Below are 137,820 nucleotides of genomic sequence, written 5' to 3'. Positions count from 1 at the left end.
GTTCCCCTTTTTTCTGCAGTTTTGAGTCTAGTTAGGTAGAGCGGGAGGAGAAACCCGGGCTAAATTCGATTATTTCTTTTTGTTTATCTTCACGCTTGAGGACAAGCATGTGGTAAGTGTGAGCCGTTTGATAAGTCGTATTCTAAAGCCTCTCGTTACTGGTCAGTATATCAAGGAATGCATGTATTATCTCACAAAACAGCCACTCAAGTGTGCAGGATTAAGGGATCCAAGTCAATGTAGGAGACGATTCGGGTGACGCAAGTGAAAAGGGCGCTGGAAGGGTGGAGTACTGACAGGATGCATGCCAGAGAAAAGGCTCGAGACGGAGTAAATAAGGATAGCCGGGATGATCATTAATAAGGGCATAAAAGTCAAAACTTGAAGGAAGTCTACCCTAATTCATTTTCTACTTTTTCAAGGATTTTTTTATTAAATTAAATAAATACCATAATATTCAATTATTAATTAATTTTGCCCATTATTTGTATGTGTGGATTATTCCGGCTCAAAATAAAATGTAATGTAGTAGTAAGTGAGCTGTGATTAGTGTCGAACTAAATTTAAAAGCCGAACTAGGGATCAAATTAGGGTTATTAGATCTAGTTTTTTGATGAGATGTAAATTATTTCGGTTTCCATTGCAAGCTCATTTGACTTCATTGTAGTATGTTTATTACTTCATTTTAGTACGTAATATCTTAAAACTGCAGTGTGTTTTTACTTACTTCCAGTAGAATTTGAAAAGATTCAACACATGCTTCATTCGGATTCATTTACATTATTCACTCTAAGAAAATACAATTCATTTCAGTAGGTTTATTACTTTATTCACAATCGTTATTACTTCATTAGACAAGGTTTTTACTTTATTCCAGTAGAACTTCAAATGCTTCTACGTATACTTTATTCAAATTGTTTATTACTCCACATCATTTCATGTGCTTATTACACCATTCAATTAGGCTATCACTTCATTTTATTATCATAGTTGGAATTTCGGAAATGTCACAGCGTCGACGGGATGACCTTGACGTCTCCGTCCGCCGACTCCTGTCGAGAGAACGAATGAAGACAAGACCTATCACGACGCTAGTGTAAATGGAGTCGATTCACAACAGCGGAGAGCGTCGTGGCGACGGTGATAGACATTGCAAAGAGAAAGAACGGTATGCGACGGAGAAACTGCCTATATATACTGGAATGAAGTAATAATCCTATTGGAATGAAGTAAAAACCTACTGGAATGAAGTAATATATTATGGATTGAAGTTAAATCCTCCTAATATGTTATGACTTACTTGCCCTGGGCTGGAGCAAAATAAGCTTTCGATGAATGCGATAATAATTTATACATTTACGTATCCCATTCATAAAAAACTAGATCTGAAAACCCTAATTTAGTCTAGTTTTGCGGTTCTGCAATAAGAAGTGATGTAACGAGAGTCAGTACTTAGTTACTCATTTTTAATGTTTCGAATTTATTTCTACTTTAAAAAAAATGCACAAAAATTATCAAGTGTGGAAGTGTACTTCTATAAATAAAATTACTAGAGATCCACTTGTCATCTTATCAATAGTGTATTAAGAAATGTAGTATGTAATGTATAAGGTGATCCCTTCCGCCGATTTTAGAGTTTTTGGGTCATTTTTTCATTCCTCCTCAAAATTTTACAACATGTAGCAATGTCATAAGTTTTTTAACACAAAACATGTGTTGTAAGAGTATTTATTGATGTGTATGTCCTATTTAATGTTGTTATATTGTACTCCCACCGTCTCACTCTAAGCGAATCATTTTCCTTTTTATGATGTCTCACTATAAATGACACATTTCTAAAAATAGAAACATCACTCTCTACTTTTTTCCTCCGTCCCACTTTAAGTGGAACGTCAGTGATATTTTTTTTCTGATTTTATATTGAAATGGAAAATTGGTCCAACTCACGCGTGTGGGTTTTCATAGATCCACCTCGGGCGAAAGATAATGAGAGAATAATTTCTTATTATCAGTTAGTGTCGATGATATGTGAAAAAATTGGAATAGATATGGATAGACACACAGTTAATTTAAAATGAAACCATCTTGTTTTAACTGGAACAGATATCACTTGTATAACTACACAAGTTGACAATAATGTGATGGATTATATGTTTGATGAGGCTGTGGAATGTAATGGTATGCCTCGTTGATTGTTGCAAATTGAACCTACCATTCATTAGGATGTTGGAACATTTACGAGGGATGGACATCATAATTTTGGTCATATAGGAGGGATGGGCATCATAGTTTTGATGTTGGAACATCTAGGATTGATGAATATCATAGTTTTCAATTCAACACATCTACGAGGGATCGATAGAGGAAATTGCATTTGAAAATTGTTGTAACATTGTAGCATATGCAAAATAATCGGGTATTTAATGTTGTGGAAAGCAAAGCAAAAAGATGACATGCAGTATGTAAGTATCCATATGGATTGGTAGATCAAGGCCGGGCCATCCACCTGGCACACGTAATTGGCAGCGTGGAGCATCACTAAAGAAGCGAGATGGTTGATGGTTAATCAACACATGAGTTATCGTCATTGTTGTACGAGCAATTACAGTTCAAGAAAACATGTTAATCGTTAACCATCCATGATTGCTCTCTGTATTCGGAATCAAATAGAAATTATGTTGATTTCAAAGCCATTGAAATAGTTACATTTGAGCTTGTATATGGTGGAAAGGAGGGGTCATTTAGACAACTCCCCAGCTACCTGACATAATTGCAATCCCGAAACCCTAGGACAATTGTTGAGTGGTCGGAATGATCCTAGATTGAGTCGCACTACTAACATGGTGACTCATGCTAATTTTGCAATCAAAATGACACCCGCAAGTGTACGGGGTTTTGTAGCACGTGGCAAGCTAAATTAACGAACCATGATAAGTCGGATTCTGAGCCTTGGTTACTGGTCAGTATGATGAACTTAATCGTATATTTTGTGCAAGAATACTGCTAAAGTGTGCAGGATAAGGTTCAAGTCAGGAGGAAAGGTGCGGAAGTGTTTTAGGTAAAAAGAACACTAGAAGGGTGCAACACTGCTCAGGATTGATGCACTATTTTTTAGCACAATTAATACCTACAAGTATACATAGTAGCAACAGTATAGCTAAAGGTTAGTACCGGATATCGAACACGGAGAAAACAAATACGGATTGTCTATCTTCTACTAGAACTCAATTACTATTTGGAAAACCGAAAGAGTTTTGAACACTTTTGAAAACTGAAAACAATTCAAGGCAAATAACATATAGTTGCAGATAAATCATAGAGATAAAAAATAGAGATGTGGGAATTCCAGGGATGTGCGTTCACAGTTAAGGTTATACAAATTCCAAACTACAATACCCTAGCAAAGTTATTACTTTGATAGGACGAGTCACCTAGCTTATGCTCATGCGATGCAACCGTTGATTACTAACATTAGGGTTGTCAATCCTAACATGTAACTCTGGAAAGCTCCTTAGACCCTTGAAAAGTCCTCACTCTCAATAAATAGTGTCGTTTTAAAGGAAGCTAATTGTAGTGTCTAAAGGAACTGACAGCGGAATCGTGCGTTAATTTCAATTCAAATAAATTAGATAATCAAGATCTATTTAGTCGATTATTTAGAAAAATTCTATCCGCGCAATAATCACATGTATCATGCTCATAACTCAAATAAATCATGCTTTAAATTAATTAAAACCTAAAACATGGTTTTTCACGGTTTAGCTATTTTACCTTGATGATTCTCCAAAGAATCGAAGATAGCTCGCACCTTCTAAACCACGGATCTTTTGTCTGGTTCCCGGACTATAAACTGATATCAGGGTGGCTGATCTCACCAGTATACTAGGACTTAAATAAAGAAGACGGAAAACCTTTCTCACGGAGGAGAGAAAAATCGTTCCTCTAGTGTATAGAGAGGGGGACGAAATTTTTTGAAGTAAAACACGTGTATTTTATGTCTCCTTTATTCTCCTATTTATATTAAGTCACATATTAGGCCTAGACAAGGATCTATGGAAGGTTTTGGATATGGGCTCCTTCAATTTGCTTTTTACTAAATTAAATTGCACCCCAATTTAATATAAGCTTTTAATTGAAATATTACGAGCAGCCACTACAGAAGTAATATTGCACTCCCCATCCAAATCCAAAATTATAAGTAATCCGGGTTTCCATTGCTTGATATAGAAACATCCATTAATTAATTATTGTCTGCTATGTACTTAATTAATTAATATCTTATTAATTCCAAGAGTGGACTCAGCAAGAAATTCTTATTTATTATTCATAGAGTAATCAAACTCCAACTAGCTAGGTTTTGAATAATAAAACCTTATTTCAAGCTCCTCTTGAGGATGTTATCAAACAAGACTCACCTCGCGCATGATTCAATATAATAGCAATCCTAGCACCGCTAGATATTAATCACCACTACCGAATATACCAGGCTTAATGAGTTGCGAAAAACCCGCAACATTTGGTAAGTCAAAATAGTGCATAATCAATACCGTATGCTCAATGCTAACGTACATTGATTAAGAAACAATAATTTACAAGACCTCGTCTTTCAGTAGATAGCATAAAGACATGTCTCGCTGTTAGATCCAATTCAGTGCTATACCACACAAATGTCATCTTATTTCAGTAAAGCTTAGAAATAATCTGACTGACATTTCAACCTTTCACGATGTGTAGTCTAAGTCTATCTAGGTTGTGAAATTCTTCTTTTTCTTTGTTCAGAACTGACCATGTTACCTTAAAGTGAACGTCGCCCACAACCAGTCTACTAAGACAAAGACTTAGACTTTGTTAAGTTACTTATACATTAAAACATGTAAATAAGCATCCATTAAATGTAAAACATAACAACATTATGATAAAAATAATATTTTTTATTCCTTGTAAAATAAAATAAGAGTTTTAACAGTATTGAATCACTCAAAGGTGATTTCTAGTATACAAACTCTAACAATCTCCCACTTATACTCAAAACAGCTTTCGATTATACAAAAAAATGCGCACTACGCCTAATTCTCCCACCTATACTGAAAGTGAGTTGAGGTCTCGAGCGAGTCTAACTCTCATTCCTTCAACATGGCGCTGAAACGGTTTCACCGCCACTGCCTTTGCAATGGGATCTGTCAGGTTGTTCTTTGACGCAATCTTGACCACTTGTATGTCTCCTCTCTGCACTATATCTCTAATGATATGATATTTCCTCTCTATGTGTTTGCTCGCTTTATGAGCTCTTGATTCCTTCGAATTTGCCACAGCACCAAAATTGGCACAATAAATGGTGATGCTCTTGGGAAGATTCGTAACCACACCTAAGTACATAAGAAAGTTCTTGAGCCATACAGCCTCTTTTGCAGCCTCCGAAGCGGCCACATACTCGGCTTAAATGGTTGAGTCTGCAATGCATTTCTGTTTTACACTCTTCCAAATTACGGCTCCACCTCCTAAGGTAAACACATATCCAGAAGTGGATTTTCTCGACTCAGCTTGAAAGTCTGAATCAGTATATCCCAAAGGACAGAGCTCGTCTGCTTTGTAAACTAGAACATAGTCCTTAGTCCGTTTAAGGTACTTAAGTATGTTCTTTACGGCAGTCCAATGTCCTTGGCCCGGATTCAACTGATGTCTTGCCACCATGCCAACATCAAAGCAAATATCAGGCCTTGTACAAAGCATAGCATACATGAGACTACCAACTGCCGAAGCGTATGGTATCCTTCTCATCTCTGCTATCTCAGATGTTGTCTTAGGACACATCTTTTGAGATAAACGGATGACATGTCTAAAAGGTAAGAAACCTTTCTTGGCATCTTGCATGCTAAAGCGACTAAGTACAGTGTCGATGTAAGGTTCTTGAGATATGCACAACATTCTCTTCTCACGGTCACTAAGAACCTTGATGCCTAGAATGTGTCCCGCGTCTCCCATATCCTTCATCTCGAACTGGTTTGACAACCAAGTTCGTACTGAAACATATTTTTATTGTTTCCAATTAGAAGAATGTCATCTACATATAAAACTAAGAACACCACATTCCCCTTTTCAACCTTCTTATACACGCAGCTCTCGTTAGGGCACTTTACGAATATAAACTTATGAACATTTTAATCGAAGCATTGATTCCATGATCTAGATGCTTGCTTGAGGCCATAAATGACCTTCTTAAGCTTCCATACCATGTTCTCTTTTCCCTTCACGGCATATCCTTTGGGCTGTTCCATGTAGATGGTCTCCTCAATACTACCGTTCAAGAACGCAGTCTTAACGTCCATCTTCCATACATCCCAATCCATGTAAGCTACTTATCTGGATCGATTTGAGCATGGCCACCGGGGAGAAGGTCTCGACGTAATTTACACCTTCTTTTTGGGTGTACCTGATACACTCGGATTTTGCACTATTTTAAGGCCATTATTTGGTCCGTTTTTTATGTCAAAGTCACTGTACACGTCCATTATTTGCATATTTTGTCTATTTTGGTATTTTTACGTGTTTTGTGAGAAATGTGCATAATTGAGCTGAAAAAGTGAGCCAAAACGCAAAGTCTGGAAATCTGAAGTCAGACGGCGAACGGCGACCGCCGCGAAGTTGTACGGTGACCGCCGGGGGCCAAGCAGGCAGAGCAGTGCAGCGGTCCGCCTCGGAAAATTACACTTGAAAGAGAAGTCTCGCCCGGCGACCGCCGGAAGTCATGCGGCGGTCCGCCGCCGGAGAAACAGACTCTCTGGACTCCAACGCGGCGACCGCCAGCCAAGGTGCGGCGGCCCACCGGAGAAAGGCGGCGATTCCGAGATGCCCCAGATTTGCTCCAAGATTTACTATATTTTGAAGATTTTTTCCTTCTTTAACAAGGATTGGCTTTCCGATATAAATAAGACCTCAAGCTTCATCAAATTAGAGAGCTTCTACTTGCAAAATAATTCACAGAGATCAAAAGCTAGAGTACTTCACTTGTGTGCAAGGAGTTGGAGAAGGATTTCAAGATCATCAAGAACGATAAGGATTCAACCTACGGGTTTTATTTGCTTTAGTTTTATGTTCAAATTGTTTTCCCTTCAATCTATGTGTTTAGCTTATTTCTTTATGTGTAACTAAAACCGTAGGATTCTAGGGATGTGTTAGTAACGACTTTGGTTATACAATTCCTTTTTCTATTTAATATTCGTTTTGTTTTTAATTTGTTTCTTCCCCAAGTAGTTCCTGATGCCGCATGATTGAGTGACACAATCTTGTATGATTTAATATAGCTTGCTTCATAACTGTGAGAGAGTTCTAGGGAGTTAGATTCACTTAGTAGACGCTACGGTTAGCTTCCTTTAAAACGACACTGTTAATTGAGAGTGAGGACTTTTCAAGGGTCTTAGGAGTTTTATGGAGTTACGTGTTAGGATTGACAACCCTAATTTTGTAATCAACGTTTGCATCGCATGAGCATAAGCTAGGCAACTCATCCTATCAAAGTAATAACTGTGCTAGGGTATTGTAGTTTTGAATTTGTATAACCATAACTGTGATCGCACATCCCTGGGATTCCCTTATCTCTATCGATTGTCTTCGTGTTTTATTCGCATTTAGTTTTTAATTGCTTTTAATTGTTTTCTGTTTTCAAAAAGTTTTCAAAACCTTCTGTTCTTCTAGATAGTAATTGATTTCTAGTAGAGGATAGACTCTCTGTGTTTTCCTTCCCCGTGTTTGATTTCCCAGTACTGACCTTTATCTATACTATATATACTCTGTATATTTGCAGGTTTATTTAGTGCTAATAAAAAGTGCATCAAGTTTTTGGCGCCGTTGCCAGGGAAGACAATTTACCTTGGAGTGATACCTTCAAACGGAAAAGTTTACTACTTTGGATCTTAAATCGCTTTCATTTTATTTTTATTTTTATTTTATTTTGTTTTAATGGATTTTCCTGTAGGTATGGAGGATCTATATTGTTACTATGATGAGCAACAAGGGGAATCAATTGGGATTATCTTTTAGAAATCCACGTTCTCAACATAAAAAGGGTGACGAACCGAGGTTGGGAAAATTTGTACAAATACAAGCCCCCAAAAAGAGGGTTGGAAACCCTTTACTCAATCGATCCGGAATTTAACCTTAGGACCCTATCAAAACCATAGGAAGCAAGCACACTCGGGTAGTTCCTAGCCTCCAGAGAAAACCCAAAGGAAAGTGTCATCCCATTTGCTACAACCTGGGGGGGAGCCCCTGGGGGGGGAAAAAGGGGGCAAAGTCGCCCGAACCGTCTCCCCAAGAGGGCGCGGCCCGCCACCCCCAAACACGGGACCCGGTCACACCCGCATCGAGATAGGGCCCGGGAAAAACGATAAAGTTCGGCGGCCCCAACCCCAGTGGGGTCCGCCCCTAAGGCGCGGGCGGACATACCCCCAGGCACCATCCCATACCCCCAACGATTAAAAAGAAAGAACGCCCCCCCTTTTTTCCCTTTTTTTTGGAAGAATGAGCAAGGTCCACATCAATATTCCATTGGTGTAAGATTTGCAACAAATGCCCAATTATGCTAAATTTTAAGGATGTGATGGGGGAAAAAAAGAAAGGGGAAGTATGAGCAAAAGTTTGACAGGCTTATCATCCAAAAGGATTACCCACTAAACACAAGGACCGGGAGTTTTACTTTATCTTGTGTTTTAGGGGAAAGATTTGGGGAAAAGGGGGTTTGTGTCTAGGATCTAGTATTAATTTGATGCCTTTATCTTTTTAGGGTAGATGTTGATAACATCCCCCCCCCACAAAAAAAGGCAAACGAGCACAATAACACCAATGAGGATAGGGGAAAATGTTTTGAAGGGGGGGGGAATTTATTTTCCCAAATGATTTTGGTTTTTTAGACATGCGAGGACAAGAAGGTTCCCCCTTGGGAAAACCATTTTTAGGCCTAGCCATGATAGATGGAAATGGGGCTTACATTGAAGCTACACATGTAAGATCACTTAAACATCTACGACGCTCTGAAATTCCATGGAAAGGAGGGGGCAGAAGGCTACCAAGAATGTAGTGTCATCCAAGTCGTCACCGATTGTGTGAGAGAAGTGGAAATCACTCATCATCAAACTCAGATCCTCTTGAATCTTGTCAAATAAATTCTTTCACACCTAGTGCTGACTTATCTTCTTGTGATGTGTGTGCCATAATTACAGAATTGGAAGTGCTACCGGAAAGAATCCCTAAAAAAGAGAACGCATTCTTGCCATTACGCACTCCCGAAGAAGAGGCTGAATGGAAGAAAGCGGAGGGGAAGCCACGGGGACCGCCGAAGGTAGAGCTAAAACCACTCCCCGAACATCTCAGGTACGCATTCTTAGGACCAGATAACACCTATCCGGTTGTTGTGTCCGCTGCTTTGAGTGAGAAAGAGTGTGAGAAGCTCTTGTGTGTTTTGAACTAGTATAGGTCTGCCACAGGATGGTCTATTAGTGATTTGAAAGGGATTAGCCCAACCACGTGCATGCATAGAATTTTACTTAAGGAAGGGCATAAACCTCGTGTGCAAAACCAACGTAGACTTAATCCTATCATGCAAAACGTAGTGAGAAAAGAGGTGATAAAGTTACTAGACGCAAGGATTATCTATGCAATATCTGATAGTGAATGGGTAAGTCCTGCGCAAGTAGTAGCTAAGAAAGGGGGGATGACTGTAGTGCCCGCTCCAGGATGGAGAGATGATAGCCACTAGAGTAGCTACAGGATGGAGAGTATGCATTGATTATAGGATGTTAAATGCGGCCACTAGGAAATATCATTTCCCTTTGCCTTTCATTGATCAGATGCTTGGTAAATTAGGGGGATATGATTACTACTGTTTTCTTGATGGTTATTCTGGGTATAATCAAATTGCAACTGCTCCCGAAGACCAACATAAGTCTGCTTTCACATGTCCTTATGGTATTTATGCTTATAGGAAGATGCCATTTGGCTTATGTAATGCTCTTGCTACTTTTCAGAGATGTTGGCTATATTTCATGATTTGATTGAAAAAGTGATCTGTGTTTTTCGCCTTGAATCATGCTTATACCTTGTGAGGATTTGAGCCTATTATTTCATTCTTGTGTGATTTATTTGTATTCATGTACATGTTTCTAGAACTTGCTCTTAGTCTTGCCTAAGTTTACATAGTGTTTAAGTTGATTTAGGAGGATGATTGGCCATCTTTTCTAGCCTACTTATATCCAAAATTTTCGACCCTCTCAAATTTTCAAAATTTTTCCCTTTGGAGCCAATTTTGAGCCTTTAAGCCTATTCTTTGGAAGCCAAAATAATGGGGACAATTCCTTGGGTTAGTAAGTTTTTGCTATCTTATTTTGTAAAGGAATTGGAGAGATGAGGAGAAAGTACAAAAGTGGTGTGATTAATGTAAAGAAAAGACAAGTTATGAAATAAAAAAATTCCAAATATGTGCTTAATCTTAGAAAGGATGCTTCTGAAAAAGAAAGAAATAAAAAAAAAGAAAGAAAAAATGTGAAAGGTTGTGAAAAAAAAATAATCAAAGGATTGGAAAGTGAGTTGAAAGAGAAAATAAAGTGTTAGAAGTGTCTTGGGTTTTAGAAAAATGGAGTCACTTTAACTCTACTTGAGATATTTTATTTTTAGTCATTTTTTAGTCAAATATTCCTCACCTACCAAAGAGCCTACATTACAACCAAAGATAAAGACCTTTTGGACTTTTGATGCTTAATCACATCTAGTAGAAGAGGGATTAGATTTTGAGCAAGCCTATGATAAACTTTGCATGATGCATGATTTGAGTGCTATATATACACATTACCTCTATACATTTTTAGAGTGAGAGAACATTTCCCATCTTTGGAAGTTTGCCACATGTGAGTGCTTGAATTCAAGGTGTTCCACGAGTTAGTAATGAAAGTGCACTAATAAGCTTTGCTTGATTTGATTACGCTAATACATGCTTAACCTATTCTTTCATCTTTTGAGGCAATTATAACGTCTAGTCCTTGTGCATTCCGTGCGTCTATTTTGTGTCTTTATTGTTTTGTTCGAGGACAAACAAAAATATAAGTTTGGGAGAGTTGATACACTCGGATTTTGCACTGTTTTAAGGCCATTATTTGGTCCGTTTTTTATGTCAAAGTCACTCTACACGTCTATTATTTGCATATTTTGTCTATTTTGATATTTTGACGTGTTTTGTGAGAAATGTGCATAATTGAGTTGAAAAAGGGAGCCAAAACGCAAAGTCTGAAATCTGAAAGTCGACGGCGACCGCGACCGCCTTATGAATTAATACGGTGACCAGCCGAGGCCCAGCAGAAGAAGCGGTCTGTCCGCCTCGGAAAATTACACTTGGAAGAGAAGTCTCGCCCGGCGACCGCCGGAAGTCATGCGGCGGTCCGCCGCCGGAGAAACAGACTCTCTGGACTCCAACGCGGCGACCGCCAGCCAAGGTGCGGCGGCCCACCGGAGAAAGGCGGCGATTCCGAGATGCCCCAGATTTGCTCCAAGATTTACTATATTTTGAAGATTTTTTCCTTCTTTAACAAGGATTGGCTTTCCGATATAAATAAGACCTCAAGCTTCATCAAATTAGAGAGCTTCTACTTGCAAAATAATTCACAGAGATCAAAAGCTAGAGTACTTCACTTGTGCAAGGAGTTGGAGAAGGATTTCAAGAACATCAAGAACGATAAGGATTCAACCTACGGGTTTTATTTGCTTTAGTTTTATGTTCAAATTGTTTTCCCTTCAATCTATGTGTTTAGCTTATTTCATTATGTGTAACTAAAACCGTAGGATTCTAGGGATGTGTTAGTAACGACTTTGGTTATACAATTCCTTTTTCTATTTAATATTCGTTTTGTTTTTAATTCGTTTCTTCCCCAAGTAGTTCTGATGCTGCATGATTGAGTGACACAATCTTGTATGATTTAATATAGCTTGCTTTATAACTGTGAGAGAGTTCTAGGGAGTTAGATTCACTTAGTAGACGCTACAGTTAGCTTCCTTTAAAACGACACTGTTAATTGAGAGTGAGGACTTTTCAAGGGTCTTAGGAGTTTTATGGGGTTACGTGTTAGGATTGACAACCCTAATTTTGTAATCAACGTTTGCATCGCATGAGCATAAGCTAGGCGACTCATCCTATCAAAGTAATAACTGTGCTAGGGTATTGTAATTTGGAATTTGTATAACCATAACTGTGAACGCACATCCCTGGGATTCCCTTATCTCTATCGATTGTCTCCGTGTTTTATTTGCATTTAGTTGTTAATTGCTTTTAATTGTTTTCTGTTTTAAAAAAGTTTTCAAAACCTTCTATTCTTCCAGATAGTAATTGAGTTCTAGTAGAGGATAGAACTTTGTGTTTGCATTCCCCGTGTTCGATATCCTGGTACTGGCGTTTAGCTATACTATATATACTTTGTATACTTGCAGGTTTATTTAGTGCTAATAAAAAGTTCATCAATACCCCTTAGCCACTAGTCTTGCCTTAAAGACTTTAACTCGTCCATCGGGTCCACGTTTATGTTTGTATATCCACTTGCTCCCAATGGCAGTACAACCTTCGGGTAGGACAGACAAATCATAGACGTCTTTGTTTATCATTGATTGTACTTCCGAATCCATTTCTCTTACCCATTCGGAATGATCGACATCCGCCTGCGGCTCTGCAAAGTTTCAGGGATCTAGTACATTGCTGTCTGAGGAGTGATCCATAGATTCTCCCAAACCAATGTACATTTCGGGCTCATGAGAGACCCTCCCACTGCGACGCGACTCTACAACACTAGGAGTAGAAGTTGAAGTTTCGGGAATTGGTTGTACAATAGGTACTTCAAGAGCTACCTCACTGTTGGGTTCATGATTCATAACAAAGTCTTCCTCTAAGAATGTCGCGTGAGTACTCACAATGACTTTCTTGTCTCGGAGACTATAGAATTCATAAGCTTTCGAACCTTTTGGGTAACCTATAAACAAACATACCTCCGCCCATTCCACAACTCATATCTTGAGATGCTCTAGATTGGGCTTGCGCCCATTCCACAACTCATATGGAGTAGCAAGAACAAATTTTGACGGTAAATTGTCTAATATATGGCTCGCAGAAAGCAAGGCATATCCCCAAAACGAAATAGGCAGTCGTACATAACTCATCATCGATCGGACCATGTTCAACAAGGTCCTATTCCTTCTTTCAGCTACGCCATTCTGCTGAGGTGTACCCAGCGCAGTCAGTTGGGATTCAATTCCCTCTACCGATATGTAGTCCAAGAACTCAACACTTAGGTATTCGCCTCCGCGATCAGATCGCATGCTTTTGATACGTTTTCCATGATGCGTCTCTGCATAAGCCTTAAACTCTTTGAACTTGTCAAAAGATTCAGACTTAAAGCGCATCAAATAAACATATCCAACTTTCGAGTAATCATCAATAAAAGTGATGAAATACCGAAAGCCGCCTCTTGCCTCGGTTGACATTGGTCCACACACATCAGTATAAACGAGTTATAGTACTTCCTTGGCCCTATTGCCTTTCACCCTAAAAGGTCTCTTAGTCATCTTGCCTTCTAAGCAGGATTCACACGTGTAGAACGACTCACTATCTAGACTTTTAAGAAGGTCTTGGTCCACGAGAATTTGAATCCTCCTTTGGTTGGAATGACCAAGTCTAAGGTGCCATAAGTACGTTTCGTTCATTGAACTTGAAGGTTCCTTTCTTTTCCTTGAAATTTTTGATGCATTATTGAGTTCTAATTTGTGATTATTAAATGGTGTAGGTATCATTGTGTACAGATTGTTTTCCATGATACCACGACAGATATATAAGAACCATCTTTCTTAATAACACAACTGTCATTAAAAGAAATCGAATATCCATCAAAAACCAATTTAGAAACTGAAATTAAATTTCTTCTAAAAGAAGGTATCAATAAAACATTCTTCAAAACCAAAAATCTATCACTATTAAAACGCAAATAAACGTCTCCCACTGCTACAGCCGCCACTTTAGTAGCGTCGCCCAGCTGGACCTCGATCTCACTATCGTATAGCCGTCTTGTCACCTGCATTAAGTCAGGATCAAAATAAACATGATCAGTTGCTCCAGTGTCTATAAACTAAGTATGAGATGAAGTCGAAGCCAAATATAACTCGTGACTTCGCTTTCCAAAATTAAATTGGGGTTTCCTAACCCTCGAAATTAATTTTGGAGATAATTCAAGATTTATTTAGAAATAAGATTGGAATATATCTTTTGTGATTTTATATATTATATGAGATTTAATTATGAATTAAATCACGGATTAATTAGATTCTTTCCTTATTTAAATGGATTTATATGGATTTTATTCCTAGATGAATCCTAGTTATATTTGGAAAATAATAATCTAAGTTTTTATCTATATCCTATAGATTTATGTGGATTTATTCCTAGATGAATCTTAGTTGGATTTAGATAATGAAAATATTATTTTATTCCTATCCTATGAATTTATTCATAGATAAATTCTAGATGGATTTGGAGAGTAATAATATAGAATTTTATTCTTATCCTATGAATTTATATGAATTTATTCATATATGAGTTCTAGATAGATGTGAATGAGTGATAATATAATATTATCTAATTCTATGGATTTATATGGATTTACTCCAAGATTAAATCCTAGATGGATTAGGAATAATATTAATATTAATTTATTTTTATCCTATGGATTTGAATAGATTTAATTCTATTAAGACAAATCCTAGATGGATTAAAAATAAATATTAATCCAAGTTATCCTTATCTTTTGGATTTATATCCTAGATAGATTAGGATATTGATAATATATAAGAAAATCCTTATTTAATTGGATTTAGAAAAATTTATTTATCTAATAAATCCTAAGTAATGTTTGATATATCTATGATGTCTATTCTAAATAGAATTAAGATTTGTATAAATCTTGATTGATTGGATTTTATTTTATCTTATGGATTATGATGGAAGTGTTTCTATCTAGTAATATCCTAGTATGATTTAAATAATGATAATCCTAGATCAACGTTATCTTGAATTGTAGGATTTGATTTTATCGAAATAAAATCTAGAATAATCCTAAGTGGATTTAGATAGTTGACTCTATCTTGATAAATCCTAAATAAATTTGGATAATTATTATCCAATATAAAACTTAATTATTTAATTAATTCTCCCTTGACTAGATTAAATAATTGTCGATAATTATCATGTGCGTTTAAATGCCATGCATTAAATAGATTTATCTGTTTATTTGGTGTTTATCTATTTTAAGTGGATTATCTGCTTTATCTGCTTATGTGATAATTATGCAAAAACCATATAAAAATATCTAAGTGATGATTACAACAAGTGTGTTGTATACGGTCTCCATCGGTTGGTTTGCAAATTTATGAAGTTAGTTTCTAATATTATCGCCACCCATGCTGTGGGGACAATAATCCTAAGAAATAGCAAGTTCATAAGGGCAGACTTCTCAAATATAAATAGTATGAACTAGAAAGTAGTTTCTAATATTATCGCCACCCATGCTGTGGGGACAATAATCCTAAGAAATTACAAGTTTCACTCGACATAATTCCACGAAGAATGTTCGAGAATGCATTATGCATGTACTCGACAAGCTCTTTGAGGAATGAGGTCAAGCTATTTTCCTTTTAAGTAGCTCGACAAGTCTTGGTTAATGATGATGAAAGATGGATATCAATAGAATCTGTCAAGATGATTCGATTGGAATATCCTAGAGTAACAGAATGTTTTGAGGATCTTTTTGATCACTCAAATAGTTTATGACACAAGTCATCGCCTAAAGTAACAAGAAATGACTATAAGAAGGTTTAATTGAAAAGTAGAAAATCTTCAGAATAATAGTCGTTATATTACTATTAAGAGGAAAGTAACATGATAGATGACAAATTCATAAAGGCTGCATTTTTCTTAAGTCCTAGTTCATTTGAACAAAAGACTAGATATGGAAATGGGAGAGCCTGAATTGTCAATCAAAGTTTGTTTAAAGCGAGAAAAGATGCTCTGTGAGTTGGATTGACCTATTTTATAGAAGGACAATGACTTACATGACAATGCAACTTTTAAGTAAGAGATCTTGATCCAGTTAGGTTTTTGTGTTGCAGTGGGAGCTATTAATGCTCAATTATTGTTTTATGGTTGATGTTTAAGGCATCATAGTATTAAAATAATATAAGTGCGACAAGGTTGAGTATTCAACAACACATCAGCTTCTTAATCATTGAATGATAAGGTATTTATGGCTCTTAGTCTTAAGGCCAAGAAAATACTTAGCAATTGTTCGAACTGATCTAGACTATCAAGATTTTAACATTTCGTTAAATGGCTTGAGAGTTGAGAAAGTCTATTTGATGCACTATTAGTTAGAATCATTTAATTTTTCAAGAGATTCAGAATACTTATAGAAGTGCAACATAGAAAGACTAGCAAGTCTCAATGGTTTACACCATAAGGAGACGAGCAAAGGGTTATAATCAGTAGTGGGAGTCTAATCTCCAATAACGAATCCAAGCATTCATCTAATGAATGGGATAGTTATGTAAGAAGGAATCGAAGTCTTTCTAAGACAAGTTTGATTAAGGAAAGAGTTGACTAAAATTTAAATTTTCCCTTGGAAGGGATAAACATTAAAAAAAACTACCAACATCGGACCCTTTTACAAAACACCCAGGGTTTTGGACTAGAGCGCCCCTAGTCCCCGGACATCTCCCAAAGGGTAATGTTGTTCCACGTGTTGGAAAAGTGTCCCAAAAAATTGGGGTTTGACGGGCCGGGTTTTTAAAGGGTTTGGGCCCAAAAGATATAAAGGGTTTTGTTTTTGGGAGGATACTAAAAACCTTTTTGAGGATTAATTTTAAACTTTATTTTTTTTTCCAAAAGTTCGGTTTTTTTGTCATAATGTTGTTATGTTTTACATTTTAAGGATATTAATGCAAAGTTTAAATGTAAAAATTAAAAATTAACAAAATCTAAGTCCTTCTTTAGTAGGCCAAGGGTTTTGGGGTCGTCCACTTTAAGGTAATCTACGTTTTAAACGAAAAAATTTTTTTACAACCTAGTTTGGGAATTTTTCTATTTGATAATGTCCTCAAGAGGAGCTTGAAATAAAGTTTTATTATTCGGAACCTAGCTAGTTGGAGTTTAATTAGTCTATGAACATTGAAAAGTCCTCACTCTCAATTAAAAGTCCTCACTCTCAATTAACAGTGCCGTTTAAAGGGAAGCTAACTATAGTGTGTACTAAGTGGACCTAACTCGCTAGAACTCTCTCACAATTATGAAGCAAGTTATATCAAATCATACGCGATTGTGTCACTCAATCATGAAGCATCAAGATTAACTTAGGGAAGAAACAAAGTAAAAATAAAACGGATATTAAATAGAAAAAGGAAATGTATAATCAAAGTCGTTACTAACACATCCCTAGAATCCTATGAGTTTAGTTACACATAATGGAATAAGCTAAATACATAGTGTAACGCCCCGAATTTTCGTTCCATTCCTTCGGGATAAATCGGATTTAGTAGCTTAATCTATTCCCTTTAAGAAGCCGTGTAATCGTAGTTATCGTGGTAATTTTCGACTTTTGGAATAAAACAAGCATTCTCGATTGGAAGAGATAAAGTTCAAGGATAAAAGTAAAAACTATGCTTTTATTAGATAGTTATTTGAGGAATAAAATACATGGATGATGGAAATAGTACATGCCTACAAGTGTGATAAAATCAACATGCACCTATTCTACACTATCTATCCTACTTCTTTAATTCTCAAGTTTGGAAGCAAACTAAATTGGGAATAGAACCAAATGAGCTCAAGAGGAGCATCTCCTTTCTTTCCCTCTCTTTCTTAATCTCGATTTTGCTCCCCTCCACGAGCTCCAAGAATGCCTCCATGTACCTACAAAGTTTACACCGATTTGGGGTTAGAAAGTTTCACACAAGTAAAGAGGGAGGGAAACACAAGCTAAATAAGAGATGGAGCAAGTAGGTGAATAGTGCAGCTAGAAGAGCTACAAGATAGAGCATGAGGTAAGCCAATTTTGTCACCACTTCATCTAACATCAAAAGAGATTCAAGACAAAGAAGGCATAGGAGAAAGAGCTCCTACACAAGCCCAAAGTAGAAGATGAGTCAAACTCTCATCTCCCCGTCGATCAAGGCTGAGAAATCAGCCAAGAAGATCAGCCACAATCACCAAAACGGCAAGAATCTCACAATCATCAAGCTCGAAAGTGAGAGAGCTAACAAGCCCAAAATAGGAGCCTTTGGCTCCAAGTCTCAAACCTAGCTTCCAATAGATTAGCACCATATAAGAGCCACATTCCCCTTCACCTCCGCCACCCCACTCTCGACACCACCACCCACTCACGACACTAAGCGCGGGGCGACGGAGAGGAGAGGAAGCGGCGGCGAAGGCGAGAGACCGCCACCACCGAACCGAAATCACCAAGCGAGGTAAACAACCTCAACACCAATAATCTTCGCATCATGTAGGACAACAATAGATAGCACAAGAACTTAGAATTTTCATAGGATCCTCACAGCAAGGATGAAAACAATAGCAATCATGTAACACTAAGTTGAAGCTCAAGAGCTTAGAGCTATGCAAATTAGAGATAGCCGCATGATACCCCCTCCATATGAATTCGGTGGCAAAATATCGTAAGCAAGAATATAGCAAGATCTCGAAATTGAGCAATATATCACCATAAGCCACACAAGACTCCAATGGAGAATTTTCCAAAAATAAGCTACTGACATAACTCGAAAAAGGAGTAAGGGGTAGGGGGAGAGGACTTAGCTTAGGTAGAGGGGCGACCGGGCGACGGCGAGTGTCGACGGAGCCGAAGAACTTCCGCGGAGAAGCTGCGGATCACGGCGGCAGCAGGGGCGAGGCGGACGGCGGCATCCTTGCCGAGGCCGACGGCGAGCGACGTCGGCGGCGGTGCGGTGAGGCCGCCGAGCGAGAGAGAGAAGCCGACGGAGGGAGAGGCGACGCCTTCTCCCTAACCGGGACTTCACCGAATGGAGAACCGGCGGAGTCAAGGCCGCCGAGGAGGAGCAGCCGCGAGTTTGGAGCGGCGGCGGCGGCGAATTGGAAGAGGAGCCGCCATAGACATTTCCCCTAAACTATAATTTTGAATCTTCAATTAGGAGTCTAGAGCTAAATTGGAGGATCGGAAGAAAAGAGGAATGGAGAAAGAGAAGGGGGCGAGCTCCGGCGAGGCGGAGCAGCGCCATTCTCGCCGGAGGCGGCGACGAGCCGAGGAGAGAACCGCCGCTGTTCTCGTCTCATTCGAGAATCCCTAATCTGGAAATTTGGGAGATAGGAATGTGAGAAGGGAGAAGTCACGATGGAGGAGATGAGTAAATGGGTCCCTGCTTTGGGCCTAAGGCAAATTAAGTGGCTGGATGAAATTTAAATCATTTGGGCTAGGCCCCATAGGAATTTATTTGAGTGTATATTTTGTGATGGACTATTGGGCCAAGTGCCATTCTTTATTTAGGAGATAGAACAAAGAATAATTGGAGAAATAAGGAAGTTTAATTTTTAGAAAGTGGGCCGAGAATTCCTATTTATTGGACTTGAGAAGCTATTTGTTGGATGGGATTAATTTAAGGATTGAGTTGGAGCTCAATTAATTAATTCCCGAATAATTTACTAAGTTTCCGAAGATGGAAAGTATTGAAGTTGGAAAAGCGAGGGCCGACCGGCGTCGCCCGCGACGCCTTGGGCGGCCACTAAGGAAATAGGAGGAAAGAGAGACGACATTCTCGAGCCACGAAAATAATTAAGTTTAATAAAGAAGTGCTATTAATTAAATTTCCCGATTTAATTAATATGCGAGTTTCTAAAAATTTCCTAGAAGTGAGCGAAGGATAAGAGAATTAATTAGGGGCATGCATTCCTATAAGTATGAGAACTTCTTGAGTCTTATTAAGTACGTTGTTTGCTTTCAAAAGGCTATCTCTGCGAGTAAAGGCGGAGTGAGGAAAAATCAATTTAAGGAGTTTTAAGCGAACGAAGTGGGCTTTCTATTTAAGATACGATTGTTGCCTTTATGTTTAAAATATGGTTTTTATGAAGAGTGCCAACGTGATATGAAAAGTACAGTTTACAATTTCAGTTTCATGAACAATATTTAATGATGAGTGCTATTTACATCAAGTGAAAGTGATGATATTTATTTTATGTGACATTATGTGTTGCTTTACGGGTGCTTGTGAACTGTCAGCCTTCGTTGATATTTTGTTCGGCTTTGACCGATAGAAATGAGTTTAGTCGAAAATGTTTATGAGGAAAGGAAGTTTTTGAAAGTTATGTCAAGCCATGTTTTGTTTTGAACTTTGCCTATCTGATTGTCTAGCAAGGGCGATGTCCCTACTAGACCAGGAGTTTGTGAATTAGTTTCACCAGGAGTTGTGAATTGGTTTCACCAGGAGTTTGTGAATTTATTTCACCAGGAGTTGTGAATTAGTTTCACCAGGAGTTTGTGAATTCATTTCACCAGGAGTTGTGAATTGGTTTCACCAGGAGTTGTGAATTCGTTTCACCAGGAGTTTGTGAATTTATTTCACTAGGAGTTAGTTCAGATATGGCATAAGTTCCAGGAAAATAGAACAGCAGATCGCTTTTGATAATGAGAAGGAAAATGTTTTAGTGTTCTCGGAACTTTTCCTAAAATCCCGAGTTCACTCAAGTGCGGCTTGACAAAACCAGTTTTAGTAAAATATATTTCGGCACGTGTCCATTGAGTACACCAAGTACTCAGCCCTGCATATGTTTTAAAAATGTGCAGGTTGAGCAGTGATGACGGCGGGCGGTGTTGAGCATAGACGATGAAGATCCTTCGATAGAATAGTACTTGGATGCGTCGTGTCTCCATACACGATGTCATCTTCTCTTGACTCTTCCGCTGCAATGTAAAAGTTGAGATTTCATTCTCTTGTACAATGCACTCTGATTTATATATATTCCAAGTTATTTCAGTTCAAGTTCAGTTGTGCCACAGTTTTCCCCTTTCTTCCCCGCTTCTTTTATCCTCCCCTAGTCGCGATCAACCGGACTTTCTATCCTTAGAAAGTGCGGTCGTGACACATAGATTGAAGGGAAGACAATTTGAACATAAAACTAAAGCAAATAGAACCCGTAGGGTGAATCGGTGGCGGACCGCCACATGACCAGAGTCTCTGTTCCTTCGGTGGCGGACCGCCACATGACCTCCGGCGGTCGCCGGGCGAGACTCGTTTCCAGGCGTGAATTTCAGAGGCGGACCGCTACAAAGCACAGACCGCCGGGCACCGGCGGTCGCCGTACACCTTGCGGTGGTCGCCGGTCGCCGTCAGAACTCCAGAATTCCAGACTTTGCGTTTTGACTCCCTTTTTCAGCTCAAATATGCACATTTCTCACGAAACACGTCAAAATGCCATGTATAAAATATGCAATTATTGGACATGTAGAGTGACTTTAATATTAAAAACGGACTAAATAATGGCCTTAAAATCGTGCAAAATCCGAGCATATCACTCGGCGGCAGTCGCCATGGCAGTATGCTGATGTCTAAGCACTGTTGACATGGAGGCCCACATATAACACTTAGCCGTCTCATTTGCTTATGCCACCGTCTATGCGAATCTCGAACTGTCTGCGCGGCATTAGCCGCCGGCACTGGAGGCCGTGGAGTAGTGACCACAAACTTGTACTCATCAGCCAAGAGAACAATGTCCAAATTTTGTTTCCATTCTATGTAATTTTGGCCCTTGAGTTTGTTTTCTTTAAGAATTGCAGAAAGAGGATTGAGTGACATTCTTATGATTTAGTTTGCAGTGCAAAACAGAATATTTACTATTTGTCATAAATTTATATAATGAAGTTGAAGAGATTAACCATAAAACATTTCAAATTCTTAGAACTGTAAAATTAAAATTTTGTACCTGCAGAGGTCAATACGCATTAAAATTTTAACAATTTTACTGGTCACAACACCGACGAATAGTCCAGAGACCGCAGCACGGCATGGCCGCCAAATGTTGCCTAAGCACGACCATCAGATTTAGCATTACAGAATCTTGTTTCTACAACCCACTCCCATAACAATGTTCATGAATTGATAACAAGACCATGCTATCTCGTAAATCCTGTTTGGACTTCTGAAACTCGCAATTTCTTAGGATTATTGTCCCCGCAGCATGGGTGGCAATAATATTCAGAAACTACTTTCTAGCCAATACTATTCACATGTGAGAAGTCCACCTATACGAACTCGCTATTTCTTAGGATTATTGTCCCCACAACATGGGTGGCGATAATATTCAGAAAGTAGCTTCGTAAGTTGTGGACCAATCGATGGAAACCATATACAAACATAGATCGTAATTATTGCTTAGATATTTGTGTTATGATTTTTCATTAATTAGCCTTAGCCTTATTACAGATTAAAGGCTTAATTAAATTCTATTGTTATTTAGTAGACTGGATAATTAAATCTTTCATTATCTTTTAAACATCTTATTAAAGGATAATATATTAATTACTAAAGTTTAATTCATATTCATGTCTTCTATAAGATGTATCCAAAATAATTAAATTATTAATATCATTGACTGACAAGAATAAATAAACTTAAATTAAATCCTTATTTAAGATTGGGAAGAAAATAATATTATATTATTTAATGAAATCCTACATATCTATCCTTATTAGGATTCTAGATATATAATAATTAGGAAACTATTAAATTATTCTTGTCCATATCATCTAGGAATAAATTCAATAATCTAAATATTCCTAAAATCTAGGAAAATCATCCCAAAATATTTTATTTCCATTAAATAATAATACTTTTAATGATATCTTTTAATTTAGGAATTAAATAATAATACTCTCCGTCGCACACGCGACGAGTTCTCACTCTGTCGACGTCGCGCAGTCCAGCAGTGATGATGACGCTTCTCCGGCGACTTTCCTTCACCGATGGCGACTCTGCCAGCAACCAGCGACAACCACTCTAGGCGGTGAAGTTCTCGGTTCAGCATCGCACATCCCAGAACTCGACTAGGGTTAGGGTTTTGGTTAGGGTTCTTATGGTGGAACCGCTGCTGCTCTCGGCGAGCAGCGACTTCCGGCTTCCACCACCATCGTCGATTGCCGTGGAGACTGGAGAAGATCGGAACAGCGGTCTCGACGGTGGCGTGGACGAGCCCTTGCTCGTATTCACGTCGACGCGGGATCTGCTGCGATTTTTTGGAGTTCACCAGGAGTGGCGGTTTCGAAGGCAACGTGCACGAGTCCACCCTCGTCTGCGCGTCGCCGGTCAATTGCCTCCCTCGCTCCCACTCGCTCGACAACCCTACTTTGATCGAATGTGGCGCGATTCGTCTCAGCGCAAGCGCCGACGAATCGCACGTCTCGTGCGTTCGAAATATTTGAGTTCTTTGTTTCGATTATTCTTGAGATCATTGATGCACTATTTTTTAGCACTAAATAAACCTGCGAGTATACAGAGTATATATAGTATAGCTAACGGTCAATACCGGATGTCGAACACGGGGAAGGCAAACACAAAGTGTCTATCCTCTACTAGAACTCAATTACTATTTGGAAAAACGGAAGGTTTTGAAAACTTTTTGAAAACAGAAAACAATGAAAGGCAAATAACAACTAATTGCAAATAATTCACGAGATAAAATGTAGAGATAATGGAATTCCAGGGATGTGCGTTCACAGTTATGGTTATACAAATTCCAAACTACAATACCCTAGCATAGTTATTACTTTGATAGGACGGGTCGCCTAGCTTATGCTCATGCGATACAAACGTTGATTACAATATTAGGGTTGTCAATCCTAACACGTAACTCCAAAAAGCTCCTAAGACCCTTGAAAAGTCCTCACTCTCAATTAACGGTGTCGTTTTAAGGGAAGCTAAGCTGTAGCGTCTACTATGTGAACCTAACTCGCTAGAACTCTCTCACAGTTATGAAGCAAGTTATATTAAATCATACAAGATTGTGTCACTCAATCATGCAGCATCAAAATTACTTAGGAAAGAAACAAAGTAAAAACAAAACGGATATTAAATAGAAAAAGGAATTGTATAACCAAAGTCGTTACTAACACATCCCTAGAATTTCATGAGTATAGTTACACATAATGGAATAAGCTAAACACATAGATTGAAGGAAAGACAATTTGAACATAAAACAAAAGCAAATAGAACCCGTAGGTTGAATCCTTGTCGTTCTTGATGTTCTTGAAATCCTTCTTCAACTCCTTGCACAAAGACGTACTTTAGCTTTTAATCTCTGGGAATTTATGTTGCAATAAGAAGCTCTTCGGTTGATGAAGCTTGAGGTCTTATTTATAGGGAAAAGCCAATCATCATTGTAGAAGAAAAAGATCTTCAAAATATGGTAAATCTTGGAGTTGCATAATCAATACCGTATGCTCAATGCTAACGTACATTGATTAGGAAATAATAATTTACAAGACCTCGTCTTTTAGTAGATAGCATAAAGATATGTCTCGCTGTTAGATCCAATTCAGTGCTATACCACACAAACGTCATCTTATTTCAGTAAGGCTTAGAAACAATCGGACTGACATTGCAACCTTTCACGATAGGTAGTCTAAGCCTATCTAGGTTGTAAAATTCTTCTTTTTCTTTGTTCAGAACTGACTGTGTTACCTTAAAGTGAACGCCGCCCACAACCGGTCTACTAAAACAAAGACTTAGACTTTGTTAAGCTACTTATACATTTAAACATGTAATAAACATCTATTAAATGTAAAACATAACAACATTATGACAAAAATAATATGTTTTATTCCTTGGAAAATAAAATAAGAGTTTTAACAGTATTCAATCACTCGAAAGGTGATTTCTAGTATAAAAACTCTAACAGTGTCTACTTAGTGGACCTAACTCGCTAGAACTCTCTCACAGTTATGAAGCAAGTTATATTGGATCAGCACAAAATGTGTCACTCAAACGTGAAGCGTCAAGAATAACTTATGGAAGAAACAAAGTAAAAACAAAACGGATATTAAATAGAAAATAGGAATTGTATAACTGACGCACTTTTTATTAGCACTAAATAAACCTGCAAGTATACAGAGTATATATAGTATAGCTAAAGGTCAGTACCGGGATATCGAACACGGGGAAGGCAAACACAAAGTGTCTATCCTCTACTAGAACTCAATTACTATCTGGAAGAACAGAAGATTTTGGAAACTTTTTGAAAATAGAAAATAATTAAAAACAATTACTCCCTCCGTCCCAGATAATTTGGGACACTTTGACTAGGCACGGTTTTAAGAAATCTAATGAAAAGTGAGTTGAAAAAGTTGGTGGGATGTGGGTCCTACTTTTAAAGTATTAATTTTATAATAAAATGTGATTAGGAATGAGTTAGTGGAATATGGGGTCCACTACCAAAAATGGTAAAAGTGAAATGGGACAAATTATGTGGGACGGCCCGAAATGGAATACTGGGTCGAATTATCTGGGACGGAGGGATTAACAACTAAATGCGAATAAAACACGGAGACAATTGATAGAGATATGAGAATCCCAGGGATGTGCGTTCACAGTTATGGTTATAAAAATTCCAAACTACAATACCCTAGCACAGTTATTACTTTGATAGGACGAGTCGCCTAGCTTATGCTCATGCGATGCAAACATTGATTACAAAATTAGAATTTTCAATCCTAACACGTAACTCCATAAAGCTCCTAAGACCCTTGAAAAGTCCTCACTCTCAATTAACAGTGCTGTTTTAAGGGAAGCTAACTGTAGCATCTACTAAGTGAATCTAACTCGCTAGAACTCTCTCAAAGTTATGAAGAAAGCTATATTAAATCATGCAAGATTGTGTCACTCAATCATACAGCATCAGAATTACTTAGGGAAGAAACAAAGTAAAAACAAAACGGATATTAAATAGAAAACTGGATATGAATAACCAAAGTCGTTACTAACATATCCCTAGAATCCTATGAGTTTAGTTACACATAATGAAATAAGCTAAACACATAGATTGAAGGGAAGACAATTTGAACATAAAACTAAAGCAAATAGAACCCGTAGGTTGAATCCTTGTCGTTCTTGATGTTTTTGAAATCCTTCTCCAACTCCTTGCGCAATTGAAGTACTCTAGCTTTTGATCTCTGTGAATTATTTTGCAAGTAAAAGCTCTCTCTTTTTTATGAAGCTTGAGGTCTTATTTATAGCGGAAAGTCAATCCTTGTTGTAGAAAGAAAAGATCTTCAAAATATGGTAAATCTTGGAGCAAATCTTGGGCATCTCGGATTCGCCGCCTTTCTCCGGCGGTCGCCGCGTTGGAGTCCAGAGACTCTGTTCCTTCGGCGGCGGACCGCCGCACCTTGGCCGGCGGTCGCCGCGTTGGAGTCCAGAGACTCTGTTCCTTCGGCGGCGGATCGCCGCACGACTTCTGGAGGTCGCCGGGCGAGATGTCTCTTCCAAGTGTAATTTTCCGAGGCGGACCGCTGCACTGCTCTGCCCGCCAGGCGCCGGCGGTCTCCGGTCGCCGTTTGACTCCAGATTTCCAGACTTTGCGTTTTGGCTCCCTTTTTCGGCTCAATTATGCACATTTCTCACAAAACACGTCAAAATACCAAAATAGACAAAATATGCAAATAATGGACGTGTAGAGTGACTTTGACATCAAAAACGGACCAAATAATGGCCTTAAAACAGTGCAAAATCTGAGCGTATCAATTACCAAAGTCGTTACTAACACATCCCTAGAACCCTATGAATTTAGTTACATATGACGTAATAATCTAAACACATAGATTGAAGGGAAAACAATTGGAACATAAAACTAAAGCAAATAAAACTCGCAGGTGGAATCCTTGTCGTTCTTGATGTTCTTAATCCTTCTTCAACTCCTTGCTCAATGATATACTCTAACTTTTAATCTCTGGAAATTATGTTGCAAAAAAAAGCTCTAATTTGATGAATCTTGAGGTCTTATTTATAGGGGAAAGTCAATCCTCATCATGGAAGGAAAAGATCTGCAAAATATGGTAAATCTTTGAGCCAAATCTAGGTCAAGTTGGATTCGCCGCTTATCACGGCGGGCCGCCGCATAATCTCCGGCGATCGCCACGCGTCAATCCAGAGTCTCTGCCTCCCCGGTGGCGGGCCGCAACACATCTTCCGAGGCGGGCCGCTATAGGCTACTGGCCGCCGGGCGCCGGCGGTCGCCGGTCGCCGTCTAAACTCCAGATTTCCATACTTTGCGTTATGATATGATTTTGACATTAAAAACGGACCAAATAATAGCCTTAAAACAGTGCAAAATCCGAGCATATCAAGGATGCACGCCACGGGGCTCGAGATGGAGAAGGAAGGACTGCTAGAAAAACCAAACTATTCAAAGTGGCAAAAGCGACATTTTACATCCAAAGGCAACCCTAAGAATCAGGGCAAGCCACCCTATAAATAGAAGGTCACATGAAGAAACAAGGACTTTTCGAGAGATCCATTCCACACATGGAGTCTAGCTCCACTACTTCTCGTTCCTCGCCTTTAGTTCAACCCACCTGAAGACTCCGCCACTTGCCGGGGAAAGTTCCTCGTCATGCTAATCAGTTGTCGTAGTTAGAAGAATTTGTTGTTACATCACCCGAGAGGCAAAACAATATTTACTTTCTTATGTTTTGCATTTCATAGTGAGCCTCTTGTCATTTTGAAGTTATTTTTCTTTTCGAAGTTGTTACCTTGTTTTGAATCTGCTACATTTGGGATCTAGCCGTAATGAAGTTGGCAATGATTTTTTTTTTGTTCTTGCTTCCGATGATTTCTTTTCTGCCTAGTTAGCTAGATCTTGTAGTTTTACGTCGATTCCGTCGTTTAATGCTTAATTCTGCTTAGCTTAGTTAGATCCAATCTTTCCTTTAGTGTTTACAAGTTTTAATTGGTTTAATGTTTCAGAAAATGCATGGAAATCGTTTCTGATTGTTTCTGTCAGCTTGCATGTTAGTCAGTTAGCGTAAATTAGGAATCTCACTCATGATCGTTTAATTTAGAATTTAATTTCGATTTCGAGTTTGTTGCAGCATTTGCTTAAGTCGTTAATGGAGTTCGTGATCTTCTGTGTTTGTGCATTTCTTGGTGATGAAGACAATGTCTCTATCTGAATTTTGGGACCACTTTATGCTTTTAGCCACTTTTTACCTTTTATCCTTTCACTTTTCCAGCTTTTCCAGTAGATCTGGCAGTTAGCAACCCAGTACCCACTAGTATTCTCTGTCACCTTGTTTAGCCATTTATAGTAATTTTTTACTTTTCACATGCACTAGAACCGTTTAGTCCATATATTTCCGTACACAGTCAGATGTCGATTTGTTAGTAGCCTACCACTCAGGATAGTATAAGTCCCATTTCCGTTTCGTATTTAGGAGAAATCAACTCAAAGCGTGGTACCAAACCAACCTTTCGAAATGTCATCTCAATCATACTTCACACGCATCCATCTGTGTGGGATTCGACCATTTACTCCACTATATAGCTAGTAGAAGTGGGTTGAAGTCTTGATAACAGGTTTTTAGGTCTTCGTGCCAACGACACGACTAGGTCTAGAATTCCTCCTGATAAGTTGATTAACACGACCCTGGTCTATAAAACCTGCTCTTTCAAACCACAAAGACTAAAAGCCGGTTTGAGTATTACGATGCAACTTTGAACACTATCTAGACTAAGTAAAGGTGTTTTTGGATTTTCTTAACTATGAACAAGATCAAATAAGCAATTAGAGACAATTAACTAAGCAAAGAAAGTAAAAAATGGTTTTCACTCTAATTGAGAAATGATAGGGAAATGGGTCTATAAGAATGGATCAAGGATGTCATCTACGGGTCATGCTCATCTATTGGGCCTCAAGTGTGGTTAAGAAAGTCGGGATGGTTGGTTAGACCCTCTCTCGAGTGCATCTAACGTGTCGGTCGGCCTCTAATGTCGGATCTCATCCCTACAAGTCAAAGCCGACTCCTAAGACCTACGGACTCAAGCCCTCTCTCTAGCACATGCATCTCTCTATCACATGAGTTGCACGGAGTTGTTGATTACACGTTTATCCTAATCATGCATTTCTTAATGACAACAATTAGGCAAAAAGATGTATCTAATTAGTAGCTAAGCAATTGAATAATGAAAGCTCAATAATCAACAAAACCAACAAAAGGAGATTGATAAGCATTCAACCATCGAATCAATCCATACAATCCAACCAACCTTTACCAATTCCTTACTAGAAACTTAGCTACTCGTGATCAAAGTCAAAATAAAAAGGAAAACAAATTAAAACATGGATGGAAAATGAATTTAAGAACTCCCTATAGGTGGAATTGATGTTGGGGAGTCTTCTTCTTCAATCTCTTGAAAGTAGAAGCTCCTTGCCTTAAAATCCTCTTCAATCTCTTGATCTCTTGCTTAATTTGGTAGTGTGGGAGGGTTCAAAAATGAGTGAGAACCCTTTTATACTCGGAGTGAAAAATGGACAAAATACAGAGTCTGTCACAAACGCCCGACCGGGCGATCCGTAAATACCAAAATGCCCGACCGGGCGTTCTCTCTGGAACTCGCAATGTACTTCTAAACACCCGGGCGGACGTTTCTTCGGAGGGGAATCGCCTGACCAGGCGAACTTTCTATTTCTTTTCCAGCACTTCCGGCCAGAACGCCTTGGCGGGTATTTCTTCGCCTAGAAAACACCCGGGCGAGCAAAATCTTTGTATTGTCCCGTTCGACTCTATATAAGCTCGTTTTAGACCTATTTTTGCATTAAGACTCCGACAAACTCGTTAGTTCTAAAAATAGCAAATAAGTGGATGAAACCTAGACTTTATACCTCAAATTATTCAACAACTTGTGTTAATCACCCACCTAAACATCCTAAATTATGAGTTTGTCACATGGTGATCCGCTACGTATTTTGGTAATTTTTCCAGCTATAGAGGCGTTCCAAAAAAAATTTACATGCAGTTGATGACACTCATCTACGTGGAAGATTTAAAGGTAAACTACTTGCTTCAGTTGGTCGAGAGAACGACTGTAGCTCAACAATGCTAGACGCCTTTGACACTGTGGGAGTGAAATGTTTTTCGAAAGAATGACCATATAGGGTAATGACACGGTGTTTGGGCTACAAACATAGGGCTTGGAACTTATGATGTTCTAACTTTTCATAGAGATCCGGGTATAAGCGGTAATTTACATGCAGTGGACTATCATGGTGAGAAATGCACATGTGGAAAGTGGCAAACCTAGAGGATTCCTTGCTCGCACGGTGTTGCAGTGGTGAGAGAATGCAGTGATGATATGTGTATGTAACTGTTAAAACTTGCTTGTAGGTTTCTTTTAGTTATTTTAATGTTGTACTTTTTCGTCTTTTTAATATCACGAAAATTTACATATTATGGTTTTCAATTTATATTTTATTTTTCCACTTTATTTTATTTGAAAACAAAAAAATAAAAAAAGAAATATAAAAATGGTTGTCAAAATATATAATCCGGATTATTGCATGTGCATGTGCCGGAAGATAAAACGCTAACGTGGCGAACATGTGCATGTGTAGTCCGCCTTATTGTGAATGGCCTACATATCTAAGCTAGTAAGCTACTCAATCGATGGAATTTTGATACATCCATCTCTGTTGGGATCATAATAAACCTACTAGATCTACTCACAAATCAAAACCACCATCACATCAAACTAGAGAAAAAAGACGACAACCATGGAGAACCTCTACTACCGCCGACCGTCGTACTCATCATTCTTCTCTAGTCTATGAGGCAACAAAGGTGAGGGAGAGAAAGAGAGAGGTATAAAAGGAGGGGAACATTCGAGAAACTCATCTCATTTCCTGGGGACGTGCAAATTATGTGTGATTGGAGATGTAAGGATAGAGAGGAAATTTTGAGGAAAGAGTATTAAATTCAATAGCGCATATTACATTTTTCTGCGATTATTTATCATGATGAAATAGCTATTTTCTGCTACCTTTGATCAGGCTGAGTATTAAGGCGGGCCATACTTATTTAGGCTACCAAAAGCCCATTTAAGGCTGATAAATCTACTATTTAGCTCTTATCACCCTTATCAAACAATCACTTAGTAGTATGCCCTCCGTTCCATAATAGATGACACACTTAGGATATGAGATGAGATTTTAGGAGATGTTATTTTGTGTGTTAGGTGGAGAGAGAAAGTAATATATTTATATTAATGTGAGAGAAAAAAAATTTCAAGAAAGAAAATGTGACATCTTTGGTGGGACAAACAAAAAGGAAACTATGACATCTATTATAGAACAGATGTAGTAAAAGATTAGTCATCATAGCAAGAGAGTAACCCAATTAAATCTGTCGAGGCGAACAAACCGCCCCAAAACATTACACAAATTGGCAAGACATAGTCCCTATCAAACCAATCCAAGGAGAATCAGCCAATCCATGATGAAAAAAAAATAGCCTATCCACGACGAGTACAAAAGAGCTACCACCTAAATGCAAATAACTGCTTTGCAGCCAACATACACATGCATGTCTCAAACTCTTTGTCCACCCATAGTTGAATTGAGGAAGAAGAGCTACAGATAATAAAGGATTCATCTTCCTCTATCAACTACAACCATCCCAATCTTTATCGAACATAAATTAAGCCATTTTTTTGTGGGATAGAAGAAAAGCCTATTTTGATTGCGAAAATTTTGTAAGAGCTTGGGCATGCTCAATAAAATCATTGGGTAAATCTTTGGATTCAACTAAAACTTAATTAAAGTTTTGTACTTTTCGATCAGTTAACCCTATAATTAAAGGTTCACACAAACTTAGAGCATCCACAATAGGAGTGGACTAGCAACAGCCTTGCCTTGCACTAGCACAGCCAAAAACTCATCTCATCACATCATCATGTCCTTCCAATAGCCTAGTCAATGTCCTAGCCTTCCCACAGCTTAGCCCTCCCATTTCATTCATTTTATCAAATTAATAATCAATACAAAATTAATTAGTGTTTATCTAAATATTAAAAAAAGGAATTGCAATGAGTTGTATATATAGAGTGGAAATTAAAAAATAAATAAATTGGCTTGGCTCACCTATTACTCTGCAATAGGTGTCATAGCCATCGCCTAGTTGGCTCGGCCACGCCCTAGCTCTAGGGCATTTCTCTCTCCTTCTCTTGGCTAGAAGATTGCAATGGTGGACTAGCCGGGCGCTGGCTAGTCCACTATTTGAAGGGGTTGGCAGTGGAAGCGTGCATCAAATAAATCAGATAATAAAAATGATCTATTTAGCAGATTATTTAGACAAAATCTATTTGCGTAATTATCACATGTATCATGCTCATAACTTGAATTAAACATGCTTTAAGTATAATTGAAACCTTAAACATGCTTTTCTATGTAGTAGGAATAATACCTTGATGATTCTCCAACAAATCGAAGATTGCTCACGACTTCTCCACGTAAGGCATTGAGTACTAGACCACGGATCTTCTGGCTGCTTCCCGAACTGTATTCCGATATAAGTGTGGGCTGATCTTGCCGGGATACTAGGACTTGAATAAATAGGACAGAAAAATAGATCTCACGGAGGAGAGCTGGAGGAGAAAAATCGTCCTCTTCAAAGTAGAAGATGGGGACGAAAATTTTTAGAAAAATAAAGTGTATTTTCTGTCTCATTTATTCTCCTATTTATATTAAGTTCCTTTTGGGCCCAGACAGGGATTTATGGAATGTTTTGGATATGGCATCCCCCAATTAGCGTTTTACTAATTAAATCGAACCCCAATTTAATACAAGCTTATATTGGAATATTATGAGTAACCACTACAGAAGTAATATTGCACTGCCCATCCAAATCCGAAATTATAAGTAATTCGGGTTTCTGTGTTTTTGTTCGAATCCTGCGCTTAAGATATAAATGTCCATTAATTAATTATTGTCTGCTATAGACTTAATTAATTAACATCTTATTAATTTCAAGAGTGGCCTAAGCATGAAACACTTATTTATTATTCATAGAGTAATCAAACTCCAACTAGCTAGGTTCCAAATAATAAAACCTTGTTTCGTGCTCCTCTTGATGACATTATCAAACAAGACTCACCTCGCGCACGATTCAGCATAATAGCAATGATGGTCAGGCTGAGAGCACAGTACATATGAGGATGTTTCAAAACCTTCAGGTCAAGAGAATTCACTAGATCATTGGGTCTAGGAGATCTCAAACCAGAGAAGATTATGAAAATTAAAAAATAATTACAACATATATCACGATCTAATATCTATAAAAGAAAATAGAAATGCAAATAGTTACGTAATTAAAAGAACTAATTACATATCAAAAAGAAAATGTGAGTGTAGAAGTAAAAAAAAAATAGAAGAGCAAGTAGTTAGGTATAGCTTAAAAGGAGTATTAACAATTCTAGTAAACATAAAAATTAGCAGAAATATTGAAATGTTTCCATATTGCGCCTTTGGAGAGTCGAACAAGGGACACTAACAGAAATGACCCACGAAATTGTCACTAGACCGAACATGGTTTATACAAGTCTACACTTAAAATTATTTTAATATTATGAATTTTGTGGGTAAAGTTGTACCCCTTGCTCCCACCTAGATACGCCACTGCATGCATATGTTATAAATATGTATAGGTTGAACAGTTATGATCGTTAGAGTGTGTTGAGCAGAGTCGGCCAATGCCATTGTGTAACTAGATTAGTCTTTTGGACGGTGCATGTTTTCGCACATGTCACTGTTTCTCTTTATGCACCTTTCGCTGCAATTGGACTCTTGAATTGTGTAGTTATCACGTCAAAACTTTGTTATGTTCTGAAAAGAAATTTAGGGTTCAGTATTTTCTTTATATGAGTACTCTGATTGATGGTAACCTTTCTTTTTCGCTCCATAAATCCACACGTAGTCACGATTAACCAAACTTGTTATCCTCAGCAAAAATGCATAGCAAAATGGTTGTAATAAATACAATTATTATTTTTATGAATTATCTTAACCTATCTCAATATAGCCCAACCAAGTCCGAATTCAATTTAAAATTATCGAGTTTTTAACGGGTAGACTATTTAATGGTACGAACGAATAATATTTGACGCAAACACATTAATTTTGTAAGGATCATACCAAATTCTCGAGCTGGGTCTAAAATTGTCGTTAGTATTTTTATTCAATGAAGTCCAATATGTATTCATAGAAAAAAAGAAGAAAAGGGATGACAGAAACAAAAAAAAAATGGAAGATGTGACGTCAGGACTGAGATCTAGAACGTCAATGTAGCTATATTAGAATCTACAGGCTCCTGAAGAGGCATGCTCTGTTCTGTTCACACTTTAGATCTGATTATTTCCATTAATATGCAAAATCTCTCGTCTCTGCTCATGGTCAAAGCCTTTCTCTTTGTATTGCGGCGGCTTCTAATTCGCTTGGTGCAGGTCGGGAACTTTTCCGCCGCTGCTTTTAACTCCGGTGGATAAATCAAGTTCCCGCCTTGCATCAACTGAATCGGAGACCGAAGTGAATGCCGTATATGACTACGGATTGGATTTGATTGGATTGATTTTTCACGGATCCATTCTTTAATTGGTCTATCTACGGCAGATTTGCATTTCTGGTTCGTGAGTAGTTGAACTGATTGAAATGGAAAAATTCAATTTCCTCTTAAGCTGATTTTTAGGGATCTGCCGTCATTGATCTGATTGATGGATGTTTCTTTCGTTGTCGTGTTTGATTTCGTTTGTTTATAATGATGTCGATTGTGAATTTCTGTTCTACCTTGTTAAACTAGGGTTAGTGCTTATTGCAGAAAGGGAAAGAGGTGTATTTCGTCCTTTGCTTTGCTTGTTGCTATCCCGCGAAATCAGAGTTTAAAAAGGCATCTTTGGTGAAAATCCAAGTGGTAATTCCATGATTCTTGTTTGTTTCAATGTTCACATGGTCAGTGGGAAAATGGTGAGTCTTATTTTGCACATCTCTTCTTTGATCAATGGTGTTCACAACTGTCGTCTGTTGACATTTAATGCTTAGTGTTTCACATTATAAATGATGAGTGTTCTTAGCCATTGGTTTCTCATTGCACATGTGTTTTTAGACTATATTTTGCTGTTAGCATAGCTGCAATAGTTGTTGGATTAGTCATTATGTTTTTGTTTTTTGTTAGTTCAGTTAAGTTTTAACATAGCAGTGACCATCAGTTTGAAGAGGCCTCTTCTATGGGTATGGATTTGAGGAAGAGAATCTTTTAAGAAATGTGCATTATTTTCGGTGATTAAAGGCCATTTTCTTTTCCCTTCTCAGCAGCTCATACAAGGTGTATATGTAGCCAATTGAGAAAGGTTGCATAATATGTCACTCAGCTAACACAATTTTGTTTCATTCTTGTGTGAATATTGTGGCCCTTTGTGTTGGTTGCTCACATGGTAGATGTCTACATCTGATATTGAGCATTCTAAATCAGAGTTTCATGCCATCTTTTGGTGGTAATTGTACATTTGGTTTTTTGCTAGTACTTGCTTGTGTTGTTATTGTCCTTGGATCCTTTCTACCATCTCCCATTATATGTTTTATGTTTTTTGAATGGAATGGAAATGCAATGTGATGGATTATTTGTATGTAAATGTAAATACATGAATGTTTGACATTTTTTTTTCTTTTTCCTAAATACATGAATTTTGCGATTTTCTGATTTTTCCTCAACAAAAATTTGATCAGATGATTAGAGTTGTTTTGTGGATTGCTCTAGTTTAGCTTTGTTATCAATTTTATTCTATTAACTTTGTTGCTTCCTCTTGAATGAATTACAAACTTTATGAAATATTATGCATTATTTGTGATTTTTATCTTTCAAATTTCATATGGTTTTGTAGTTTTATGATTCATTGTAGCAGAATTACAATTTGTGGATACGGCTATCTCACATGATTTGATTTGAACACGGCTCAAACTGAAAATTCATCTCGCTATTGAAGATACATGTGATGTGTTGATGTGTTATGACTTACAATTATTCCATCCGAGAAAACAAGATAAACTCAAAGTTCGAGAAAAAACTAGAAAATCTCAAAACGTGTGTAATTATTGACATTACCTTGTTCTATTAAAAACGATGTTGTTTTAACTTATTGTCCGACAATGTCGATGAACACCGTAGATTCAACTATGGAAAAACAAAAATTCATGTATTTAGTTTAAAAAATCGGGCAAAAACGAGACAAATATTTAGTAAAAATCATTACTTTTTGTGGGTGTTGAGTTTCCGTTTGCACGTGCCATCCGTTCAGTCAAGCTCTCGTCTTGCAAATTTTCAACCAAAAAGAGATCGGAAAGCTGCGAGAGTTGAAGATTTGAAGGCTGCTCTATTGATCAACTATGTTCCCACAGGACCTTCTCGCCTAGTATCCACCATGTAAGCATTTGATGGCATTGTTTGGTTTAAAAGACAAGATTTGATCGGACTAGTTTTCTGTGTATAAAATGATCAATAGCCTATTTGTAATCTTTGGTGAAATGATTTATTTGCTTGACTGTCACATTAGTTTTTATGTAATATTCTTCTTCGGTTTTTTGCAGTTTCAGTTTAGAATTAAGTTTTGATGTTTCTAAACTAGGGTCTTGAAGATTAGAAAAAAATTACACTTTGAATGATACTACAGGGTTGTCGTATAGCTGAGCGCACGCTTTAGTTGTTACGCGCTCACGGATATTGGATCAATGGTGGATATAGAGTGTATGGAGTATGGACCGTGCTATTAATTATCTCTGTTTGGTTTAGGCATGCATGACTATATCCATACCTTAGCATACATGCATGCAACGCATAAGTAGTTGATGATTCAAATAAGCCATGCTAGATCAATAAATGGTGCATGCTACATCTTAACTACTAAGCTGAGGTGGCGGTGACGTGGACAAGGCGCGAGCATGTGAGAGTAAAGCTGAGGTGGCGTGAGCAGGCGATGGCACGTGAAGAATGGAGCTGACGTGGAGAAGAAGCGCGAAGAGTGTGAAGGAGCAGAGTATAAAAGGAAGCTCGGCCATTCATGTTGCGGTTGTTGATGTTATGTTGTGATTGTAGCTGTGCTTAGATCGTGGATCTAGGCCATCCTCTCTATATTTTCCTACGCTTTGTTGTTGTTTTCATTCGGATTACGATCTATACAATTCCTCTTCTTGTGATCATTAATAGTGTTGCATATTCTCGTTTGATTCATTGAAGTGTTGGTGGATTTGTGTGTTACGAGCTAAGATTGGGAAGTCACGTAGTAAGATCGTAGCACATGGTTTTGTATTTCTTGCAGTGCAGAGCAAGAAGGCATAAAAGCAGATCCGATTGAAATCAGTCGGTTTATTGGTTTTGTCAAGAGAAACAAACTTCAGACGGAAACCTTCTTCATCCTTGGCATGTAAGCTCAACGACACAGCCATTGCAGGAACAATTCTTTTGCTAAGGAAATGATTTCTTAGTTACTGTATCGTTTCAACGAATCTTGATTTTCTTGCTCCACTGCTTTTCTTGATTTTGTTTTTTCAACAGATCTTGTCACCTCGACTCACGAGAGCTGGTTCTGCGCGAGATGCTTGAACTCTTCGAAGCATGGAAGTGGAGGCGCTATAGTGATGCAGACATTAACCAAAGATTTTAGTCATTGAATAGACATTTATGCAATTTCAGACTGATTAATGTGTCCTCCGTATGATCTACATCTCAGATATGATGGCTCGATTGGAGCAGCGTCGCGTGCAATGGTGGCCGTGGGCCCGTGGATCAAATTGCAGAGCAACTAGATTTCATTGAAGGATCTTTTGTGGAATAGAACATCTTGTAGTATGAAACAATTTGGTTGTCATATAAAATTATGGTATCTTATTTATGAGGTAAAATCTTTAGCAGATTGAAACACATTCCTGATTTGTTGATATTTATATTTGGAAACTCCACACCGAAAAATACAGTTTCCATGCTTTTGTTTTACCAGTTTTTCATTATTTGCATTCTTGATGAATGATAGGAAACTCTTTCAACAATCTATTCGGTGATGCTTGCGAATGATTAATGATGAGTGAGTTTACTCTCTTAATGATTCTATAATCTGAAGTAGAGATTCTTAATTTTTAAAATTTTAAATTATTTATCAAGGTAACTGGAATAAAACAAAAAATCATGAATATACTAAGCCATAAAATAAAATAAAAAGGTTTGCATTCCGAGATCTATGCAATGAAAGTGGCAAACTTTGCCGATAGACAATCAACACTTTACTATTTTGAGATGTACACATTCTCTCCGTCTAAAAATTTAAAACTCAATTTTACTATTTTGAAATATCCATAATTTAAAAATTTATTGACAATTTTTCTATTTTTGGTATGCACATCTCATATTTCACTAATATTTTTCAATCACAATTTATTATTTCCTTCGTGTCATAATAGATGTCACATCCTTTTTTTAATTTATTTCATAAAACATGTCACAATTCCTTATAAATCACAATTTATTACTCCCTTTATTTTTTAATCACAATTTATCCTTATAAATCACAATTTGTTACTCCCTTTATTTTTTAATCACAATTTATTATTCTCTTTGTGCCTTCGTCCCATAACAGACGTCACATTTTCCTTTTTAGTTTATTTCATAAAACATGTCACAATTCCTTTATAAGAAAAACTCTTTTAAATTAATTAAATATATTATTTTCTCTCTATAAGTATATCATCTATTATAGGAGTATAAAATTAATATGGATTACTAGAACCATCATTTCTGTTAACTTTTTTGACTTATTATTAAATTTTTTAACTTATCTTTCTTCATAAATCAAATATTTTTTTTTTAACTTATCTTTGTTCATAAATCAAATAATTTTTTAAAACATTTTGAAGTTATGTTTATCAGCAAACCTCCGATCAAATCCAATCAAACTTTCTATCCCTTCGACTTCAGAAACATGCATTCAATCCAACCACTTTTTAGAAATATGCATTCAATCCAACAACACTTTTTTATAAGCCGATTCAGCCATTCAGGTTGATAATTGATTTGTCAAATTTTAGGCCTATTGTCAATACTAATATAATAAAGTATAAGTAAAAAAAAATTATCCATTTTTCATGATATTATGAATGAAAAAGTATATCATGGCAAATTCTCTGTCAAAATAGTATTTTCTGCAATGAAAGAAAGTGAGATAGAATCTGATTAGGACCAAGACCTCTATTATGTAAGAATATAAGAGTTGTATCAAGAACAAATAATGAAAGAAAGTACAAGATCCATGAACCTTCAAATTAAAGTGTAAACTAGAAAGGTGTGATCATTAAACTCAAAAAACACGCGAAAATTACGAATTAGCTACATCACTTTGGGGGAATCCAGCCTGGTGGATAGCCACCAGGCGGATAGGCAGGAGCCACAGTTGGCGGGTAGGCAGAGCCAACATATGGCTCCTGATATCCGCGATGGGGATGGTTGCACCCAATACCACAAAGCCCTCCATGCTGCGCTGCTTGAAGCTTGTCAGCAGCGTGGTCGGCTTTGGCAGTGTGCATCTTCATCTTCGCTTCGGCTTCCTTCACCTTCCTCCTCTCATGAGCAATCTCTCTCCCTTCCTTGGTCGGCGCCGCCGCTTTCTCCGCCTACATTACAATTAAAATTATCATACTTTCAGTTAACTTAAGTCACTTAAAATACTCCATACGTAGTAAGAAACTCTTTTGAAACTATATGTTTTTTCCCTATAAAAAGTCTATTAAAATACTCCATCTATATATTTTTTCCCCATAAAAAAAACATTTTTCTATAATAAAGTAGAATTCATTTTTTACTTTAATTTTTTTTTTCATTACTTTCTTATTTTACCAATTTCCACTAAAACTTATGTGATTTCAAAAAAATTATTTTAACAAATGAATAAAATATTTTCTCCATTCCATGTTAATAGAGTTGTTTTTCTATTTTAAAAAGTTTCAAATTAATTGAGTTGTTTCTACTTTTGACAAAAAAGTAATTCTCTCTTACTTTATTCTCTTTCCATCTCTCTTACTTTACTCTCTTTTACTTTTTCACCGTCAATTTAACACACTATTTTTAAACTTCGTACTAAAATAAAATATCTCTATTAATAAAGAATGGAGGAAATATATAGTATTAAAAATTAGTCACTCATTCAATTAAAACTTTAAAGTTAGGATTACTAATTTATGAATATAAGATATGAAGTTTCAATATGAATGATTATTGAATACCTTTTCTTGTGCTTTGGCTCTGAGAATTTCGACGTGCTCCTTAGCGACGGCAGCGGCGTCGGCGGCTTTTTGTTTTGCTGATTGCATATTGAGACCGATAAATATGAATATGGTGATGATTTATTTATAGAAACCATTCCACTCTAAGAGACAACACGTGTCCGTGCATGCAGATCCACTTATCTGCTTATTACTACCTCCGTCCTCCAAAATTTGACACAGTTTACCATTTCGGTCCGTTCCTAAAAATTTGACACACTTCACTTTTATCATTTTTAGTAGTGGACCTCATATTTCACTAACTCATTCTTACTCACATTTTATTATAAAACTAATACTTTAAAAGTAGGACCCATATTCCACCAACTTTTTCAACCCACTTTCCATTACATTTCTTAAAACCCGTGCCGAGTCAAAGTGTATCAAATTTTGGGAGACGGAGGTAACTCATGTCTCATGCTGCCAATAAATTGGACCCTAATGGCAACGGAGGGAGTAGTATTTTGTATATTGAGGTTTTAATGTTACTTGAAAGTTGTAACTAGATCCAATTCCATACGCATATGTCGATTGCTGATGATTCAATTTCTTAATTATTACTCCATGCGTCTAATTATAGTTGATGCATTGCGTTTAGACAGAAATTTTAAAAATACTATTGCTTAATAAATTAAGTGAAAAAAATAAATTATAAGAAAATAAATAAATCAATTAATTAAAAGAGAATAAAATAATAGAATGAATAGAGTATATAAATGAAAAAAATACGACTTAAATACAATAAAATTGCAAAATAAAAATAAAAATACAACTTAACTTCAATTGGACAAATGAAGTGAATATTAGTTTAAAATAAACATATACAAAACTCAAAGATATAAATTACACGAAAAACATAAAATTCAATCTAAAAGAATCTACCTACAAATGCTACATTGAGTAAAGGGCTAATTCTTAAGTGATGTGTGGTAAGCGATGTTATTATCTTTGGCGATTTTCTTGAGCAAATTCTCCTTTGCTTCCATGCTTGCTGGCAGTGATGATGACTTACTAACCATCTAAAAAAACAAAAAACAACATCAATATATTATAACTATTTAATTTTTATCTTAAGATGGTAAAAAATTGAATATATGTACCTTCGGATGCACTCCACAGTTATTTTTTATTTCAATGGCACTACATGCAAAATCTTTTCCATATTTGGATGTGAGCTTTTGACGAATCTTTTCCAGCTCTGGGATTAATCCTCCACATCTTGAAGCAGCAAATATCAAGCTAGCAACCATTTCCTTCAAATCACTAGGGCATTCCCTACATGTTCGTTTTCCACATAGTAAAACATAGGAGGTATAAAAAAAATAGAGTTATTATTAAGGGATATTGGTCATAAAAATCATAAACTTTTGATGAATTCCTTATTTCTCACGGACTATAAAAGTGGTATTAAATCAGAAACTTTTGAAAGGGCGCAATTTTTTTCGACTCGTTCCAAATATAATATTTTTATCTTTGTGGCTTAGTCTAAATCATATATGAAACGACGTTGTTTCGACACCCTAATTCTTGAATTAGAAGGTGTCTCGTAGATCTACGAAGAATGAGTCATCGTGAAAAATTTGTACCAGTTTAAAACTTTGTAATTTTTAAAACCACTTTTAAAGTTCGTATGAAATACCAGAATTCACTTAAAGTTCGTATGAAATATCCCATTATTGAAATAGTATTTCTTACTTGCTGTCTACGATCACATCGATTCTCTCAATAAGGAGGCGGCAGTACACCTCGATAATGGCGTACATGTCCAATTTTTTCTGCTCGATGATGGCTAACTCTGCCTGTTAAGGAAACTCAGTCAAACACGCCCAAAAATAATAGCATTAATAATAAAAACATAAATAAAATTGAATTACTTTAGTGAGGGCGAGTCCTAGTCTTGGATATCCTTCTTCTTTCAGCAGAAGGAGGGCGTCTGAGCGCGCTATGTTAAGCTTCACGGTGTGACGGTTCTTCAGGTTTGCGATTCTAGAGACCGCGAGCTTGGCCATCGTCGCCAGCTTGGACTTCGTTTTTGATGGACTCCTTCCAAACAGACAATTCATCTGTCGGTTCCCCATGTAAATGTTGATCTGCAGAAATTTATAATTTGCATAAAATTTCTCTTAACTGTTTTTTTGGCATTTTATCTAATTGCTTTAGGAATCTTCGCCTAGACTATTTATTTAAACTAATGTTTCTATGTCATACTATTATATGACATAATTTCAAAAATTGTTCCCTAACCAGATATTCTTACCTCAAGTTAATTAAAACTGTGAATTAAACCGTATTTTGATCAAACCCTAAAGATTACTATTGTTGTTCATTAACTATCACCTTGATAGTATAGTAGCAAACTCTTCGTTCATTAAAGTATATCTATAAATATATACGGTCATGCTCATTGGTCCCTCGACTTAATTCTCCATAACATTGAACCCTAAATAAAAGAGAGAATTAAAATTAAAAGTTAAATGATTTCTTACCTAATCTATATCTCGATAAACTTCCTGGACAGCGCTGAATTGATCAAAATTAAGCTCCAAAAATTTTCTATGTGGATCCTGTATTTAATGATGTCTGATAGCGTATAATTTATGTGGATAATAATCATATATATAGGGAGAGCTAGGAGTTTCCTAATTAAACTACATGTTATTTTATATTAAGAGATATATATACCGTATATCATTAGTATAGGTCAAATATTAAGTCGCTTTTGTCTACATGCCCAAGTATATCCAAATTGCAACAACTTGCAGTTTACGCTAGATTATGTTTTTTATATCAAAATTAAGGCTAAATTATTTCCTTTAGATTATAATAATCAACCGCTTAAATTTATTTTACGAATCAATTTTGGATTAGTTATGGATTTATCAATAGTATTGTAGATTAATATAAATGCTATTAGAAATATTAGTATAAAATTATGTTACAATTTTTTTTTGTTAATTAACAGTGAAGCTGACATTTTTCGACATAACATGATAATCCGCACGAACATGCACGAAGTTAATGGGTTGATACCCGACAATTTTGTGTTGGATTAGGGTTTAACCTTATTGGGTTAGTTGATCCGTCAATCTGCACGATTTGTCAACTCTGGGATAACTGTTACTTACGAACAAATTATAGTGAATTTGGTTAGACAAGAAACTCCTCGTAAATTCCCAAGCCTTAATCGAAATACTATAAATTTCTCCTATAAATTTCCCCACTTATCGAATACTATTATATATCATCAAACAACTCCCTTCTCTTAATTGAAAATATCAAGATCGAGCCTCACCTCCAACCCCAAAGCAGAGAGACTCCACAAAAGCGAAGCAGAGAAATGAAGTGGAAAATTAAATAAATACAGAGAAGAATACAAATAGGGGTAAACAATGAAAGAAAATTACGTCAGAAATAAGGAACTGGACTTGGAGAAATTTGGAGAAGAAGAACGCCATCAACTTTACTCATTTTTATCTCTCGCACTTTATTATCTCTATATTATTTTAATTATATATAACACAATTTCTTAATCATCCTGGCTAAAAGAAATACCCTAATTTAGTTGGGACAATGAGGAGTATTTAAGTATATAACTTATTTAGTTTTTGACATATTAATTTAGTTTTATTAAACCTAATTAATATGCAAGACATTAGAAAAACAGTTAATTATTAATAGGATTCATTGATTTAATTTTATCGATACATATATAATTAAAATAATAACATGAATGTCATTGTAATTTTTATAAAATTATGTCTTAATTTTCGTTGTAACTTTTAATGAATAAAATGATAAGTTCTTTAGTTTTAAAATTAGAGAAGTTAAAAAAATAATCTTATCGTAGATGGGGCAAATGAAAAGTATGATGGAGTACTATATTTTTATCAATCTAATAAGTTGTTTTAGTTATTAAATTCTTACATAAATTGTACAAAATTGTATAAATTAAATGATAAGCTCAACCCATCTATACAATAACTCTCATTATATTACTACAAATCTACAATTATTATTTCATAGTAATATGTAATTTGATATAAAACCATATTTATCCACGTATACACACACTTTTCTAGAAAATTATAAAAGGGGAATTTTGAAAACAATAACGTGAATGTCATTGTTGTAAAACTATGTTATAATTTTTCGATGTGTATGCACCTAATTGATTGCCATTATTGGAAACTTTGATTAATTGTATATAAATAACGTAAATCTTATATAACTATTTTAAGTATGTGTATGCAATTGGTTGATTTATAAAATTGCTTACTTTTATATTTTGGGGCTGTATATTTAAAGAGTTTTACATGTTTGTGTGATTTTTAAATGTGAATTATTGTGATGAAATTAAATTGAGTTGTACATGGGGGTGTGACACTAGTTGTTATAATGTCTTAGAAGTGATTTACATAATCAACTTGAATCATTATTATAAGGTTGACATTTTAGCAATCCTAAAAATATTTCAAAAAAATCAATTTTATGTAATTTTCTTTATTTAAATTATTTTTTCAGGAACCATATATTAAATTAATGATAGTATTATGATGATTCTAACAAAATCTCAATTGCATATGTTCGTACTAAAAAATTTACATAAAAAAATTAATTTGTATATAATGACTCAAGTTCAATATAGATAAATGACCCTAGTTCAGTTTAATGGTCAAAAAATGTATGTGTGTTTTCGAATAGTATATGTGTATATAATGCATCTGTCAGTCAGACGTGTTTACCTCTATGATGTCATGTTCGTATGTATAACGATGAAGCGCAGCTTAGTTGGTCACACGTTTTCTCTCTAACCAATAAGTTAGAGGTTCGAGTCACCACAAAGGTAGTAGACAGAGAACCATTATTGATCATTTTTCAGAAAATGCAATCCATATATATAGAGAGAGATGAGCACTAATGTTCTTCGACCAATTAGAGTAATAACATACCACCAATATCATCCATAGAATTTGAATCTGGATGGTCAAAATTCATGGAACCTGGGTCGCATGCATTGTACAGTATATATATGGTTGCATAGTAGGAGTAACGAGGAGAAAAAATAGAAAATCCTAATTTTAAATTTAAATTTAAGGAATCCCAAAAAATAAGGATAACAAATTGTGGAGTTGATTTTCGCGGAACTTAGTTTTTGGTTTTCCAGATATTGCATCACATGGGTTAATATGTTATGTTGTATTGCCATGATAAATATTTTGCATTAACTGCCTACAAAAATGAACAATTATTCATGTGAATGTATGTTTTTTTTTATACGACAATTAATACAAAAATGTTTATCACTGCAATGCAACTTGTTTACAAATGAAGCAATTATTTTGTATCTGTTTTTTTATTATATCAATGAATTGATTGTTTGTTTTCATTTTTTATACAGTAATTAATGCAAAGTATTTACCATGGCATGCACCATGTTAATCAATGTGATGCAATTATCTTGAAAACTAAAAACTAAATTAGCGGAAATAAAGTTTATGATTTGTCTCCAATATGTTTTGGGATTCCTTGAAACAAATTTTGGATTCTCTGTTTTTTCTTGACGTTATACGCGATCTGTGAACATTTATAATTATATATTGTACGCTGCAATTAGGGTTTCTTGAATTTTGACAATTTTGAATTAGTTCACTCTTAATTATTTCCCTAAAAAAAGAAAAAACTAACTCCCTTCCTCAATATAGTACAGCACTACAGCCCATCCACCTCAACTAACTAGTCACAATAATCAAACTACTCAAACGTGTATCATGCTCTATATTATTCCTGTAGATATTTCTTTTCTTTTTCTTTTTTCTGTTCGCACAACTGAATATTTATTTTTTAATATATCCCCACTCACATTTTATTATTCTCTCGGTCCCCTAAAATTTATCACAACATTTTCTTTGCACTAGTTTTGTAAAAATAATATAAATAGTTAAAGTAGGGAGAGAATAAAGTATGAAGGAGAATTATGTAGAGAAAAGTCTTAACTAAATTATTTTCTCTCTTACGTTACACTCTTTCTACTCTAACTATTTATTAATTTTTACAAAACGAGTGCAGGAAAGAAGTGTGACAAACTTTCAAGCGGAGGAAGTATTCCGTCCCATAATAGATGGCACACTTGGGGAATGACACAGGATTTTAAGATATGTTGTTTTGTGTGGTGAGTGGAGAGAGAGAAAATAGTATATTTATATTAATGTGAGACAGAACTTTTTTCTAAAAAAGAAAATGTGACATTAGGAGAAACTAAAAAGGAAAGTGTGACATCTATTATGGGACGGAGGGTGATGCAGTTATAGAAGATAAGATTTGGAGGCTAAGAAGATTATATTTTAGGTTTTATTTATTTCCTAGTTAATAGAATTAGTTGATGAAAAAATATTATGAGTAATTGTTTGTAACATCCCGGAATTTAGAACCCTAATTTTAGAGCCCTAAAATTTATTATCGATGACGTGGAAGATGTGAATTATTTGATAAGTGAATTTATTACATGAGTTTATTTGATTGAGAAGTTTGAAAAGTTAAATTTGTTGACTATTATGATGTGGCATATGTGATTAATTAATTTATGAGATGAATTATTTGATTAAGGGTGAGTGAGAATATTAGAGAAAATTTCCATAAATACTAGGCACTATTTCTTTGTGATTTTCGAAAATCACATGTAGAAGAAAGGAATTGTTTTATTTTATTTGACCTCTTATTTGATTTCTTTCCATACCTAGAATTTAAATATTCTACCAAATCTTTCCATACTTCAAGAGATCCTTACCATACCTTATTTTAATTAATATTCAAAAAAATCCATGCCTTAATTAGGCTCAAAATACACGCCTATTTCTAGGCCAATGGGGGAGAATTTTTATTTTATTTTGCTCCGTGATATTTTATTCTACTCCGTAAAATATACCAAAACGAAACCATGGCTAGTTAGAGGACCTAATTTTCGAAAATTGCCATGCTTGATACCTAGTCTATTTTTGTTAATTCTTCTTCCCTACTTCACAATATTATTTTATTTTATTTAATTGGGGAGAATGAGATCTTACCAAATATTCTATTCTAATTACCTAAAGATCTTGTTGAGCACTATAAATAAGAGAGACATCAACCCTAGCCCCCATAATTTTCGGCCCCCACCCTCCCACACACTCTCTCAATTTTTCTTCTACATTACTCCATTAATCCTTCATCCTTTGAGAAGAAATTGAAGTTTAATCCAAGAACTTTGAAGAATCAAGGCTAATACTTGTTTTCTACCGATTGTTTTTCGCTAAAAAGGTATTTTTGTTTAAGAGTTATGTTTGTTCTTCTTCTACCTCTTCTTTTTCTTCTTCTAACCGATTAATCGGTCTTCTTGAACCCTCATGCATCTTGGTTGAGTGAAAGAGGGATAAAAGGGATGTGGGGACATGTGTATGTGTGTGTGCCGTGTGTGTGTGTGGCGTGTGTGTGCGTGTGCCGTGTGTGTGTGTGTTGATGTGTTGTGTAGTGTGTGTTTGATGGTTAAGTCTTCGTGTGCGATAAACATGATCTTGATTAATTAGTAATGATAAGATAAATCGTTGGGAAAAGGGAAAAGTAATGAGACATGCATGAGTAAGAGTAGTATTGAATCTAATTTGTGATATGTGCCTATGTGATTAAAAGGTGAAACTTTGTGTGACATCTCTAACCCGAAACATGCGTCAATTTGCATACTGATAGATATTCATTTATTAGTGTATATTTATAGTGTTATTTACATAATTGTATGTTATACATATATAGGAATATGTAAACGTGTGCATGGGATATATATTGTGTATTTTGACTAGTATCTTAATAATTAAGTAAGCTTAATTTTATATATTTTTATTTAGAATATTAAATGATTATTTTTGTTCATAATGTATATGGGTGACACGTATCACTATGATTAACTATATACATGCCATTTGGGTTACTAATATTTTAATTAATAGACATAAGTCGGCAAATAACCGAGACATTTTCGTACTACTACTATATATATATATATTCTATAGGAATATTGGAAAAAAAACTTAGAAGAAAAATAGAGGGAGGAAAAACAAATAGAAGAAAGGATCGCGAGCTGTTAAATTAGGAAGAGAGAGAGAGTGAGTTCAACCCGAGGACCATTAATTTGGATTAAAGATCTGTAGATGAAGCTTAAGGAATCAAGGAATTCGACTATATCATCCGTCGTAATCAGGCGTGTATAAATCACACTTTTAATTTTACATATTTTATGTGATTGATTGCTACGTGTTAAATTGAAGTGAATATTTGAATTATATGATATGAGACTAAATGGTTATGTGTTACTTGATATTGATGGTGAAATGTGATGTGGATATATGATTTGTGCAATGGATATGTTTATCTATAGTATTGGAGTTAATTGATGAAATATATGGGTATGTAATTGGTGCAATGGATATGATTGATGCATGGTATTGGAATTATTTGAACCATGGAATTAAAGAGGATATGTGACAGTCTTGCTCTGGATCTGATATACAATGGAAAAAGACCTACGGGTCATATTCAATGATAATGGACCTACGGGTCAAAGAATATATGCAAAGAGGGACCTTCGTGGAAAGGTCAAATCAAAGAGGGGCCTTCGTGGAAAGGTTAATATGCAAAGAGGGGCCTTCGTGGAAAGGTCAAAAAGCAAAGAGGGGCCTTCGTGGAAAGGTCAAATAATGAAAAGGGACCTACGGGTCGTATACAATGGAAATCCCGGGCAGATACCAGGCTTGATGTGTCACAGAATAATAAAAAGAATGGAGAGGCATATGCATATGAATGTTAAATTGTTTATGATATTTATTACTTCCGGTGATATATTTTGATGAAAGAATGAGTTTGATATATGTGTGTGAAATTAAAGGTAATATTTATATACACTGAGTTGTGGCTCATATAAACCACTAATATTTTTCAGGAATAAGATATCAATGATGCGTGGGTTGATGTGAGTTACAGTTATTATAAGGGTCGGCGGCTGACGCATTTTTGGCAACCTTCTCCTCCTCATCATTTTTGCATGTAGATAAATGTATAGTATATAGAGTGGTGAGAGGGTCCCACTACAGTTTAGAATATTTTGAAATATGTACCTGATGTAATATGTGAATTTTATGTAGTTTACACGTGGATCATTCATTTTAAATTTTGAATTTATTTATTATAAGTCTATACGTCAAGAAAGATTTGGGTGTGACACTTTGGTTGCGAAGCCGGATAACGGAAAAGCGAATCTACTTGAAAACTAAGCAATCGAGGTGGGCTTTACTCTAAAAACTCTCTTTTATTTTATCAAAATGTTGTTCGGGGTTATAAGGGTGGTTTAACTGTTATGTCATGCCTATGTTTGTTTAAATGTGATTGTTGGATATGCTTATACGAATTCGGGTCTGAGTATGGGCCGCAAGCCCTACCAGTACTCTTTAAATGAAACCCTAGTCTGTGTTTACTTCTTTGGAGTCGGTTTCGGGTAGCAGCCGCCGCATTTATTGTACCCTAGGAGGGCGGGCTGTTACATTGTTCTTCCTTCTACAAATTAATTTTTCCTATTTTGATTATTTTCCTTTTAGTTATTTTCCTTCTAGTTTTATTTTCCATAAGTTTAGGATTTTCATTTGCCTATATAAAGGCTTCATTGTTGAACTGAAAAGACGGACTTTGATTAATAATATTATTTTCGTTTTTTCACAGAAACTAGGGTTTCTTTGATTAATTCTTCGTTCAGTCTTTTTCTCCATATGTTTTGCATCATTTAATATCATGATCCAAGTTGATTATCAATGGTTGAACGTAGACATGGCGGTAGACGTGGCGATGCTTGTGGCGGCGGTCGTGGTGGGGGACGTGGAGATCTCCCAAACGAAGAGGTTGCACGACAACGTGATCTACGCGACATCGAGAACGATGATCTGAGACAAACAACAGGTTTGAGACCTCCATCGCGACATCGAGAACAGTGATCTGCGAAAATAGGTCTGAGACCTACAGCGACGATCGGCGCGACCGGAGAAGCGTCGTGGAAAATCCAACCAGATGAGTTCTATTGCGCCGGAGCGTCGTTCAATAGACGATCCATTATTCAGCGACGTCTTTACATCATATGATGCGGATGAACTGTCGAAAAATAGTAATAGCAATATATTTTCGATGCCGGTGTATGATACGCCTGTATACGATGAGGATATATTCTGTGAGCTCCCCGAACCACCGAAAAATAGTAACAACAAAATACTGTCGATGTCGGTGTATGACAAGCCTGTATACGACAAGGATATATTGCTGATGCCGGTGTATGATAAGCTCGTATACGACGAGGATATATTGTCGATGCCTGTGTATGATAAGCCGGTATACGACGAGGATATATTCTATGAGCTCCCTGGATTAATGCACAAATCTCCGTCTCCTTCTGTGAAATTTGACGACGTTGTCGAAGACGAGGGCGTTGTCATCCATGGCGATGAGGAGTACGACGAGGTTGAAAGGGGAAACCGCCTCCTACAGCCCATGGCTGGGAATTTGTTGACTAAAGAACTTGAAGACTTTAAGAGCAATCCAGCATCTGATTCAGTTAATAAGCACTAGAGCCATTTAATGATTCAGAGAATTATATACGTACATAACCACTCTGTCGACAAATGGGCTGGAGTTAGTGAGGCCAGAGGAGACTATCCATTTAGCAACCACACGCTGACTTTTCAGTCCTATGATGCATCTGCAGCTCATGACCAAAAACTTGATGGATTAATACATAAAGATGTATTAAAACTTTGGAGACCACTTAACTAGCAGGACGATGATTGTTGTAGTCGGAGAAATTTTCAATAGGTTAAGATGCTATTTCAATAAAGCAGACTCGAGGACAGACTCGAGGATGAGACTTTTTTGAGAAGGGGAGTATGATGCAGTTATAAAAGACAAGATTTGGAGGCTAAGAAAATTATATTTTAGGTTTTATTTATTTCCTAGTTAATAGAATTAGTAGATGAAAAAATATTAGGAGTAATTGTTTTTCCTTCTACAAATTAGGTTTTCCTATTTTGCTTATTTTCCTTTTAGTTATTTTCCTTCTAGTTTTATTTTCAATAAGTTTAGGATTTTTCTTTGTCTATATAAAGGCTTCATTGTTAAACTTAAAAGACAGACTTTGATTAATAGTATTATTTTCGTTTTTTCACCGAAACTAGGGTTTCTTTGATTAATTCTCCGTTCAGTCTTTTTCTACATACGCTTTGCATCAGAGGGAGTACTATCTAAAAATAGGACTCACATTTCCACGGCCCGCAGAGACAACACAATTGATTCTGGAGGACGGATTTGCAAAAATGACTCACATTCCAACAGCTTTTTCTACCACCTTCTTTTACAAAGTCAACAATTTCTTAAAATCTAGGCCAATAAAAAATGTGACATTTTATTTGAATTTTAAAAAATTGATGTGTTATTGTTTAAAGTAGATAGAGTAAACTAAGCGAGAGAATATACTACTCTCTTCATCCCTATGTAGTAGAGGCGTTTCTTCTCGACACGAGATTTAAGAAAAGTTGGGTTATGTGAGTTAAGTAAACGAATAATAAAGTAGGAAAGGAAAAAGGTAGAAAGATGAAAAGAGAATAAAGTAACAGAGTGTAAAGTAAGAGAGAAGAAAAGTTGTTGTTTTTTGCCAAAAAGGAAACGACTCAGCTACAGTGGGACAACCCAAAAAGAAATATGACTCAGTTACAGAGAGACGGAGGGAGTAAAAGAGAAGATAACGTATTTGACAAAAAAGAAAATAATTTAACTACCTAGGAATAACTGAAAAAGAAATACTCCCTCCGTCCCACTTTAGGAGTCCCGGTTTACTACTTTTGGGTGTCCCACTTTAGGAGTGCCGGTTGGAATATTCCATTATTGGTAATAGGCCTCACATTCCTCTCACCTTTTCTCACTCATATTTTATTATAAAACTAATATATAAAAGTAGGACTCACATTCCACTATCTTTTTTACATTTTATTATAAAACTAATATATAAAAGTAGGACTCACATTCCACTATCTTTTATCATCAACTTTCCTTTATATTTCTTAAAACTCGTGTCGAACTCAACCGGGACTTCTAATGTGGGACAGAAGGAGTACAACTCAACTACCTTGGAGTACAAGGATATCGAATAAATTGGGTCTTAAGTAGTTACTTCTGCGTAAATATTTTTATAAAAATTGAAATGTAAATTTTTTAAATTAACATAGATTTTCAACTTTTAGACCATCTCCAATAGTATACTAAAATCTAAAATGATAGGTAACTAGCTTTAATAGTGCTCAAAAACTAATCCCATTTTTGGTTTTTGAGTGAAAAATACCTATATTTAGGTTTACACTTAACCAAAACCAAAAAAAATTCAAATTTTGTGAGTAAAAAATGCATAATATAGAGATTATTCATTTAAGTTTGAGTTTAGCGTAAATTATTGGAGTAAAATCATATTTAATGTCACATTTACACTAAAATGAGTTTGAGTTTTGTGTAAATAATTAGTGATGCTGTTGCGAGATAGGTTTTGTCATGTACTCTGTTGAATGTTCATTCTATTTAAATCGATACTCCCTTCTTCCCTGATAAATGAGTACTCACTCCGTCCGTGAAAAAAGTGTCTTATTTTATCATTTTAAGATGTTTGCGATTTAAAGTCTCATTTATCTTTTCATTCAAAGTGGGTGGACTTCACCATTCACCTAAATCATTACTCTCACATTCTATTATAAAATAAATATATAAAAGTGGAGTCACATTTCAATAATTCATTTCCTCATTTTTCTTCACAAAGTCAAAATACATTCTTAAAATTCATGCCAAATCAAAATAGGACTATAAATAGAGGATGTAGGGAGTATAAATCTTTAGTAGGGCACGATGTGAAATTGGTAAATTAAGAGAGATGAAGAGAAAATATAGAGAAAGTAATGTTAGTAAATAGTGAGATCCTTATTACTAATTGGAATAACTTAAATACTCCTAAATTTAAAAATATATTATAAGAGACTAACTAAAAAGAAAATAGTTCATATTTACCGAAAGAAGCATGTTTATTAAATATAAATATGGAGTAATCTTTAATAGTTTCTTCGTCCACCATTAATTCGTACACTTAGATGCGGCACGGTTTTTTAAAAATGTAATAGAAACTAAGTTGAAAAAATTAATCGAATTTGAGTCAATAGATAAGTTTCGCCATTTTAGTCAATCTTTAGACCAAGTTCAAAAAGAAAAGTTGTCAACCAATACTAATCCTACACATCATTCTAAATGTGAATCCACAATCCACTAACACTCATTTCACTACATTTTCCCTCCATCTCTCTTACTTTTCTTATCTCTCTCTTACTTTACCAATTAAACACTAAATCCCGAGCCATTCACAATCTTGTCTATTTTTCATGGACGGAGGAGAATTAGTTTTATACTAATAAATATAAGTGGAAATGAGTTAGTGTAATGTGGGATTCAATACCAAAAGTAGTACTACTTCATATGTCCCATTTTAGGAGTCATAGATTTAGTCTGTCTCACATTAGGTGTTCCAGTTAAAATATTTCATAAATGGTAATAAGCCCCGCATTCTACTATCACACTCCACTCACATTTTATTATAAAACTAATATATAAACATAAGACTAACATTCCACTATGTTTTTCAACTAATTTTCCTTTAAATTTCTTAAAACTCATCCGAATTAAATTAAGACTCCTAAAGTAGGATGGGAGGAATAAAAAGTAAGTGTGACAATTATTGGTGGATGAATAAAAAAAAAACTAATGACGAGTAAAGGCTGACAAAAGAGGTAGGAGTATTTGTTTTCTTATAGAATGCACTATTCACTTTTTAACTCACAAAATAATACTCCCTCCGTCTCATTCAAGATGGTCACCTTTCTTTTTTTGTTTGTCACAATCAAGATGGCCACTTTCCTATTTTGGAAATAGCCCTCTCTCTCATCTCTCCTCATTAAAATATTCAACTACTTTTTTCATCTCTACTTTATTCCACCTAACAACACTTTCTAAAATCTCGTGCCACTCAAGAATGTGGTCATCTTGAGTGAGACGGAGGGAGTACTCTATTCGTCCCCTGTTAAGTGTCCTATTTGGTTTCGGCATGCATTTTAAGAAATGTAAAGAAAAGTGAGTTGAATAAGTTAGTGGAATATGAGTCTCACTATATATACTCCTGTATTAATTTTATACTGAAAATATGAGTGAAATAAGTTAGTGGGTTGTGGCGGCTGTTAGGTTTGGTATACTGAAAAGCATGTTTCGAGCAAGGTTCGCGCGAATAGAATCTTGCTTGTATACGTAAAACTCTACAATCCACTTTTAACCCGATTCAGTATTATTCGAGCAGTCTCGCACGAATAGAATCACTATTATTATTACATTGTGTTTGCTTGTGCATTTATAAGATGTTTTACAAACATTTAAATGCATAAGAAGTAAACAAAGTCTAAGTCTTTTGCTTAGTAGACCGGTTGTGGGCGTCGTCCACTTTAAGGTAACACGGTCGGATCTATGCAATGCTTTGCAAAAGAAAAAGAAGAATTTCACAACCTAGATAGGCTTTGGCTACCTAACGTGAAAGGTTGCAATGTCAGTCCACATATTTCTAAGCCTTACTGAAATAATTTGACATTGGTGTGGTATAGCACTGAACGGATCTAACAGCAAGACGTGTCATTATGCTATCTACTGAAAGACTAGGTCTTGATAAAATGTTATTTCTTAATCTACATATGTTAGCATTGAGCATACGGTATTGATTATGCACTACTTTGACTTATCAAATGGTGCGGGTTTTTCGCAACCCAATAATCCCGATATATTGGGTAGTGGTGATTAATATCTAGCGGTGCTAGGATTGCTATTATGTTGAAACGTGCACGAGGTGAGTCTCGTTTGATAATGTCCTCAAGAGGAGCTCGAACAAGGTTTTATTATTCGGAAAACTGGCCAGTTGGAGTTTTATTACTCTATGAATAATAAATAAGTGTTTCTTGCTAAGTCCACTCTTGGAATTAATAAGATATTAATTAATTAAGTCCATAGCAGACATTAATTAATTAATGGACATTTATATCTTAAGCGCGGGAAATAAATAATAAATAACGGAAACCCGGATTACTTGTAATTTCGGATTTGGATGGGGAGAGTTCAATATTACTTCTGTAGTGGCTGCTCGTAATATTCCAATATAAGCTTGTATTAAATTGTGGGTTCAATTTAATTAGTAAAAAGCTAATTGGGGAGCCCATATCCAAAACCTTCCATAGATCCCTGTCTGGGCCCATAAGGAACTTAATATAAATAGGAGAATAAATGAGACATAAAGAATCACAATTTTCATACTTGAAATTTTTCGAAATTTTCGGCCCCCCCCAGCTGAAGGAGATTTCGATTTCTACTCCTTTTCCCAAAAGGATTTCTTCCGTCTTCTTTATTCGAGTCCTAGTATTTTGATAAGATCAGCCCACCCCGATATCGAGATACAGTTCGGGAACCAGAGAGAAGATCTGTGGTCTAGTATTGAAGATCATCATGTGGAGAAGGCGCGAGCAATCGTCGATTCTTTGGAGAATCAAATCGGTAACTCTAAACCGTAGTATTCATGTTTAGGATTTACTTTCTATGAGCATGAATTATTTGCGTTCTAGCATGCAATTTTCTGTTTAACATGTGAATTGATTAATCGCATAATCGGTCAAATAGATCCGTATCTAATTTATTTGTTTTGTACAAGACACCAAACCCCAGCAGCGGCTAGTTATCATTTACGATAAAATTAAAATAACACTGAGGAATGGACGAAAATAACAAAATATGATACTTAATGGGGATGGAGTAAGTAATGTACTGCTGTTACATAATCACTTTTAAGTCATAAGTTAGGAATATGAAGAGTAAAATAAGAGGGATAAGTGTTGACTTTTATTAAAAGAGGAAATGTGCCAACTTTAATTGAACATCCTAAAAAGGAATATGTTCCAACACTAATGAAATCGAAGTAATACTTCCTCCGTCAATGAAATAATGTCCCGTTTTGCTATTTTGGAATGTCCGTGATTTAAAGTCTCGTTTATTTTTTTTTCATTTTCGATAAGGGACCACCGTTCACGTAACTTATTATATTTTTATTATAATATTAATATATAAAAATAAGTTCTATTTTTTACTAACTCATTCTCTCATTTTTTATAAGATTAAATAATTTCTTAAAAAATAAAATACTATCACTATAAAAAAATGTGGTTCACTTTATGCGGGAATTAATAATACTGCTTACTATAAACGACCGTGCACGCAACAGCATCACCAAACACCTCTTCTCTCACCAAACTCACCTTTTACTACACTCGCTTTCGCTTTGCTCTAACACCAAACGCTACTCTCTTCTCAACAATGGTGGCCCAATCGGGGAAATGGATGGTGCTCGCGGCCACCATTTGGATACAGGCCTTCACGGGGACTAACCTCGACTTTTCGGCCTACTCTTCCGAGCTCAAGTCGGTTTTGGGGGTTTCGCAGGTCCAGCTCAACTATCTCGCCACCGCCTCCGACCTCGGCAAGGCCTTGGGCTGGTCGGCAGGTCTTGCCGTCATGTGGATGCCGCTTTGGGCGGTAATGTTCGCCGCCGCGGCGATGGGGCTCGTCGGCTACGGCGTGCAATGGCTCGTCGTTGCTAAAGTGATTACGCTGCCGTATTCCGTGGTTTGTTGTTTTCTCTTTTCCCCCAATTTGATTAGGTTTTGCTGATTCACCTCCAATTTTCTATATTATCGAGTTACAGTAAAATGCAAGAATGCAATCTCGTAATCTTGCAAATTCGCTAGTAATTTGATTTGGTTGGATTGATCTGGAAATATTTGAATTCCTGAAGAAATCTTATTCCTTCATACTCCTTTTACATTGGTGTTATTGATCTTCAATTTGATGAATTTCTCTTGATGATGCATTGGTGTCTCAATCCTCTATTCGTATTACTATCTGCTCCTTTGTATATGAAATTTTGCATCACTGAATTGAAATGCCAATGTGTGTTTGTGTGTGCGTTTCTCCCCAATTTTAATCATTTATAGTGATTGACTTGATTGAATTGATCCCTAAATTTTAACTGTAGGTATTTATACTTTGCTTGTTAGCTGGTTGCAGCATCTGCTGGTTCAACACAGTCTGCTTTGTTCTCTGCATCAAGAATTTCCCCTCTGCAATGCCGTTCGCGCTCTCCCTCACCGTCAGCTTCAATGGTGTAAGCGCTGCTCTGTACAACCTCGCAGTGAAGTCAATCGACAGTTCCTCATCAGCTGTTTACCTCCTTCTCAATGCATTGATCCCCCTCTTCATATCCGTTGTGGCTCTGATTCCCATTCTTCACCAACCTCCTCCTCTATATTCTCCGGATCCTGATGTTGTGAAGCGCGACAAACGCACGTTCCTCGGGCTAAATGTGCTAGCTTTCTTCACAGGCCTGTATCTCCTCTTCCTCCATCCATCAGATTCATCAATGGCCCGCCTCCTCTTGTATGGCGCCATCTTTCTCCTGATCCTCCCTTTAGGGATCCCCGGCATTTTTTACGACGGAGAGTGGCTTAACCGCACAATCTCCTCTAGCTTCATTCTTGCTGCTGATGATGATGAGGCTGATAATCTCCAGCTACATAAACAGCTCCTTAGCCGTGAAAATGAACCAGCCTACTCCGCTGCACCTAATGGCATTTCCAGAGAGAACAGCAGTGTTGAAGAAGGTAGTTCCGGTGAAACAGTGATGCTCGGGGAAGAACACAAAGCAGGAATGCTCGTCCGAAGGTTGGAGTTCTGGCTATACTACATCGCATATATCTGTGGGGGAACTTTAGGGCTTGTGTACAGCAACAATCTTGGGCAGATTGCTCAGTCGCTCGGGCATGGTTTGATGACATCAAAGCTCATCGCCATATACGCCTCCTTCTCCTTCTTCGGCCGCCTCCTCTCCGCTGCTCCCGACTTCATACCAATGTAAGCAAGTAGGCACACCGATCATCTTCCATTTTGCATATATTTGCAGAAACTTAAATTATCATATTTGCAGGAATAAGGTTTCCTTCTCAAGAACTGGTTGGCTGGCCATCGCTCTCCTCCCCACGCCAGTCGCCTTCTCCCTTCTCGGTGCATTTGGAGGCAACGCCCTGGCGATCCAAGCAGGGACAGCTCTGATCGGGCTGAGCTCGGGCTTTATATTCGCTGCCGCGGTTTCAATAACCTCGGAGCTCTTCGGGCCATGTGGTGTGAGTATGAACCACAACATCCTCATCACCAACATACCCATTGGATCCCTCGTCTACGGCTACCTGGCAGCAACAGTTTACGACTCCAATGCCACGCCCGGTGCTGCAGGCTTAGGCGAGGCGTTGGTGTGTATGGGGAGAGAGTGCTATTGGCTGACATTTGTGGGGTGGGGCTGTGTTTCGGTTGTGGGAGTAGTGTGTAGTGTGATGCTGTTCTTGAGAACTAGGCATGCTTATCACAGATTTGGGACAAGTAGAAGACCAACTATCTGTCTTAGTGAGCTAGTACACACAGGTTGATAATCTTGTATGATTGATTGCACATTAACAAAATGATTAACAAAATTTAAAGAAAAATTTGAATTTAGATGAGTTTTCTGATTTTCGCATCGAGGTAGATAACCCATCTAGGGGTAATTCTATAAAATAATGAGTTTTTAGAGTATAATTTCACTGATGAATACATAAATGAAATTCTCTAACATCTTGTTTCTCATCTTTCGTTTCTCAGCTTCTCCCTTCCATTTCATTTTTTTTTATATAAACTCAAATTTAACAAATGAAATTATTTAATTTTGTATAATCACGTAAATTAGTCATCAATGTCGAGGTTTTGATTGGTAGCATAAATTGAATAAATTATTTAGTTTGACTACAAAAAATGCTGACACAAAATACAAATCTTATCAAATTAGAACTTACAATAAAGGGTAAACATGTTTAATCAAACTCTACTATAAACTAGGAGCTATTCGAAGATCTAGCAACTCGTGATGGTCACATTTACAATGTTAATTATTTTGAATACCATGGCAGATGAAGCTTCAATCCTTTCTTCAGCTCTGGACGTCTACATTTTTTCGTTCTTTCTCCGTACTGGGAGGCTGATGCATGAGCTATTACTCAAATCTGGATCGAACTGGGTTTTAAAACCGGCATCACTATATGGACCAATCCTACCCGACCAAGGTAGAATGTTCTCGAATACTGGACTCAATTTTAGGTAACCAAGCTTCATCACTCGGTTCTCCCTTTTCTTGGTCCGAATTTCGTTCTTTGCTCCTTATATTCTTGCTCTAGCCTTTGGCCCTGAAATGTGATCAAAATGAGTCTAAACTTCACCTTAACAAGTGCATAAAAACATGATAAAACGAGACTACAATTTGATTCACGTCAACTGCTTATAATCGTCAATTTGATACACATGCAACAATTACATTATTTTTGTTTGAAGGCAGCAGTTGAACCAAATTTGTATTAGATTCATTGCAATTTTTTTTAATCTTCAGAAAACATGTACGCACAATTTATTTGCCTGCTACTCATGTTTACTTTCAATCCCATCATCACAAATTCTTTAAATTGTAGTACTAACACAACACTATACACAACCAAACTTTACCTCTCTTGAATCCTTCTCAGGTGTCTGTCTTACTGCCTGGCTTGCGCGAGTCCAACGCATCCGGAGCAGCATCTTGCCCGTGGTCCAGATGCACGATTGATGTTCAAGATGTTCTATGCAATGAGGTGGTTTCACCTCACCACCTATAAAGCACATATCAAGAATGCAGTATTCGGTTATTTATGGGAATCTGCATCCGATGAATTTTCACATTGAGTGTGAAGAACGAAGTGACCTTTTTGCCTAAATCAAGTGTTTAATTATGGCTAAGTATCTTTACTACTGAAAAAATGTGTTTTTTTCTTCAAGAAAAGTTCTATTGACTTTCATCAGGCTCAATAAATCTAACATAAAACAGAGCTAAGAGAAACTTTACTTTACCGGGTGTGTCCGTCTAGGCTGATGAATTCGGCCCTTGAGGATGCTCGAGGGTACTGTTTAAGCTCGTTCAAGATTGCCTCTCCCCCGTCTGTGATGCAACCTGGGTGAGGAGCGATTGCTATTTCCTCGAGTGCAGCTGCAGAGGATAACATATATTTGAGGAACTCCATTTCGGAGTCGTTCCCACAGAAGAGCTGCATCTTGATGGACTTAAGCCGAGCCAAACACTTCAATGGTTCTTGTGATCGCAGGAAACCGGCAACTGAGTCGACCGCTTCATAGGTATAACCCTGCAAGCGAGCACCATACCTGATCTAATTCACCGAGAAGAGAATTTGAAGGATGACTGAAACTTACTGTGATTCTAAGTTTCTGTAAAATGGGACAGCTTCTGATGATGGAAATTGCAGATGCAATCTCTGCAATCTTTTCGAAATACATATTGGTGAGGTGAAGATTTTTCAGTGATTTCAATGCAACGGCCAGTTTTTCGGGCGCTGCACCATACCTAAAAAGGCCCTATAAACCCGAAGAATCAGTTGGGAATGCAAATACAGTTAATATGATGAGAGAGTTAAGAAGCTATAATTGACAAGTTTTGATACCTCCAACGCGTTTGCTTGCAGTTCTAGCTCCTCAAGTGCAGGGAGACAGCTTAGGGACTCTGCCAAGCTAAACGAGAAGCCATTTTCCACGTTGGACTCGGGCGAGAAAGCCAATCTAACATCTCTAAGAAGGGGGCAGTTCTTGAAAGAAATGGAAATAAATATCCCATTAAACTCGAAAAGTTTCAATCTGGGACCGGTGATTTCAAGGCAATTGAAGGAAGTACAGTGGAACAGTATCAGTGTTTGGATTGCAGAGCAAGACGCCAAGAAATCCCCAAACCTGTCGGGAACGAGACCAACATTCTGAAGCTGGAGGGTCACAAGCTTGTTGAATCCCTCAAATCCGAGAGGAGGGTCAAATGTACAGCTCTCGAGCCTCAAGTTTCTTAGGTGTCGGAAAGTGAAGAGATGAGTCGTTAGCCTATGTTCCCCACCAATGGAGACACGGAGAAATAAGTCCTGGAGGGTGTCGTTTGGGAGGAGGTGAAGCCATTCATCGATTTCAGGGCAACTTCTGAGAGAAGGGACTTGGACCGTGAATCTCAGAAGAGGTCCTCGATGATGCCTCAGAACATGGTGAATAATTGGGTTAAGCTCGCGACCTTTCAAGAACATCTGGTCGAAGCAAACATCAAACACGAGTTCTGGGCAGGTGAGCCATCTGTGCTTCCATTCCCTCGATAATAGGCTAGTCCTCACCATCTCTCGCAGAGGCAAACGACTAAGAATGTTCTCGATTATGCTACGAGGCAAAGTGGTGATCGTGTCCACCCCGGATGCTAGATCATCCATCTCCTCATAGACAGGACTGGACACAATACACCAAACTTCAGAAACCACTCTTAATACACAAAAACAAGCATCTCAAAACACCCCTAATCCACAGTTTGCAAGATTGTATCTCGGATTAAATATGTAGTGTGTTTTGGTTCATACTGGATGGATAATCACGTGATAATTAGTCATAGTCAAATCTCACAACTTAATCCTAGATTATATCTTGGTACTATTCTATCTAGAAAACCAAACACCACCCTAATCTATCAAATTATGCAGAACTATAAAAATAATACTACACTTCTCACATCCCTCTCTCTCTCTCTACTATAAAAATAATACTACACTTCTCACATCCCTCTCTCTCTCTCTCTCTCTCTCTCCCACGCACACAAGCAGAGGCAAGTCAAATATATTACCAGATTACAAACTCCATTGATTCTCAATTCATACTCTCATACAAAAACAACTTACAATCGGAATATACACATTCCCATTTCAAAAATCAAGAACGAGAAGAATCAACCAATAAAAGCAAGCGTACTCCTAAACCCAGAAATTAAAATTAAAATTAAAAAAAAAAAGAAGCTTTATTGGTTACCAAGAATGTCCTCTCTCTTGAGAAAGTTTGCTTCTGGTGAGAATATTGAACAATTTGAGGAAGAAAGCGAGGAACAGCAAACCATTTAGAATGTATAACCAGGGAGACATCGATGTGGGTTAACAAGTTCTCCAGCAAATCATATAAATTTCGATTCTTTCTTGTTGATTCGATAAGGATTTGCCAAACTGTCACTATAGAGATATCTTATTTGTTTATAGTTTTAGTGATCGGCTGTTGTACCAAATTTAATATTATAATCAAACCAAATCACACGTGTTGGTCCATTCTTACTCTATAAGTGGTAGTAAGTATTAACGATAAATATAAATAATTAGAATGAAGAAGAGAAAATTCAAAATGTCTCATATTTTTTTATTTACATGATTTTAAATAAATATTTTATTTTATTTTTATTATTTTTAATAAATAGATATCATATTTCACTAACTCATTCTATGCATAATTACTACTATTATAAAACTAATACGGAGATCGGAGTACTACGTTATATGTATCAAAGTAATTGAGTCATTTCATTTTTTTTTAGCAAAAAAGTCTATATACTCTCCTATTATACTTTCTATTCATCTCTTTTGTTTTAATTTTTTTTTACTTTAAATTTCACCATATCAATTTCTTAAATCTCATTCCTAAAAAGACAATAAAAGTATATAAAAGTAGATCCACATTCCATTAATTATTTCCATCCACTTATGTTCCCAATGTTAAACAAATTTTTAAATTTATTATCCGTCAAATATAAAATATTTAATGGATCTGATGAAGATATTTTAATACGGTCAAAAAGTTTCCAATGTTAAGCAAAATTTTAAATTTATTATCCGTCAAATATAAGATATTTAATGGGAATGATGTAGTTTAATACGGTCAAAAAGTTTCCAATGTTAAGCAAAATTTTAAATTTATTATCCGTCAAATATAAGATATTTAATGGGAATGATGTAGTTATTTTAATACGGTCAAAAATTTCGTTCCAAATTTCATCTCTCCTCTCCGTCACTTCATGTCTATGTTAACACGCATACAGATACATCATACATGTACCAATGATTGTCGAAGGTTCCAAGAAAATGTTAGGCGATGGTAGGAAGAAGGATTTCATTCATTTGGGATTTAATGGAGAAATGTGGCGATTTACAACTGACCTTATCCGCTGAGATTTTTAATTGTGTATGGAGAAGGTGTCAAATCTAAAATTAAATTAAATTTCTTTTACCATATGTTTCATGATTAAAACATTCTTATTTTTCTCAAGTTAGGTAATATTTCATCTTGCCGATTGTTCTATTCCACCGACACATTCCAATATCTACGATTTGATTTGTTCGAAAACTGACTTTTGAGAAAATTGACACAGTGATTCATGACTATTTCTGTTTACTTGTTAAATTCATGAAAAATAGTCATACTTCTTTTATCCCAAAAAATTGAGTCACTTTTTTTTTTCTTCTACTCATTTTGAAAAAATCATAATAAATAAATAGAGTGGATAAATAATATGTTTTATTTAAAGTAATCAATTCTTCTAAGTTTTATTAAAAAATGTTCGATAAATATTTATTAATAATGATCCATACTCTATAGACTCCATACGTAAAAAACTATGTTAATTAAGAAAATCGGAAATAGTATTATAAAGTTATTACCATAACCATACTCCATAGACTCCATCTTGTAATTTAGTTATTTTTATTTTGTTATCTTTTCTCTTATGTTTTCCAAATTACAATCCAATTTTACCAAATAGTATTATAAAGTTATTTTTGCTATAAAATTTTGTCCCACATTATTGTTTCTACGGATATTACCAAATCTAAAAATGAAATTTACTTATATAAATATAAAACTCATAAACCGGATCATTCAACAATTTTTTATTTAATGGTGTATTGTTTTAATATAAGGATTAACTATGTTTAAATTTATCATTACATTGGCGGTTCGGAACCGTGAAACCGACGGTTCGGAACCGTCCGGAACCGGCGGTTCGGTCGCGGTTTCGGTTCAAAAAATTTGGAACCTGAACCGAACCACGATTCTAAAATTCACGGTTTCGGTTCGGAATATTTTTCGCGGTTTCGGTTCGGAACCGTAACCGCTGGTTACGGTTTCGGTTTTAACCGCCGGTTCGGTAAACCTTAAGCAGCTCTATCCCCATCCATGCTCTTTGGCAAGAGCATGGATGTGGGCCCGAAGCCACATTTATTCATTTTTAATTATTTGTTCTTCCACAAGAGCACAACACCCACATACTCTTCCACAAAGTATGCTCTTACACTATTAAGGGTCTCACCATTCTATTATTCAATTTAAAAACTTCAATTACTAAAAACATTTTCATAATATTAAAATACATTCAAAATACCCAAAATAATATTACAAATTACTAAAAAATTAAAAACTACATAATTGATGAATCTTGTTGCTTCCTAATTGAATAATTGATGAATCTTGTTACTTCCTAATTGAAGACACAAGAAAAGGCTTATATATATATATATAGGCTACAAAATTGGGAATTGCGACCATAAACAAAAACATACCTATCTTAAGTAAAAATTGACATTTGATGAGAAACATTGACTGATATTACTACTCTTTGATGTAAAAAAAAAAGGTCGAAAAATGGCTATATTTATGGGAATCTGAAAAAAAAAATTATTTTTCAAATTATTTTCAATTTTTTTATGAATTTTAAAAAAAAATAACGAAATAAAACATGCCAATCGCGCATGGGGCGATTGGGCATCACGCCGAATGGAACGCTGCCGTGTCACCCTTTTCTTCGGCACGGTGGTGCTCTTCAGCAAGAGCACCGATGCTCTAATACTCTTTCCGTCCATAAAAATATGGGCATTTAAAATGGTACGGGATTAGTGTACAATTGGTAAAGTACGAGATATAAGGAGAAGAGTAATTAAAGTAGTGTTGGTGGATAGTGAGACTTGCTTTATTATTAGTGTTTAATGAATTGTAATTGTAAGTCATATTAGTATAAATACTAAATAAATTGATATATATGATAATGAATTGGTTATAACTTTTCCTAAATGGAAATGCCCATATTTTTATTGGACGGGTGAAAATGGAGCTAATTAGTGTTGCAAATCCATCATCACAAATTCTTTCAGTTTACTAAATCATGCCTTCTTAGTTTCTTAGCACAACTCAACGTCTGCATTTCTTTACTCTCTCGTGTGTTTCTCTAACTGTGTTCTGTTTCAAACTTCTGTGTCTTCTTATTGAAATAAAACCATGCCATGTAGTGTACTCATCTGTCACATTACATAACCAAAAACTCTCAACACTAGTTACTCATACATACTCCATAAATTACAAATATTACACATGAAACCACAATCAACAATAAAGATCCTTCAATTTGCAGACTGTAAATTAAGTTAAACCATTTCATATACAATTGAGTCTGAGGATTACAACGAAAAGAAGACACCGGCAACCAGGATATAGGCTGACGGTCAGAGCTATCTATCAACACCAACAGCAGAAGAATCGGAGGCACGACTAGGAAAGCGGAAATGGCAGACCAATCACTCAAATCATATTCGATCACAAAAGGAATGAATTAACTTTTGGTTTCTATCTTCTCGTTGCTTCCGATCTTTGCTGCAAGGTGGTGGTGCAGTTGATGTAGTTGGTCGACCTCTCTTGGTTCCACATGGATGAATACCCTCAGTCGGAGCTCGAGTCGTAGAAATCACTAGGGCACGGAGTCATGATTTCAGATTCAAGAATTTGAACTACCTGCTGCATTGTGGGACGATTCTCGGGGCATGAAGAAACACATTGGGCGGCGACTGCAAGTAGGGCATCGAAGGTTTCGGCCTGCACTCTTTCACAGTGTAGATCGACTATTTCTCGTTGTCTGTTCTCGGAAGCCAGGAATTTTAACTGTGTAACAAATAGATTTCACTCTTATTGGTAATCCTTTACACGATAATTAGCAACAGATTTCCACAGAAATTTATGAACCTTCACTAAAATAGACTGATGTTATATGGAAGGACTAGCGAAAAAACTCCAACAGCATATCAAATTTTACAAGAGCGCTAATGTCAGTTCTCCTAGAAAACCTAATGGACCGCAACCAAAAATTTGTACTACGTTTTCCCTGTATATCTTAACTACAAAAACTTAGAAAGGACATAAAGGCTGACTATAAAAACAAAACTTCTCCTCCGTCCCATAGAAATAGGCTAATTGGGGATGGCGCAGGTTTTAATGCATAATTGGTAAAGTAAAGAGGAAAAATGGTTGAAATAATGTAGTGGATAGTGGGACCCATAAATGACAAAGTAAAAAAAGGAGAAAAAAGTTCCCATAAATGGATATGGAATATTTCTATGACGGATGGAAAAGGAAATTCGGCCTATTTTATGGGGCAGAGGGAGTATATCTCGTAAGTACTGGAAGGCGTAGACATACCCATCCAACAATGTTAAGGCCCTTTTCGATGAAAGATGCATCTGTAGGCCGCTTTCCGCTCACAATTTCAAGCAAGAGAACACCAAAACTATAAACATCAGACTTTTGAGTAGCTCTACCACTCTGCATGTACTCTGGCCAATAATACATTGACAAAGAAGTCAGAATCAAAAGATAAATTTATCTCATCAGTGAAGATGAATGAGAAAGAAATTCTTGTACAAGTAGGTAACATTGGCAAAGTATAATAACTGGACAAGCGAGTTCAGAAAAGATACATCTTATTATGCTTGGCTATGATATTACAACAAATATTAGTATAGTAGAGCTTGATTAAACACCCACACCACATTCAGAGAATGGAAATTCCAAGTTTGTCCGACGTAACCAGATGATTCAAAACTAAAAGATTTAACTGGCATGAAGATAAAGAAAATGGCATCACAAACCACAAATCATAAGTGACATCTTCAGCTCAAGATTTGAAAATCATTCTCAGTGTGTTTGCATGTTACCTTGACTGAAAAAAATGTTAAAAGAAAACTAAAATCATGTAAAATATGACACTAACCTGGAGCCAGATAACCAAATGTCCCAGCAACAATGGTTGTGATGTGGGATTCCTCGTCCTTCAATAGTTTAGCCAATCCGAAGTCAGAAACTCTAGCATCAAAATTTCCATCAAGCAAAATGTTGCTTGACTTTATGTCTCGGTGAATTATTCTAGGTGAACAATCATGATGCAGGTAGGCTAGGCCCTTTGCAGCTCCCATAATAATATTTAATCGAGTCTCCCAATCAAGTTGCTCCGCTCTCTCTGCAAAAGAGATAAAATAAATAATCAATAAATAGAAAGAAGACAAAAGCTACTGAATGAGGGAGGCAAGGGATTTAAACTAATAGTAAAAAAAAAAAAACCCTCAAAGAGACCTATGATAACGGAACTCACTTTGAAGGGTTATACTGTCTACAATTGAGTGTGATGAAGCTCAAGCAACAGACTCGAAAACCACAGAGAAGTTGAAATTCTAACAAGTTTTACTCCAAAAATGTGTTCCATAAAAATTAGTCAGTTAAATAAAATTATCTTGCTTCAAGAAATGTAGCATAATGCAATTTTTTTAGTGAAGCCAGTTCAGGAATTTCAAGATTCAGAAACTCAAGTATTAAAAAGAAAAAGAAAACGAGAACAGAAGGGTACTAACCCTGTAGAGCTTCATCAAGGCTGCCTCCAGATAAAAAATCATATATTAACAATTGTGATGTTGGGGAGTTGCAGTATCCTCGCAGGTTCACAAGGTATCTGTGTTTGATGCTTCCAAGAATTTCAAGCTCCCTCTCGAAAAAGCGATTAAAGCCTCCATTGACCTTTGAAATCCTTTTTAAGGCAAACACATTGCCGTCATCCATTGTGAGCTTGTAAACAGTACCAAATCCGCCTGCACCAATTACATGCTCTTCATTTAAAGTCTCCAATTTTTTTATGATGTCCTTTGAAGAATATGGCAGGTCTCCATGAAATATGACAACTGATGTTCCTGAAGGAAAACATAAGCATGGATCATGGAGAATTATCAGATACAAGTTGCATATCATTTTTCTATGCAGGGATACTAGTGCGTACCTTCACCAACATCAACAGCAAGGCCTTTTCGATCGTTTTTACCAAGCTTCTTATATAGGAAACAACCCCAGAAGCACATGAGGGCTACCAGAAGCAAGGCACCCACTGTGGCCAGTGCACTGATTAGAAGCCTACCTGAATATTTCTTCTTGGCTTGGAATGAAGCTATAAGTATCATAAAATATCAAGGTCATGCAATTCTTCAGAAAAGACAAGATTGGAAAATACAATAAAAGTAGCTAACCACATCATCTTATTCAAGTATCTTAAAAGGCATTCAGCATCGCATTTATCTTTCGAAAAATCCAAGAAATGTGACAAATGTCCAACCACTATAATATTAACTGCACAGTGCAGACTTGATAAGTTTTAAAAATATATACAGTTGTAACATATGGGATTTATGCTGTGGATCAGAATGACCCTTCATTGTCCTGAATGCCACATTAATCCCCCAAATTATGCCTCTCAATTCAAACATTGAAGCCAATGAGTTTGTACTAACGTTTTGAAGTGTCTACTCTTTTCAGAAAAGAGCATGAATTATACATACAGTCAAAAAACTAGTGAAAAAAGGTCCAGGTATTACATTCCTAAATCAAGGAATGAAACCAAAAAATCAAATGCCAGCTAAAAGAACATGTAATCTGACTTCATCACCTGAAATTGTAATGAGTGACACTTATATGATAAAATCAACTATATTCTGCTTATTTGTATTTCTAATATCAGAACCGTATGGCTTAGAGCTAATGAATACTTGTTTAATGCCTACAAACAGGACTTTTTATCATGCACTAGAAAAGATACCAATACAGAATAAAAACTGGCTAGGAAGGGTACTGGCTATAAATATTCCTCCATCATAACATTTTACATTTGTACCTGAATCTGTAGGCCGTAAAGACGAGGAAGAACCACTAGCATTACTCTTGCATATTTGGATTTGCTTGCCACACAACCCCCGGTTTCCTACGAAGCTGCACCGAGAAACTTAAATCAGAAATGCAATATAAAAAATAAAATCCCATGAAAGCAAATTCGTCTTACTAGGATCAGATCAAGCAGGCAATGTAGCTACACACAAAATTAGCCACTTACGAATTATTCTGGAAGTTTGCAAGAACACCCTCAGAAGGTATGGGCCCCACCAGAAAATTTGTTGAAACATTGCTTCAAACATCATAGGGATAACATATTAGGCTAAAGAAAATAGTATAAGAATAACATTACTTGAAAATCCAGTGTCAACTCACAAACTTGAAAGCTTGTTCAAATTTCCAAGTGAAGCAGGAATTGTTCCACTAAGAGAATTGCTCGAGACATCCCTAGAGAAAACAACATAGCAATATCAACCTTCAGAAAGGAGGAGGCTTTCACCCAATGAAAGAGGTTATTTAAGCAATACAATGTCTAAAATATATACCAAAATGTTCAGATTCTGCTCATATTAATGAAAAGAGATTGTTTCTCATAATAGAGTATTGGGAAAATGATTCATCAAAAGCTCATCTAGTTGATCAAGGGTTCTAGAATTCTGTTTCTGGGAGAGCACATTGTCAAAGAGTTTAAAAAAAAAAAAAAGTGTTAAATATGACTTCGACACAACGAGAAAGTCTTTTGAGAACGTCAAGTACCATTAAACAAACGTCTATTCTTATGCACTCCAATTAACAGAGGAAAGATTGAACATAAAAAATATTGATATTTCAGTCTTTAAAGTTACTTACAGATTTTCAAGCTGAGACAGGTTCCCAAGCTCGCTTGGAATTGGTCCACTAAAGTAGTTACCTTGTAAATACCTGTGCAAAAAGTAAATGAAGATTACCACTCTAGATCTATACTCCCCAAAAGATAAGCAGATGGAAAAAAAGACAACGATACAAGTGAAAAAATGCAGCGATCTCTACATCTTTATTCTGATAATCAAAGATCAGTACACAATGTAAGACAAATATGCTGAGCTAAACCCAGCATCACCTGGTTAACCCACCCTAATTTCTTTAAACTACTCAAGGAATACTTTTATGTTCTAACTTCAAAGAAATTGGAGAAGAGACTACTTGAGAAGACCTTCTTAATCAGGACACAAGTGCTTAACGTCTGCACATATTTAGAAGAAATTTATCATACTTATTTCACTCTCTCTTTCTACAAATGGACCGTGGAACAGTCGGTAGTCGTAGCTTTAACGAGAGTTTCTACACTTACGGCATATAGGCATATTGAAGCTTTCGCTCACTTCACACCAAATACAGTACATAGGAGCTCTTTAGACTTCAGATGGTCATCAACATAATATAAATAACGAGGACAGTCCAAATTTATATATTTAAAATTACATCAATCTTGAGAACGGAGTAGATAATAGGATCAGAAAATTTACACGGACTGCAGCTGTGTACAGTTCCCAAGTTCTGGAGGGATTGCTCCATAAAAATTGTTGTCATGAAGAGCTCTACAAACAAGTAGTTCATGTCATCAACAATAACAGGTGGGGTCATGAGGAAAAAAATAATAGCAAAAGATGAAAAAGGATACATACAGAAGTTGCAGGTTTTCTAATTTTCCAATGTCAGCAGATATAGATCCACTCAATTTGTGGTTCGAAAGGATCCTGCATTATATAAGAAGTCAATCACATTATGTGTTAGCTATATGCATTATGCACAACATTCTACTATAAATCAAATCAACATGCAGAGTTTCTTATTATGTTTTCAGCAACTAGATCAGAAAGGTCATTCAAGTAAGAACAGGACAAATTCAGAAAGACACAAAAGATGGAATAATGGTAAAGAGCAAAGAGAAACTAAGTACAAGTCCTCATAAATTGCAGTTCTAAAAGGACAAGATGAGAATTTTGTGTTTCTTTATGTAGATGATTAATATCTGAAGTATCAAGGAATTTACAAGGCTGTTACTCTCTTTGACTTCAAGTCACATCTTACTCCCTTCCACCTGCATGGGTTTTCATCCTCTGGTCTCCACTGCTGCAGAATACCATCTGGACTAGTTACCGCTGTCCTAAAACTGACAAGAGCCTGACCTGCAAACCAAAAGTCCAACCATGAGCTTCCCATACGTGATATGTCAGTTCCAAACATACGTCAACAAAAAAAGTAAAGAAAAATTCTCTGTGATACGATATAGAAATGTTAACTGCTTAAAAGTACACGATTTTTCTAGGGGAAATCACTGTACAATTCATCAATGTGTTTGAGTTTATGTTATTAGAGTACTTAGTCAGACGAAACTCAGCCAATCTCATCTCTCACTCTACTAAGCTAACCAAAAAATATGTTGAACTAATGATTAACCAGCATACCGTCGAGGGTGAGAGCTTCAAGCTCTTTTGCCAGATTGTAAAGCAATAGAATCCATGAAAGCAACTGCCAATAATTCACAGGGAAGCTGCCCATTGTGGTGTTGATCACGCATGATATGATAAGCTTAAATCATCAGAGGAGCAGAGCTGTAATATAACTCTACAGGACATCTGGTGGTTGCTAAGTTGATAATTCAAGAGCAACCAATTTTAGAGGTTGCAGTAAAAGAACCTCCTGAAAATAAAATTAGCATAGTTAGTTGATTGTGATACACAATAAGAAAGAGCAAAGGTCAAGAAAAACGAACATCACGCATCAAACTTGGCGTTTGTGATTGTGAATTTGGGCAATAATGCAGCATGCAGAAGCTCATGAATTATAACCAGACACAACCAATTTTCATATGATGCAAGCACAATACTACGAATTCAAAACTTGTTGAGAAAAATCTGCTTTTCAATTTAAACTCCAATCGTCTTTTTGCTTTGTCACACACGCACGTAATTCTGGTTAACACTTTATGACGCCAAAAAATGCACCGTGCAAGTTCAACCAAATCCTTTTTCCAGCCAAAATATGGTCTAAATTTGGATGGTTCAGGTTCTTTTCAGGAGTGATAGTCCACAAGCTCCAATTCAGCTCACAATAAGATCTGTACATGATTGAGCTCAGATATAGGAGCTTAAGTGCATTTTAGTGGCTACTGCAGAACCTACCAACATGATGAAAGTCATTTCCAAGCAACAGGGTGAAAAGATATATAGCCACAACAATGGCAGAGAACGCATCAATCACCGGTACTGAACTAATATCTAGGATCAAACAATATTTACTTTGCCAACATCTCTTCCAATTAAACCAACAATCAAATGCGAAACCAATGGACAACTTTCAGAAGCATCACAGCAACAGCAAAAACGGAATTAGCGCTAGATAGTGACAAAGAAGATACAGAATACACATCCAGATGATAAAATATTAGATAAAAACCTAAAACGGCAGTAGAAGAAGCAGAATTGATTCAGCGCAGAGATAAATTAGAAATTGATGGAAATTGAGGAAGGAGCTTTGCAGGTGTTCAATAGCACGAAGCAGATAATCGCAGGCAACACCGTCCAGTTTCTCTCTCTAAAACCATACATGCATCTGTGTCTGTATACATATAGCGTGCATGTATGTATCGGCACGAACGGCAAGAGTGTAGTGTTGCTGGATTTGAGTGAGAGAAGATAGAGAGAGAAAGAGAGAGATTTCTGAGAATTAAAAGGGAATTCAGTATCAGCGAATGAGAACAGAGTGGCGGCACGTGCGACCGCGATACTTCGCGCGTGTGACCGACGCCGGTGATCTGCTGTCAAGCAGATTTCAAGATTCTATTTTTTGCCCGTTTAACTAGTTTCTAGTGTTACATTTCGCCACCTTGAGATTTTATTATTATCGTTTCGCACCCTGATAAAAAGGAAAAATGCAATTGTGCGAGTACTTTTCTTTTCCTTAATCAATTTTCGAAGAATGTTACACATTTTTATTCTATGTTAGTATTATACTTTCTCAGTATTTTAAAAATAGAAATTTTGAAAATGGTGCAAATTTTAATGCAAAATCAATTAAGTAAAAAAAAGAAGAAATAATAAGAGAAATGAAAAAAAAAATAGTAAATTTAATGTTAGTAGATTGTAGAATCTATTTTCTAAAATAAGAAGTTTCTATTTTTTAAAAACAGATGAAAAAATGAAAGAATTCCTATTTTTAGGAAACGAAAAGAGTAAAAAAATACTACTATCTGTTCATGAAAAAAGTCTCATTTAGTTAGGATGTCCACGAAAAATAGTCTAATTTCAAAAATGAAAACTTTCTTTCATATTTTATACATTTTTTTCCTTTGTCTTTCTTACTTTTTCTCTTCTCTCAACTTTCCTAAATTCTTGTGTCAAAAGATAAGCGAGTCATTTCCTTTTTTGGCATCTTCTCTCTTACTTTTTTCTCTCTACTTTATTCGGACTATTCGGATTTGGGTAATCTCCGAGATTCATTTTGTTTGAAGTGTAGAATATGTAGTGTGAATTTGAGAGTGAAAGAAGTGAAAAATGAGTGAAACAGCACACAGTGAAGGTGTTTGATAAAGGAGATGAAGAGAGGGAAACAGAAGATCGAAGCTCAGAAAAAGAACGCCGAAAAGAATCAGAAGTCCAAAGGCTCACAGATCGAAGCCCGCGCCGTCGGCCTCCAAGTCGTCTGCTCTATTTGTCGGGTAATTTCTTCCGATAGATGTGTCGAATTGAAGATTCAAATCTCATCTTTCTCTCTTTTCTTTTCTCTTCTCTTTTACTATTGCTTAATAATTGTGTTTGATAACTTTGTAAATGAGTTGAACTATGGGATTATTGCTCTATGTCAAAGTGTGTTGATCTAAATTAGGGCAAATGTTGGTGAATTATGGATTGTATCTGGTAATTTGGATCATGAGTTTCCTGTTTGTTGCGATTTTAGTTATGGAAGAACTGAAATCGCAAGCTCAATCACACCTACGCACGATCCACAGCATAATCGACACAACAACTCCACAATCCACACCACAACACCAACAATCAATGCCAAATCAACAAGATCAACACCACAATTTATACAAAAACAGAGAACTCAAGTAATCAACTAATAACACCAATTGCCGAATGTAATACGGATGATTTGATAGTTTCAGATGATCAAATAAGAACAAAGGAATTGAACGATAATGAAATGCGAACTAAGCTAAGATAGAAGTGCTTCGGATCCACGATCCTCAGCCCGAGCTCAAGGGAGAATCACCGAATCACCGGATTCTCACGATGACCCTAACTCGCAAGCTAACACACTATTTTCCTGAATGCCAAACCAGCTGCCAAGATGCCCTTTTATTTAGTTGCCCTCTCTCTCTCTCTCCTGCTTGTTAGATTGTTGAATACACGTTTTTATTTGCTGATGTGTCAATTCCAACTCACTTCTCCACATGGCATTCCTATTCTTCCACCTATGCGTGCGTCCTCTTCTTCTTCAGCTTGTGATTGCAACACTGTTTATGAATAAGCTTGGGATAGAATAAGGAGCTGTTTGATATCGAGGATAGTTATATGGAGATTTTATAATGCAGCTTCTATTGGATTCTTTTTTTGAAATGTAGTTGATACAAAATCTTTGATAATCGTAAGGCAAAACTGTTAGGGCTACAAGGCAGATTCCACTACTTAAATTGCAGGCCACTTCTACTTTCTCAGTGTCTGGTTCTTTGTTTAGAGAAACTCACTGATAGTGCCATTCTACATTTAGGAATGCCTCTCCATAGATATTTTCCCTTGTAGATCCCTGAGGATTAGCGAAGTTGTGACCCGTTTTTCTTTTTCCTTTCTGTTCGATTTTCTACTTCTGCATTGGTTTCCCACATGCATATGTTAGTATAATGAAGGAGTAATGGTCTAGGCAACCTACATTCCATAATGTGATGGATTGCTTTTCCTATTGATATCATTACTTCTAAAACACTGTTTTCTCGTTTAGCCTTTTACATGAGGATACTTGCTTCCTTACATAAAATTAAGTTCACATTATCTCGTTAAGCCTTTTACATGGGGATACTGGCTTCCTTGCATAGAATTACGTTCCCATTATCTCGTTTAGCCTTTTACGTCAACATCATATGCTTAGGAAGCTTCTAGATATGTGTTTTAACATAAACTCAAGGATTCGGTCGAGGAGTAGCTAAAAGGGAGATCTTCAAGATGCTGAAAGCACGTCTAATGTTGGGCATCTATAATCTCTCCCAGGAGGATTGGTTTCAGCATCACTGTAATTGCTTTAGTGGTGACCTTTACTAAATCTCATGTTGTATATTTTCTACAACGTAATGCACTGGTTATGTTAATATAAAAAACAAGGAACCCACGATGAAACATACCTAGAAAATCTCTGTGTGCTTTCAGAATTTTCTTTTGGAAGAATATGATAGTGTTGTTACTTAAATTTTGGCTTAGAGTAGTTTCAGTGGTAACCGCCAAATCTCTCTTGTCTGTACCCTAAACATCTGGTTGATAATATAATTTGCCATGTTGCTCTATCTGACAATCCATCTTACTCAGTTATGGTTCGAAATTGCAGGCCCAGCTAGCGAATCAGAATCAGCTTGTTGATCATTACAGCTCCAAGCACCCAAAAGAAAAGCCTCCAAGCAACTCAGGATAACAGCTCTCGACTCTAAAAGCTTTTGGTTTTCTTGGTTCAAAATGTAATTTAACTCCAGAACACATGATGTTGAGTTCCCCTGTTCTGTTTATAAGAATGTACCCCAATTATTACCTGCAAGGGAATCTACAAATGAATATATTGTACTCTCTGCTTTGTATGGTTGGCCCTGGGCACCTTTTAATTCTTCTTGTTTCTGGATATCTCACTCGTAGACATCTTTCCTTTGTTTCCCGGGCCTCTAGTGAGTTACAGACACGGTGATCCCTTCAAAAGTAGTTGAACATGTGCTCCTAAATCTTTCTAACCAGCAACCATAAACATTATCGAATGAAATCATACGACGATGTTTATTCTTGTTAAAATTTGAATCCTTCAGTATGTACAAAATCCTTAAATGTTCAGCAGTTATGGAAGCTAATGTAAAAAATGCTCAGTATTCACCTCAAACAACGATCATGCACCTAAAACGAAATCGTCAACGCAGATGTATAAGAACAAAGATAAATATGCTGCCATAATATTCAAAACCCAACACAGGTTGATATAACTGTAGTTTCATTCTTTTTCAATATGTGATCCCATGATATAAGCAATTGAAAAATGGGATGTTAAGCCTTCGTCTAGATTATGCCTAAGCAGTCTCGTCCTCACGGATAAGCTTGTTCAACAGTGCTGTTAGCAACGCATCCCTCTGTTCAGTTCTGCTCTCTTCTCTCACTCTCCGTTCCTCTTCCCTCTCTCTCCACGCTTGTTCCATCATCAGCTTCTCTCGTTCGAGCCTCTCCATCTTCTGCTGCCATTCCTGCTCAAATCGTTCCCTCTCTTGAGCACGCTTCTCCATTGACGCTCTCCACTCCATATCGATCATCTGTTGCTGCTGCATAAAATTCCTCATTACCTCCCCAATGACATTATGCAGTGGCTCTCTTGCCTTTTGTCGTTTTTCTGTTCCAGCTTTTCGTTTTGGAACCGCTCTCACTTTCCCAGCCTGATGATTGACTTCAACCTCTTCATCATCATTCTGCTCTTCAATGAATTCTTCATTGGATTGATCCCCTGAAGCACTGTTAAGCCTCTTTCTTCCTTTGGCAATGACAGTGTCAGCTTTGGCCTGAGTTTGCTGAATCCGGTTCACCCTGGCTGTGAATACTGCGTGCAGTTCATTGAAAAAAGGGTGAACAGTATCCACATTAGATGCTTCTTGCTCCTGCAGTATAGAAGACATATCTTCAGATCTCGACCCTAAGCGAATTGAATCCATCCATCACTGCTTTATCCTAACTATTTCTACATCAACAAGCATGTTGTTACCAAAAGAAGAAACGACTTCGCAAAAATAAATAAGAACCTTACATGATCTAAAGAATACCTTAATCTGAATTTACTCAACACTTGCCACAGAAATGAGTTCTCACTTTCAAGATCCAAACAATTTTGAAAAGCAAATACTACTCCGTTTCCATATTTGTGAGAGCATCGAAATCTAGGTGTATGCAAGATAAAATATCCGTTATATAACTACTATGCAAGAGAAATCTAGGAAAATGTTGGAAACATATCACTGCACAGATTTATTAAATTGAATAGTACCAAAAATTTGGGAAGTTAATAAAGAGACAAGAAATTGGGGACGACTCCTTACATGTATTTAGGTCTAACAGTTTAATGTCGAATAAAATCAAAGTAAAAGATCATAACAAAAAAAATCACTCGGCAATATACTGAATGATCATATATAAATGTCACTTGTTAGATAAACATGTCATGCGGCACTACTTAGCTACACATACTCAATTTACATATTGAAATATGTCACTGTGTTCTGTCACAGTTAAAGTGCGGGGCAGGAGCTAGAGGTATGAGACTTCCGAGACAAAGTATCAGTAAAGAGTTCATTTCCTTCAATAAAAGTTATGACTCAAAATCAATATTCCCATTCCATTGTAACGACATATTTATTTCCGAGACAATCCTTTCAAATATGTTGAACAAGTCCTAGTCAGATTCCAGAATCCTTTGAATTCATTATTTACATGGCAAATTTATTGTTTAATTAAGCTATTGCAGGAGTAGTTAGCATTTCTCAACCAATCTTTAACTAAAATTTTCTTTTAATGAGGTAAATTTAGCATGAGATGCTTGTATTTATGGCATTTTGTTTAAATGGTTTCCAAATAGCTTACTCTGTTCTTATATTATACAGAAATTTCACTATATTTACGACACAATCATATGTCAACAAATAGCAAAAAATTAACCGGAGAATCAAACTAAACGACATGCTTGACTATAGAATCAGAACTGTAGAATTAGCTCAGCATATTTAAAAGTCATATCCGTTGTATGGAGATGAATCCAGCTAAATCGAATCTTATTTCTCCACGACACTGACTCATTCGACCGACCTACTCATCATGACATACGGCAAGAAATCATGAGGTTTCACACATTAGGACAAGATGCGACAAATTGCTGAAAAAACCAGAAAGTCGCCACAAAAACCATAACTTGAAGAAGTTACAGATAAAAAAGATAGCATATGGAATGCCTCTACATTCATTAAAATTTATCATGGCAAGAGCAACTATCTCTAGCATGCTGAGCATTCACTAAATCGACCTGGATGTTACTATTTACATCACTCGACATAATTCGCCAAAAGCAGGACTGAAGAAGTCACGGGCCAGACAAGCAACGGGTGCATCATTACAACATCTAGGTTTGCCTCATCCCACCTCGGCAAAAAGGGCAGTGCACGAACAACTAAAAAATTGATTTCTCTCTAACTTATCATTATCTCTAGCATGTAAAAGCACAAATCTTTAGGCCAAGAATCAGATTATCAGACAAAACCCTAATTGCATTGCCAAAATTTCCACATCAACCTCACAAGTAGAATAAAAATCAAATCTTTGTTATCAATCTTGACATAACATAAACCAAGAAACAGTCCAATTCGACAAAGACTCACACTTTGGAAAGGGAAAGGGAATCCCTACATAATCTCTTTCATAAACACAAAAGAAATGCAAACTTACCAGTTCAACTATGTCAAAAATCAAGAAATAATCACAAAAAAGTAATGCATGGATACACATTTAGAATAAAATAAAAGTAATTATGTAAAGACCTTGAATGCAGTAACAAGATTTTTCCACTTCCATTTGCAGTGATCGGCAGTTCTCCAGTAGCCCCTGTCCCTCATTCTGTCTGCGACCATTTCCCACAAATTTGTATTCGTTTTGGCGGCCAATTCGACCTGAGCCCTCATTTCGATCAAGTCCCTCGTTTCTTGGTTGCTCCACGGCGGGAGCCTCTCGTCTCTCGTCGGGAACTCGTCGTCAAAAGGTGGCGGGAGGGGGATCATCATGGTTTGGTGAAGCTGCTGCTGCTGCTGCTGGTGGAGGAGGGGATATGTAGTATTGGGATTTCCGGCGCTGCTGCTTGGGAGGAGGTGGTGATGGGTGGTGGTGACATCTCCGATGTTGCCGTACATGGTTATTTTGGGGGGATTTGAAGGTTTTCGATTAATTTAGTAGTGCTCCATCAGTGTAGAATACAAGTAGTAGTACATGATTATAATGCGGATTGGTATCTAATTTTCGACTCCTCGCTGTCCGGTATCCACTCTCTCTCCATACTATTCTTTAAAATTGCATTTATGATTTTTGGACAAGAAAAATGAATGTTTTCGGAGTTTGACTTTCTTACAGAGGATAATTTAATGCGGGAGACATTGGGGGAAATTTTGTAAGAAAAATAAATAACTCAGAGATAGTATTTCTTTTGGATTATCTTAGCTGAGTCATATTTTTTTTGATAAAAAAAGATAATTTTAATTTTCTCTTATTTTATTGCTTCTTTAGTTTTTTACTTTTTTTTATAGAAAAATTTATTTTCTCTTTGTTTAACTCACTTAATACAATTTTTCTTAAATTCCGTGAAAGAAACACCCCTACTACAGAAGGACGATTAATTATATTAGGCATCCACAATGGGGTGATTTTCGTCCGGACGATCCATCGTTCGTCGCCTCATCTGCTCTCGTCCTCCCACTGCACGGTGACGGACGAGCACCTAACCCGAAAGTTCGACCGCGGACGACGTGGCGCCCGTGCTTTTATCAGATTGTAAAACTAGAAATATGTTCATAAGCATATAATCACAAATCGTACTGAATATATGCAATTAAAATCATAAGATTTACCGTATGGATTCAAGTAATTGAATTCGAACTCCTTCTTCAATTGATCTCTACCACAAATCTTCTGATCTGTTCCCTTTAACTCGGAATTGACCTTTGTGTGGGCAAAGCTTGTCAAATCCTCAAAAGCAGGAGAAGAATTTAAGAAGAACCCTAAATACCCTTCACTCTTGATTGCAGAGAACGAGAAAAATAATATCGGTATAATAATTCTGTCTTCTTTTCTTCTCACTTTTATATTGAGTTAATTATTTTGGGCCAGACCAGGGATCTATGGAGGATTGGATTGGGCCACAGTTCAGGCTTTCACTAATTAAATTAAAACTAATTTCATTCAAGCCCAAACTTAAATATTATTATCATCCACTATAGATATAATATTGACTGCCCGTCCAAACCGAAATTACGAGTATTTCGGGACTTCCTCTTTAATTAAATCATTTCTCGTGTTAAAGATATAAATATCCATTAATTAATATCAAGTCTGCTATCTGACTTTTATTAATTAATTTCTTTTTCCAAGAGTGGTCTAGTTCAGAATCATTATTTATTATTCATGGAATAAATTCCAACTGGCCAATTTTCTGAATAATAAAACCTTTTTCTAAACACCTCTTGAGGATATTATCAGACTGGCCTCTCCCATCACACGATTCATTGCAATAACAATACTAGCACCACCTAGACATTAGTGATTACTACCCAATCTATCAGGATTCTTAGGCAACGAAATACCCTTACCATTTGATAAGTCAAAGTAGTTTTCAATTAATATCGTATGTTATCAAACGAAACTCACCTCGCGCACGATTCAACATAATAGCAATCCTAGCACCACTAGATATTAATCACCACTACCCAATATACCAGGCTTATTGGGTTGCGAAAAACCCGCACCATTTGGTAAGTCAAAGTAGTGCATAATCAATACCGTATGCTCAATGCTAACGTACATTGATTAAGAAACAATAATTTACAAGACCTCGTCTTTCGGTAGATAGCATAAAGACTTGTCCTGCTTGTTAGATCCATTCGATCTTTATACCACACCAACGTCATTTTGTTTCAGTAAGGCTTAGAAATAATCGGACTGACATTGCAACCTTTCACGATAGTCTATCTACGTTGTGAAATTCTTCTTTTTCTTTGTTCAGAACTGACCGTGTTACCTTAAAGTGAACGACGCCCACAATCGGTCTACTAAAACAAAGACTTAGACTTTGTTAAGTTACCTATACATTTAAACATGTAATAAACATCCATTAAATGTTAAACATAACAACATTATGACAAAAATAATCTGTTTATTCATTTGGAAAATAAAATAAGAGTTTAAACAGTATTCAATCACTCGAAAGGTGATTTCTAGTATACAAACTCTAACAGTAGATTGGTCGTGAACGACGTTCACAGAAGGTGACGCAATCAGTTCTTTGTAGAAGAGAAACAAAATTTCACAACCTAGATAGGCTTTGGCCACCTATCGCGAAAGGTTACAGTGTCAGTCCGCATGTTTCCTTACCTTAGGAAATAAACGAGACTGGTGTGGTATAGCACTAAAGGATCTAACAATTGAGATAAGTCTTTTTTGCTATTTAATGAAAGTCGAGGTCTTGGTGATTGTTATTTCTTAATCATTGTTGACATAACATTGAGCATACAATATTGATTATGCACTACTTTGATTTATCAAATGGTGTGAATTTTTCGTAATCCAAGAATCTTGATATCCTGGGTACTGGTGATCAATGTCTAGAGGTGCTAGTATTGTTATTGCAATGAATCGTGTGTGGGGTGAGTCTGTTGGGGTTTGCACAGAAGAACTTGCAAATTAAATAAATTCACAAAAAAAAATCTATTTAGGTGATTATGTGGATCAATTCAATTTCATGCTTCAACATATAGAGACAGGCTAATGCGCAATTAATCACATAATTTTATAGTATTAAATTATGATATTGAATCTTATAATTGTGATTCCCCAAAGAATCGAAGTGATTTGCTATTTTTCCACGTGTAGGCCTTGAAGCTTTATTGCAAAACCAAAGATCTCCTTGTTAGGTTTGGTATACTGAAAAGCATGTTTCGAGCAGGTTTTGCGCGAATAGAATCTTGCTTGTAAACGAAAAACTCTACAATCTACTTTTAACCCGATTCAGTATTATTCGAGCAGTTTCGCACGAATAGAATCACTATTATTATTACATTGTGTTTGCTTATGCATTTATAAGATGTTTTACGAACATTTATATATATAAGAAGCAAACAAAGCCTAAGTCTTTTGCTTAGTAGACCGGTTGTGGGCGACGTCCACTTTAAGGTAACACGACCAGTTCTATGCAATGCTTTGCAAAAGAGAAAGAAGAATTTCACAACATAGATAAGCTTTGGCTACCTATCGTGAAAGGTTGCAATGTCAGTCCGCATATTTCTAAGCCTTACCGAAATAAGATGACATTGGTGTGGTATAGCACTGAACGGATCTAACAGCAAGACGTGTCTTTATGCTATCTGCTGAAAAACTAGGTCATGATAAAATACTACTCCCTCCGTCCACGAATAAGAGTCCCGTTTTTCCATTTTGGCCCGTCCACGAATAAGAGTCCCGGTTCATAATTACCATAAATGGTAAAGAGACCCCACATTCCACTAACTCATTCCACTCACATATCATTTAAAACTAATATATACAAGTGGGACCCATGTTCCACTAATTTTTTTCCACCCACTTTTCTTAACATTTCTTAAAACCCGCGCCATTTAGAAATGAGACTATTAATCGTGGACGGAGGGAGTATTTCTTAATCTACATATGTTAGCATTGAGCATACGGTATTGATTATGCGCTACTTTGACTTATCAAATGGTGCGGGTTTTTCGCAACCCAATAATCCTGATATATTGGGCAGTGGTGATTAATATCTAGTGGTGCTAGGATTGCTATTGTGTTGAATCGTGTGCGAGGTGAGTCTCGTTTGATAATGTCCTCAAGAGGAGCTCGAACAAGGTTTTATTATTAAGAAAACTGGTCAGTTGGAGTTTTATTACTCTATGAATAATAAATAAGTGTTTCTTGCTAAGTCTACTCTTGGATTTAATAAGATATTAATTAATTAAGTCCGTAGCAGACATTAATTAATTAATCGACATTTATATCTTAAGCGCGGGAAATAAATAATATAAACAACGGAAACCCGGATTACTTGTAATTTCGGATTTGGATGGGGAGGTCAATATTACTTCTGTAGTGGCTGCTCGTAATATTCCAATATAAGCTTGTATTAAATTGTGGGTTCAATTTAATTAGTAAAAAGCTAATTGGGGTGAGCCCATATCCAAAACCTTCCATAGATCTCTGTCTGGGCCCAAAAGGAACTTAATATAAATAGGAGAATAAAGGAGACAGAAATTATAATTTTTCCAATAGCAAAATTTCGTCTCCCTCTACCTAGAGGAGTTCGAATTTCTCTCCTAATTGGAGAAGGATTTCTTCTGTCTTCTTTATTCGAGTCCTAGTATTTTGATGAGATCAGCCCACCCTGATATCGAGATACAGTTCGGGAACCAGAGAGAAGATCCGTGGTCTAGTATTGAAGATCATCACATGGAAAAGGCGCGAGCAATCGACGATTCTTTGGAGAATCAAATCGGTAACTCTAAACCGTAGAATTCATGTTTTAGGATTTACTTTCTTTGAGCATATATTATTTGCGTTCTAGCATGCAATTATCTGTTTAACATGTGAATTGATTAATCGCATAATCGGTCAAATAGATCCTACGTCTGATTTATTTGTTTTGTACAAGTCTTCCGCTGTGCAAGGGGCACCAAACCCCAGCAGGCCGGCCATCACTCGGTTTGCTACATCCTTTTTATCATTAGAAAGGTTGCAAAAGGAGAAATATAACATTAGGAAAATGTCTATTTCTAATGAATGGATCCAAAACAAGCTTTCAAAAGAAGCTAAGGGGAAGGAAGCAGCTAGGACAACACAATATTCTCTTTTCTAGAATAATGTGGTTTACATTCTCAAAGTTATGACTCCCCTTGTAGAGTTCTTAGATTGGTGGGTGGTGAAAGGAAACCGACAATGGGCCATATTTTTGAGGCAATGGAGAAGGCAAATGAAACAATCGCGAAGTCTTTTAATGGTCTTGAGCAAAGATACTCCAATGTTTTCGAGATCACTGATAGAAGGTGGAATTGCCAACTCCATAGGCCATTGCATGCAGCTGGCTACTTTTTGAATCTGGCCATCTTTTATGATCATCCAGAAATGCGATTTGATGTTGAGATAACTTCAGGGTTGTTTGAATGCATCAAACGAGTTGTTCCAAAGAAAGAAGTCCAAAAAGAGACAATGAAGCAGTTGGAAATTTACAAAGCTGCATCATGCTTTTTTGTTGATGAAATTGCAAAAGAGCAAATTAAAGAATTGCCTTCTGGTCTGAATCTTTACACTTAACGCCATTAAATTTCCGAGTTCTAATTTCTAATCTAGGTACTTTATTTGGCTTTGTAGCTAATTGGTGGAGTTTGCATGGCGCCTCAGCTCCTCTATTGCAAAAATCCGCGATGAAAGGTTTAAGTAGTGCTTCAGGGTGTGAGCGTAATTGAAGTGTTTTTTAGCAGGTAATTGACAAACCTTTTATTAGATTTTAGTTTTCAATTTTAAACTTATAATATAATATTATAATTATAAACCTATTATTATATTTATGTGGCAGATTCATTCGATAAAGAGAAATAGGCTCGAGCATGAAAAGTTATATGATTTGGTTTATGTGAAATACAACCAAAAAAATTATAGAGGTACGAACAAAGAAATAAACTCGATCCTCTTTCACTCGATTACTTTGATCACTGTAACAAGTGGTTGGTTGGAGAGTTCGACGGTGCTGAAGGTGAAGGAAATGATATGGTTTTTGATGGAGATTCGCTTGATTGGGATACTGTGTACGAGGCGTCGGGAGTTGAAGAGCCTATCACTTATACTCCATCTGTTTCATAGTAGTGGAGACACATTTCTTTTCGGCATAAAGATTAAGAAAATGATGTGTAATGCACTAAATAAAAATAAAGTAAGTGAAAGGAAAAGGTAGAGAGAATAAAGTAAGAGAGAGGGAACAGTAAGTGAGAAGAAACGTGTTGACTTTTACTAAAAAGAGAAATGACTCTACTACTACGGAACATACCAAAATGGCAAAATGACTCCACTACTATGGAACAGAGGGAGTAATGGGTCTAGGTCTAAGAAAAGAAAAGAAACTTCTACATCATCAAGTTCTAGGAAAGCCTCAATAACCACATGCATATCTAGAAAAAATAAAGGCAGATTGACAGTGGTTGAAGAAAGCGAACTTGTGGACGAAGAATCGGAAGATGAAGAAGAAGGATATACTTCGTTGGAGCCGGAAGACCCATAGGACGATGATATAGATGAGGATGAGGATGAGGATGAGAATGACTATGTTGGGAAGGATGATTATGTTGTGGATGGTGATGATTGAGGATAGTTTTAATTTAGATTTTATATATATTACGATGATAACATTATATTTTAATTATTGAACTAGGACTTATTATTATAATCATAATATATAATTGCTTATGACTTTCTGTTTTATTTATTATTTTAGTAGTTGATATTTACAATTTTTATTATTTTTCAATTTTTTGAATTTATGTATGCATATATTACTAATATTTTATTAATTAATTTATCGATCGCCATACCGATACGCCATATCCTTGTGGCGGTTTTTTGGCTTACCCCTGTAAGCCGCCATACGACATCCATAACATTGCTCTCCGTAGAAAATCATGTTTTAGGTTTCAATTAATCAAAAGCATGTTTTAATTCAAGTTTTGAGCATAATCCATGTGATAATTACGCGAATAGATTTTGTCTAAATAATAAGCTAAATAGATCTAATTCTCTGATTTATTTGTTCTTCCGTTGTCAACCCTATCATTTTGCATTATATTGTTGGATGCCTTTCTGCTTGCTTGCACTGGCTGGCTACTTAGCCTTGATTGTTGGTATAATTTGTACATGATGTATGTATATAACTAAGTGATGACATTAATAATGCTTATAGTAATGTGACAGAAAATAATTGCCATACCTGGTCGAGGAGACAATCTTTCATGACTTCATTCTTCACTGATTGAATAGGCTTTGTCTTGAGTGTCCCTTTCGGCTTGTTCTTTGAATTTCTTCACGCTGGTACTTGTAGACCTGCCCAAGGTTTACCGAATCGGCGGTTAAAAGCGAAACCGTAACCGCCGGTTACGGTTCCAAACCAAAACCGTGAGAATTTATCCGAACCGAAACCGTCGATTTTTGAACCGTGGTTCGGTTCAGGTTCAAAAATTTTCGAACCGAAACCGCCGGTTCCGAGCAGTTCCAAATTGGAACCGTGAAAAACCGCCGGAAAACGTTGAAACCAAGCCGGAACCGCAAAAAACCGGTGATTCGGAACCGTGAAAAACCATAAAAAATGCCGGAAAACCGTCGGTTCCGAACCGAAACCTAAACCGGCGGTTTAGAACCGTAACCGTAACCGTGAAACACCATCGCGGTTCGGTTCCGGTTCAACAATTTCTAAAACCGGAACCGGCGGTTCCGAACCGTAACCGCCGGTTCCTGAACCGTGGGCACCTCTAGGTACTTGTTGTGTAAATGAGAATATGCCTATTTTACCATCAAATATGGTATGCCCATCATTCCCAAACATGTGGCCTGTTAACAACACACATGAACATCACTTTAGTGAGGAATATCTTGGACTTACAAAGACATGTCATCTGACAACAAGTAGTATTGGTGTGATGCCTTTGTCACATAGAATCATTTTTCATCGATATGAAATGTGTTGTGCATTGAATGGTAAAGAAGTTTACTTTCAGCTATTGTTGGCTGAATATAGGCAAGACACCATCTCATCCTTGCAATTTTATTTGCTTGAGCCAGTGTAGGTTCAACTACACTTGTATGGTCTTATCTATTTATTCTTAACCAATCTACCAACTGTTGACTTGCTTATGTCAATCTTAGAAGCAAGCTTCCTTGTTGTTGATCTCTTAAAGTATAGACAAGTTTCTAACCCTTTCTTCATCAAGCATGAGTTTATCTTGGTGCTGATAACCTTTTGCTTTGCCTTTCATCATAACAGGATCCCCTCTCTTCATTTGCTACTGGGTGATCTTCCATAATTTCATTGTTGTCCTTCTATGGATTTTGAGTTTTTTGGGTGCCTCTGTAAAAGAACCACGTGGAAGCACTCCAGCTTGACTTTCCTGTAGAAGAAACTGCACAAGGTTCTTCTCTTGGCAGTTCAAGGACAAAGTGGCGTGTTGCTCCTGCTCCATTGCCCAGTAATGAAGGTATTCCAACTTTAAGTATGTTTCCCTTTTTTGATCGGTGGAATAGAGTGGAGCAGCTGATTATGAAAATGAATGTATTTATTGTAGTTGTAGATTGACTTTTAAATTTCTTGTAAATTTTCATTAATGGCGGTATGGTTTCCCTTCTTGTTATAGGTGAAGATGGGTTTTTGAATGTCATGTAAATTTTCCCTCCATGGAATTGTACAACTTCCCACCTCGTTTTTGGATAAATTTGAACGCAAATTTTATTTGTATGCAACTTGTCGTGCGTTTCCCTTTTTTTCCATTTAATTGTGTAACAACAAGTTTAATTAATCAAATTTAACCAATCAAATTTTCTTAACCATCACCACCATTCGAGTTTAACCATCATAATTTAATTTCATATTGAATTTAATCTAACAAATCCAATGAATCAATTTTTATACCAAAAAAGTTTCATATTCTATTAACACGCTCTATTTATTACATATTCAAACACTTTTCTTAAACCATGTGTCCACAATAAAAATGACTATTATTATGGGACGAAGGAAGTATAACAAAAAATTAATTAAATTATAAAGTTCATTAAACAAATAAAGATTCAACTAAACAACCTATTATTCATTAATAGAAACCTAATGAAACAAAAAATTGTAAAAGTACTAGTGAAACAAAATACATTAGTACGAAGATATATATACTTAACAAAAATTTGTGATAAAATGAAATAAAATGTAGTACAAGGAATATGATTTTTTTAATTATTATTTTAACTCAGCATAATATAACTAATACTATATTCTTACCAAATTTAAACGTAATGATTTAAACTAGAATTATGGGCACGATGTAAAATGATTTATCGTATATATGCGAATGCGACGAATAACGGAGTACTAGTTTTATTCGTAAGTATACACTACTACTCCTATAATAATACAATATTAATATCCTTTTATAAGCACAAGGATCAATAAACACACGACTTTAAGTATATTAAATAGCGATTTTGGCGAGCAGAGTGCAAATTGGGGGCGAAGTCTCAAAATTGAAAAACTAGGGCACAATTCTCTTCTCCTTCAATTTGCAGAAGCAACACTAATTGAAACACCATCCAATCCATGGCGACTACGGCGGCTCAGAGAGGCGGCGGGGGGCGGAGAGCTATGGAGGAAGACGATGCGAAGCTCGTGTTCGAAACGTCGAAAGGTGTGGAGCCAATCATGAGCTTCGACGAGATGGGAATTAAGGAGGAGCTCCTCCGAGGAATCTACAATTACGGCTTCGAGAAGCCTTCCGCCATCCAACAGCGCGCAGTTCTTCCTATTATCTCCCACCGTGACGTCATAGCTCAGGCGCAATCCGGTACTGGAAAGACTTCAATGATTGCCCTAACTGTTTGCCAGATTGTCGATACCAAGTCCTCCGAGTATGCTTTTTCTCTCATTTTTTAATTCCCATTGTTTTATGATGATATTTTTAAGACTGTTACTGGTCGAATTTATTTGAACATTGGGGTTTTCCTTTTGTTTGTGAAGGAATTTTATTCTGTGAAGTGCCTGGCTGTTGTCTGGTAGCTTAATAGCATGTCACTTTTTTATGGTTTCATGGAACTGTTGGTATTTTTGCACTTTGTTTATAAAAAAGTTTTTATGTTTTTGAAGGGATTTGTGATACTTGAGGTTCAGTATTGTTGTATTCCGTGGTTTCTATAGTTAAACTGAACATTTGTTTGTCCCAACTTTCTGTATTATAGTAACTTATATTTGTCCTGCTTAATATTTCCTTAAAATTAGGGTCCAAGCCTTGATTTTATCTCCTACTAGAGAGTTGGCTTCTCAAACAGAGAAAGTAATACTGGCAATTGGTGACTACATAAATGTACAAGCTCATGCTTGTGTTGGAGGCAAAAGTGTGGGTGAGGATATAAGAAAACTAGAGCATGGAGTTCAGGTGGTATCAGGTACTCCTGGTAGAGTTTGTGACATGATCAAAAGAAGAACTTTGCGTACTAGAGCAATCAAAATATTGATTCTGGTGAGTTTCATTTACCTTTGGAAATGTTTATTGGCCTATTGAATATCATTCATTCTTATTATATTTTCTCAACTTTATTAGGATGAGTCTGATGAAATGTTGAGCAGGGGATTTAAGGATCAGATTTATGATGTCTACAGATACCTTCCACCTGACCTTCAGGTACCAAGCCCTCTATTGTTGGTATTATCTCAAATTTGTGCGAGGAACGACATCTGACTAGAAGTGATGATTAAGTGTCTATTTCAGACATGTTTCTAGACATATAGGCATAAAAATACTATTGTTGTTTGAAATGCTCATTGTAGTGGAAACTGGAAAGACGTGTTTGAAAATGTCTGGCTGTTTTTATAGCTGAGGCTCACTGGCAGATTTGGAGGATCCATGTTTTATTAATACTATAATATAGTTCCTGCAAATTGTTAACTGGGTGTGTGCTATTATAGGTTGTCTTAATCTCTGCCACCCTCCCAAATGAAATATTGGAGATTACAAGTAAATTCATGACTGATCCAGTTCGCATATTAGTAAAGCGTGATGAATTGACCCTGGAGGTGAGCTATCTTTCTATTCCTATTTCTGCTTTTATAATAGTAAAGGTATTTTAATCTGATTGAGGGAAGGAGGAGTCACTAGTTTCTCACTCCATTTCAGGTTATAGACCACTAAACAACATTTTTGTTTATGTTGTGGTTGTAGATGTAACAGAAGCGAAAGAAACTACTCCCTCCGTCCCGCTTAAGATGACACGTTTTCCTTTTTAGTTTGTCCCAACTAAGATGACATATTTCCTTTTTTAGTAGTTTTCTCAATCCAATTAATACACCCAACCACTTTTTCTCACTCCTATTAAAATATTCATCTATCTTTCTCTCTCTAATTTAATACTTACACCCACATTTTCTCTATCAAATTAAACACTTTAACCAATAACTCTTAAAGTCCCGTGCCGGCCAAGAAATGTGTCATCTTAGCCGGGACGGAGGGAGTAGTTTTTTTATATGTTGTGTTTGGCACCACAATGTCCAAACACGACATTGTTCACATTTGTCCATGTCCTGCTCAATGATTTTTTTTTGTATTTTTGGTCTTTGCTGATCAGAAAGTAGCAATAAAAATGCATTAGCTTTCGAGATGCAATATTGAAAAGAAGTCATGTTCTCATTTTTGTATATGGCGTTCTATGTTCAGGGTATCAAGCAATTTTTCGTTGCAGTTGAAAGAGAAGAATGGAAATTTGATACGCTGTGTGATTTATACGACACACTTACCATAACCCAGGCAGTTATATTTTGCAACACAAAGCGCAAGGTAGTTTTAACCCATTTGGCCTCACATTGTTTCTCTGCTGAAACTTAAATTATCATTCTTCATAAGGAAGATAAGTATGTGCATTGTCTCCCTTCACTCTTATTGAGTAAATCAAAACCATATAACATTTCGAGCATTCACTCTTATGCTACCAGTTTCCGTTGTAAATACTAAATATTAAGATGTATCTGAGCTGAAATGGTGGTTCTGGATGCCTCTTAATTACTTTTTCTCTGTGGCAGGTTGATTGGCTGACAGCGAAAATGCGTGAGAATAACTTTACTGTCTCATCCATGCATGGAGATATGCCTCAAAAGGAGCGAGATGCGATTATGAGTGAATTCCGGTCTGGTCAAACTCGTGTGCTTATCACAACAGATGTTTGGGCTAGGGGATTGGATGTTCAACAGGTACACCACTATTTCCTATTTTTCTCCCATTGTTGTATAAGGTTGTTTTCCATTCAACTTCATATTTGATAGTCATAGTTTTAAGGGACAATATGTTATTTTCCTTGATACTTGTTTCCTCGTTCCTAGTTAATATAAGAATGATATCTTATTGTTGTCTTTGCATTGAGTTTCCATAGGTTTCTCTGGTGATTAATTATGATCTTCCAAACAATCGAGAGCTCTACATCCATAGAATCGGACGATCTGGTCGTTTTGGGCGAAAGGTATGCTGCAGCTTCTGTAACATGTGTTTTCTTTTATATTTTTTGTTGGTTGACAAACCTCTTCCCTTCTTCAATCAAGTTCACTTTGTAATCGGGTCCCATTGTGTTATGGTGAGTGCAGGGTGTTGCCATAAACTTTGTCAAAAGTGATGACATCAAGATCCTTAGGGATATCGAGCAGTATTACAGTACACAGATCGATGAAATGCCAATGAACGTGGCCGATTTGATTTAACATCTGTTTTGTGGTGCAAGACGACTGTTTGAAAGCACATGCAGCGTGTGATGATGGTGAGCAAAGATTCAAGACTGGTAATTTATAGTTATTGGCGACTCGTTATGGCGAGAAAATGAAACAATTCGTTCAATGCTGGGTGCTTGTTTGTGGCATGGTGTGGTGTGGTTTTGATCTCGCTGTGTGAAGATTAGGACTAATTGTTGAAGCCTTTTTTGGCACTCTTTGTAGGAGATCTAATCCGGAATGGTTGTGGTGCTTATTTTGGTTGGATGTTTGTATTATATCTCATGCTCTTACTCTTCTTGCCCTTGTTTGGGTTGTGGTGCTTATTATGGTTGGATGTTTGTACTATGTCTCATGCTCTTACTCTTCTTGCCCTTGTTTGGGTACGCACTTAAGTTTGTCGCTGGATTTTGCTTTTTTTAGGATGTCAAAATATATTAATGCTATATTAGTTAACTTTAACCAAAATTTGGTATTTTCCAATAAATTCAAAATTGGTCGTGGACTCTTTTTAAGAAACTTTTCACGAAATCAATTTTTTCCCAACTGATGGGAAATTCACTATAAGGGATAAGTTCATAATTTATCCAAACAAATTTTAACTTGGTAAAAAGTACTCCATTAAATTAGGTCAAAGTCTATGATTTTAAACGCCAATATCCCCTAAAGAGAAGGAAATTCTAATAGAAATAAAGAATAACAGAAATTGAGCTCAAGGTTTAAGGATTTTCGGATATAGACAACCAGAAGGAATCAAGACATTGTCAAAGATGAGAATTCATATTGCAGAACGCATTACGTAGCGACACAAGCAAAGCGCATATCACACTGCAAAGTCAGGGGAAGTTATAAGGCAATCTATTTGCATGATAAACAACTATGCACTTAATGCAAGACAACTTACAATCACCAAACTTCAAGAAAGCAGCACCCCCATTAGTTTATCGCCGGCGTCTGGACCGCCTATCATCACTCCTGTCCTCCTCAGTGTATGTCCCTCCACTAGAACGTCCCTCATCATACCTAGCCCTCTTCGAAATGTGTTCCCTGCCCCTCTCGTCTTTCTTACTTGTGTGCTCCTCTTCTCGTTGATGCTCACGATCCCTCTTGTATGGCTCTCTATCTCCATGACGTCTAACATCGCGATCTCCACCATCATCTCTCTCTTTTTCATGCTTTCTTCCATGGCGATCTTCATCATCCCCTCCTCTCTCTCTTTCATGCCTTCTTCCAAAGCCACCTTCAGCATCCCCTCTTTCTCTTTCGTGATTTCTTCCATGGTTATCTTCATCATCCACTCTTTCTTTTCTGCTTCTCCGGTAACCTTCATCGTTATCCTTTGGGCCATCAGTAACGTCACATGCAAGCTCCTTCTTTCTGCCTCTGGAACCCGAATCATCACCATGACTGATTTTTTTCTTCATAAATGGCATGGCTTCTTCAACTCTATCTTGATTCCTTGCATTACCTCTACTTCTTTCGATGCCATCATCAGTCTTATAGCGATCATCCCTCCTACTGTTTCTATTTAGATCATCCTTATCTCCATCACGTCGTCCCCTTCCCCTTTTGGGTGCTTCATCAAAATCACTGCCACTTCCTTGACCATACCTGTCGACAATTTTAACTTGTCTGTCAATGTCGATTCCTTGACCATACCCGTCACCAATTTTATCTTCTCTGTCACTGTCGCTTCCTTGAACATACCTATCACCAAATTTATCTTGTATCTCACTCCTGGGTTTCCTACTATTATCATAATGACTGTGCTTCGGACTATCAGGTAGTGGAATCACCTTCTCAGTTCCACTTCTCACACCTTTCTCCAAATTAACATCCGAATCATCATGTTGCCTGCTCTGGTCATAACCCCTCTGCCTCCTACTCTTGAAGCTTTCACGAGGATTATGTTTATCATCTGAGTCCGATTCCCCATTCTTCTGAGCTCCCTTATTTTATCCTCTCAACACTCTCTCCAGAACTGTAATCATCATCCGAATCATGCCGCCTGCTCTTTGAAGACTTTTTTTTTGCTTTTTGATTTCTCCTCTCAGGACTCTCAGAGGGACTGTCTGATCACCCCAAAAATTGCTTGTTTTTTGGCTCGGCATGTTCATTGACATTTTCCCTTTTCTTCTTTTTTTCCCTTTCTGGACTCTCACGTCCCTCTTTTTATGAGTCATTGATAGCTTTTTCTTTTCTTTCTCCCCCTCAGGGGCCCTTTTGTCATGATCATAATCATGCCCCCTTGCTCTTTGACAGCGTCATATGCTTCTTTAGCTCCTGATTTCTCCTGTAAAAGGCTCTCATCTAAACCCTTGTGGTCATCATCTGAATCGTGGCGTTTGTTCTTTGAAGACTTTTTTTCTTTTTGCTTTCTCCTCTGAGGACTCCCAGGGGGAGCTGTAGTATCATCAGATTCATGCGTTTGCTCTTTGAAGACTTTTTTGGGCCCTTTGCTTTCCGCTTTTTGGGGGGGACATGGTTGTCATCAGAATCAGAATCAAAACCGTGGGTTCATGAGCTTTTAATTTTTTTTCTTATCATGATCAGACTGGGGAACCCAAATCAGAATCGGAATCAGACTCTGAACTGGATGAACTACTGTCACCCCCGAAACTCTCTTCTGCTTCAGAGGACTTTCCCTTTCTCTTCCTAAGACCCAACATCGGGAACCCTCACTACTATCAGAATCCTTAGCCCGCTTTTTGTTCCTAAATTTTCTTTTTTTCTTTACAACTTTTTGTTTGCTTCCCTCTGATCAGTATCAATAGACACTATTTCACCCTCATCAAGATTCTTTGAAATGTAGAGCCTCAGCAGCACTGCGCTTCTGCTCTTTCTCAGCTTGGGATTCTATTCCAAGTGCAGCCTTCAGATTTTCCATCTCCCTCTCCTTCAGTGCAGCTATTTGATGAGTCTGATTTCCCAAACCCCTGATAACCACAAAAAATTAAATGTTAGACTCTCACAAAGAAAAATACATTTATTTAAATTTAAGCAGCAACATAAGTATCAAAAAACTGCAATGTAAAGAAATTATAATCAACTGGCTCCAGTGACCGTACAACAAACCATTAACCCAGCAACTAAGTAGAACAAAATCAACATGTGAATGTAAGGACTACAGCTAGAATAATAACGATAAATGAAGCTCGATCATAAAACCCTAGGGGCAGCTGATATCAATCTTAAAAGTCCCACAAACACACACTATAATTGTACTATGGGCTCTGATAGAAAATTTCGTACTTTTATAAATACTGCATTATTTTTCCCAAAAACATTCGTACTTTTATAGAAGCATAAATACTGCGACTTACAAACACACAGCTGATAGAAGCATACGTACTTTTCCGAAAATCGCACTTATTTTCAACACCAGCATCTTCTTTATCCTTGGCTTCGAGAGACTTCCTCGCCTCCTTTGGGCTTTCAGCGATCTCGGCATCGGTATACCCCCGATCCCGTCAGCTTATCCTCCAAAAAAGATGAGTTTGAGCTCAATCTGACGCTTCCCCATCGTGCTCCCGGATCTCCTTGTTGGCTTTGCGGGTCACGCCGGCCATTCCTTTTGGGCCCCATTCGAAGCCCTTGCTCGAATCTGTGGCACTTTGTTGGTCTTGGGGCGCACGAAGAAAATTTTTCGACTTTTATGTGGCCATTGGTTCCGGGTCCCCGAGGGGTCTGAACCCTATTCCGTTATACATTTTCAAATTCTAGGGCGAAATTTTGATTGAATGGATCTGTGAATTGTTAAGAGATTGCTGGGAAAGAACCGTGAATGAATTGGGGGAAAAGGGAAAAGGGTTTGGGTTCTAGAATTGAAGCTGACATAATAAGGATAAAGGGTGTAGGATATTGGGCCGGGCCTTACTGATTCCGTCCCATTTAACTTAGCATGGGGTTTTACAAATGTTGGGTTAGTAGGTTGAAGTTTTTTATTGAGAAATTACTAAGTTAAAAAAATAGATCAAAACGGTGAAAAATAGGATTTACTATTAGAAAAAGAAATTTATAAATAAATACTCTTAAACTCTGGCCCCAAAATTTTACAATTCTTTTTTATTCTTTTTTTAAAAATTTGATAATTTCCCCTTTTCCCTTTTTTATAAAAAAATTCAATTTCCCCTTTAACCTTCCTAAATCCTTTTTTTATAAAATAAAAAACCCTTTAAAAAATGGACCCACATCTCACCAATTTTTTTTTACTCACTTTCCATTACATTTTTTAAAACCCCGGCCCCGGGTCAAATTTAAAAAAATTTTAACATAGTACTAATTAACTTTATTGTTGGACAATTTAAAATGAAAAAAGAAACTCTTTTCATAGATAGAGATAGTATTTTTTTTAAGTTCACAATCACGGGGGAAAAAAAAAACATAATTATTTTATAAGTACTACATAAAACTAGTAAAACTCATGTTGTAACTGTATTTGTTTAACTAAAGTGCCGGAATATCAAACTGAAGCTTTTTGTACCGCTGATTGCATGGATTATCTGAGTGTTCTGGATGGGTGAAGGTGAATAACTATTTGAGCAAATGAAGATGTGAACCACGAGATCCAATTTAGGTGAATAAATTACAACTGAACAAACATCCATATGCATCCATGCAAAGAAACTCACAGGTTGAGTATTTGCAAGCCTGGCTACAAAGTGAAGCTTGACCACATATGCAGTTTCAAAGTGCACAAGATCTTTATGTGACTTGATCTGTACCATTGTCAATAGAAACATAAGTAAGCAATTGAAAATCTAGGAGAGAGATGGAAACTCAAATATGGATATCAAACACGAGGGTTTTACATCATTGTAAAGTTTGCAAGCAGTCACAGGTTGGATGAAACTTGTATACCTGCCAAATCACAGAAAATAAGCAATTTGGATGGGATTGAAATTCCATCTTCCTTGAAAACCTGAGCCCCATCAAGACACTCAGGTGAGAGCTCATTGTCACCAAAAGATCCTAACAACTCACTGACCTACATGGTCAAATATTGAAGAATATTAAGTGCAATGAGGAAGAATGCATCCCAATCACGCATGTCACTGGATATAATGGTGAAAGTTTGTTCCCAGCCTTCTAGACCAAACTCTGTTTCGAGGAGAAAAAGGTTCTGTTTGCATCAGTAACGATACAACTCACATCAAGTGTTACTACAGCATTTGGATTCATTTCCACCGCATATACTTTCAATTTTCGGTCTGTTTCTTCAGCTGCCTGTTATTGTCCAACTCATTGCCCAGTGAGTAGGGGTAATCTAATGCGACTTTGGTATCATTACTAACATAAAGGGAAATTTGAACTTACAGTGGTTACTCTAGAAGCATCTTCATCACGAACCCGGTCAACCAATGCTTTAGCAACTGCTCTTTTATACTGCCATGATACAATATATACCAACACTATTTAAGATGCCATAAAGATCATAGAACTATTTCAAGCTGGAATGCCACATTAAGTTAGTCAAACATAATAAAGGATCATAATTATTGCATAACACCATCTGAAAGTACATCAAAGCAATGGTGCTCTACCTCAAAGAACTCTTGCTAGGGTAGAGGGTCCATTTTCTGAGAAAGGAAAGCAACATAGTCTAAGTATGCCTTTAAGGGGTGTCCCCAGCCTCCTACTAAAGAATCATAAAAAACAGCTACTATATAACACTAAACTAATGAAACATATTTAAAGGACAGAGGTTGAAAACAACTTAAACAAGTCGAGCTTATGGGTAAGCTAATATCAGGCTCACAAGAACCTAGTTATCCATCATTTTTTCTAGATAATCAATGGAAGCTGTAAGATTAACTTAGCTCAGAACCTTTTACTCACCCTCATTTTGGGTCTCAACATTTGATTCAGAAGTACCCGCAGGTACCTTGTGTACCTATAAGCAGTTATTAATCTCTGGTGACGCTTTGATAGACAAGGATATCCCTTCGCATTGGTTAGAAAAGTCTGCCAAGTTAGAAGTTCAGTTAATGAAAAATTCATACCAGCAAGTCATATGAAAAGATATCGCAGAATGTGTGGTCTTCTGAGGTGGTGAACTAGTAAAGGCTAATAGGAATGCATCAAATTGGACGACACCGCAACTGTGGTAAACAGGAAAATGGACCAGTTTTAGATTCTAATGATAGATGGTCCTTTAAGACTTGTACCACGCCAAACATTTGAAGTACCTCAAGAAATCCAGTTTGTCTTTAGAATGCTCAAGAAGTCTATGATATATAAAAGACAGATCTAGGGTGTGATTGTTTTCAGGGTCTTTCTATGTTTGTATAGGATATGCTAGCAGAAAATTTCAGTTGACACCACAGAAAGTCATTCCCGTCATGGAACATAAATTTTCTGACTAGTGAAATATAGAATTATGAATCATGAGCTTTGGTCCTCAATAAGTAGGAAAAAATGAAAAGGGATTTATCAGTTCAACAGATATTGGCAGTTCCTCTTTTAATGATAGTACATATGTTATCAAAGGAAATACCTCTGTGTGCTTTTTCAAATTTTTCAATAAATTGGCTTTCAAACATATAGCACTAGTGGCCAAAAACTATAACCTTCATGCAATTAAGCTACAAATGTAATACTGGGATCCAATGAGTTAATTACATTTGTATTGATTTACAGCCCTAACAGGCTCTCCAAACCATCGTGCAACTGAGGATGCAGAAGGTACTGAGGACCTAAAAACATAATTGAAAAACCTTGTCAGGTATAACCAACATAATGGCAAATGTTAACCCAAAATATACCAAGACCGTTTAAACATACAAAATATCAAGGGCAACTGAGAGCTGGCTGTGATGTTCGCACAGAAGCCGAAAGGAATTCCACAGTTCCCATGAATCAACATCCCTTCACCCTGCAGAGCAGAAAAGGCACAGCATTAAGAATGGTAATCATTTTCATAGACCACATAACCAGATTCCAAATATCATGATTCACCTGCATAGCTAGATGAGAAGCCCAAGCTATTTCTTGTTTCAATGTAATCTCAGAATCCTGACGAAGCCCAAGTCAATCTAGGAGCTAATTTTGCCTAGATAGAAAATAACGTATTCAGCATGAAGACAGTTCATTCAAAATATAGTGGGTGAAAGATTTGTCAGGCAGTGGAAAGAAAAATATGTTTCATCTAATTACGGAAGCTCAAGCACACAATAGCATATATGAAAGCATAAAGAAAAATAAAATAATTGCAGTAAACGATGAAGAACAAACCAACAAAATGACTGCTCCACTATGAAGGGCTTAGGACTAAGTCTGACCCAGTAAAAGGCAAAGCAGATGTCTGCTGGTATCACTGTCCACTAGGCTAGGCCTATATTTAGGATCCATCTGCATCATGAAACATTCAAATAAGACCTGGTTCCTCGAAATGGAACTTTTGGTGCTTTGTTCTGCTGGTAAGCATCAAGTGTATATCAATCATGGGACAGCCATAAACTCAATATAATGTTGCAAGGGCTCTTGGCATCACTTATAAAAACATTCTTTCAGATCAAACACATCTAAATGAGTAAATGCATGAATGAAAGCAATAAAAAAAATGTTCTAAATTCTTCAGTATGATATTAATTTGAATATGCACTAATAGAACTTAAACAAGACATTCGGCAATTTTCAATGTAATAACAATAAAAACACTCTCTTGTGAATTCAAAACTGCGAAAGCGAATAGTAATCAACTAATTAAGCATACAGCACCAGGGCCAGAGCATAGAGCATAGCAAAAACAGATAAAGCAGTGGAGAATTAGCTCACGAGAGTAGCAAGGACGAAATCGAAGCCGCCGTGAACATTGTAGGAGAGAAGTTGGGCATGTCATCGTCGAACTCCGTCTCGATGCCGCAGTAGCGAGATTCACTCTTGTCGCCGCCATATCTCTCCCGAGCGGCATTTTCTTCTCTAGAATTGGGAGTCGGAGCGTGGTATGGCGGAAAGGGTTGGGTTTAAGGAGGGTTTTGAGTTTGAAAGTGGCTGGTTAGGGTTTTATGGAATCCGCTTATATGTCATTTTCGGTCACTTCTTTTCCATTTTTTTAACTATTGGATAAATGTGAGTAGAATATTTTGCAACATAAATTTTTATGACGTTATTCCAAAAATAATAGTGTTAAATTTTATACTCCTACAACTTTCAAGTATACAGTAGTGTATATACTTTCAGTTTTTAATGTGCGAGGCTAGCATATTTTATTGGTAAATGATCGTCAATACATAAAAATTAATCGGGGTGTCATGCTCATTAGTATAATTCTTTTGAGATATACTGCTACTATGATAAGATTCATTTTTATTTTTAAGATAACTTTCTGATAAATCAAAAGTTTGGGATCTATAGATGATAAAAAAAAAAAAAACTAAGATTAGACTAATCGGTCGATTCAATTGATAACTGAATTATTCGTCGGTGAATCAACCAAATTATCACCCCAAAAGATAAGATGGGCTAAAAGTAGGAGTACTATTGATTTGAAAACGGTTAGCTTTATTGATTGACCAGTCAATTTTAACCAAACGATTATACAATTAAACGAAAAATGCTTCAAATTTTAAACTTGTACATATATTTTATGGATTAGCAATTAAACCCATATGTATTGAGAAACACGTTTGAGTAGCTTTGTATATATATATATAAGCCTTATATTCCAAGTTTTAATGTTAAAACTAGTATCACCCATGCTATGCACGTCATATTATATTTTCATCCAAAATTTATATAATTCCAAATAATTATGTAGCATGAATATTAAATGAAATATCATTTATTATAATTAGTCCATAAATATTAGTAATGAATAAAAATCTTTTACATATCTAACAATCTAACAATATAAAAAACTAAACTGCAAACACACATCAACAATATATAATTAAAAATATATATAATTCAATAATGAAACACTATTAAGAATAAATGAAAAAAACTATTAAAAACTTATAATGAAAATTATCAAATGTTGAATAATATACTTTGTATATAAACACACACATGTAAACTTAAATTACAAAACTAATTAAAACAATCATAAATTTAAAAATATTAATTATACTCTCAATCTGTTAAATTTTATAATTGAATGATTACATAGAAAATTGTAAGGTTGGCAGATTTTAGAAATATTTTTCTTATATATTTATTTAATTATATATATTTTATTTGATTGCATTCTGAATATGTACTTTAATTAATTTTATACTCTTTATTTACTAATACTATTAGTACAAAATATAAAGAATGGGATGAGATGAGATGATATGAGGTGAGTTGAGTCCTCTTAGGATCTTAATATTGAAAATGTGATAAGATTAACTTTGAAATGTATATCATCAATTGATTTATTATTTGATGCATAAATATTTTTCATGTAAATATTTAAATCATTTGACTGTATTTTGCATGATATATCGTCAATTAACTTATTATGGGATGTTTTATTACTTTGTATAATGCAAAGTATATCATCAATTGATTTATTATTTGATGCACAAATATTTTTCATGTAAATTTTGAGGGTTTAACTTTTGATAACTTTATTAGCCGATATAATCAAACAAAAAATGCTTCCATTCTCACCTTCTTCGCCAAATATGCATGTGGCTTTTCGGACAACAAACATCTTCCTACTCAAGCTTTACTGCTCCGCTCATCGGTACTTACTCTCTCTTTCTCTATTCAACAAACAAAGAAGCAATAGTGTAAATGAATTTTGCAACATTAGAAAAAAAAACATACTACTCATTTGAGATTAGTGCTATAGTTCAACATAATAAACATAGATATTGTACAAAAAATAGCAAAAAAAAAAAAAAAGAAAAAAAGAAATAGGTTAGTGATAGGGACTTGAACCCTACAGCAAACCTGGCGATGAATGAGCAGCCACGCGCGCGAGCTTGCCCCAATCACGACCCATTCACGCCCAAAGAAGTGAAGATCCATGCAAATCCTTGCGTATCTTTAGTTTATTTCAATTTCCATAGTTAGACTTATTTTTGTTTATTTAATTCACGTAATATTTTGTAATCTTTTTGATATCTTGCCTTGCAAGATATCGTTAGTTTAGGTTAGGATATCCTCGGGTTTTCTTGTCGGTTCTTTCCCGAGACGAACTAGGAAGGTCGAACCGTCTAGGGTTGAGGATTCTATAAATACTAGAATCCCATAGATAATTAAATCATTGAGAAATATGAATTAACTTCTATTCTCATTCTTGGTTCCGAAACCCTAGCACTTCAACTAGGTTTATCCTCATTTGTTCCGTTCAATCTTCGCGTGCTCTACAAACCTCTCGATAGGGAACCTAAATCCTATCGTACCTTTGCGAAAGGTTTGAGCTAGTTCAATCTCGACAATAAGTTGAAGTATTGTTAAAGTTGCCCTAGAAAGAATGAATTTCCCTCGGTTCTTCAAGCTTCTTTGCATTTAAAATTGAAAAATAAATATTTAAACTCTCTCTATAGTACTCCATTTTTTCGAGAAAACATGGTTGTTTTTAGTTTAAGTTTTAATATGACCCGCTTAGTAAAAACAAATGAAGGAAGTTAGGATTCAACTAAAATATAAATACGTGGAATATAATATTGTACATTATTTTTGTAAAATGGAAAAATGACTATGACCGCGAGACTAAAAAATAAAGCAAATTTACATCACAAACCTAAAAAACTTAAAGAATGTATAATTACCACTTCTCTAATGAGATTTAAGATATTGTTTATCAAAAGCTATAATTTAAGATTGCACTTTGTGAGATCCTAGTCGAACTTTATTTCATTCGCAAATAGTGATGACCTATACGCTAAAACTCAAACGTAAACCTAAATCATAAACCTAACTTTAAAATATCTCATCATAACCAACAAATGAGTCAAATATCAATAAAATTCTCCCTCCGTCCCAGCTCAAAAATTTAGCATGGTTCAAAATAATTTAAAAATTGAATAAATTCACAAATAATACCATACACTACTATTTGTGATGATAAATCTAAAAATTAAAATTAAAGTATTTATATAAATATTAGAAATGTTTATAATAAAATAACATTCACGTAAACATGTAAAAGTGAGTAGACAATTAAACTATAATTTATAGTAGTATTTTAAATTGTTCATTTATAGATAATTTAAAATACTATAAATTGTAGTTCGATTGTCTATTGTACTAATAATATACTAAGATTATCAAATTGATAATTTTGTAGGAGTATTCATTTAAATATTTAAAATTAGATTACTATTACAATTAAAAATACTGGAATAAAATTCATGAATTGTAGAAGGTAGTATTCTAACTATAGTACAAATTTACAAATGAACAACAATAAGTAGAATAGAAATTACAATAGAAATTTTGCCATGCACATTCTTTGCACAATTAGTTAGATGTAATTTAACGTACGAGACTTGATATGCATGATTGAATTGATACATAACATTAGCGATGGATCATAATATTAAATTATTTCAATCACACATTAAATCCAAGAATATATAAATTAAATTACTACTATCAAATTATTCAAAGCCATAGTTTCATAATAGTATTGCTAAATAGATTTTTTTACCATGTATCATGTATGTACGATATACTATGTTTTATGGGGTAGTAATATTTACTATAGTGAAAATGACTTGTTAAATAGATAACCGTCCAATTATATAGTATATGATCATGATTGTAATTAATTAATCAATTTAATAATTTTTGTTTATTGCATTTACATTCTTTTCATAAAATAGTTATACAAAAACTCCCAAAACTCTCCTTTTATATATTTATTTATTTATTATAGATAGATAACTTTATCATGTCTTATACAATAAAGACTTTAAGACGGCATGAAATTATCTGAATTGATAAATATGAAATAGATAAAAAAAATGATTGAAGTATTGTTAATGGAAAATGAATCTAATCAAGTTTGCTAAAAAATGAGAATGAACTAATTTCGACGACAAACCAAAATAACTATAAAAGGACTATTTTTATAAGAGCGGAAGAGCATATATCATTCACGTTCTTTTTGTTATTACATTGGAGTTTTAAACTAATAAATGTCCAAGTCTTCACTATCCCAAATGATGAAGGTGATCGATAAATCAACAAAATATATTCACCAAAATCACTATAGAAGAATATAGTTTTAAGAATAAAGACCAAAAATGGTCATGAAAATATGTCAATTTTATCTTTCATAAAGTTAAGTCAAATCATGGTAACTCAACCTCATTAAAAATAAGCTAATAAAATTAGTATATGATGTTTGAATTTGTTTGCAAATATCTATGCCAACATTTTAGTGAAATTACATCTAATATGCCTTTCTCACAAATGGACAATGCAATTTGTGAATAGTGTTTTATTCATTTTACTAAAAAATGTCAATAGTAACACTTCCAAATTTCATATATTTAGAAGCTGTATTTTATAGGTGGAAATTCAAGTGAGGAAGCTTTATTGTGTTAACAAGGCTATTCCTGTACTGCCTATCAATATTGAAGACGCAGCTAGAAGCGAGGCTGAAATTGAAAAGGCTCTGCAGGTATCGAGCATTCGAGCGACGTTTAAAGCATAAAGACATACTTGGCTTGTTCTTTTGCTCAAAAACTTGTGCCAAAACTTTTTGCATTCTATATGCAGGCGGGCGAGCAACTTGTTCGTGTAAATCAGGACACTCGCCTGAATTACAGGGTTCTTGACTTGCGCACTCCTGCAAATCAAGGAATATTTGAAGTCCAGTGTCAAGTTGAGGAGGTAAACATAGTTTGAGTTACACATTTCTGTACATGATCATTATGTATTATGCAGTCATTGAGATGCTGGAATGGTTTTGGTTAGGTTTTTTCTCTTCTTTTTATGGCATCTTGTGTTCGTGGATGATTAACCTTTTGCAGTTGTGCTGCTCATGATTTCAGTTTTTGTATGCAGCAGCCCCGATCATCAGCTGTATATGCTGACAGATTATTACTCTCTGGTGCAGATATTTAGACAATTTTTGTTATCCAAAGGTTTCCGTGGGATCCACACACCTAAACTGATTGCGGGTTCTAGTGAAGGCGGTGCTGCTGTCTTCAGATTGGATTACAAAGGAACGCCTGCATGCTTGGCACAGTCACCCCAGCTTCACAAACAGATGGCCATTTGTGGTGGTTTTAACCGTGTGTTTGAAATTGGCGCAGTATACAGAGCAGAAGATTCTTTTACTCATCGACATCTGTGTGAGTTCATTGGTCTTGATGTTGAAATGAGGATTAAGAAGCACTATTTATCAACCCTTTCTCATTTACAAATTTTCTTACATCACCTAAACTCATGTACAACCTTTTCACCTCCACTCTATGCTTGTGCCCACCTGTTCACTACAACCACTCCAAACTTCAGCTTATTTTGATGCTGTAAAATTACTAACAATATGGAGACTAGTCTGAATAATTACCATGGGATCCAATTCTTCAAAAATTTCATTGCGGGCATGTTTCATGCAATCTCGATTGCTTCCCGAATCCAGCTCGCCTCACTCCTATAATGCTTCGAGAGTTATTGATGATTTCGTGAACACTGAGAGCACAAAGGGCGCTTCTTCTCCTGGGTGGATTGTTGTTGGCACTATGGTGTATCCCTTGGGGTCCGGATCCAGGACCATCTCACACGATATTTCTCGGGAATTCACATAATCGGTCCCACCAACTGATTCGTGCATGTAGATATTGTAGGCAGCACGGCAGCCACGGGTCTTTAGAATCCTCATCCCGATGTAGAACATCTGTGAATCATGGCTCGATTGGTAATTCCTGAAACCGGCTGTTGTCCTCGAGAAGCTCACCCCCTAAACAAACATGACATCATTCGCTAATCATCACAACAAAACGAGCATGTGAATGAATGACTGTTATAGAGCACTGAATGCCTAATGTCAAAGGTCTCAGGTTTGAGTTCACCGTGATAACCGATCCAAAAAAAGCACCAGTAAGTTCATACCTGAGTTAAAGTTATAAACACGTGGATTGGTAATGATGCATCAGTACCAGTGGCTCTCAATCTAAACTGCGGGTTTTGATGCCACGTTTCGTAGTCTTGGCAACCACCGGCGCTATAACCACGCCACTGGCTGTGGACAGGGTAACGCATTTCAGGCGGGTAGATGCGACACACATATATTGATCTGAAATGGATTTGGAAATCTTGCCACGACATCCAAAATATACCATCCTTCGCCTGTATCCCCGAACACGCAGTGTCAGATACTTCAAAACAAATCCATCAAGTCGAGATTGTGCAGAAATATCTCAATTTACCTGTGGAGTATGCTTGAGCTTGTGTTTCATCCTATCTGTCCATTCAGGCGAGGAATCGGACCAAGGGCCATTCCACTCAACCTCATTTGCCCAAGGATTTCGTATCTGGACAAGTTTATGGCCGTCTACTTCACGTATCTGGCCAAAATTACATATATGATCAACATATTCCAAGTTTCATAACTCATGTAACGTATCGAAGGTAATTCATATATACCTGCAATATAGAGTAAGCGTGCCCCTGCACGATCCCAGAGGATGAAATGTGGACGTCTGAACCTGAAGGGCTACCAGCGCCAAGCAAAAACCCTTCCAGTTTGAAACGTAGTAGTTGAGACCATAATCTGCCACTTGCAAGATCAATCTGAGACTGAGAGCTCCTCATGTCAATCTCCTCACCAGCACCTCCCGTAAGGTCCACAAGAGCGTCTTGGACGAGCCCGCCTTCCAATGCTTCGTACGACCCGTGAAGCTTGGCGTATGCCTTTTCTAGTATAGAGACCCACAATTCATTCCCCTTCCGGCTGGTTGCAAATGCAGGCTTACCAGGTGATTCGCATGGGATCCAATCATCGACAACAACAGGAACCCATTCCCCCTAATATGAACAAATAAAACTTAATAGCAAATCACAATTCCACCTACAGAATTGGCATAGATGAAGACTGAAACTACCTGAATGCAAAAGCGAACTGTATAAATTCCTTCGCCATTGAAGTCTGGTGTAATAATGACTTCTGATATTCGAGAAACTTCAGTCAGCACAGCAACCGCACTCAGAAACCAACAATCACCCAACCGACCCTGTTCAAGTTAAGACACCGAACAGTAAGTAGAATGCAATTGCAATTACATAACAAGGAGCTATAGGTTGTGATGCAGAGGAGAATATGCAAGATTGGAAGAACCTGACAAACGTCGGAAGGATTTGCTGTTCCCGAAAATAAGCACGGGGCACAATCCAGATGCTTCTCTTTCACTATTTCTTTAGGTCTCATCCATTCAGAAACTACCTGTGGCACACCTCAAGGCCGAGTTAGGTAAACCAGATCTGCAAATGTCTCAGGCAAAAAATGCCAAGGAATGCCAAGCAAAAGGTTACCTGTAACTTGGATGGAGGGTTGTCAGGATCTAGAAATAACGAACGATCACTTGGAGGGAACTCCTGATCAGTAAAATTCACTTCCCCTCTTGCCAAGAGGGCTTCTTTAACAGCCAATTCTACTGAGCGCATACGTTGATTGACTTCATCCTGAGTCTCCATCCTCGGCTTCCTCAACCTCCTGGTAAATGAATCAACATCTACAATGACCCCCTCCCTGTCGGATCTCCTCTTCCTCCCACTTGAATACTGTCCATCCCAATCCACTTCATCTCTGTCGTAGAGATCAACCTCAGCATGATCGCTCTCCCAGTCCTCAACCTATGTAAATGGGAAACGAGTTTTATTCAACAGTATCAAAAGAAAATGTTATGCTTATAAGGATATTTGGAAGAGAAGCCAACCCTTGGAGGAGAATCAGCCCACTGCCAGTTGTCATCAGGATTATCAATCAAGTTGTAATCTCCAGGACCAACGGCAGCTGGAAGGGTAGCAATCTCATCTTCACTTAAGCACCTTCCCCAAAGAAAAACATCCATTACGTGCATCTTGGATTCAGAACCTTCACTATCAGACCTTCCAAATGCATCCATATCGGTTGGTGGCCTAACACCAACCCAAACGTCTGTTTCTTGCTCCCATATGCCGTTTGCAATATTAAGTGGAAGTCCAGTCTGATAGCCATCGTAGCCACCATCAATAAAGCAAGTGGCTTCACCTATATCAGCATCTATAGTCATCGTAATAATATGCCACCTGCGACACAATTTGAAAAATGCATAGGTGCTCCGTAAGTAGCAGAATAAAATAAAACAGGAACAGTAGGCAAGAAAGGAGAAAGAAAGTTGAGATTAGTAAAAACGTGAATACAGACAGACCTTCCATCTGCGATACAAGATGAACTTATACTCCACTCTTTTGCAACAGTAGTCTGTCTATCCCCTTTTGTAATCAACCGAAGGCCAACTTGTCCAGCCTCAATGCCTTGTTCAGAACCCGCTACAAGAATTTCCCAACAAACTCTCCGTTGGAATTCAGTTCCCAAGAGACATACTGGCCCAGAATCAGGCTGGATCATCACAGCTGAGGAAAAGCTGACTCTCTGAGTCTGACATAAAGTAGGATCAATCTGGCCGCAGTGCCTGCCACTTGTTGTAGGTTCATCATCAACAACACAAACAGCACCACTGAGTCCAGTCTGAAACAAGATGGAAATTCAGACTATGAATGTAAGTACCACCACAAAACAGGAGACATATGACTCGAGGGTAATAGATTAAATTTTAGCAATGGCAAAAGTAACCTGCTGAGCACGTTGAGATAACTCAGTTGCACGTATTCTTCGGGCAATGTTTGCCACTCTTTCACGTGCGAATGTGTCATCACGTACTGAATCACCTCCTACGGCACGAACGGCAGCTGCCATAGCTGCTGCCTCCCTACTGCCAGCATTAGGAATAGATGATATGAGAGAAGCCTCAATCTCCTTCCATTTGCGCTCTTCCTTCTCCAAAAGGGCTTTTCTCCTTTCTTTGCCCCTTCCTTCCTCCTGGCGTCTCTGCATCAGAGCTTCCTCTTCCATCTCCTTTTCTCTTATATAGCTAGAAGTACACAAGAAGAATTCATAAGTAAAATAAGGATAACAGGGGAAAACATGTGAAAATTTGTTCCCATAACTTTCTAACCTCTCCTGTATAATTTCAAATTGTCTACGATCCTCAGGCATCCATTTCTTGATTTTTTTTGCACTCAGATCTGAAAAACCAATGCTATCCAGGAATAGTCTTAGGCGAACTTCATCCTGGTTAAACAAATGGTAAAGAAAATTATCAGAAGGTACTAAAAACAAAATAAAAATCCATGCCAGCACAATTAGTTCATACCTGCACCCTTTCAGCCTTGGCCGTCAAACCAAGCAAAAGGAGTAAATACCCACCGAACTTATCCCACATGTAAACCCATTCTGTATCAATAGCTTCTTCAAGGGCAAGTATTCTTGCATGAGCACACATCGCTCTCCGATGACCTACATCACTGGTAACATCATTCTGCAATATCCTCCAACACTTCAATTTGGAGTAGAATGATCCTGCAGTCAGCTCTTCATTTCTTAAACGATCTCTTAACTTCATCACGTCTGCTCTGGGAAGCACAAAGTTTCCAGCCCTATCCCTTGCACTAGTAGGATCTCCAACCAAAAGTGCTGCTGAACTGGCGGACCTCTGAGGAGCGGAGTACGTCCCGGACAAAGCATTTCTTGTCTGCATAAAGTAGGAATGGGTTTCAGATCTAAACATATGATGGAAAATTCATGACCAGCTCCAGGATGGTTCTTAATGGAGAAGATCTATGTGTCTTATAGATTTCAAATGACAGATGGTAATATCAAGATAGAAATAAAACCTCAAGTGTCAAGCATGACCGTGACACAGCAAATCCGAAGGCCACAACAAGTGTAATAGCAGATACAGCAGCACCAGCAAAAGGTGGATAAATTTTCAAACTGGCAACAACACCCCAGCCTTCAATTGCCAGTGCTATCCCATAAAGCAAGAGAAACGCGGCACTGTATGGGAATGACATCAATCATAAATATCTAGCACAGTCAATAGAGTGCTCCTCACAAACTGAAGAAATAAATAATTTGATTTTCACAAGAGATTGACAAACCTGACATTTTTTCCACAATCTGCATGAGCATCATAAACATATACAGGCAATACCCTAGGAGAATAAACCACTATGGGAGGAGAAAGAAGTACCTGCAGAGTCCATCAGAAACATAGAGCAGGAGATAAGATACTCAGTGGGGAAAAATTATATTATGTTGGTTGGTAGAGTAAGCTATAGTAATATGATTCAACTCACAGTCAGTGCCCTTCCAGCCAACAAGAAAAGAAATGAGAAGTAACCAACAGATGCACCGACGAAAGCTTTATCTGAAAAAAGGACTTATTATTGCATAATAAGTTTAATTCTGACATTGATATAAAAAGAAAAAAATTACTTAAGTAAATTTAAGCAGATCAGGTATTTCTTTAAATTAAAAGGATGAGATGTATTTTTACCTTGGAACCAACCCACAAAAAAAGCAGCCATAGCCAAAAGAAACGCAAGGAAACAAACAAATAGCATCTGAAATCGTGTCAAGTAAAAGTTATTTGAAGCCCAGTAGTGAATCACGCCAATTGCCAGAACCAAAAGAAGAACCACTAAAAGGAATGCTGCACCAATCTGTATCAGTACAGATAATCAGATCAGATGAGCTAACAGTGGCATATTATGAAACAAATGACTCTTATGATGACGTTTACTCACCGTCCATGGTTCAATTATAACTGTAACCGCTGAAATTGCCCCAAACAACAGAACTAAGCCAATAATTATAAATATGTGAGCACCACGAGAAAGCTTCCAGCTGTCATCTTTCCTGTGAGCATACATCTGAATATGTCAGTACACATAACAACTACCCTTGCTGACCATGAATCTAACTTTTTTAAGAACCATAATAGGGAAATGCAACATCTGAATTTCACGCCTATTAGATCACGCACCATTTGAGAAGACCAGAGGACAGTGATAAGATAGCAGGAACACAAATCAATGGAAGCAAAGCGGCAAGAAAGTCAGCCTTTGTCGGAATCTGACCAATCCTCGAAGTTACAATCGTCATATATGATGCCCCACAAAATGATACAAGGACAGCTATAAGAGGAGGTAATCAATCCTTAGTAATGTATGGCAATATTAAGCCCATAAACAGAACCAAGAGTAACCCCAATGTGGTTTAAAGAAAAAGATCAATAAAAACATAATAGTAAAAGAAAATTCACCTGCAAACAGCCCGATACATACAGCAGAGGAGAGAGAAAATCGATAGGTTGCAAACCATGATACAATTGGCAAGACACCGGTAACTATCAATGCGATAGCAGATGCCATGGCCCAGCCAATATACAAGGATGATGCATAGGGAGACGAAACACTTTTTGGATCCCCAGTCCAGCTCTTGTAGCGTAAGTCATCCAATGGCTTTGCAGAAATAATCCAACCAAGTGCTAATAGAGACCCAGTAAATAAGGCCATGCAAATAAAAAGAATAACACCCTGGCCAAAAATAGTATTAGCTCCAGAATATACAAGCAGAAGAGAGTACATGGGCAATTTAAATATTCTATTATGGACATAAATTATGTAAGGTTGAGAAATTAAATGTGAGTTTTAGTATAAAATAAACAGCCAAACCCCATGGAGTTATGTTGATAGAATAGAGACAATAACATAGAATATAAAGAGATGTTGAAACTGCAAAACGAACAGTATTAATAGAAGATACAGTCATTATATGACATCAGGGAAAACAATGTATGGATACAACCCATGCACTTCCTGGTGTTATATGAGACAAAAAAGGAAACTTTGGCTTTATGTGTGTAGAATTCAGAAATTCATAACATGATATACAGAACTCAGCAGCTACATGAGAAGGCGAACCCACATTTTTTAAAACAATGGCAATCCGAAAAAAATGCCCAGAAAATAGGGAAAGGCTGTACCTCTTTTCTCCTTGTAATGACATGATTTCCAGCATGACCTGCATCAGTGCCACCAGAAATCTGAAACTGGTAACCATTCTGAATCCATATTGGAACACCAACTGATAGGCATGCCACCATCAAAGGTACTGTTAAAGATAACCCCAACAGAACAGATGATTTGCTGCAGATATATATACAGTCATGAGTACCTAACTATATATACAATGGAATGAATGGAAATGTAGTTTAAGATGCTAAACATGAGTAAAAGAAATGCACCTCAAGAAGGAAAGCAACAATCCAACGGAAGTGCTTACTAACCAAGCACCAAATCCATACTGCAAATACATGAAGGAAAATATATTACTAAAATCAACGTTGCCAGAAACATCAAGAGAAGGAAAAAAATTTATAAATATACTTTATGTACTATAGACACTAGAAAAGTACATTGATCCAACCTTGAAGAGAAGTCAAGAAAATGAACAATTTTTTCATAAGTTGTATGCGTGGACAAAAATTCAAGTGGATAAATCAGTTAATGATAAATCCTATATAAGGGTAGACATTACAGAGCATGATACACATCATGCGATGGTGAGTCAGAAAGTTGCTGATTATGGAGAGTAACAGCCTGGACCATGGAGTCTTTATGAAGTCTTCATGGATTGAGTATTTATGTAGACTTGATCGTGGAGATCATGGAGTCTCTTTAGCTTTATCTTATGAATGTTGTCCTTTAGTCTTCTAGTTGAGTCTTATATATAGCTTCCTTTAGGTTTGAGAGGATTGTTAAGTGAGTTTAGAATAAGGACTGCTATTTACTGTAGGGCCTCATAGAGGAGTGGCCTTGTAAGAGGATTATCATTTATTTTGTTCACTGTATATCAATTATACTTTCTGTTCTTACTATTCCCTGTCAGCCTCCCTCATCTCTTTTCTCTAACAGAGCATGATGATAAGCATACAGAACATTATTACATTATATATACAAGCCATCTAAGTCTAGAACTCAAAATAAAATATAATAAGATAATCAAATAGCTTAAAAGCTTCCAGACATAAACAGAACTACCTTTCTAGGTTTGGATGTCATAGACAGTTCTTCAGATTGAAGTGACCTAAGAAAGGCCATGATTGACCAGACAACGGGAGACAACAACAGCACAGCTATACCAAATTCAAACTGCAGAAAATGAGACCAAACTTATGGTTAGAATTAGCATGACAATAAATGCTAAGCTGTTATAAAAAACACCACTAAGTTTGCAATAAATTATAAAGGGAGGCTGTACCTGTTGGTGTGTAGAGTTTATTAGGTTGATTGTGTTTGGACGGTAAATGGCCACAATGGTGGTCTCTATACTAAAGACAAAACTGAACAAAAGCCATGAGCGCTCTGGCGTACCAGTTGTATAGTGCAAGAATAGTCTGCACAGTTGTAGCCATTTTTCCAGACCACGTAATCTAAGCTCTTCCGAGAATGATATTTCATTAGATGGCATGTTATCAACACTGTTTGAGTCCATCATAGCTATGTTAGTATTGTCACGGTGATCCGTATCTGCATCCAAGCTACTTCTTTGCAGTAATGCAAGGATCATAGGATCCAGTCCATTTTCTTTTAGCATCACAGCAAAATTAGGATCAAGTCCTTTATCTTGCAGTAAATTTGTTAGTTCAAGCTCTCCTTGCCCTGTTCTTTTTTTCAAGAGGGATGTAATCCTCGGATCATTCAACTTTTCCTGGAATGCAAGTGCTAAGTTTAAGTCCAGCACCTGACTCACAGAATTAGATGCACTTGACTCACATCCCTGACTTTCCATGCCACTACTAGAACAAGCCACCAAAGACTCATTATGATCAAAACTTTTGTCAACATAAGAAGGCCCAACTTCAGTTTCTTGAACGACCGAACGACAAGAAGTACTACGTAACGCAAAACTAGGCCTTCCACTATCAATGCCCTTCTCACTATGGATACCTTCAACATGATTCCAGCTAGTAAGATCCCCGGTGCTAGGTACAGTACCATTACCAAGGTGACCAGCATCAGCACTACTACTGCATTTTATACTTGAACCACAACCTTCAGATGAGCTGGAGGAGGAGTTCTGCTCTTTCTTACGAAATCCTTCGCGAAGACGAATAACTGTACTCTCCAAAGCATCCCTTCTAGCAGCAGATGAGTTCGTAACGCACAAATGACGAGATACAGCAGCTCCAAGAAGCACAGAGGCCACAACTGCATAACTGATACAGTGTCCTAGATACCTGTAAAAGGTTTAAACTATGAGAAACTGGATAAAACAAAACGTTTTTTGGTAACCACAGAATTTCTTCAGCAAAAGGAAGAAACAAACCAGTAGTGGACTCCAAAACATATTAGGAAGACCCGAGAAGCCCCAGCAACAAAAAGAGCGGCAACGCGACTCTTAAGAAGCTTAAATCCGTAGAGGCATGTGCCCACATTCCAATCTAGGAGATATACAAACTTTCAGATTAGAATAAAGAAAAAGTGCATAGTGGTTAAAAGTTTTACAGATGTCTATAGTGGATATACCAAGGATAATTACTGCAGCAGATGTAATTGCACCAAGCCAATGGGATTCCTTGGCCGTTAAACCATATAAGATGGAATATACAAGCAGAACCACAAGGGAACCAAAATAGAGAAGCCCAAGGTGTAGAGCCCTGCACGGATCATATAGAACTGCATAAGTTGAGAAGGTCGAGATAAATATAGAATGGCCTCAAGCAAGAAGAAATCTCGCAGCTCACAAGAGCAGGTTATATTACAAAGAAGAATTGCCTTAAAAGACTGTTACATTATTTTCAAGGAAAATATTTCCCTGCAGAACACAGTGACGCTGGCACAAGTAATTAAAAGGATAACTTGCCTTCTTGATTGTCTAGGATATAATTCATTGGGATCAGGCGGTTCAGGTAAGCACGCCACAGGACCCACTTCTATACAGTCTGAGTAAGCAAATTTGTATGCCCTTCTCACATATTCGTCTATGTCTAGACCGTTGCCTGCCAGATATATAAGAATAGATAAATATATTTCTAATCTCACATAAACATTTTGTGGCCTATATATGACAAACTATGGCATACCATTGAAAACCATCCGACAAATAAAAAGCATGTTGATTGCTAGGGCAATTGCTGAGACGCCAAAGAAAAAACCAGAAGGAGAATATCGGTCGGATGCCTTTGCGCCCGCAGTAACATATACAGCACAAAGCTCATAAGCACAAAGCAACCCAACAGCCAGAAGAAGAAGAATTGCAACAGCCCCTGCAGAAGTTAGTCATGAGGACCATATGCATTAGCATGCAATATGGTATGCACAACTTAATTGCAGTCAATCTATCAACAAGGGACACATTTTGATATTTCTATTACACATGACGTATATGTATTTCTATACTCAGAATGTACCCTTCTATTGCCATATTCAAGAACAATTCACATCATAGTTTGAAGGATGATTTTCATGCCAAAGATGGCATAAGTGAATTGATTATAGGAATAAATGAACACTGTTATAAGGTTATATCTACTGATTATGGCAGCTACAAATCAGCTATTCCCTTCTCATCTGTATTATCGGGAATGTGTAGATGTAGGAAGAATTGGACCTAAAAGCTATTCTTGTTCTATTCTCTAAAATCATTGGATGACATACAGATAATTGAAAGTAAAAAGTAAAAGAAAAAAAGGAAGGATTTAATACCAAGGGCAATATATAATTTGTCAGGCATATGATCAGTTCAAGAAAAAATTAATTTGTAAATACAGGCTTCCAACTCTTTCCAGTCAAATCAAGGTAGGAGATACATACTTGAGCTTTGCCATTGTGTTCTCCACCAGAGCATTACAGAATAAAATGCCAAAAGTAGAGCAACTCCAGCCATTACAACAGCTAAACCAATTATATCTCTCCCGAGTATCACGATCAACCAGTATCCCCAAACAATAAGCACCACCACTGGCGAAATAACAACTATCCATGAACCCAGGGAAAGAAGGCCGCACAATATTCCTAGCTGAGGACCATGGAGGAAATTTGGCCATTTTCTAGCAAATATCCAACTGAAGAAGCAATAATCAAGAGGAACTCAGTCAAAGTACAGGCCTAGTTCTTCGAGTGTTCATCAATACTTGTTTGAATTTTTCGAAACCTCCATATAAATTGAAAGCAAAGTAAAAAAAGAAACTGAAGATACCACCAAATTTTAAAACCAAGGGCAAATGAATCAGTGAAGATAATGGACAACAGACCACTCAATTTTTTTACTATATCATAAATTAGAAAATAGCACACACATAATGGCAAGGATAAAGTGCTGCCCACTTGATAAAATTGATCAATTATAGATGATGAAGGGCAAACAATACTGAAGGAGGGAAGAATATAATTTCTAGCTACATGTATTAGAACACATACAAGAGCTTGTCTATGGTGATTGGTGGAAAGGTTATATTCTTAGAAACTATGTGAAAGAAATATGGAACAAATTGATAAAAATATGATAGTAATTTTAAAAAATGAGGCATATTAGAATGTTAGCATGCTGAATGCCAACTACACTGGTTGCATATTGCAATACCTAATTTCTTCCTCATCTATCAGACATGAGTTAAACATATATCTGCCCAATGTTAATACAATTACCTGAGGATAACTAAACAATTTTATCTTGCATGAACTAGCATAGGCTGAGATTTAAAGCTCAATGCGGAGAAAGTGCTGTAACTACTAGAATTATGATTAACTTAGAGAATTATACCCTACCTCAAATATGCCAACCACCTAAAGGTTCTATTATGTTCGAGTTCTAATTATTCCAGCACTGGCACTAAAGAATCAAAGCAGTGGTTCCAGAATATGTTAACACTAAGTGATTTGCTGAGCTCTAATTCCAAGAGCCATTGAGACTCACAATCATCCATATAACTAAATTGTCCAATTTAGCAATCAAGATTAGCCCCCATTTCCAGAAAATTAAAGGTGGATGATAACAAAACAATACTCCCTTAGCAGCATCTCCTAACTTACTACTACTTCATATCACTACCAGACTAGCCAGATGTAATTACAATACGCACATAACTTAAAAAGCAAGGCAGCAGTTCTACCACATTAATACAGTTCATGATCAAAAGGAAAGACACTATGCAAGATTGAGAGCCAAAGGGGGTAAGAGAGGCACCTATAGATGCGCCACGGCCGCCAATTGACCAACCAGAGTATAGAAAAGGAAGCAGCCCCAAGAACAGAGAAAAGGGACCCTGAAATTATGCATGCCAGGATCAACTCATGCTCCTCCTCCATTTCCCCCCTCCTTTTATCTCAACTACAGGCACAACAGAAACCCATCAGAGAAGTAAATTAATCCAAATAAAATAAAATAAAAAACCATTAACAAAAACCAGAAAAAATATAAATAAAATTGGCCAGTTCAATTTGCAGGGGAGCATTTGAAATTATGAAGTAAAAATTTAAACTTTAAACTTCGGGAAGCCCTAATCAATAATTAAACAAAACCCTTAAAGCAAATACACAAAACTCACCTATTCCAGAAAAAAATGAGTCATTCCTATCAAGATTTCAGCTCAAAAAGCTCCAGCCTTTCAGCACAATGTCCGTCCCTATCATAATCAACAGCAAGAAGCTAAGGGTATGGCCCTAATTTCCTACCTTCACCACATCTAAACGAGCAGAAGAAGAGGCAGAAACGAAAATTGGAATTAAATAGGAAAAGAAAGCAAGAAACTTTAAAAATGCAAAGGGTAATTTTTGTACAAGAATGTAGTGTTAAGGTCAAAGTAGATGAATTTTAAAACCCTACACTTTTTTACAAAAGAGAAGTGTAATACAATTATGGGGTGGAAAAAATGCAGGGACTTAGGTTGCAGTACTTGGAGAGAAAAGGAGAGAGAGCAGAGGCAGTGGAGAAGAAAAGAGTAAAGTGTGCTCGTTTGGATATTAAAATAAAATACAGTAATTTGTTTTTTGGTGTAAATATAAAAATTAACAGCTGGAATTTTGGCCAAGTGGATTATCTTCTCACGCTCGTGGAATGCGCGTAGAGAATACGGACCAATGGGAAGCCGAGATAGATGTAGGGTTGCTATGATGCGCGTGTGGGTGGGGGATTTTATTCAGACATGAGTCCTATTTATAGCGTAAATTACCTGCGTTGGACATTTTAAATTATAGAATAAATTAAGTTAAGGTATCGCTTTTAATTATTGATTAATAAAAGGTAAAACACAGAGTATGAATTATTAGTTTATAAATTTTATTTTATAAAACCTATTAATAAAATTTTTGTTTCATTAGAATTTAGGACTATGTATTTTGTTTTAATTTTTTTATAACTTTTTTATTGCATTAGATGCTTATAATAATTCATTTTAGTTTAGTTTAAGAAGTTTTTTTATTAAATATTTATTTAATTAATTTTTTTTTGCTAATTAAACTTATTTATTTTGGTTTTTTCTTTTTTTTTATTTTAACATTAATTCAGTTGTAATTATCGACTCAAAATTCATTGAAAATGATAGATTTATAGATTTATAATGGAAAATCAATAAAATTTCATTTTCCCAATGATTCTTAAATGACTACTTCAGTTGAATTAGTTCCAAAATAAATATGTAAAAAGAAAAGAAAAATAAATGAACTTAATTAATACAGTACAAGAAAAGTTAATTAAATTCCCATTAATAAAAAGATTCAACTAAATTAAAAATAAAAGTACAAAATCTCTTAAATCAAAATGCATTAAATAAGGATATAATGAATAAAAAAATTTATAAAATGATCTGATTAAACAAAGAACATTGGTAAAGAACCTAATAAACCAAAAGTTTATAAAAGGACCTAATGAATCAAAATGTATTAGTACAATGATGTTTTCTTAAACGTGTTTTGCCAGAAAAAATATTATTGTTGGATGCTTTTTAGTATATTGGGCTCTTAACCACTTGACTATATATCATTTTAGCATTCTCTTTTGTTTTTGCTAATGATTAAAATCGATTTGTAATGATGTTTGAGTTACTAGTGACAATTGGTGATTTGTATTGCGTAGAGAATTCATAGTTCACAAGAATTGTAAAGAAAAAGAAGTTCTTCGCGATAGAAAAGACGTCTTTCAATTATAAAGTCAAGGCCTATAGGAAAAAAAAAAGGTTGAAATAATAAAATAGAGCTTCAATTGTATGATTGTGTAGGAATATCTTAAGTTTTGGGGGAATGAAATGTCGGTTGTAAAGATCAAAGATGTGAAAATTTTTGTGGGTGGTGTCGTAGGGAAAGTTTTGGTACTCAATTTGGTCCCTCAAATTTTGATACGGTTTGACCCGGCATGGGTTTTAAGAAATGTAATGCAAAGTGTGTTGAAAAAGTTGGTGGGATGTGGGTCCTACTTTTAAAGTATTAGTTTTATAATAAAATGTGAGTAGGAATTAGTTAGTGGAATATGAGGTCCACTACAAAAAATGGTAAAAAGTGAAGTGTGTCAAATTTTCAGGGACGGACCGAAATAGTAAACTGTGTCAAAATTTGAGGGACGGAGGTAGTAGTTTTTAGCCTACCACATATATTTATCATACCTCGTCTTTAGCCGCATTACAACCCAAATTCAATAGTCTTTTTGGTCATTTTGTTGATATATTTGATACGCTCGGATTTTGCATTGTTTTAAGGCCACTATTTGGTCTGTTTTTAATGTCAAAGTTGCATTACATGTTCATTATTTGCATATTTTATCTATTTTGGTATTTTGACATGTTTTGTGAGAAATGTGCATATTTGAGCCTAAAAAGGGAGTTAAACGCGAAGTACAAAATCAGGAGAGCTTCAGCTGGCGTCCGCGACCGCCGCAACACTTCCGGCCACCACCAAAAGGATTCAGAAGCTTTTGGACAACGCGCGGCGACTGCCGGCCAAGGTGCGGCGGCCCGCCACAGAAACGCGGCACACGACAGCTGTGTTCAAACTCAAATTTCCGGCGATCCTGAAGTCCTATCAAGGCGTTCTACATGTGATTCTCTTTGTCTTCGAAAGAGCTTCGCGTTGGTACCAAGATTACCTCAATCAGAGTTCTGCGGAGAAAGTTATGGCCGTTCTACCAAAGTCGCGCAAAGCTGTCAACTGCAGTCTAGGCTGAAATGAAAAGAAGGAAAGAAGATATTACCTTGTGAAGATAAATCTTTTCCTTCTACTATGGGGAACGAAAATTCTATCTTTCCTATTACTTGAATGAGACTTTTTTACCAAATTTAAATCCCTCTCAAGCTTATATATACCCCATAACCTAATTCATAGAATGAACCCTTCCATAGCTTCCAAAAGGGGAGCCTCCAAAGCTCCTCCCTCTCCACTCCTTAGAGCATCTCCGGTGGCGCCCCTCCCACTAGGACTTCCCACAAAAACTTCCTGCCACGTCATCACTAGGACTTCCCATTTTACTGCCACATCACTGGGATTTCCCATGCACTAGGACTTCCCACTAGGACATCCACTAGGACTTCCCGCAATTATTCAATTTACGGAATTAAAATGTCAACACGGAATACGAGAAAATTCGAATACTTCATTAAAAAATTACATAATACTTAAAGAAAAATGACATAATTTGAAAAAAAATACATAATTTTAAAAAAAATTACATAATACCTAAAAATTACATAATACCTAAAAGTTACATAATCATAAAAAGTCGAGAAAATACAACCCTCGGCTCTCACTCCTCCTCGTCCTCGTCCCCGTCGCCCGTGCCGCTGCCGCCTCCGACGTCCCCGCCCTCAATCTCGACGCCATAATCATCAATGGGTGGCATTCTTAAATCGCGCCGACATACATCGATCACATCCTTGCACATCCTTTTGTACACAGGATCGTGCGTGCTAAACCACATATGCATGCTCTGCATCAGGGTCTTCGTTAGCTGCGCGCGGGCGAGACGGTCGTTTAAATCTGGGGCTTCGGGGGCCTCCGATTCGACCTCGTAGGACCCGCTGCAGCTTCCCCTCGTCATCCGCTGCGCAGCCTTTTTGCCCCATCGGGCGACGACGACGGTGAGAGTTTGATCGTGGTAGCGGGGACACTTCCTCGACTTCGGGGAGCTCGTGCGAACCAGCACTGCTGCTGTACTCACCGGAAGAGTTGATCTTCGTCCGCTTCCAGCCCGAGTCGACACCCGCACAAAACTTTTGCGACTCCCTGACCACGAGAAAGGCCTCCCATTGGTCAAACTCTTTGAACTTCAATTCTTTGTCGGGGTACTGGGATAAGGCCCGTTTCTTCACATCCTCCTCAGACATGCCGCTGGTTGCCATGTGCATGTTGTTTTTGGTAGAGGCCGGCAAAACGACTGAGCTTAGGCCTCAACCGATCCCACTGTTTCCGTTGCTCGGGAGTGCGAGGCTTCGCCCCAGCCGGTTTGAGTATGAGGTAGGCCTCACTAATGCGATGCCACAATCGGTCAACATACTGGTTCGCCCCGACATAGGGATCCTCGACTACCCCGACCCAGGCCTTCGCAAGCGCGACATTTTTCCACACGGTCCAGATCGTCCTCTTCTCCCGATCATCCTCACCCTCCTCCTCCTCTGCCCCCGTGTACGAGGAAGAGCTCGGGGCTTTGCCCTTACCCCTACCCCTGCCCTTGGCCTTGCCCTTGCCTTTGCCCCTGCCCCTTGCAGCAGGCTCCGCCTCATCGGGAGTCTCACGGATCGGCGATAGCCCCAATCCTCAAAAGAGAAAGTCTCGAGGCCGGCGTACTGAGTCTCCGGAACAATACTAGGGGAATCATCGGCCAACAAATCTATGTATGTGTGATAGTCAGATTCCCTAGGCATCCTCGGGCTCCTGTGCTGCATCGACCCACCCACCCCCGCCATATTTGGCGGCGTACCGCCCATCCCCGCTGCCCCGGGCATCATCCCACCCACCCCCGCCATATTTGGCGGCATACTGCCCATCCCCACTGCCCCGGGCATCTTCCCACCCATCTGACTCATCCAATTGTACATATTATAGAACATTTGGGGAGTAATCCCCGTCATCCCCGTCATTTGGGGATTCATCCCTGCCATCTGAGGATTCATCCCCGCCATTTGGGGATTTATCCCCGCAAAGTTTCCTTCCGTTCCGGCAGGAAACGTGGGTATGTTTCCTCCGCTCGTGGTGGGGGAGTTCCTATTGTACTCCATTTTATAGTAGAAATGAAACTTGTAGATTAGAGAGAGAAACTTGTCAACACAAGTGGTGTGAATGAAATGAAGTTCAACGAGCCCTATTTATAGAGTTTTTTTTTTAAATAAAAAAATATTAAAACTCAGACGTCTGACCCTCGCCACAGTGGCGGACGTCCGCCCGCCCGTGGGTCGGACGTCCGAGACCATCCGACGGGCATATGGGATGGGCGTGTCCGCCCTTCTTCTTCACTACGGCGGACGTCCGGTCGGATGTCGGCGACGTCCTACCGCGACGTCCGCCATTGGAGATGCTCTTAACCTAATTCTTCTATCATTCTTGGAGATTGAAGCAAGACAAGATGAGCATGAAGACTTCAAGATTCATCCTTGGGTTTTGTTTGTTTATTTCATGTCTCGTACTTTAATTATTGTTTTAGTTCATCTGTCTATGGATTACTAAACAATAGAATTTTGAGGTTTGATAGTAATTGATTTTTATGTTGTTCTTTTTATGTTTAATGTTCAGAACTCGTTCCACTTGATTTTTCTTAAACTTTTGTTCGACTAATTGGCCGTAACCTTGATTATTGTTAATCTTTGATCGGTGATAGCTTTGATTGGTTTATCTTATATGTTCATACAATAATTGTGACATTAGTATTGATGCATGATAGGGAGAAATCGTGGTAAACTTGAGTCGGATGAACATAGAACTAATTAGAATAACTAAAGAGTTAGTGAAATCACTATCCTTGAAATTCCTCTATTTGCCTATGTCTATCTTATTTGCTTTTATTGTTTTACTTTATGTCTAGTTTTATAAATTTCACACCAAAACTCTTGTTTCTCTAGATAGTATTTGACGCTTAGTACATGATAGCCAGTTGCAATTATATTCCCCGTGTTCGATATCCCGGTACTGACCTTTAGCTATACTAGATCTACCATGTATACTTGCAGGTATTTTTAGTGCTAATAAAAAGTTCATCAATATGAGTTGTAATGTATTGTGCTCGATCCAGTAGAAGAATTTTGATATGAATTTCGCAAGTCTACTTGCTAACAGTGCTTAATGAATCAATGATGACAATGTGAGTTGTAAGATTTTATGCTTGTGTCACGCCCGCCTTTACTAAGAGTAGCATGTACGATTGACAGTGATTAGAGGGAAGAAAGGAGAAAACGAAGAAATAATATATACTTGGACAATTATCGATTAAGAAATGACTTATTAATATAAGAGTATCTTTTGTGAGTACGAAATACTCGGAAATCCATAGTCAATGAAATAATAATTCTAAAGAAAAACATAATAGCGAAAGCATTTGAGAGTAAGAATGACATCATGTATGAAGATTCTGTATATTAAATAAGAGCAGGTGCCAAAAGTCTACTCAACACTCACCATGCTCGTCGCCGCTCAAGCTGCACATTTTTAAAACATATGCACGTCTAAGTACTTGATATACCTAGTGAACACATGCCAAAATAACATTTCGTAACACAAATTTGTCAAGCCAGCTTTTGAGTGACCTCGGGGTTTTACTTTAAAAAGGCCTGAGTACACTAAAATATCACATTTTCATCAAAGTCGGTTAATCAACCATTTTCCGTTGTCAATATCATATCTGAACCAAATGAACTGGGAATATAGCCACATTCCATGACGGTCACTAGACCGTCCAACTTGAAAGATGGAACCTAGTCCTCCCATAGGTGACACTAGTCTAAGCAGGGTTTGCAGTCCTTGCTGAAACCGGTATTCCACAAAAATCACAACACGGCAAGACAAATCATTCAATAATATTTCATGCCAAAACATGCTAAAAGCTAAGGGTGGCAATGTGGATATCTGGTATTGGGTTTACCCGTACCCGTAATGGATACCAAATATCCAATTTTATGGAATTGGGTAATGAAATTTAACATAATTTGGGTATTGGGTAACCCGATTGGAAATCGGTATTACCCAACGATACGATCATGGATGTCGTGCGTCAAAGGATTCACTCAAGACGTGAACCATGAATAGATTGGGGACCCAAGAAGAGGGCAAGTCATGCATGCCAAGGAGCTAAGTTGCAGCCGAAGTAGGATTCAAACAGTAATTGGCCTATCTAGATGACATCCAAACGTTATTCAAGGACCACTGTTGTCTTCATTTCGAAAGAACTTCACATGAGTATCTTGCACGCCTCAATCAGAGTCCGATATTGAGAGGCCAGCAGCTCACGTTCCCCAAAATTTCTCATTCGACCACTTGTATTTTTCTTGAAAAAAATTCATATGTTAATTAAATCACACGATTTAATTAGTGTGATTTAATTAAGTAACTATTCTGGGACAAGGAATAATCCCACACCGTAATTAAATTATTCGAGAATGAATTTAATAAGACCCAATAATTTCATTTACCTTAATCCAACAAGTTAATTAATGGATAGCCCACTCAATTAAAGTATTATAGCCCAACATGTAATTAAATTTGGCTCAAAGTTAAGATTAATTTATAGGTCCATTTATTCATCAATTAAAATTTAAGAGGCCCAAAAGGAAAATGAAATTCCCCCCTTCCCTTCTGGTAAAGATCACCTATAACATCTCCTAGTTCATCTCCTAACACACCAATATAAAATTGACATGTGGATAATTTTGTTTAATATATATAAAAAGTCCCCTAAAACTCAAACTATCCTAAACACATTTCCTAATACATTAAGGCTAGATTAACTTATAGTATAACTTACAGTATTGATCATTTGGTAGAATAGTTTATTTATCTCAAAAGCCTGTGATTAAGACCAGGCCCGAGGAAGACCAAGATAATAAACATTCATATTACAGATCTGGTCTCCATGGTGTGATTATTTATCTGCATCAATTTTAAAACATGAAAAACCTATGTTCTAATACAAATACCCTCACATTAACCATTTTTACACAAATATCCTTTGTTTTTATTCAGACATTCCATCATTCACAAACTAAACTACTTGGAAATTGATCTCAATACTCCACGATGAAGAATGTGCAGTAATTGGCAAAAAAAGTGTATGAATCGCAATTCTCAATTCTGTCATCCTACGCAGGTAATTTTGATAACTTTTTCCTAAATCATGTTCCCTGATCAATTTCGTTATAACATTGACGCAATTCTGTTGTATGGACTAGGTCATGCGCTTAATTGCTCGTCGTTGCAGTCGCGGTCAATTGCTCGTGATTGTGGAGCCCTATTTTCGATATATTCTTACACAAATCTTCGCGGTCAATTACTCTTGTCTCAATCAGTTTTAGCATAGGATTTTTACATATCTAGCTGAACTCGCCTCAACAAATCAACTACTGTTTTAATCTCATTCTCTCAAGCCGGTAGCTTGAGCTTCTTCTTCCTTTCTCGGTTTCCTTGAAGCACCTCCTATTTCCACTTTTTGTATATATTTTTCTTTCCTTTTAATGACTTTTCTTCTCATCTTTTGCTAAATTAATACTCCCTCCATTTCTTTATAGTTGTGTCATTTTTCCATTTCGGGAAGTTTCTTCATAGTTGAGTCATTTCTATATATGGTAACTTTTTTCTCTTTCTTAGTTTACTCTCTCTTACTTTATTCTCTTTACTTTATTCACTTTATACTTTATTCTCTCCAACTTTTCCTCTCTCATACTTTTTTATCTATTTATTTAACACGTCCAACATTCATTTCTAAAATTCCGTGCCAAAAAGTTATGCCTCAACTATGAAGAAACGGAGGGAGTACAAGAGAAAGAAAACTAATAAGATGTCAAATTCATTGTACTATTAGTTCTCTGCAATTTTTTTGCATAAGTATTAGCATTTGTACTGTGTGACACAAGCTTTGCACTATTCTTTTTTAATTATATTTATATAAGAATTTGAAAGTAGTTAGAATATTGGATCTATTTTTTGTTTGTTTATGCTATCCCGATGAATGATTTTTTTTTGTGGTCCAAAAGATTGTATGTACAAGGTTCTTCAAGTAAAAACTATTGTTGCTCATATGATGAAAGCCTAAATATATTTCTTATATCTTATGACTTATTTAAATATAGAAATTGAAGATGATAAGTTCTCTGTTTAAGCGTGGCAAAATAATATACTCCTACTAAATAATAACCATCTTCCATTTGATTGCAGATAAATGAAGGCAAGTGTGAAGTGCAAAATATGTCGCTTAAGATTTGTGTGAGCACATCATTGTACCCACTTCTAGAGGAGATCATTGGACAACGTGATGCAAACCAAATGGGTATGCTCTAATGATAAGACTAATTTCATGCATCGGTTATATGGTGAGATTAGGTTTCTTTCCATTTTTTTATTTGTTTTTTTTGAGTTTTCGCAAATTGGTTGAAAAGATGATGCCTTTTATTAGTCGAGTTAGTTGTTTTGGGGTTTTTCCCTCTGTTTTTTTTTTTTCCCTGGGCCCAACCTTGCCCGGTCATAATTAGAAAGGGGCTTAGATCTAGTGATTTTTGGTTAATTTTTGTGCATCTTTCCTTTTTAGTCAAAGTTTTCCTTTATTTAAATTCCCAAATTAAGTTTAGTTTTCCTAAGAAAAAAAGCGGGCAAACCCCCCCAAAAAAGTCCAAAACCTTGGGGCATGATTTTAGTCCATTTGTGGGGTCGATCCCTCTTTTCCCTATCTTAGGTTTTTAAAATGGTTGAGGGTTTTTGAAAGAGTCTTTGTGCCCCACGACCGGGTTTTTCCCGCGACCAACGAGTTCCTAGCCCCTGATCAAGTGGATTTTTTTGGGACAAGGGAACCCTGTTATATTTTTTTGCACCCCAAAAAATTTTTTAAACCCCAGCACGAGGTTTTCTCTCCTTTAAAACGGCGCCGTTGCCGGGGAAGGATGGCGTTTATTGTTATTGCTTTAAGGATTTGGTGTAAAAAATTTTAAATTTTCTTTATTTTCTTTCTCCTTGACGGTTTATAACCAGGGTTTCCTTGGAATTTAAAAGGCCAAAATCCGGGTGGGAAAATTGGAAAATCGTGGCGACCCGGAATCTCATCTACCTCACCCCCCGGATCGGGATTGAGGACGGAGGAAAAAATTCCCGTTCGAGGGGGAGAGTGAAAAAAAAGGGAATTTTTTGGGAGAGGGGGAAACCCGGAGTCATCAAAAACCCCAGCATTGAGACCGGGGGGAAAGGGGGCGAAAGGCCCATCTAGGCCCGCCCGGAGTTTGGGGGGTCAGCTTTTTTACCCCCCGGGGTGAACCCGTGTTATAGTCAAAAACCCGCGCCGGGGGTCGACGATATCAAAACGAATGTACTCGGAGTTCTACCCCGCCGGGACGGGGAAAAACCCCCTTGGGACAACGAGTTGGGAATCCTTTAAAGGATTAAAGGACTCCAACGGGGGGCGGGGGGCCCAGGTAGGGAGCAACCCCGTTTGGGCCTCAAGGGGGGGCAATTTTGGCTTAAGGCTCTCAAGGGACTCGACAACAAAATGGAAGGACTTTAAACTGAGTTTTTGGATTACTTTTTTTTTGCCCAAACCCAAGCGAATGCCTTGAAGAAAGGATTGGAGTCCCAAAATTTAAAAGATCAAAATTAAATTAAAGTTAATCATAACATTTTTCCCAATACACAATTTCATTCGTTTAAAGGATTTAGATACTTTTAAACAACAATCGGATTTAACAAAAGGAGGAAACAGGAGGGCCCAAGAGGATATAAATAATTTTTTGGATTATTTTTTCCCCCAAAAAAGGGCGAAGGGCCTTTGAAAAAGGGAAATTGGGGAGTGGCGGGGAATACGAATGAGTCTTTAGTTCTTTTTGGTCCCGGTTCAAGGGCTCCGGGATCAAGAGGATTTTTTTGAAATGTTTTCTTTGGCAAAATCTGGGGGAGCCCCCTTTTTTAAAAAAACCATTATTTCTTTGGGTTTTTCCCCATTTTTAACAAAATTCCATTGTAACATTGTTTGGTTTAGAGAGTTTTCCAATTTAGATTGTTAAAAGATTATATTTTGTTGCCAAAGGCTCAGCTATCACTTCTATTGATATCAAAGTTCGTATCTTTGCATTTTGTATTAGTAAATACTACTTACTAGCTTAGTTTTGTAATTGATTATGTGTCGACTATATAGATTTATTTTGATATGGTTCTCGTCCACATGTGGTAGTGATATGAGGCGTAACAAGCCCAGGAGTGAAAAGACAAGACATGGCAAAATAAAAAATATTTATGGGTTTGATTAAAAAAAATTAGATTCACTTTTGGGGAAAAAATAAGGGGCCCAAAGTTTATTTATTTGTGTTTGATTATTACTTTGTTTGAATATCATCGTGAAAGTTGTTTGTTTGGGACTATATTTGCAAATGAGCATGCATTTTCCAACTCTTGTGTATGTTTTTTAATTGCTTAAAATATATTGTTGAATGTGCTCTGCTTATTTCGATGAAATTCATGAATTGCTTTATCTAAAAATATATGAAAGAGATAATGATCAGATTGGGAGATTCAATGGCAAAACGAAGGTGATTCATTAGCTCATTATTTAGTACGAATCGGTGAAATGAGAGAATCCATAAAAATAATCCAACAAACCTTGGAAGGAATTCCAGGGGGGTTGGTTGTTTCTCCAACTGTAGCTTTAAGTTAAAAATGAATTATACAAAGTTTCAAAATAATAATACAACATAGAATAGTTACTGTGTAATTTTGTTAATTGGACAAGTATGCATCAGTTAAGGTGACGTCCTATTCATAAAAAGCATAGAATAGAGATATAAAAGACACACACAAAGTGTTTGACTGCTTTTTGAAAGACAGTCACTAGTTTTAAAAAAACAACCTGTTGAGCCTCTACATAGCTGATGTGTTACTGACTACAAATCCAGAAATACACAAGATCCAATCAAAGTCTAGTTATGAAAAGAAAGTAATCACAAACTTATTATGAAAAGGAAAGAGGAATAACTTATAACAAGACTTCTTAATTAAATAAAGGGACTCCTCCGCCATTTACTTGGGCTAAAAGATGCACAAGAGATGGCAAGACAAGAACTGGATTTTGGATTACTGAATTGAAAAATAGGTGGATACACATTCTCATTATTGGACGAAATCCCATGGACATGTGACCTCATCACTTGTCACTGCCATTGTGTTGCATCGAGTATCTCCCACATCATCGTCAACTGAAATGGTCGTGTCAGAAATGACGATAACGGTATTCTCAAACTTCTTCTTTAGCACGTTTGATCCGAACAAAATGGATAAGTTGTTAAACTTAGGTTCGCCTTTATAGTAGTAAGCTTTCGCCAATGGATTGCTCTGAAAATAAAAATGTATTAGCTTTATCTTGAGAATATGCGACCTGGTATGCGAGGATTAGCAAATTTAAACTAATAAAAATAATTCTTAAATATAGTACAAACCTTGAATATGTATTTACACTCCTTTTCCGAAACTATCATATTGTTGTTATGGACATTCCAGTGTGTACAATGAATAGCTAAAACCTTCCTAATAGTTTGGTACTGAAACTCCAACCAATGAAGACGCTCATATGGTTCGTCCCATGTGAACCGAATACCGAACTCCGTTTCAATGGCAGCTTGAGCATCATCTAAAATGTGACTTGGTAATCATGACCCCTTTCCAATCGTGAATTTCATTAGTAAAATTGTACGTAACAACAAGGCTTCAGTATTGGGGGTCCAATTTGATTGGTGAAGCACTTTCTATTGGTATATCAAAACACATTTTATCAACCAAAGAATCCGAAGATTTCAAGAATGCTACTCCCTCCGCCCCACCATAAGCGAGCCACTTCTTTTCGGCACGGGCAGTGATGGAACTAGAAATTCGAATAAACCGGGGCTGAAAATTATAATAGTAATAACAATATTTGTAATAATATTTATTATTACTCATTCGTCCCATAAAAACAAGGTCATGTTCCATTTCGGGATGTCCCATAAAAATATCCTCTTCTACTTTTGGTAACTTTTTTCTCTCTAATTAGTTGAGGCTCATTCTCTACTAACAATAATATAATTCATTTTTTATCTTATCTCTCTCTTACTTTACCAAATGTGGATTAATTCTCGTGCCGTCTCAAATGTCCATATTTTTATGGGACGGATGATATTATTCCCTTAGTCCTGAAAAGTATGAATAATTTCCTTTTAGTGTATCCCTTAAAAATTATGAACACTCTAATTTTGAAAACTTTTTATCTCTAATGGGGTAGGATTTATTATCGTACTGAAGCTAATGCTCATAACTTTTTAGGAACTGAGAGAGTATTATTTTAAAATATTATTTATATTGTTTGAATATTTTGAGGATGGGTAATTGTACTTCATTTCCATTATTTTATAACCATCTAAATAATTGATCGTTCAAACTCATATGCAAAATTTATTTCAATATTAAGATGAGTTTATAAAATACTTTAATTATCATTTTTTTTATTTGATATAGATGTTTTCAGTTTTCAGTTTTATTATGATTACGGTATTACTACTTGTTCGACTGGCCTATTTCTGCTTGTTTACCTGCAAAATGCGGGTTAGTGGATCCGGTAAAAGTTCAGGCTGATCAAGCTGAGTGGCTCCGACTTGAGTGAGAAGAAGTGGAGAGCTAAAGGAGGGCGATCGAACAAAAACCTTGACCCACTAATACTATTTGATTAGTATAGGGAAGTAAGGATCAATCCCACAGAGATGAGGTGTTGGACATTGTTTGATACGGCTTGGGGCTTGGCTGCTGCCACGCTTTACTTTGGGGTGGGTTAAGTTAACTATTGGGTTTGAAAGGAAAGACTAAACTGAACAACTAAGCTACCTACCTGATCAACTCGACAAACATTACTATAACTGGACAAACAGAATAAACGGGATTGTCAGTCCCCTACGAAATCTACGAAAAAGCAAAACAACTTTAACAAAATCATCTTCTTCAACAAATCAGCATAAAGAAAACATAGCAGAAACAGATCTGAAAAGCTGAAGAAGACAAAACAAAAGAAAACACATAAAACTTAAAATTACTTCTACAATCAAAGCTTTTTTTAAAAATTAACTCCTATATTAAGGAGGAAATTACAAATGATGTCAAGAGCTCGAACTCGACACCTCATACATAGATGTCTAAGCTCCTTGCCACTAGGACAAAGGCTCTGGACTACTTCTACGATCTAAGCTACGACAATGTAAAAATACGAACTACGACATTTTCATGCAGAAACGAAAAATAAACAACTAAATCTAAACAGAGAATGACAACTCAAGCAGAAAAACATCAAATCTAAACTAGGACTCAACATAAAACACGAAAGAGAAAACAGATCTAAAACAAAACACGGAAAACAAGCACGAAGATAAGAAATGAAAACGGAAATCTAGATTAAACTGAAGCAGAACGTTAAAGAGTCAATTACAGAGTAAATTATTGACTTGATCAGCTCAATGCCGCCCTTTTTCTCCTCTTTTCCTCGACTTTTGCTTTCACCTTCTTGAATGGTGCGATCTTCGGTTTATGGCAAAATTTACACACACCTGGATCAAAAAGGATCGTTAGTTCACTAATTTAAGTGCAGTTTTACTATAGAACACATACATGAAACGAGCCTCATCACTACTCCGTATCAATAGATTTCATATTTTATTACATAAATTATTAGATCCACAATATTTAATACTGATGGACTAGGTATTAATTTGGTGTTGTAGCCTCTATGCAATGCAAAAAGTGAAAATTAATACACTGTCATGTCACTTCCAACAACTTTCAACCGACTATCTCTCTATCTTTATCTCTATTTGTAACATTTTACTCTTCATTCCCTTCCTAGTTTTTCCCCATCTCTCTAAAAATGATAGAATAAGAACAAAATTATAAGTACTCTCTTCAATTTTCCGCCCCCAGCTCACAACCCTGAGAAAGCGTTCGGTAGCCCCAGCTGGAGCGGGGCTTGTCCCTTACTAGTTTCGTCGCTGGGCACGAGATTTAAGGAAGGATATTTAAAAGTTGAAGTGAAGAGAGTAAAGTAAGAAAAAAGGAAAAGTAGAGAAGTGAAAAGAATAAAATGGGTGGAAAAATAAAGTAAAAGAAAAGATTTTTTGCTTAAAAGGGAAATGTCTCATTCATGGTGGGACATTCCGAAAAGAAAAGTGACTCGCTTATAGTGGGACGAAGGGAGTATAATGAATGAGTTAGGATGCAGAGAAATGGATCTTCTACTTAACTATTTATATTTTTAATAAGTAAAATCCACCGATCTCCACACAAATCTCGGATGATCAGATGACGACTTGAACAAATCTAACGTAGAGACTACTCATAACCTAACATATGTCACGGTCACTAAAATAATGTAAAAGTAATTTTTCATTAAATTTAAATGGATTACATGCTATAAACAAACTTTCATTGAATTAACAATCCCTAAATAAGCTGCAATAATTGCTATTCTTGCTGAATTCCGTCTTTTTTTTATCAATTCATCATTCTTCTCCAAAGTACACAAACTACATAGAAATTTTATTTCCTTCATACAACATCAACACCAACCACTACTCTTATTTCTTCACAACGAGTCAACATGGAGAGCTAGAGGAAGTGTGCTAAAAGATTGAAGTAGAAAACTGAACAAATTTTTTTTAATTCAAATAAACATGTTTTTACCAAGTCAGCTAAACAAAACAAGTGTAACTTAAAGAAGCTAAAATGGTTCAAGTAATTCTAAGAAAATACTCCAAAACTAGTAAACTAATGAGGTATATATTACACATGGAGCCACATTGCTTGTGCTAAATCATCCATCTTTCGATTTCATTCCCTTGTCGGTTCCATGACATCTACAAAGTCTATAACCTCATGGTCCTCCTCCTTTCCATGCTCGTTGGTTCCACGACATCCACAAAGTTTATATCCTCATGGTCCTCCTCATTTCCATGCTCGTTATGTTCAGCATCTGATTGTTGTTCAAATGTATCTACAACCATTTCGCCGCGAATGAAATTGTGTATCGAAAACATGTTATGATTAACTTAGTCTGAATTTTGATCGGGTAATAAGTGGCACTCCTGAATCTCTTTCTTCAAGGCATTCATCTTGTTGGACGGGAAAAAGTAATCCAAAAACTCTAGTTTAAAGTCCTTCCATGTGTTGATCGAGTCCGTTGAGAGCCTTAGCAGCCAAGTATTCGCCTCCCCCTTGAGAGCAAACGGGATTGCTCGTAGACGGTAGTCCTCCTCCGTCGCCTCGTTGGGTCGCTTTTGAATGCTGCATAGTTTACTGAACTCGTTCAAAAATTCATAAGGGCATTCGTTCCTTCGTCCAGAGAACGTAGGTAGAACTCCGAGTACATTCGTTTTGATATCGATCGACCTCCGGCGCGGGTTTGAGACTATAGCATGGGCAGGTTCACCGTCGAGATGTGCGGTGAGTGACCCTATCTCCGGACCAGGGTCTACTAGATGAGCCATATTCGGGTCCTCCTCTTCCTCCTCGGTCTCGGAATGCTCTGTTTCTGTTGATGACTCCGGGTCCTCCTCTCCCGACGAATTCCACTCTTTTTCACTCTCTGACTCGAACGGGAATGGATCCTCCATCCTCAATCCTGATCTGGTGGTGATGGTAGATGTAGATTCCTTGACTCGCCACTTGTATTGGCCACTCCCTGACCCAGATGAGCTCGCCCAACTTCCAGAATGGAAGCCTGCGTTCATAAACTGTCAAGGAGAAAGAAAATAACAGAAATTAAATTATTTACACCAAATCCTTAAATGCAATAACAATAAACGCCATCCTTCCCCGGCAACGGCGCCATTTGAAAAGAGAGAAAACTACACGTGCTAGTGTTAACACGCTGTGTGCACAGAAAGAATATAACAGGTTCCCTTGGTCCAGCAAATCCACTAGATCACGCGGTCTAGGAACTCGTTGGTCGTCGGAAAATCCTGGTCGTCGGACACACAAAGCACTCTTTCAAAAACCCTCAACCACTTTACTAAACCTAGCATAGGGAAGTAGGGATCGATCCCACAGAGATGGATGCGTAATAATCATGTTCAAGGATTTGGACTTATTTTTGGGGTTGGCTGCTGCCACGCATTTTTTCTTGGGTTGAGGAAACTAAACTTAACTTGGGAATTTAAACTGCTACGCTAACGGCTAGACCTAGGCGAAACAGCAAAAGCATGCACAAAAATTAACCGAACAATCACTAGATCTAAGAAACACTCCTTAGAAGCAAATCTCCCCAAAAAAAATCTATGTGTATTATATTCCCTCCGTTTTTTTAAAAATAGCAACTATTTCTATTTTGGGTCGTTCCTTAAGAATAGAAACTTTAGAATCTTTAATAAAGAAGTACTCATATTCAAATGCATTAAACAATCATTAAAAGGTTCCAATTGTTTCGTCGTATAATAATGCCACACCAAACACAATTGTTTGTTTATGATGATTTATGCCAACGAACAGAGCAACTGGTCTACCATCTCGATATTTTCTATATGTAGTATCAAAGTAAGCAACATCACCAAAATGACCAAAATCTTGCATCATTCTACCATTGGTCGAAAATATATTGGTAATTACATCTTCCACGTCCTTGTATTGCATGATAAAAGTGTGGATCCTCACTTATCGTCCTGTGTAAATATTGTTAAACACCTCTACTATCTCCTTATTTAATCTCCAAAGTCCTCTTAATTCCCAAATAATTCTTCAAATCAATATAAGTGAAACCAAGATGTTGAATTCCACCAGATTCCTTTGACATTACATCCATAATTTTTTATGGAGGCAACCCACAACTTTGAGCAACATTTGTTGAACATTAGACATTTGCCTAAAATATCTAAACATGTACCCCATCCAATAAAAGATATCACACTTCCCTTTTTGCACTCATCTTGGAGAAATTTCTTATGTAATCTTAAATACATAATAAACATAACTAATTAACTAGGATTTTGATTTTATGTTCCAAAGGCTACGTATATTAGATTTTACGTTGATAACAACCAATCGAATACAAGCAATTGTTTTTCATAAACACCTCTTCTCACATTTTCATATGATGTGAAATAAAAAAAAATGCAAGCTTTTACTACCTTTTAATAACTTGATTTTGTGGATGCATATTGCGAGCTTTAATGAAGAGGACAAACCTAAGCTCGAAACAATTCCAGCCGAGAGAGAAGAACCAAATTTCGGTTAGTGATGAAATTGGAGAGAAGTTTTGAAAATCGAATATGAAAGGTTGTTTTGATTGTTAACGTGATTTATGTAGATAATTTTGTTTTTTTTTTTATTTATAAAGATGTATGAGGAGATGTTTTAGGATTGATGAAGTTTTAGTGGACTTTTTTTTTATAGTACTCCCTCAGTCTCATAGATTTTTAAAGTGCACAAACTCCTTACAATTGCGGAATATAACTTGCTCCAAATTCTTCTAGGATTAGTTCATTCCTCTAGATTTTGATCTTCCATAATTCAGCTTTTCCCTAGATATACTTCTATGTACATACTCAGTCCCAAAGTAGAAGATTATGATTTTCTCCGGTAAATTTCTTCAAATGTCAATTTTGCCTCTGCGCGCTAACAACCGTCACAGTGCCGCCCCAATTCTCCAGCATGGACGATTGCAAAATTAGGGCACAAATTTCATTAGCGATTATTATCTCAATTGGTTCAATTGCGCGGAATTCATGCTGAACTCGTTGTGATATTGTTGTACCATTTTCCCTCTTACATTCTAAAACTAAACAATTGTCTTATTAATTCTACCTTGTTTGTCATTGGTGTTTTATGATACATCTCATCCAAGGTCTTCAACATCTCATTCATTGACGTGTGATACATCACATCATTGGACACCAATAGCGTATTCGTGCTATCGCTTTTCTGTCTCATTCCTCATTTTCCATCTTTTTGGGTTTGGATTTAAATGCTTACAAAGTTCTTTACGATAGAGATAATCCTCAATCTGCATTTTCTGAAATTTAAAATCAGATCCATCGCATTTATTACAACAATCTTTGTGTCGACCCCATCGCGATTCCTGAAGACTCTTCAAACATTATTCTCTCTATTACTTTACTTTTTGTCAATTTTAACTCCATCTGTCTGCTATTAGGAGTCTCATTTGAGTTCGACATGGATTTTAAGAAATGTAAAGAAAAGTTAGTGGAAAAAAATAGTGGAATATGAGACCAATTTTTATATAGTTCTATAATAAAATGCGAGTGAAATGAGTTAGTAGAATGTGAGGTCTACCTATTATTTATGGAGTCTATCTATTATTTATAATAAAAATGAACCAGAACTCCTAATAACGGAGAGAGGGAATATTATTTATCATTTTTCCAAAATGATTACCAAAAAGAACGTGTCAATAGTACGATATAAGATCTTTTGATGTCCCAATATCGCTACATGCGGTGCTATCCCAATGGCGACGTTGTATTAGTGATTTAAACACACTCATGATAAATTAAGTCGAGCCTTTATTTTTCCACCGCTGAACTATGCCTTTGGATTGCAAAATTATTCATGCAAATACATGGATTTAATTTAACTAATTAAAAATTTGATGTCAAAATAAATCCAAATTTATTTCTACCTAAAAATTGAGAAAAAAACTCTCATTATTTCACCATAAGTGATCAACTTTCCATTGTTAATTATTACTCCGTACATCATAAGTAGTAATTGATTTCTCTTCTTTTTATAAAAAACAACATTTTTATTTCTCTTACACTTTTCCATTTTTTTTATTCTATTATCTTTTGTACTTTATTCTTCTCACATAATTCATAATTCAATAAATACTTCCTTAAATCTTATTAAAAAAAAAAAGAGTAAAGACCAAAATTGGTCCTGAACATATGCCCATTTTATCATTTTGGTCATAAACTTTATCTTTTGGATTTTTTGATCCTGAACATATGGAAATTTGATCATTTTGGTCCTCCGTCAATATTTCCGTTAATATTTAACGGTCAACCATTTTAATCATAATTTTGACTTAATTATTTAATAACTCTTAATCATAACTTTAATTATTTTAGGGATATATCATTTAAAATAAAAAATAAGAGTTATAAAAAAGAAAATAAAGAGGAAGTGTGCACATTTTTGAAAAAAAACACGATTCACTCTCTCGCCCTCTCTCACTTCAACGGCGCCGGCGAGCGGCGGCTAGTTTCTCGGCAGATGGAGAAGGGGATGTAGAAGGCAGTGGCGAGATTCGGATCTAGGGTTCGGCAATTGTGCTTGAGGATGCGGTGGTGGAAGAGGAGCTCCAGGGAGAATGGATTGGTGTGGTACCAGGATTTGTGGAGATCGCCGGGGAGGGTGCGGCGGAGCTCGGAGGCGGCGCGGCCGTGGCCGTGGTTGGAGATGATGCCGCATTCCCAATTCCAGAAGTCGAGATCGGTGCAATTGGGGACGACGAGGTCGCGATTGAAGGAGGGGGGAGGTCGTAGGAGAAGACGCGGCCGAAGGGGCAATCGTCGGTGTATAGAGCGGGAGGAGGCTCCGGGAGGGTGGCGGCGGCGGTGGCGGTGGTGGTATTGGAGTGGATCGGGACGTAGCGGACGGAGGGGGAGGAGGAGGAGCGGTCGGGT

The 137,820-nt window shown here is 36.7% G+C and overlaps 9 protein-coding genes, 4 long non-coding RNA genes and 1 pseudogene across 17 annotated transcripts; 5 read left to right on the top strand and 9 right to left on the bottom strand.

Annotated features, from left to right (window-relative positions):
* Positions 1–17,710: 17,710 nt before the first annotated feature.
* Positions 17,711–18,277, bottom strand: LOC125185218. The gene is made up of 2 exons (XR_007170083.1): positions 18,188–18,277; positions 17,711–17,977 (listed from the first exon to the last, which is right to left on the bottom strand). It is a non-coding gene; the product is annotated as an uncharacterized LOC125185218 (long non-coding RNA).
* Positions 18,278–34,575: 16,298 nt separating this feature from the next.
* LOC125219302 lies at positions 34,576–38,060 on the top strand. Of its 4 annotated transcripts, none has more exons than XR_007176110.1 (4): positions 34,576–34,751; positions 34,944–36,542; positions 37,435–37,539; positions 37,671–38,060. It is a non-coding gene; the product is annotated as an uncharacterized LOC125219302 (long non-coding RNA). The 4 variants fall into 4 exon arrangements; XR_007176109.1 differs by having other exon boundaries at positions 37,050–37,539; XR_007176108.1 differs by having other exon boundaries at positions 36,988–37,539.
* Positions 38,061–39,394: 1,334 nt separating this feature from the next.
* LOC125224389 (late embryogenesis abundant protein 6) lies at positions 39,395–40,477 on the bottom strand. Its single transcript, XM_048127786.1, has 2 exons — positions 40,385–40,477; positions 39,395–39,775 (listed from the first exon to the last, which is right to left on the bottom strand). Exons 1-2 carry the CDS (start codon positions 40,469–40,471, stop codon positions 39,497–39,499), a joined length of 366 nt encoding a protein of 121 aa, XP_047983743.1. The 5' UTR covers positions 40,472–40,477; the 3' UTR covers positions 39,395–39,496.
* An 854-nt stretch (positions 40,478–41,331) lies between these two features.
* LOC125220372 (IST1-like protein) lies at positions 41,332–42,432 on the bottom strand. Its single transcript, XM_048122541.1, has 4 exons — positions 42,298–42,432; positions 42,119–42,222; positions 41,524–41,698; positions 41,332–41,442 (listed from the first exon to the last, which is right to left on the bottom strand). The coding sequence occupies exons 1-4, from the start codon at positions 42,430–42,432 to the stop codon at positions 41,332–41,334; spliced, it is 525 nt and encodes a 174-aa protein (XP_047978498.1).
* A 14,405-nt stretch (positions 42,433–56,837) lies between these two features.
* On the top strand, positions 56,838–59,134 carry LOC125219313 (protein NUCLEAR FUSION DEFECTIVE 4-like). Its single transcript, XM_048121254.1, has 3 exons — positions 56,838–57,214; positions 57,624–58,498; positions 58,572–59,134. The coding sequence occupies exons 1-3, from the start codon at positions 56,906–56,908 to the stop codon at positions 59,065–59,067; spliced, it is 1,680 nt and encodes a 559-aa protein (XP_047977211.1). The 5' UTR covers positions 56,838–56,905; the 3' UTR covers positions 59,068–59,134.
* A 298-nt stretch (positions 59,135–59,432) lies between these two features.
* LOC125185426 (F-box/FBD/LRR-repeat protein At1g13570-like) lies at positions 59,433–62,735 on the bottom strand. 2 transcript variants are annotated; one of them, XM_048081953.1, is made up of 6 exons: positions 62,537–62,735; positions 61,156–61,966; positions 60,908–61,069; positions 60,546–60,840; positions 60,170–60,312; positions 59,433–59,856 (listed from the first exon to the last, which is right to left on the bottom strand). In XM_048081953.1, exons 1-4 carry the CDS (start codon positions 62,644–62,646, stop codon positions 60,547–60,549), a joined length of 1,377 nt encoding a protein of 458 aa, XP_047937910.1. In that variant the 5' UTR covers positions 62,647–62,735; the 3' UTR covers positions 59,433–59,856; positions 60,170–60,312; position 60,546. The 2 variants fall into 2 exon arrangements, with proteins under 2 accessions (XP_047937910.1, XP_047937909.1); XM_048081952.1 differs by having other exon boundaries at positions 60,551–60,840.
* A 3,113-nt stretch (positions 62,736–65,848) lies between these two features.
* On the bottom strand, positions 65,849–73,207 carry LOC125222675 (LRR receptor-like serine/threonine-protein kinase FEI 1). The gene is made up of 14 exons (XM_048125415.1): positions 72,950–73,207; positions 71,959–72,193; positions 71,544–71,679; positions 71,176–71,247; positions 71,017–71,088; positions 70,361–70,432; positions 69,887–69,958; positions 69,732–69,803; positions 69,516–69,610; positions 68,631–68,795; positions 68,212–68,544; positions 67,578–67,823; positions 67,007–67,140; positions 65,849–66,472 (listed from the first exon to the last, which is right to left on the bottom strand). The coding sequence occupies exons 2-14, from the start codon at positions 72,050–72,052 to the stop codon at positions 66,254–66,256; spliced, it is 1,782 nt and encodes a 593-aa protein (XP_047981372.1). The 5' UTR covers positions 72,053–72,193; positions 72,950–73,207; the 3' UTR covers positions 65,849–66,253.
* Positions 73,208–74,061: 854 nt separating this feature from the next.
* Positions 74,062–76,377, top strand: LOC125220063. The gene is made up of 2 exons (XR_007176284.1): positions 74,062–74,210; positions 76,091–76,377. It is a non-coding gene; the product is annotated as an uncharacterized LOC125220063 (long non-coding RNA).
* Positions 76,378–76,639: 262 nt separating this feature from the next.
* Positions 76,640–79,809, bottom strand: LOC125223849 (trihelix transcription factor GT-3b-like). The gene is made up of 2 exons (XM_048127149.1): positions 79,308–79,809; positions 76,640–77,384 (listed from the first exon to the last, which is right to left on the bottom strand). The coding sequence occupies exons 1-2, from the start codon at positions 79,671–79,673 to the stop codon at positions 76,809–76,811; spliced, it is 942 nt and encodes a 313-aa protein (XP_047983106.1). The 5' UTR covers positions 79,674–79,809; the 3' UTR covers positions 76,640–76,808.
* An 8,971-nt stretch (positions 79,810–88,780) lies between these two features.
* Positions 88,781–92,371, top strand: LOC125222448 (eukaryotic initiation factor 4A-3-like). Its single transcript, XM_048125069.1, has 8 exons — positions 88,781–89,187; positions 89,555–89,795; positions 89,877–89,957; positions 90,242–90,349; positions 90,987–91,106; positions 91,349–91,516; positions 91,696–91,782; positions 91,904–92,371. The coding sequence occupies exons 1-8, from the start codon at positions 88,880–88,882 to the stop codon at positions 92,015–92,017; spliced, it is 1,227 nt and encodes a 408-aa protein (XP_047981026.1). The 5' UTR covers positions 88,781–88,879; the 3' UTR covers positions 92,018–92,371.
* Positions 92,372–92,729: 358 nt separating this feature from the next.
* Positions 92,730–94,692, bottom strand: LOC125220371 (DEAD-box ATP-dependent RNA helicase 42-like). Its single transcript, XM_048122540.1, has 4 exons — positions 94,587–94,692; positions 94,284–94,489; positions 92,928–93,972; positions 92,730–92,851 (listed from the first exon to the last, which is right to left on the bottom strand). Exons 1-3 carry the CDS (start codon positions 94,690–94,692, stop codon positions 92,965–92,967), a joined length of 1,320 nt encoding a protein of 439 aa, XP_047978497.1. The 3' UTR covers positions 92,730–92,851; positions 92,928–92,964.
* Positions 94,693–96,469: 1,777 nt separating this feature from the next.
* Positions 96,470–105,357, bottom strand: LOC125220370 (annotated as a pseudogene).
* LOC125219039 lies at positions 104,462–105,306 on the top strand. Its single transcript, XR_007176058.1, has 3 exons — positions 104,462–104,585; positions 104,684–104,797; positions 105,024–105,306. It is a non-coding gene; the product is annotated as an uncharacterized LOC125219039 (long non-coding RNA).
* A 206-nt stretch (positions 105,358–105,563) lies between the features above and the next one.
* On the bottom strand, positions 105,564–117,953 carry LOC125219038 (calpain-type cysteine protease DEK1-like). The gene is given in 30 exon segments (XM_048120888.1): positions 105,564–105,869; positions 106,022–106,258; positions 106,339–106,476; positions 106,556–106,936; positions 107,014–107,142; positions 107,247–107,351; positions 107,441–107,761; positions 107,845–108,196; positions 108,319–108,638; positions 108,744–109,041; positions 109,126–109,241; positions 109,324–109,759; positions 109,815–110,006; positions 110,111–110,202; positions 110,309–110,379; positions 110,509–110,674; positions 110,759–110,870; positions 110,998–111,148; positions 111,277–111,550; positions 112,000–112,162; positions 112,261–112,319; positions 113,057–113,167; positions 113,277–114,255; positions 114,345–114,459; positions 114,545–114,675; positions 114,882–115,017; positions 115,102–115,284; positions 115,832–116,082; positions 117,204–117,347; positions 117,565–117,953. Coding segments are annotated over 29 exon segments (6,447 nt in total). The 5' UTR covers positions 117,326–117,347; positions 117,565–117,953.
* Between the last annotated feature and the right edge of the window lie 19,867 nt (positions 117,954–137,820).

The sequence above is a fragment of the Salvia hispanica genome, chromosome 4 (assembly GCF_023119035.1).
Source record: "Salvia hispanica cultivar TCC Black 2014 chromosome 4, UniMelb_Shisp_WGS_1.0, whole genome shotgun sequence".
In the NCBI taxonomy this organism is placed as follows: domain Eukaryota; kingdom Viridiplantae; phylum Streptophyta; class Magnoliopsida; order Lamiales; family Lamiaceae; genus Salvia; species Salvia hispanica.
The sequence above is the reverse complement of the archived record's forward strand: the minus strand, read 5'-3'. Positions and strand labels throughout refer to the sequence as shown.

What these genes read in the sequence shown, in the direction of transcription:
- LOC125219313 (XM_048121254.1), top strand. Translation starts at nt 56,906, where the DNA reads ATGGTGGCCCAATCGGGGAAATGGATGGTGCTCGCGGCCACCATTTGG. An exon ending in TTACGCTGCCGTATTCCGTG is followed by an intron (nt 57,215 to 57,623) that starts GTTTGTTGTTTT and finishes TTTTAACTGTAG; the next exon opens with GTATTTATACTTTGCTTGTT. An exon ending in GCTCCCGACTTCATACCAAT is followed by an intron (nt 58,499 to 58,571) that starts GTAAGCAAGTAG and finishes TCATATTTGCAG; the next exon opens with GAATAAGGTTTCCTTCTCAA.
- LOC125222448 (XM_048125069.1), top strand. Translation starts at nt 88,880, where the DNA reads ATGGCGACTACGGCGGCTCAGAGAGGCGGCGGGGGGCGGAGAGCTATG. An exon ending in ACCTTCCACCTGACCTTCAG is followed by an intron (nt 89,958 to 90,241) that starts GTACCAAGCCCT and finishes GTGCTATTATAG; the next exon opens with GTTGTCTTAATCTCTGCCAC. An exon ending in GGGGATTGGATGTTCAACAG is followed by an intron (nt 91,517 to 91,695) that starts GTACACCACTAT and finishes GAGTTTCCATAG; the next exon opens with GTTTCTCTGGTGATTAATTA.
- LOC125224389 (XM_048127786.1), bottom strand. Translation starts at nt 40,471, where the DNA reads ATGCAATCAGCAAAACAAAAAGCCGCCGACGCCGCTGCCGTCGCTAAG. An exon ending in GAGCCAAAGCACAAGAAAAG is followed by an intron (nt 39,776 to 40,384) that starts GTATTCAATAAT and finishes ATTGTAATGTAG; the next exon opens with GCGGAGAAAGCGGCGGCGCC.
- LOC125220372 (XM_048122541.1), bottom strand. Translation starts at nt 42,432, where the DNA reads ATGGCCAAGCTCGCGGTCTCTAGAATCGCAAACCTGAAGAACCGTCAC. An exon ending in GATGTGATCGTAGACAGCAA is followed by an intron (nt 41,699 to 42,118) that starts GTAAGAAATACT and finishes ACGAACATGTAG; the next exon opens with GGAATGCCCTAGTGATTTGA. An exon ending in ACTGTGGAGTGCATCCGAAG is followed by an intron (nt 41,443 to 41,523) that starts GTACATATATTC and finishes TTGTTTTTTTAG; the next exon opens with ATGGTTAGTAAGTCATCATC.
- LOC125223849 (XM_048127149.1), bottom strand. Translation starts at nt 79,673, where the DNA reads ATGTACGGCAACATCGGAGATGTCACCACCACCCATCACCACCTCCTC. An exon ending in ATCTTGTTACTGCATTCAAG is followed by an intron (nt 77,385 to 79,307) that starts GTCTTTACATAA and finishes TCTATACTGCAG; the next exon opens with GAGCAAGAAGCATCTAATGT.
- LOC125222675 (XM_048125415.1), bottom strand. Translation starts at nt 72,052, where the DNA reads ATGGGCAGCTTCCCTGTGAATTATTGGCAGTTGCTTTCATGGATTCTA. An exon ending in TGTACACAGCTGCAGTCCGT is followed by an intron (nt 70,433 to 71,016) that starts GTAAATTTTCTG and finishes CTTTTTGCACAG; the next exon opens with GTATTTACAAGGTAACTACT. An exon ending in CTGTCTCAGCTTGAAAATCT is followed by an intron (nt 69,959 to 70,360) that starts GTAAGTAACTTT and finishes TGTTTTCTCTAG; the next exon opens with GGATGTCTCGAGCAATTCTC.
- LOC125185426 (XM_048081952.1), bottom strand. Translation starts at nt 62,646, where the DNA reads ATGTCTCCCTGGTTATACATTCTAAATGGTTTGCTGTTCCTCGCTTTC. An exon ending in CAAGAGAGAGGACATTCTTG is followed by an intron (nt 61,967 to 62,536) that starts GTAACCAATAAA and finishes TATTGTGTCCAG; the next exon opens with TCCTGTCTATGAGGAGATGG. An exon ending in TGCAAGCAAACGCGTTGGAG is followed by an intron (nt 61,070 to 61,155) that starts GTATCAAAACTT and finishes TCGGGTTTATAG; the next exon opens with GGCCTTTTTAGGTATGGTGC.
- LOC125220371 (XM_048122540.1), bottom strand. Translation starts at nt 94,692, where the DNA reads ATGTTGGGTCTTAGGAAGAGAAAGGGAAAGTCCTCTGAAGCAGAAGAG. An exon ending in TGATTCCGATTCTGATTTGG is followed by an intron (nt 94,490 to 94,586) that starts GTTCCCCAGTCT and finishes CCCCCCAAAAAG; the next exon opens with CGGAAAGCAAAGGGCCCAAA. An exon ending in CTAAAGAAGCATATGACGCT is followed by an intron (nt 93,973 to 94,283) that starts GTCAAAGAGCAA and finishes GGATAAAATAAG; the next exon opens with GGAGCTCAGAAGAATGGGGA.